The 118,002-nt window shown below is 38.0% G+C and overlaps 1 protein-coding gene and 1 non-coding gene across 2 annotated transcripts; one reads left to right on the top strand and one right to left on the bottom strand.

The window, feature by feature from the left end:
- Positions 1–29,417: 29,417 nt before the first annotated feature.
- Positions 29,418–105,817, bottom strand: ZMAT1 (zinc finger matrin-type 1). Its single transcript, XM_055121144.1, has 8 exons — positions 105,689–105,817; positions 81,484–82,168; positions 58,478–58,584; positions 55,570–55,671; positions 55,321–55,492; positions 53,689–53,757; positions 32,590–32,689; positions 29,418–31,362 (listed from the first exon to the last, which is right to left on the bottom strand). The coding sequence occupies exons 1-8, from the start codon at positions 105,815–105,817 to the stop codon at positions 30,021–30,023; spliced, it is 2,706 nt and encodes a 901-aa protein (XP_054977119.1). The 3' UTR covers positions 29,418–30,020.
- Positions 38,161–38,371, top strand: LOC129400335 (small nucleolar RNA U3). Its single transcript, XR_008627594.1, has one exon. It is a non-coding gene; the product is annotated as a small nucleolar RNA U3 (small nucleolar RNA).
- Positions 105,818–118,002: the final 12,185 nt, after the last annotated feature.

The following is a 118,002-nucleotide window of genomic DNA, read 5'->3' as shown; positions in this document are numbered from 1 at the left end:
ACATTTTTGTGCTCATGTTTCCCCCATACAAAGTTCGAGAACCCATCCCTTCACCAGTGCCCATTCTCCACCACCAGTAAATCCAGCATCCCTCCCACCCTCCCCAGTCCCGTCTCCCCCCACCCCACACTGCCACTATGGCAGGGTATTCCCTTTTGTTCTCTCTCTCTGATTAGGTGTTGTGGTTTGCAATAAAGGTGTTGAGTGGCCATTGTGTTCAGTCTCTAGTCTACATTCGGCACGCGTCACCCTTCCCCCGCATGACCTCCGACCACATTTTACTTGGTGTTCCCTTCTCTGAGTTGCCCAGAATGAGAGACCAGCCTCCAAGCCATGGAGACAGCCTCCTGGTACTTATTTCTACTATTCTTGGGTGTTAGACTCCTATTCTATTATTCTATATTCCACAGATGAGCGCAATCTTTCTATGTCTGTCTCTCTCTTTCTGACTCATTTCACTTAGCATGATACTTTCCATGCTGATCCACTTATATGCAAACTTAATGACCTCATTTTTCTTAACAGCTGCATAGTATTCCATTGTATAGATGTACCAAAGTTTCTTCAGCCAGTCATCTGTTCTAGGGCACTCAGGTTTTTTCCAGATTCTGGCTATTGTAAACAGTGCTGCGATGAACATATAAGTGCAAATGTCATTTCGACTATACTTTTTTGCTCCTCTGGGATATATTCCCAGCAGTGGTATTGCTGGGTCAGATGGAAGCTCAACCTCTAGTTTTTTGAGAATCGTCCATATTGTTTTCCAAAAGGGCTGAACTAGTCGGCATTCTCACCAGCAGTGAGTACCACTGCTTTTAAATGAAAATTTATGTATTTAAGGGTGATATATAATGCTAGATACTATTTGAAATCATTCTCATTCATTTTTATTTATTTTGGGAACTGGGTAATGCCCAGATGTGTAAGGGACTACTCCAAGCACAGTGCTCAGAGGTCACTTATGTTCACTGGGATATCATGTAGTGCTTACCCTCCTACATGCAAAGCATATACTCCATCCTTTTGATAGAATGCATATCCCTGCCTCTCCCTTCTTTCAAATGAATATTAAAAGAGAAATATTTAATTTTGTCTGGGTTATAAAAATTAAAAATGAATGGAACTTGAAATAGGCATTAGTTTTGCTTTATGCCTTTCTAGAAAGTACAGGGAAAGGAAAAAGTAAAGAGTCAATACAAATTTTTTAAATTGAGATTTTTATGAACACCTCTTTATTTTTGTGGGAAAGTGAAGCTTTGTACATCCAAAAGAAACTAGATTTGATCATTCTTCTTTGCTGACCTAGGCAAATAAGTTCAATGCAAGCAGTGAGATATGGCATGCAACATGACGTGACTACACAAATTATAAACATTTGAAGATTTAATTATTAATGTATCAATATTATGAGAACATATACTCCATGCAATCCAAGACTATGTCTGGTAGGTTCTCAGTCTTATCTCCAGTGCTTAACACAGTGCCTATCATACTGTAGGCAATAGCTGTTGAGCGAATGAATGCCATGGGTTAAGCAATATGTATGCTAAGTTGTGCTGAGCAGGTAATGTATAGGACAGAGGATTTGTAAGAATAAAAGAATGACCTCAGGTATCTCTGAAGCATCAGTTATGTCAAAACCTGTGGTAATTATGAATGGGAAATTATACAGAAAGGACATTTAAAGTAAGTAATTCTTGTAAGTGCTCTGGGTGGGATGTAAATGTGTACCTTATATTGTGTTGACCCCCTTAACTATAGCGACATAATTCAATTTTTCACTTATCAAAAACTGAAAATGAACTTTTTAAAGATAAGTTATATTTGTAACTTATCTTATTATAAAACCTAAGATACATAATATAAGATAACTTGTATTTGGGCATTAGACTACAAATATCTATTTTGTTACCATTATTATAATTAATCTCTTCCTGCACTTAATTTATAATATTCATATAGATAGGAAAATCATTTATATATATATACATTTACACATAGAGATAGAGACTAATCCCTTCCTGTGTTTAATTTATGAGATAAAACTATCATATATGTAGGAGAATCATTGTATATAATTATGTATTATGTATATATATAGAGAAGCATGATTTCATATTTCAGTTATTCACTAGGAGTCTTGAATCACATCCTCTACATTTCATGGAAAATTACTATAATGGCATTCAGATCATTTTTTTCCCTTTTTGATAGCAAGTTAAAATCAGTGGAGGAACTACCTCATGAGCGCACAGGATATCCCAAGGGGATCACAGAAGAAGAGAGTATAAATGGGACCGGGGAAAAGGGGGAACTGGATGGATGGTGGAGAGACAAAGAAAAGAAAATGGTTAGAAGAATCCCAAGTCAGAAAAAATGGTTGAGAAACACTGGTCTTGGATAACAGGGGATTTTGTACGCTTTGGATAATGCTGAGAATGATAAACTTAACATTGCTTTAGAAGGGATCCCCTGAGTTTATCTCTGTTTCCACTTGGTTGATCAGTTGCTTGTCATCTTTGAAGATACCTTTAGCTTCAATATCATGCAGGGTTTTGCCGACCTTGTCTTCAATGTACCTTATGGATTGTGGTCTGATGTTGAGGTCTTTAATCCGTTTTGATCTGACTTTTATGCATGGTGTTAGGTCAAGGTCTAAGCCCATTTTTTTTGCGTGTGGTTGTCCAGTTGTGCCAGCACCATTTGTTAAAGAGGCTTTCCTTGCTCCACTTCACATCTCTTGCTCCTTTATCAAAGATTAGATGATCATACATTTGAGGTTGTGTGTGGGGACATTCCACCCTGTTCCATTGGTCTGCAGCTCTGCCTTTGTTCCAGTACCATGCTGTTTTAATTATTACCGCTGTGTATTAGAGTTTAAAGTTGGGGAGGGTGATGCCTCCCATCGTCTTTTTACTGAGAATTTAGCTATTCGTGGGCTTTAAACTAAGAAGATTCTGCACTGCAAAAGATACAGTGACCAGAATACAAAAACAATCTACAGAATGGGAAAGGATATTCACCCAATACATCTGATAAGTGTTGATATCAAGGGTATATAAGGTACTGGATGAACTCTACAAGAAGAAAACATCCAACCCCATTAGAAAATGGGGCGAAGAAATTAACAGAAACTTTCTCAAGGAAGAAATACGAATGGCCAAAAAGCACATGAAAAAAATGCTCTTCATCACTAATCATCAGAGAGATGCAGATCAAAACAACTATGAGATACCACCTCACACCACAGAGAATGGCACACATCCAAAAGAGCAAAAGCAACCAGTGTTGGCATGTATGTGGGGAGAATGGGACCCTCCTTCACTGCTGGTGGGAATGCCGACTAGTTCAGCCCTTTTGGAAAACAATATGGACGCTTCTCAGAAAATTAGAAATTGAGCTCCCATTTGACCCAGCAATACCACTTCTGGGAATATATCCTGGAAAGGAAAAAAGTATAGTCGAAATGACATCTGCACCCGTATGTTCAACGCAGCACTGTTTACAATAATCAGAATTTGGAAAATACCCGAGTGCCTGAGAACAGATGACTGGCTAAAGAAACTTCGGTACATCTACACAATGGAATACTATGCAGCTGTTAGAAAAGATGAAATCATGAGCTTTGCATATAAGTGGATCAACATGGATAGTATAACGGTAAGTGAAATGAGTCAGAAAGAGAGGGACAGACATAGAAAGATTGCACTCATCTGTGGAATATAAAACAACAGAATGGGAGACTAACACCCAAGAATCGTAGAAATAAGTGCCAGTAGGTTTGCTCCATGGCTTGGAAGCCGGCCTCACATGCTGGGGGATTGGCAGCTCAGAAAGAGAAGGGAACACCAAGTAAAGTGTGGTTGGAGAACCTGCCCAGTATGAGAGATGCATGCTGAAAGTAACCTATAGATTGAACACTATGGCCACCCAATAACTCTATTGCAAACCACAACACCAAAAAAGGAGAGAGAGAGAACAAAAGAGAATGCCCTGCCACAGAGGTGGGGTAGGGTGCAGGGCGATGGGATAGGGGGGTGAGAGGGATACTGGGATCATCGGTTGTGGAGAGTGGGTACTGATGGAGGATGGGTACTAGAGCATTGTATGACTGAAACACAAGCACGAAAATACGTAAATCTGTAACTGTACCCTCATGATGATTCACTAATAAAACAATTAATAAAAAAAGAAGGCATCCCCCTGCACTCCCATATCTACCTGTTTCAATAAGATTTTTTCTATTTTATATTTTCTGTTCCTTTCCTTTTCTGCTCTATCAGGTTTCAACAGAAAGTTCTAGTGATCCTCTGCAACTTACTACAGTTCCATAACTGATTTTAATCCTTATTTTAAGAATATTAAGCCATTTCCATTTCCCTTGGGCCAGGCCTGCCAAGAAAAGTGAATCTCAAGAGGCCTTGTATTTTGGTTTTTTGCCTCATAGCCTGGACCTGGGAAGCTTCCTAGAGCTAGAATCTTTTCTCTTAATTTGATTAGAAAATGTGAAAAAGATATGAACTGATATTTTACTGATGGCAGATAGGAATGTGAAAAGATGTCTAACATTAGCTACCATAAACATACAAATCAAAGGCACAATGAAGTGTTTTGACATCATATTGATTAAAATTATACTCACAAGACCAAATGAAGACAGTTTCATGAATATGAGTCATACATACATTGCTAATGGAATGGAAAATAGTATAGAAACACTGTTAAATGATTTGTCAATTTCTTCATAAATTAAACATGTAATCACCATGTTATTTAGCAGATATACCATAGAAATGAAAATTTTTGTTCACACTGAGATTTCACACAAATGTTCATAATATTTTATTCATGGTAGTTAAGAACTAGAAACAGTACTAGAATGTACTTCCATTGGTAAAATATATGCTATGTTGTGAGCCTTGATTTTACCCCTGGAAACACAAACAAAACAAAACAGAACTAAACTAAACTACCAGAGAACAAACAATTTGGGTGGGAATAAAGATATGATACAGAAGATAATGTTTTACAACACAGCCGACCTGGTTCAATCCCTGGAACAAAGTTTGTTCCCCTGAGCACCGTCAGAGGTCATTTCTCAGCACAGAGCCTGGAATACACTTCAGCACTGCTGGGTTTGGCTCACCAAGCACTCCACACATATATTTTTATCAATGACATTTAAAATTAAGATAAGAAAAACCTTGTTAATAATGGTGTATCGATAAGTTTTTTTAAGAATTAATAAAAATGTTAGTTTGATTTTTGACCTATTCAATGATTTTATTTAGTTTGTGTTTGTTTGATTGGGGGCCATACCTCAAGTTTTATTCCAGATTCTGTGCTCAAGGATCAGTCCTGGCTGGCTCAAAGGACCATCTAGGGAGTCAGACTAAACCCATGTCAGCCTTGTGAAAGGCAAGTGCCTTTACCCACTGTATTATCTCTGTTGTCCTTTAGTGACTTTAGAAACCACAAATACCACAGTAAATATGGTGCTGTACTTGAAGAATATAATTTTTGTTTAAATACATATAGGCATCAGAAGATTATCACCCATGAGATAACATGAAGTAGAGGGGGGAAGTTTATCTGGTTATAAGGAACTTGAATTTTAGGATAGTGCAGAAATTGAATCTCTACTTTAATTTAAAAGAATGGTAGAACTATAATGTAAATCAAAGAGAGTGCCAGAGATTTATGGGGGGTTCTAGACCCATTGTTGGGACAGGGAAAAAGCAATCAGTCTAAGTTACACAGCATATAATATACTATGTCATTTGTTGATATGAAATTAAGCAATAATCAAAAGTGGGGAAAAATGGAATATTTTGACAGACTACTAAGAAATCTTTGGTTTGATCACTAGGTTTCAACTGTAGTCATAGATGTGGCCTCACGTTGGAGGAAAGGTATGAAAAATATGTTGAAGAAGAGGGTACTTCTTTAAGGAGATTACTTTTCTTTTTTTAAATAATGTAGGAGTACTACCATTTGTTCAGCCATTGATTAAGCTGATTGAATTGGGGATGAACTCCACATTACTTTTTTTTAATTGTATCACTATGAGATATAGTTACAAAGCTATCATGTTTGAGATTCAGCCATACAATGATGAAACACCAATTACTCCACCAGTGCACATTTTCTGCCACCCACATCCCAGTCCTCACCCTGCCTCTATGGCAGACAATTTCCCCAATACTCTCTCTCTAATTTTGGGCATTATGTTTTTTTTTAACCATAATCTGCCTTTATTTTGAGCACCTCATCTCTGCCGGACGCTGCCAACTGCCGGCCGACTCTCTGGTGTGGTTCTGGGCTCTAGGCTTTATGTTTTGCTTGAATTTTCTCACCACCATTAAAGCCTACATGCCAGGGGCAGATCCTAGAGAATTTATTTTCCAATGTTTATTTTTAATATCATGAGAGCTCATACGGCCACACTTGCAAGTGCAAATTTCTAGATTGTAAACAGTTGGGTTCCAGAGACATGTCTGTATGGCGCTAATCCATTTTGGGATTCAATTGGGAGTCTCTGGGCCAGGGCTGTTGGTGCGTTAAGAAGGCACCCAGCAGCAAATTATGGGGGTGACAGCCAGTCTATTTAGTAGGCGGGACCCAGGGAGGGGCAGCCTGGGTCCTCTGCCGCCATACAGTCTGGAGATTAAGTCCTGGAATCCGCATACCTGGGCCTTGCTTGTGGAAGCTCTTGGTCACTGGGATTCCATCTGGAGTAGGCTTAAGGATTGCTTTTCAAGATCCTAGATCACTGCCTGAAGGCTCCATTAGTATCTTGCCCTAGGTCTGGATTAACTAGAATGAGAGATAGAGAGAGAAATCAAGAGACAGAGACAGGCAGAGACAGAGAAAAAGATATGAAGAGAGAGTGAATTGGATGTTAGAAAAATCTGAGTACCTGCGTTTCATTCCTAGGCCACATCCACTGCTTCTACCTCTGAGTTATCAGAATTCAAATTGTAATAAGTAAATGACTTTGAAGATCTGATATAGTTCAATAAATATACTGCAAACAACTGTGGCAGGGGAGGACAGGTGACTTTCCTCAGAGTAAAGTGGAGTCACTTTGACAACACAAATGTCACTGTTGAACCTATGTTTTGAGAGAAGCCTCTAAGTTTGCCAAGGTATCTGTATCAGAATGAGTGCACAGCATGCACTGTAGACTGTCATCCCATTGTTCATCGATTTTTTGCTCGAGTGGGCACCAGTAACATCTCCATTGTGAGACTTGTTGTTACTGGTTTTGGCATATCGAATATGCGTACCAGGCTCTAGCATGCGGGCGGGATACTCTCTTTTAAAAAAAAATAAATTTTATTGAATCACCGTGATAGTTGCAAGCTGTCATGTTTGGGTTACAATCTCACAATGATCAAACATCCATCCCTCCACCAGTGCACATTCCCCACCACCAATATCTCGGATACTCTTGACAGCTTGCCGGGCTCTCCAAGAGGAACAGAGGAATCCAACCAGGTCGGCTGTAAGCAAGGCAAACACCCTACCCACTGTACTATCGTTCCAGTCCTGTGCACAGCATATAATGATAAAATTAAGTAAAACATTAAATATCTATCAATAATAGCTTAAGGTCTACTGGAACTTAATTTGCCAATATAAAAAATCTTAAGAGGAACAAGGTAATTCAATATATAATTAACAAAAATGATCTTCTAGTAAAAGAATGTTCAGAACTAGACAAAGTAGAAAAACTGGGTTTTATAATATATTTAAATGCATTAATGTAAAAGTGAATATAATTTTTCATATTTTAAATTTTTGTATTTTATTGAGTCACCATGAAATACGGAGTTACTAAGTTGATCATGGTCTGGTTTTAGTCATAAAGCGTTCAAACACCCATCCCTCCTCCAGTCTGCGTTTCCCACCATCAAAGTCCCCAGTTTCACTCCCACCACCCATGTTCCAGCCTGTCTCTATGGCAGGCACTTTTCTTCTTTCTCTCTCTTTCAATAAGAGCTTTCTTATTTGTTAAATTTATGCAATTAGTCTAAAAATAATTAAATGTGGATTGTAGTTATTTTCTTCTCCACTCCTCACATCTCCCATTTATCCTCCCACCCCCAACACTCACTTCTGGTTTTCACTTATATTGATTTTGGGGTACACCAGCAGTGCCCAGGACTTAATCCTGGCTCTGCACTCAAGTATATCTCCAGGGAAGCTTCAGGGTGGTACCTGGGATCAACCCTAGGTCAGCCACAGGTAAGGCAAGCACCTTACCTACTGGGTCAGGGAGCGCTCTCAGGGCACAGAGGGCTAAACAAGGGTTGTAGCCAGGAAATGAAGATAAGAGGGGAGAGCTGAGAGAGACAAAAAACAAAGGGGGCCAATAAGAGAGAGGAAGTAAAGGGGAATATAACTCTAGCATTATGATGGAGGCCAGGGCAAAGAGAAGAAAGGGGAAATTAACCTCTCAGTTCTGTCTGTGAATTCAATGTAGTTAACCTTGGGAAATGCTATAATCCTAGTGTGGTACTTCCCCAGAGCCAAGAAGGGTAAGACTGCAGAGATTCTCAGGCATTTTGGGTTCTGTGGTCCTTTCCTCTGTTCATCACCTTCTGTAATAGTGGTCCTGTGCACCAATGCCTTTCTCTATAAAAACCATTGATTTTCATTATAGTTTAAGTAACATGGTTACAACCATGTCAATGTTCATGATTTTGATGTACAGAATTACTGCACGTTCACCAGCACCAAAATGCAAAAAGAAATTCTACCTTTAGTTACTGCTAGTCTGCCTCTTTCTTTTCTACTAAGACCCTGCCCCCACTTCTTGATAACAACAGTTTTGTAGAAAAAAGACAAAGGGTTTACAATTTTAATACTTTTGATTCCCTTGCTTTGTCTCTTCATATATCTCAAATGAGAAAGATAAGCTTGGTATTTGTTCTTCATGATTTATTTTGCTTATCATAATGTTCTTTGGTTCCATCCAAATTTTATCAAATCATAAAGATTTAGTTTTTTCTTATACCTGTATTGCATTTCATAGTGAGTATATAGCACTGTTTCTTTTCCCACTCATCTATCCTTAGACATTTGGATTATCTATACTAAATGTCTATAATTATAAACAAACACCTATAATTATCTTCATTATAGGTGTGCATCTACATATTTTTGAGTCAATGTTTTTTTTTCCCCTTTGGTGAGGTGCCAAGAAAAGTTGCATTGTTGGATCATATAGACACTATATTCTTACTTGTTTGAGTAATCTCCACATTCTTTTCCACAAAGACTGAACAAGGCAATATTTTCACCAACAGTGAATTAGGGAATGTGTTTTCATTTCACTGTGGCTATTTTTTGGATTTTTAAGATTACTTCTCCTTCTGCTTCATTGTTCATAGTTTTTCGTGTTGATTTTGTAACTTACCACTTTATTGTGCAAGATTTTTTATGTCTGTAATTTTTATGGCTTTCTATGAACCCGCAAGTAGTGATAGTTTGACATCTTTTACAAATCGTATCCCCTTAGTATCCCTTTATAGCCTAACATATGGCAAGAACTTCTAATACCGTCGTGAATAGTAGTGCAAGTAGGGAAGCTCTTTGTCTTGTACCTGACCTTAGAGGAAAGTCTTTCAGTTTTTCATCTGAAAAACTGAGTTGTAAGTTTGTGGTAAATAGCTTTAACTATATTCAGGAAAGTTCCTCTGTTACTCCATGTTAATGACAGTTTTTATTATAAATGGATGTTGGATCTTGCTAAGTATTTTTCTGTGTATATTGATATTATCATTTGGCTTTTTTATTTTTCTTATATTATATGGCTTCTTTTTCTGGCCTGACAGTTCTGCTAAGGATTTTACAAAATTATCCTGATAACAGTGGAGATTGTAGAAATCCTTTCCTTAGGCTTGATCTCAAGAGTTGTTTTCTATGGTTTGCCATAAGGTATGATGCTAGTTGTGAGTTATTTCATATAGCTACTACTAATTTGATATTTGTTTCTTCCATACTCACTTTGCTGAGTTTTTAAAATCAGGAATGGGTGGTAAATATTTGCAAAAGCTTTATATGCATCTATTATGTGATCATCTGATTATTATCTTTCTTTTTGTCAATATGATGCATTATATTAATTGATTTGTATATATTGAACCACTTTTGCATCCCTGGAATGAATCCCATTTGATCATGATGTATTATCATATATATGCATGTATATATTCAATTGTCTAAGATTTTGTTTAGGATCATTATATATATTTTCATCAGAAATATTAATTTTCTATTTTAGTAATTTTTATATGATTTGGGCATTAGAGGAATTTTGATCTCATAAAAACTGTTAGGAAGGATTACTGTTTTTTTAAATAATTTGGGCAATTTGAAGAACATAGATAAAAACTTCTTGAAGTTTTAGTGGAATTTGTTAGTGAACCTATATGGACTTGGAATTTTTATTTTGGTGACAACTTTAATCTTATTTTAATTACTTTATGTGTGAGTGGTCTGCTTATGTTTTCTACTTCCTCCTGATTCAATCTTGGGAGGTTTATGATCATAAAAACTCAGCAACTTCTAGATGCTCAAGTTTAGTGGCATAGAATTGTTTTATAGTAACCTCATGATATTTTTATATATTTTGTAATCTTTCCCTTTCATCTCTGATGCAATTTGTTAGGATTTTTTTCTTTTTTAACTCATGAATATAGATAGGGGTCTGTCAATTATTTTTGCTAATTTTTCATTCTTTCAAGAAACAAAACACTACTGGTTTCATTTACTTTATTTATTGTTTACGTGATTTCACTGTATCACTGTCACTGTCATCCCGTTGCTCATTGATTTGCTCGACGGGCACCAGTAATGTCTCCATTGTGAGACTTTTTGTTACTGTTTTTGGCATATCGAATTCGCCACTGGTACCTTGCCAGGCACTGCCGTATTATGCCCTACCCGCTGCGATATTGCGCCAGCCCTTTACGTGATTTATATACCATTAATTTATACTTTAATTTAATTTTTTCTTCTATTTTGGAATTAATATTGTTCTTTTTCTAGTTTCTCCAACCATGAGGTTAGATTTAGGGGTTTATTTGGTTTGTTTTCTCATGTAAGTCTGTATTGCTATGAATTTCCCCCATAGTACTGTTTTTGCAGTGTCTTATAGATTCTGATATTTATGTACTCTGTATCACCGTCTCACTGTCATCCCATTGCTCATCGATTTGGTCAAGCAAGCACCAGTAACGTCTCCATTGTGAGACTTGTTACTTGTTTTTGGCATATCCAATATGCCATGGGTAGCTTGACAGGCTCTGCTGTGTGGGCAGGATACCTCGGTAGCTTGCCTGCTCTCCGAGAGTGACAGAGGAATCTAACTTGGGTCGGCCACCTTCAAGGCAAATGCCTTACCCACTGTGTTATCACTCTGGCCCATTTGTGTCTTCATAATTATTAATTTCAAGTAATCGTGTTTTTTTCTTCTTTGATTTCCTCCTTGACTTAATGGTTATTTGACAGCATGCTATTCAGTTTCCACGTGTTAGAGATTTTCCTGAATTTTCTTTTTATAGTTAAATCCTTTATTTTTGAATTATATATTAAAATGTATTATAGCCTCATGATATACCAAGTTTTTCATAATATAGTTGTTTCAAGCATTAAATGTTCCAACACCAATACCACTATCAGTGTGCCCTTTTCATCCAGCACAAACTTCGTTCATTTAGTTTGTTACAAAACAAAAGCAAATGGGATTATCAAATCTTAGATCAATATCTAACAATTGTTTATTTTCACAACGATGCTACTAAACTACTAAACTCATTGAGGATGTACTGTGCTGATTAGAGCTAGTTGAGTCTTCTGCGCTATTGTTAAGGATCAATGAGCTTGGTGGTCTTCTATGCAAATTTCCAATCAGATTTGCTGCGATCTACTGGGCTGGTCCTGCTGTGATCCTACTGAAAGTACTATGAAAAATTGAGGTGTCCTGTGGCCATGTATGTGGCTGTGCTGTCCATGAGCTATGGATCTGGACATTTGGTGGGTTGGCAGTTTGCTGAGGTTCAGTTATGGAGATGGGCCATTTCTAAGTTGGAGGGTGTAAGGTATGACTGCAGGCTGCTGGATCTTCAGGCAGAAAGAGGAATAGGCCCACCCACCCCTATCCCAGATGTCTTTGCCCAGAACCATCTACCAGAGAAGATTAAGCAGTATCATGTTATCTTGGGTCTGTGATGGTGAATTGTTTCTCTCTCAGCCAGATAGTGGGTGTATTATTGTTTCTTTCTACTTACATACCATTGTGGTCTAAGAAAGAGGTTTAATATAATATCATTTTGTTAAATTTTTTAAATTTTATTGAATCACTGTGAGATAGTTACAAGCTTTCATGTTTGGGTTACAATCTCACAATGATCAAATACCCATCCCTCCATCATTGCACATTCCCCACCACCAATACCCTGGGTATACCCCCCTTTTCCCACCCTCCCCCTGCATCTATGCCAGACAATATTCCCCATACTCTGTCTCTCTCTACTTTTGGGCATTATAGCTTGCAACACAGACACTGAGAGGTCATCATGATATCAGTTTTTAAGACAATATGGGCACTAAAGTCATGTCCTAGCATAAAGTCTATACTGATGTATGCTTCATGTGCATAGCAACAAAATATGATTTGCCTTTTCGGGGAGAGAGGAGGAAGTAGAGCATACTGTACATGTCTATCAATGCCAGTTCTTTCGATTTCTACTTTAAGTATATTATTTATTTATTTGTTTATTATTTATTGTTTATCCCTAGATCTATCAGCAGTTGTTTAAATAACTTTTCTGCTTATTCATTTGGAGCTTATATATTGATGAATTAAGTACACTTGATAAGTTTACCACTATATAATGTCTGTCCCCATCTCTTATTACATTTTTCAGTTTAAATGGTATTTAGTTTGATATATTATGGTATTCCCTGCATTTTTAGTTTACGATTAATCTGTATGATTGTTTACCAATATTGCATGTTGAGCTTATTAGTGAAGTTCACATATGTCTCTTGTAAGCAGCAGGATATTGAATTTTCCCCATTCCATATATCCTTTCTGTACATTTGGATAAGATAGTTCATCCCATTGACATTTCAATAAATTATTAATTAAAAGGAATTTGTCAGCACTTTTCTATGGAAAGTTTTCCCCATTTGACATAGTTCTTTCATATATCCATATTTTCTCTGTGTTTTGTCCCACTCTTTATGTAAATATGTTTCTGTTTACCTCTTCTTATAACTTTCTTTTAAGATTTTTTTGGTTTTTGTTTTATGCTTTGAGGTTACCATACAGATTGCCTCTAAATTTCTATGCTTATTTTCCCTTTCAAATTTAAGTCTAAGTCCAGAGGTCAGTCTGTGAATACCCTACATACTCCTATATACTCTCTATCTAATGCCATGTTTTAAGATTATTATGAATCCTTCTGCATATGAGTGATGTTGCCCTTAATTTTTATAGGATAAAATTCAATATTCCTTCTAGAACTCCTTTAGAGACAAATACCTTAAGCTATTGTGTACTTGAAAATGTTTTTTAATCTCTTTCTTGAATCTGAGTGATAATCTTGTAGATGGCATTTTTAGTTGAAGTTTTTTTTTCATTTGGTTCTTTATATATATACGTATATATATACATATGTATATATATATATATATATATATATATATATATACTATTCCATTACCTTCTTGCTTGCAGAGTTTCTTTGAGGTCTCTGATGTCTTAAGAAGTTTCCCTTATATGTGAGTCTTTGCTTCTCTCTTGATGCATTATGGAGCCTATCTCTTTCTGGCCAGATTGATTACAATTTGATCACAATATGTTTTAACTTTGGGTTTATTTTCTTTGGTAATCTTGAACCTCTTGGGTCAATGCACATATCTCATTTTCCTGAGGTTGAGGTTTTTAGCTATTATGTCTTCTATCAACTGTTCTTTCCATTTATCTATTTCCTATATTTCTGGCATTCTTATTATGTGGAGGTTGTTCTTCTTCATGATGTCAAATACATCTCTTAAATACTCTTATTTTTAAGATACATTTTCTGTCACCTCTTTTTTAATTACAATGTGTACCTTGTCTTAAAGATCCCTGATATGACTTTTTACTTCATCAGTTAGACTCCCAACAAACTCTTGGGTATCACTGTATCACTGTTATCCTGTCGTTCGTCGATTTACTTGAGTGGGCACCAGTAACGTCTCTATTCCTCCCAGCCCTTAGATTTTAGCAGCCTCTCCTTACTCGTCTTTCCACCAATTGGAGGCTCTTTCAGGGTCAGAGGAATGAGATCTATCGTTACTGTTTTGGGCATATCGAATACTCCACGGGTAGCTTGCCAGGCTCTGCCCATGCGGGATATTCTTGGTAGCTTGCCAGGCTCTGCCCATGCGGGATATTCTTGGTAGCTTGCCAGGCTCTGCCCATGCGGGATATTCTTGGTAGCTTGCTGGGCTCTCTGAGAGGTATGTATGTGTGTGTGTGTGTGTGTGTGTATATATATATATATATATATATATATATATATATATATATATATAATGTGTTGCCTACTGTCTGAGCTCTGTCAAATATGGTGTGGTAATTATGGAAAATGGGTAGGAAGTGTCTTATAATGTGTTGGAAGTGGGCACACAGTCCAGAAAGTGGCCTGGAGCATGGCAGCGGTTGGGTAGTGGAGGTTGGCTGCTGAGGCTGGGTCCCTTGAGGCAAGGAGTGTTCTCACCCACCCCTGTCTGGGGCGCCCCGAGTAAAAACAGCCTGGTGCAGAGTCCAGACTCTTGAGTCAATGAGTAAATTAAAAGACAAACAAAACATTTTGTGAAGGGGCTGGAAAAGATAATACAGGGGTAAAGACACATTGCAGGCTACCTATGTCAGTTCGATCCCTAGTACCAAATGGTTGCCCCAGAATCACCAGGTACGGCTCTTCAGGGCCCTAGTAGCATTGCATTCTTGGGTTCTTTGCTTTAAACCACAGACCCAGTTGACAAAGATTAAGTGGGGTGGGAAAATCCAGGTGTCCTGAATGCCACTCAGTGGACACACCCCCAGATTATGTGGATATCAACAAAAACGAAGAGACAAGGATTCAGGTGCTGTGAGACACAGCACAAAAATGGTAATAAAAATTACACACATTGTAATTACATCAGTCTGTACTTTCCAGATGGATTTCTCTGTGTTCAGATATAATATCTACCTTTTGATTTTATAAATATTTGGCATATTTTTCAGTTGAATGAATAATTTTCTTCAAAGTTTATATCTTACTTATAAACTGTGTGGGAAATTGTCCCTTAACAATAAAACCCACAGTTGGGCTATTCCCCTGGGTAAAATAGTTTTTGTTGTTGTTTTTGTTTTGGGACCACACTCATATATATAATAGAATAAACTGTTTAGTGTATTTTAGATGTAGAGGGCATCAAGGGAAAAATAGAATACGAAACTGTTACAACTTTATACTTTAGGAGTGCCTGCTAATTGACTACTAAATGTGTAATACTCCAGCCTTTGCTCTTCATGTACCTGTTTTATGTTGATGTACTTACTGTCCTTAATGTCATTGTTAACTTAAACAATGGCCTTCTTAAATGTTGGGAGCCTAGGTGGTAGAGATATAGTGTATTGAATAAATGGTCTGCAAGACCACTCATTGCTGCCCACGAGAGCTTGAGGAGACTATGTTTATATCATTATGTATTTGTCTTTCTCTGTGACAGGCCCCAACTAGATGTAGGTCAAAGGTGTCAATCCATCTGACATTAGGCATTATTATTATATTATTGTCATTATTTTAATAATTTATGTGATTTGGTACCTATCCAGATGTTTATTGGAAATGTGTTTTCATGTGAATTGCTTTTTGATACATTTAGTCCTCTTTCCTACTAATTAATAACTACTTTTATACTCACACATATCAGCTTTTTTTTTAAATTTATTTATTTTTAATTAGAGAATCAGCGTGAGGGTACAGTTACAGATTTATACACCTTTGTGCTTATACTTCCCTCATACAAAGTTTGGAACCCATCCCTTCACCAGTGCCCATTCTCCACCACCCGTAAACCCAGTGTCCCTCCCACCCTCCCCAATCCCATCTCCCCCCCACCCCACCCTGCCACTGTGGCAAGGCATTCCCTTCTGTTTTCTCTCTCTAATTAGCTGTTGTGGTTTGCAATAAAGGTGTTGAGTGGCCGCTGTGCTCAGTCTCTAGCCCTCATTCAGCCCGCAACTCCCTTCCCCCACATGGCCTTCGACTACAATGTAGTTGGTGATCGCTTCTCTGAGTTGACCTTTCCCCGGAACGTGAGGCCAGCCTCGAAGCCATGGAGTCAACCTCCTGGTACTTATTTCTACAGTTCTTGGGTGTTAGTCTCCCACTCTGTTATTCTATATACCATAGATGAGTGCAATCTTTCTATGTCTGTCTCTCTCTTTCTGACTCATTTCACTCAGCATGAAACTTTTCATGCCCATCCACTTGACTACAAAATTCTTGACCTCCTTTTTTCTAACAGCTGCATAGTATTCCATTGTATAGATGTACCAAAGTTTCCTCAACCAGTCATCCGTTCTGGGGCATTCGGGTTTTTTCCAGATTCTGGCTATTGTAAACAGTGCTGCGATGAACATACATGTGCAGATGTTGTTTCGATTGTACTTTTTTGCCTCTCTGGGATATATTCCCAGCAGTGGTATTGCTGGGTCAAATGGGAATTCAATATCTAATTTTTTGAGAGTCGTCCAAATTGTTTTCCAGAAGGGCTGAACCAGTCGGCATTCCCACCAGCAGTGAAGAAGGGTCCCTTTCTCCCCACATCCTCTCCAACAGCGGTTGCTTTTGTTCTTTTGGATGTGTGCTAGTCTCTGTGGTGTGAGGTGGTATCTCAAAGTTGTTTTGATCTGCATCTCTCTGATGATTAGTGATGCAGAGCACTTTTTCATGTGCCTTTTGGCCATTCGTATTTCTTCCTTGGTAAAGTTTCTGTTCATTTCTTCGCCCCATTTTTTGATGGGGTTGGATGTTTTCTTCTTGTAGAGTTCAACCAGTGCTTTATATACCATTGATATCAACCCCTTATCTGATGGGTATTGTGTAAATATCCTTTCCCATTCTGTGGATAGTCTTTGGATTCTGGTCACTGTATCTCTTGCGGTGCAGAAGCTTTTTAGTTTAATGTAGTCCCATTTGTTGATCTCTGTTTTTACTAGATTGCTTAGTTCCGTGTCACCTTTGAAGATACCTTTATCTTCAATATCGTGGAGGGTTTCGCCGACCTTGTCTTCAATGTACCTTATGGTTTGTGGTCTAATGTTGAGGTCTTTAATCCATTTTGATCTGACTTTTGTGCATGGTGTCAGGTCAAGGTCTAAACCCATTTTTTTGCATGTGGTTGTCCAGTTGTGCCAGCACCATTTGTTAAAGAGGCTTTCCTTGCTCTACTTCACATCTCTTGCTCCCTTATCAAAGATTAGATGGTCATACATTTGGGGTTGTGTGTAGGGATATTCCACCCTGTTCCATTGGTCTACGGCTCTGCCTTTGTTCCAGTACCATGCTGTTTTAATTGTTACTGCTTTGTAGTAAAGTTTGAGGTTGGGGATGGTGATGCCTCCCATCATCTTTTTCCCAAGAATTGTTTTAGCTATCCTTGGACGTTTGTTATTCCATATGAATTTTAGGATTGCTTGATCCATTTCTTTGAAGAAACACATATCAGCTTAATGCCTACAATAATGTTTGAAAATATTTTCAACCATTGAATACAATATATAAGTTATGTTTATATTTTTATATAAGTTATGTTATAAGTTAAGTCTATTGTATGTTCCTACATTTATGCTCTTTATCTTGTACCATATTCCTTCCTGATTCTATAAGCTTCCTTCTTTTATAATTATTTTGTCTAAAAACTTCTATTTATTTTTTCAATATACTTATTTCTACCTTTAATTGGTATATTAAACTATTTTCATTTTTTGGCTAAGACTTTTTAGGTTTACAATGCTATTAATAATGATTTTCATGAACATAATTTCAACCCCACTCCTCTCACCAATATACCAATCTCTCTTGCCTGGGATGCCAACCCCCTTCCACTTCATCTCCCCACCTCAGTTGTGTGAATCACTTCCCCCCATTATGATGCCTGAGCATCTTTGTTGCTACCTTACTTTGTATCTTTAAGTTCCACATATGAGGGAAATTATTCTTTATCTGCTCCTTTTCTTCTGTCTGACTTCATTCAACACCGTATCCTCTAGTTCCATTCATGTTCTTGTAAATTTCATGATTTTGCTATTTTTTAGATTTGCATCATAAATCATTATATATATATATCACAACTTCTTTACCCATTCATCTGTACTTGGGTAGTTTGGTTGTATCCATGTTTTTGGCTATTGTACTAAGTACAACAATGGACATATATGTGGATATATCATTTAGAATTAATGTTTTGTGTTTGCGGTATAGATGCCAAGAAGATGATAATTCTACTTCCCCCCTTGTTTGTTTGTGTGAAATATCCATATTGCTTTCCATCGAGGTTGGACCAGATGGCATTTCCAGTAATAGTGGAAGAGGGTTCGTTTCTGGTTTCAGGTCTTACTTCTGGTCCTATGCTCAGAGATCATTCCTGGCAGACTTGGGGTTCCATATGGAATGCTAGGAATCAAACCTGGCTTGGCTGCATGCAAGGCAAGTGCGCTATCTGCTGAATTACTTATCCAGCACCTAAATTCAATAAATATTCTTAAAGGTAAAAAAGAATATATACATAGTAAAAATCTTGGATCCCAAGCAACAACATGAGAAGGAGATTGGGTTTCCTTTTTTCCTTGTCATCCTAGGTTTGAAGATGAAGAAATCATAAACAAGAACTGCAGGCAAACACAAACATTCAAAAATACAAATGAAAATCTTTATAGTGAAAGAATTAACCAAAAGTCACCTTTGAAAGGAAAAAATCTTCAAACTACCATAGATAAAAACATCACTCATACCACTCATACCACATCATTAATGGTGAGTGGAATGATGAATTTACACCTTATGAAGTTGAATCTAGATGTTTCAATAGTCCTGCTTTGATCACTGTCACTGTATCACTGTCCTCCTGTTGTTCATTGATTTGCTCGAGCGGGCACCAGTAATGTCTCCATTCGTCCTAGCCCTGAGATTTTAGCAGCCTCTCTTAACTCGTCTTTTCTAACAGTGCTGCATTGGAGGCTCCTTCAGGGTCAAGGTAATGAGATACATCACTGTATGTTTTTGGCATATCAAATACATCACAGGGAGCTTGCCAGGCTCTGCTGTGCGGGAAAGATACTCTCCGTAGCTTGCCGGTTCTCCGGGATGGAGAACTAACTAGACAATAAGAGGTCGCTTCCAGGAGTTTTGTTTTATAGTCTCTGGATCTTGGCATTGATGGGATTACATGGCACCGGGGGGGGGGGCAGTTCGTGGGTGTGACTACCTAGCTACTGGAAAATTGGGGGTCTGGGTGTAGGAGACCCAGTCCAAATCCAAGCAGGCTTAGTGATCTCAGTCCCGGGTCCTGCACACCTGGTTCCTCTGCTACAGCCATGCTCAAGGCCACTCTCCACACTCTCGAACGAGCCTCATTCATGAAGGAACTGGCAGAGGAAACGTAATATCCTAAAATATTATGTGGGTTACCCTAATTGGGGAGGTAAATAAGATATCACTGGGACAAGGACAGAAAATATAACTTCAATGTTCTTATTTTAAGTTTTGATTTATGTTTCAAGAAACTATATCACTACATTTTTATATACCTCCTTAATTGCTACTTATACATACAGCTGAGAACACTATAACTTATAGCACTGTAGCACTGTCCTACCATTGTTCATCAATTTCTTCGAGCAGGCACCAGTAATGTCGTCTCCATTGTGAGACTTGTTACTGGTTTTGGCATATTGAATATGCCACGGATACTTGCCAGGCATTGCTGTGCGGGTGGGATACTCTCGGTAGCTATTATTTCTAATCATCAGTTATTGAGAGCAACCCATATGCCCATCAACCATAAAATGAATACAATAAGTACACATTTTAGTATCAAAATTGCAAACCACTATGCCCAAAAGGAGAGCGCGCGCGAGAGAGAAGAAAGGTTCCAGCCATAGAGACAGGTGGGGATGAGGGGTGGCTTAGAGGGGTGGAAGAGAAACTGGGCCACTGGTGGTGGGAAATTACACTGGTGGAAGGATGGGTGTTGGAACATTGTATGACACAGAGGGGGGGGAGAGAGAGAGAGAGAGAGAGAGAGAGAGAGAGAGAGAGAGAGAGAGAGAAAACTCGCCCGCCTGTTTTGATAGTGTGAAGAAACAAAGAACACTGACCTCTGCTTCCCAGCTTTCTTGGAGGAAATCCAGAGTTGACCCTGAGGACTGATTGACCAAACAATATACAGAGGGAGAAAAGAAACATACCCAGAGGTGTTGCAACCAACTTTTATACAAAGAACCCCATCTTTGTTCCCCCTGCTCTTCCTCAAGGTTGTGCTTTACACAGACTTTCTTTTGTTCTGCTTTTTTTGTTCTGCACGGAATATATTTCCCTCCAGCCCTACCCTGGCAAAGCAGTGATGTGACTAATCCGGGGCCAGATGATTGCCACTGGTACTACTTTATAAGTATACAATATTAAATTCATGCCTAATTGGTGATTACATAATACTTTAGGTAATCACCAACTAGGGGGGGTTGGAAATTATTATCTTCAAGCTCTCAAAGCAATTTGCGTTACAGGTGATATTAGAGAAGGCCAAGTACAAAACTAATAATTTAACTTTATTATTATATTTTGCTTTGGGGCTACACCTAGTGATGTTTGGGTACTATTCATAGGTCTGTGGTTAGAGGCCACTCCCAGTGGTACTCCAGGAACTACATGGTGCCCAGGGATCAAATCCATGTCCCCTATTAGCAAAACATACACTCAGTTCATTAAGCTATCTCTCTGGCCAGGAAGTCTGTAGTTTAATCTGTGCTTATAAGTAAGGAGAGTTGCCAATGCAGTGTTAGGGAATACCACTTCAGAAACCTACACTTCAATCTCCACCATGCTCAGATGTACACACACATATGTGTGTATACATATATGTACACAGCTATATCAGGAAGAATTCAAACTGAATGAAAATAGTCAATATATACAAAAAACAAGATGACCGAACGTTAGAATCACCTAACAAAGATTTAAACCTATTTTATGGTTTTTGTTCAAAATTTGACAAGAGTCAGAAATCTGAAGATTCTGTACTATGAACGAGTTGCCAATAAGATAAGCTCATGTCACACCAAGGCACATGAGAATTAATCTTTATAAAACCAAGGCAAAATTTGAAAGTAGTCAGGGAGAAATGATATTGAGAGTGGGAGTCAATTCAAAAGACAGGCAAATTTGGAGGCTAGGTAGACAGATCTGAGGGCTAGAGAGCATGATTTGCATACTCAAAGCCCTGAGTTCAATCGCTGGCACTATATGTTCCTCCAGAACACTGCTGGGTATGGACCTGATGACTTCTGAAATTAAGCCTCAGTGGCCTAAGAACAGACCTGTCAGAAAATTAACATTGGGAATGGTCTCCAGTCCTTAGCACTGCTTGGGAGACTCCGAAAAAATTTAAAGCCATGTAGACCAGAAGAAAGAGGCACACTATTCTTCAGTTACTACAGGACAATGAATCAGGGGCTTAGAGAGAGTACAGAGAGTAAGGTGCTAGCCTTACACATGGCCAACTGAGTTCAATTCTTCCCAGGATCCCAGGAGTGATCCCTGAGTGCTTAGGCAGGAGTAAGCCCTGAGCACTGCTGCGTGACTCCAAAACCAATTAAAATAAAGTATATCAACTCACAATCTTATATAGACAATATATTTAAATATTAAGATCTTCTCCAATGAAGAGGAATAGAAAAAAATTATTACTATCAGATCTATTTTTAAAAATAATTTTAAAGGGAAACAAATGATTAAAAATAAGTACTCATTTGTGGAGTAGAGAATAACATCACATGAGGCTGACACCCACAGACCTTAGGTACAAGGGCCAGGAGTACTGCCCCATAGCTGGAAGCCTGCTTCATGAGCGGAGGGGAGAAGGCAGATGGAATAGAGAAGGGATCACTAAGAAAATGATGGCTGGAGGAACCAGTCGAGATGGGAGATGTGTGTCAAAAGTAGATAATGAGCCAAACATGATGACCTCTCAGTGTCTGTGTTGCAGGCCATAGTGCCCAAAAATAGAGAGAGAATATGGGGAATATTGTTTTCCATGGAGGCAGGGGAGGTTGGGAAAGAAGGGTATACTGGGGATATTGGTGGTGGGGAATGTACACTGGTGGCAGGATGGGTGTTTGATCATTGTGTGATTGTAACCCAAACAGGAAAGCTTGTAACTATCTCACAGTGGTTCAATAAAATTAATATGTATATATAATAAAATAAAAAGAAGTAATCTTCCTACATCCGAAATAAAAGAGAGAATAGTAGGGGAACATGATAGGTTTTTCTTCCTCTTTCTAAGTTCTCTGAATATTTGAGGACTGAAGCCAGAGATATAATACTGCTTCATACATTATAAATTAATATAGATGAACATGATGTGATGAAATGCTAACTTCAGTATGCTATCTATAGCAAAAAAAGAACCACAAAATCATATATAAATAAATGTACTAAAACAAAATATAAAATTAAAAATAGAATTCTAAATGTGGGGGGGCAGGAATCAGGCCAAAGGTCCAGGATATAGTGCAGTGATCAGGGCACATACCCAGCATGCATCCAACCATATTCCATTCCCAGACCCACATGGTCCTAGAACTTTGCTGAGTGCTGCCATGGAGGCCTCCAAGCACCACTAGATATGGCCCTAGAGATGCCCAGAACCTGTGGGATAGGGGCCCAGAAGCATCACATCTTAAGGATCTTTTACAAACTCATGCCCAGGTTGGCAGAGAATCTTCTGTGGGGCCCCAATTTCCTCAGCAAAGCAATTTTGGAGTTCCCCCAAAAGATATTCCTAGGAATGCACAGGTAAAAATAGTGCAATGTGGGGCCAAAGAGATGATGCAGTGGATAGGGTACTTTCTTTGCCTCCATCAGACTCATGCTCAGTACATGGCACCTCCTACAATCCCCTGAGCACCACCAGGAGTAATCCCTGAGTGCAAACCCAGGAGTAAACTCTGAGGTGTGGTTGGGTGTGGTCCAAAAACCTCAACCCCTATAATCCCCCAAAAGAAAAAAAAAGAAAATTGTGGTCATAGGAAAAAATGTGGCCAAAATAAGTTGGAGTTTCAGGACATGAGAAAAGGGCAAGCAGTAGAACAGGAGTACCACAGGAATAAAACAAGGTCTGAACAGTTAAATTTGAATTTCGGGTAAGTAGGATTTTTATAATATAAACTTCTCCCAAGGAATTCAATATTTATACTCAAAATTAATGTTTTCTTCAAAATTTCATTTTAACTGGGCATTTGTATGCTATGTGGTGATCCTAGAACCGTATCGCCACTGCAATTTCAGCATGCTCACAGGGATACCAGCACTCAGAAGTTAAGTGCAGCACAGTAGCTTTGTTGGCCTAAATCATTAATATTATTACTAGTGTAGATCATGACAGCTTGATAAAGACAAGGGTGAGCTACACGAGAAATGATTTTAAAATAAGTCATTTCTTTTTGTTTTAAAGTATTGAAGGGAGAAAAAAATTCAAGAGAAAGAAATTATGTCCCTTCACATGCTACCAAGGATGCCTCCTGACTTTCCTAACTTGTCTTAAATTATTTAGTTTTCTCAGCCTTTATTTCTATCATGCATTAATTACTTTCACCAGGCCAGTAGACTGTGTATTATTGATTCACCCTAATCTTCTCAACTGTGTATCAGCCACTAGTATCAGCCATAGTTTTAATAGGTGTACTACTGTAATTATATTATAACATGCTATAACACGTCATAGTAATACTTTGTTAACCATTATTAGTATTTTACCCACTACTGATGACAGGATTCTCATCACCCGCTTTCTATTCCAATTTTGGTGTCTATTCACTAGAATTATTGCTGATCCTACTTGTAATAGGTAATGTTCTGGGAGAAAATGACTTTAAGGTGGATATTTGTTTGCACACTAAAACAAAAAACCACTTTTGAAGTAGTGAGGGAAACAGAATGAATGGAGAAATTAAAGAGTGTCCTAACAAACATCTTAACATAGTGAGTCCAGGAACTAGGATTATCTTTCTGTCACCGGAAACTGACATAGAAAACCTTGGCTTTTGTATACCTACATTATCTCACCATTGCATGATGACTTCTCTGAGAAGTCATGGACTTGAGATTCAGTTCCTTTCAGACAAAGCCATTACCTAGAAGTTGTGGAATGAGTGTCTATACTGAAAAAATGTGGTAGGGTTGTGGAAGTTCAGACTAGCACAATATAGGACTCATTATAAGTTTACTTATAACTCTATTGGCTGTATTTTATCTGTTATTTGTGTAATTTTAAAAACTGCATTTGGGGGTCTGGAGCGATAGTACAGCGGGTAGGGCGTTTGCCTTGCATGCGGCCGACCCGGGTTCGATTCCCAGCATCCCATATGGTCTCCTGAGCACCGCCAGGGGTAATTCCTGAGTGCAGAGCCAGGAGTAACCCCTGTGCATCGCTGGGTGTGACCCAAAAAGCAAAAAAAAAAAACCTGCATTTGGGGGTCTGTTTTTTTTGGTTTTTTGTTTCTGGGTTTTTTGTCACACTTGTCTGTGCTCACACACATCTGGCTCTGTGCTCAGAGATCACTATTGGCGGTGCTCAGGGGACCACATACAGTGCTGGGGATCAAACCCTGGTTAACCATTCGCAAGGCAAGTGACTTACCAGCTGTACTTTCTCTCTGGTCCTTCATTTTTCTTTTTCTGTTATTTTCCTTACTATCTTTACCACAGTGCATATTCTTTTCTTTTATACTATTAATTTAATCTTTACTTATTCATTTTATTCCACAATTATTTCCTTAGCAATAATTTTTGTTTCATATCCTTCTGTTAATTTCTGGGCTCTATTTTTTTTAATTTATTTATTTTTAACTAGTGAATCACCGTGAGGGTACAGTTACAGATTTATACACTTTTGTGCTTATGCTTCCCTCATACAAAGTTCGGGAACCCATCTCTTCACCAGTGCCCATTCTCCACCACCAGTAAACCCAGCATCCCTCCTACCCTCCCCAATCCCATCTCCCCCCACCCCACCCTGCCACTGTGGCAGGGCATTCCCTTCTGTTCTCTCTCTCTAATTAGCTGTTGTGGTTTGCAATAAAGGTGTTGAGTGGCCACTGTGCTCAGTCTCTAGCCCTCATTCAGTCTGGGCTCTATTTTTGATGAGGGAATTCATCCCTCTAAACCTAATCCCAATGTTGGGTTTGTCTCTGGGGCAGGGATATTTTTAGTCTTAAAAAATGGATTGTAAGGGGGCCGGAGCGATAGCACAGCGGGTAGGGCGTTTGCCTTGCATGCGGCAGACCTGGGTTCGATCCCCGGCATCCCATATGGTCTCCCCAGCACCGCCAGGAGTAGTTCCTGAGTGCATGAGCCAGGAGTAACCCCTGTGCATTGCCGGGTGTGACCCAAAAAGCTAAAAAAATGAATTGTGAGATTGTAACCCAAACATGAAAGCTTATAACTAAAAAAAAAAAATGAACAAACAGCAAATATGCACCCAGAAGTGAACAAAATACAGACAGGTAGCAGAAATACACCCAAGACAGAATAAAATAAAATAGTTTAGGGTTCTCTAGTGGTGAAAAAGTAGAATAGGAAACTGCCCTGACCTTACTCTAAACTTTAAGGTTGCCTGCTAATTGGCTGTATGAAATATTCCATTCTTCACTCTTAATGTGTCTATTGAATTTTGATGTTCTTCCTAATTGTTAGCACCAATGGAAGCTTAAATAATAACTTATGTGCTGAGAATGGTGGTGTGGAAGTGATACATACTGTAGTGAATAAATAGGCAGCCTGTGTGCTAACTCAAGACTGCTCAGACACCTCTAAAGTTTGGACAGTACATGTGTGTTTGTCCTCATTCTCTCAGGCCGACCCCAGCTAAAGAGGTTGAAGGTGCCGAACCAATTGGCATGAGACACTGAGTCTATTTTAAATCGCTAAATGTCTTCTTTCCATTTGTTTTGAAAACATATCCTACAGTTTCTGTTTAACATCTGTCTGCATCTTTCTGTTAAAAATCGTCTCCTACAATTCTTGCCTATCAAGGGTTACTCACACTGGAAATTTAATTTTGCCATCATAATGCTTTCTGGGATCTGCTTTTTCTGGATTTTTATCCCATCCACTACTACTACAGCAACTATCCCTTTCCATTACTCACAATATTTGTAACCTTGCATAATTTGATTTCTGAAACCAGCAGTTTTTCTTCCTTTGTTTGTATGAGTTTGTTCTCCCAGAGATTAAACACTGGATAGTCCTGAAATCGTGAGGACTTTTCAAAATACCTCGGATTTTTAGACTATTCTTCACAGTATTTTTTCCCACTCACCTGGCCTTCAGAAGCTATGATAACTTCATTCAGTGTTTCTTTCAAACCTATATTCCCAGTCTTATCAGAGAGTATTGTCTCAGATTAACACAATGAAAGTTTAGAAAAATTGTACATTAAGGGAGATATTTTAGCAGTATCATCAAAGCATTTGTTCTAATGCCTTTACTGACATTTGTTCTAATGCTAGTGAACAGGCTTAAAATGGTTCTTGGTTTGAGCAATTGGATGGCTTTGTAGAAACAGATAAAACTAAGAAATGAATGATTGGAATGGAAAAAGCAGGTACTTGGTTTGACTATACTATGTTTGAGGAACCTATTAGATATCCAGGTAGTCACATTTAGTCTGAACCAAGAGACATGGTTCTGCTTATATTTTATTTCACTTGAAGGATCCTTCCTAAAATGCGCATGTTCCATCTCATTAAGCTTGCTACCCACAGCATACTTCATCACTCATATTATTGCTTTTATCAAATTTATATTTATATTGCAATTTGATGTTTACTGGCTCATTTTACAACTTAGAAGAGAGACTCTTTTCTTCATTCCCATCACCCAATTTCTCTCGGCATAGTGTCAACAGTCACCTATATTTGTTAAATGTCTACATTACAGTAAGTTAGTAAGTTCCATTTATATCACTATTTATCACAAAATTTAACCCTCTACTTCAGTTCAAAATATATCTCTGAATATTATAGATGCTATTAATTTACTTGTTTTAATACTGTTTCTGATAATTTTCCCCAGACCATATGCAATTTTGTCTGGATGAATGTTAAGTATCTCACCCCATGCTGCAATTAAAAAATGCAAATACTGGTTTCACAAGTAATATCATAAATGATATTTCTTCACATATGTTCTGTACTATCTTTCACTTAGCCTAAAACAGGATGTAATACTTATACTATTAAATTTCAGATTTATCACTATTTTATCACAAGTTATTTATATTTATCACTTAACTCCCAAAGTGAAGGTAACTATGAAACTTGTAAATATACTTAAGTATTTCAATTTATTTGCCTAACTCCAACTGCTCTTAGACCGAGGTTGAGGTCCAAGCAAATGTGCCAAAGTCAGCCTTCCAAACTTCAAAAACCACTTTCTAAAGCAAGTCACTAAGTACAGTCAACACCACACCCTAATTGCCTACTTTTGCACTCTCAATACTACCCAATTTAAGTGAATTCAATGTTCAAAATTTATGATTTACCCAGTTTATGAGTTACTTAAAATTTATGAGTTACTTAAAATGGTGGCAAAATGTAATGAATAATTGATCTTTTTGAGTAATTCTGAAAAATTCATAGCAATTTTGTATCTTAGTGAATATTCTTATGATAGTTTTTACCACCCACCTTTAAATACAAAATGCACTGAAAAATAATTTTATCAATTCAAAAACGGCTTATAATTCAACAGATCTTGTATTGTAATTTCTGTGGGAAAATGTTGCATTTTTTGACATCCTCAGAAAAGATAACTGGCCATTTTTGTAGCCAATTGATATCTATTTACTCTGGTTTTCCTTTTCTCTGTGCTTTCAGTAGTTTACTGATAGATGTGATTCTAAAAAAAGAAGGAAAGTGATATTCTAATGCCTAATAATCTTATAACATTAGCTTCATGGAAGAAAGTTAATTTGTGAGTCATCTAACTCTCTTTTAGACTATTGATTCAACAGTCAATCAGGCATGTGCTGCAGCTCATACTTACCGCTTTATTCAAATTGTAAAGAAAAGCTCTAATAAAAGCCTTAACTAAATGTAGATACCTACTCATTTAAATTTAATTTTTGATGGAATTAAGACACCAAGGGAGTACTATAATCTAATTTTTCTATTCCTGATGACTCCATGTTGTATTCTAATGGTATGCATACAAATAAGGTGACATAGCTACTTGATGGTACAATTGAGAATCTTAGTATTTGGATTCCCAGCTTATTATTCTTTCTACTATACCTTGGTAATTCCAAAGTGATTACAGTAGGTACTAGTTTATAAATGATAGAACACCAGAGTAAAAACAAATCATCACATGAAAAAAACTTGAAGATAATGAATTGTCACAGCTGTCTCCCACAAATACACTATTTCTTCAGCTTAAATTATTTATGTAGTCATATTTTTTCTAATTTAAAACTGAAGTCTGAATATTGGCTTCTACTAAGCAAGACAAAGAAGAAATGAAATTATTGTAGTGTTACAGTGTGATCCCTTCAAATTTGCCAACTATTAACTCTCTCTATTCCTGCTTCCAAATTAAGTCCTCTTTTGATTAAAAATAACGATTTATGTAGAACAAAATGTAGAAATTTAAACACTTTAATATAATGTAAACATTTCCAGAATATAGCTGATTTTGTACAAGCACTTGAAAACTTTTTTTAAAACTATATATCTTCTACTATATATCTTCTAAGCTTATAGATTGTTTCATTTTGCATTAACAGAAGCAGAAAATACAAAAGTATACTGAAAATTAGGTTAACAACAACAAAACCAAAATTTAACTACTTTCACATTTTCCTGAGAGAAACAAGAAAAAACATAAACAAACACAACAATAGAATAGAATACCAATAGAACAATGGTAGAATACCACTGAAACTAATACAAATTCAAATAAGAAACTGATTTTGTAATGTCTGATTACTATATCACTTAAAATAATCATATAACATGAAAGCAATTCACTATCATAGCAATTTTTGAAGATAAGGGAAATTACATTATTTATGAAACATAATTTTCTCTATTTTAAAAAGAAAATGAGGAACAGTAATGAGAATAAAAGATGTACTGAATACTTTTTGTTCACTTCCTTTTGTTAGAAGTTATTAAAGTGTCCACTTAGCAAAATTCAAGTAACATGAAATTGATGAACCAAAATCTTCAACTTCCTTCTTTAAGGAACAAAAATTAAATGTCTTATTGTGTTCCCTATGTTCTTTCCTTGTTTTTTTATGTTTTTGCTCAGAGATCAGGCATAGGCATATTTGCTTCTTCTTTCAATACAATTTCAATTTTTTACAAAAAATAATTTTCCTGAAATTACGAGTAGTGTATCTTCCTCTCTTTTTTCCATCTTGATTTTGTTTAAACCTATTTTATTAACTGATCTCAAATTACTACAATAGACACATCCTAAAGTAGTTATTCTGTTCTTCAACGGGTATCCTTCTTTCATGTTTTGGATGTGCTCTTATGATCTCATTTTAAGAGGGTAAATTTAGGATTGTTTCTTCTTTCAATTTAATTTAAATTTTTACACCAACCTCACCTTATCTTACTAAATACCTACCTCTTCTTTTCTTCACTGACGTTTCTGTTTTAATCTGATGCCATATTCTTATTTCTTCATTTCTTCATATATTGAACTTAAAGTTATTCCAAGAATAGACTCATCCCAAAGCATTTCTTCTTCTGACTTTTCTTCAACAGATTTCTTTTTATTTTTCCTGTGCTTACGTTCCTCTTTCTCAGAGTGTACATGGTGTTTCTTTTTCTTCTTTTCATGTTTAGATTTTCCTGAATGGATTTTATCTCCCTCTTTTTCCCTTTGTTGTATGCTCTTGATCTCGTGTTGATCCATATCCTCATTATCCTTTCTTCTTTTATACTTGGATTGCTCCTTCTCTGACTTTTCTTTGCATTCTTCATGGTGGCTTCTCTTCTGATGTTTCCTTTTATATCCTACTTGAAGATCACTAGTATTTATTTTTGAGGAAACATGTTTGTCAAATTCATATTCTACCCTGTTGGGGCCAGAGTTAGTTTTTTGCTGATTAAGGGTCAGAGACGCCACATTTTCTGAGAAATAGTCTCTGGTGGATTGAGAGTAAGTCAAAGAGTCTAGTCCTTTTCTGCTGTCATGAGCTGGTAAGCACTGAGGAGGTAACTGGTTCTTCACTACTCGTGAAATATTGTATGATTCTGGATATGACTGAAAAGTCCCAAAAGGGACTTTCTGCTCAACCATTGTATCTGTAGGTCTGTAACTAACATCTTCTCTGTTATTATGGATTGTCATTGGACTTTCACTTATCCCTCTGAAACAAGTCTTTGGCTCTAGTCCTCTGGCCCTCTGCACTTTGATATAATCTTCAAGTTCATCTTGGAAAGAATCAGATGATCTCTTTGAATGAGTTGGTTGCCAGTAACATAACTGTTTTACTACTGGTAAACTGCTGTATGGTTGTTGGTAGGTATGGAAAGTATCAAATGAAGAATTTTGATCAAGTGTTCTTTGTCTGTGTCCAGAATCAGTATACTTTTGTGTTTCTTTAGAGTCCTCTTTTACCTTTCTGAAATGAATGTTTGGATCTAGTCCTCTGGCTTTCTGCTCTTTGATGTAATCTTCAAGTTCATCTTGAAAAGAGTCAGATGTCTTCTTTGAAGTATCTGGTATGCGATGAGATAACTGTTTTTCTGATGTTTGTGAAATATTGTATGGTCTTGGGCGCTCCTGAAAAGTATGACTTGTAAATCTTGTTCCAGACACTCTATATCTGGATCTGGAACCAACCACTTTTCTGTATCTATGGCTTTCCGAAGAATTCTCTTCCACTTTTCTGGAAATCCTGGGCTCTGATCCTCTGACTTCCTGCATTTTTATGTAATTCGAACAACTATCCTGGTAATAGTTCTTTTTCTTTTTGGGCTTTTTAGCTAGATTGGTAACAACGGGTTCTCTGCAAAGAAGAAAACAGAAAGGTCTTGTTGTTAGGTTGTGTTATTCTAAAGTTCTTTGTTTTAAGCAAGATTAATATGTAAAAGCCCTCCCAAATAAAAAAAATTCCAATTTAAAACAAAAGCCATTAATTGTCATTTTTATGCCAAAATCAGCAGAAGGAATAGTCAGATACTTCCCAGGCACCTCACACTTACTTCACACATACATAAAATTTTCAGGCCTGGAATGAAATAAAAGATGAATATAAAGAAGAAAAACTGCATGATACTAAGTACTCAGGTCATACTTAAATTTTAAGGTTTGTTTGGTTATTTAGTAAAGGTAAAAGTAAAAAAATAAAAGTATTAAAGTACCAAAAGTAAAAATATTCTGATATTTAACGCCATAAAAATGGTCTGAATGGAACGTCACATTGTACACGTTTCATGAGTGAATTTTAATATCTTCAATTTTATGGAGATATGTATGTATAACTATTAATTCTATTATCACAAGATTTCTTTAAAAAATTTCAAAAGGGTTAAATTTGGTTAAGTAAGCTTAGTTCCTGAGTATTCAGACTCAACTAATATTATTTTATATCAGAATAAAATACTGTGAAAAATTATACTTTGATTTTAAAAAGACAAAAAACAAATACACAATAGTTAAATGCCTCTCTATCTTGTTTTTTGACTTACCTACTTCACAGTTGTCCTCACAAATTGTCTTCTTAAAATAACAGAATGGAATACAGTAAACATTTATTAATCTATATGTCAGGTCTGGAACCTAACATATAATTTATTATAGATACTTTATAATGGAGCTGTCCAGAGGTACACATTCTGTCTTAAAGATAGATCTGGTATTCTAGTTCAGGTCTGCCTAACAACAAAACCTTTAATTTAACCACTATTCCACACTGGAAGGATAGTAACAGGATCAACAAATCCCTGAAACTAAACCAATCTTCCAGAGAATATTCGAATTTGTAAGGTTAGCTTGAGGATGCTGCCATGTCCAAATGGGTGTCTGGTAGGCAGTTCTGTTAGTGCATAAACATGGCCAGAAAACTCTCTAAGGGCTGATAACGTTATGTAATGTGTTACGAATACTGCCAGCCATATCCAGAATCAAGTCATAGGTTAATGAATGCCTAGAAAGTTTGTAAAATATATGCAAGGGTGTTTGACAGAAGTCTGATTTTTTATATCATATGGACATTTTAGCAAAAACTACTTACTTAGTGTGATGTTCAATTCCTTGCATATGGTATTGGAACGTTTCTAAAGATGTAAAGGTGATATGACAAATCTGACAAACGTAGTTTCTCATAATAAATGCTGAAAAAGCAGAGTTGAAATCAAAAAGATAAATATGGATATACTTATAATACATAGCTGAACAAGAGCTGAAAATGCATTATTTAATTTGTGTTTCCTAATAGAAAGAGAAGTCTCAGAAAAATCAGATGACTTGGTCACAGTTATAGGGCCCATGAGTAAAAGAATTCTTTAAACATCACCACACTGCTTCTCCAGCCTTGGCCTATTTTTTTTTTTTTTGCTTTTCAGGGCACACCCAGCAATGCACAGGGGTTTCTCCTGCCTCTACACTCAGGAATTACTCCTGGCCGTGCTGGGAGACCATATGGGATTCTGGGAATCAAACCTGGGTTGGCCGCGTGCAAAGCAAATGCCCTATCCGCTGTACTATCACTCCAGCCCCAGCCTTGGCCTATTTTTAAAGACACTGTTATTTGTTTATTCTCACTACATGCAAGTGTAGCAGGCACCTCAATTTTAGAATGTCTAACCAAACTTTGCCACTTGAACGCCTTAATTTTCTTTGCCTTTAATTCTTTTTCCACCCAACCAAGATTTGAAATATCTCTAAAATATAGGTAAATTTACTCACTTATCCTGAAAATCATTATAGTGCATTTGCTTATCAAAATCTATTAAGGGGCTGGAGTGATAGCACAGTGGGTAGGGAGTTTGCCTTGCACGCGGCCGACCCGGGTTCAATCTCCAGCATCCCATATGGTCCCCTGAGCACCACCAGGAGTAATTCCTGAGTGCAGAGCCAGGAGTAACCCCTATGCATCGCCAGGTGTGACCCAAAAAGCAAAAAAAAAATCTATTAAAATAAACATATTTTAGAAAGAAGAAAGGTCCAGTGAGCCCCACTTTGAGAATAAAAGCTGAAAATAAAATTATAAAACAATACTACTACTTACCACTTCAAAGGAGTTAAGAACTGCTGCTGCTTCCTACTTAGTTTCTTAGGTAGAATTTTAGGCAGGGGATATTTTGTAAGATTTTTCTTACTTTCATAATTCTTCCACCTTTTGTTTTTGTTTTTGTTTAGTTTTGTCTTGGGGCCACACCCAGCTGTTCTCAGGGCTTACTCCTGGCTCTGTGTTCCGGGATCACTCCCAGAAGGCTCAGGGCACCATATAGACTGCCAGGGATTAAACTAGGATTGGCATACAAGACAAGCACCCCACCCACCATACTACGGCTCAGGCCCCTCTTTTTTTTAAAAAAAAATGGTTTCAGGTCACATCTGGCAGTGCTAAGAGCTTACTTCTGGCTGTGTGCTCAGAAATTACTCCTAGAAGGACCTGGAGGTGAGGGCATATATTTTGGTTGGAAACAAAGTTATAAATTCCAAAAGCCACATAGAAAAACAATACAAACCTAGAAAGAATGCAGTATATTTGTGACTGCAGAGATTTTAGTGAAAAGCAAGACTATTTGCTATATTTCAAATCAAACATCAATTCATCTAAAGGATACTAAATGTGCATTAGCCTTATCCAAGCTGAAATTATTCCTAGATACAGAACACTACTGTGAAGGGGAGAGAAATATGTTGACTTAGAATAATGTAAGAACTTTACTCACTATTGACATACTTTATTTTAATTCCAAGGGAATTCAGTAGATTGTGCCAAATTCTTAATAAGTAATTCCTGGTAAACTACACTCTTTGGGATTTGGTTTCATGCTGTCACCTTCTGATTATGATTTTGTTTTCTGTATGATTTGATACCAAAATACGATACCCTATAAGGAGATTTTTATAGAAATTAAGACTCAACTCACTTGTCTAAACTGTACATTTTGAGGATATCCAATTTATGAAAGATGAGCAAAAGTTTTAGTTCTTTTGGGAGCGGGTTCTCAATGCTAGTTACAATGAGAATTGTGTGAGTGTTCACTTTACAGATACACATCAGATTCATTAAATTGGAATTACTAGGTTTAAAATCAGGTTTTTCTATCTTTTTCCAAAAGTATACTACATTAGAGAAGGGAACAGTATGCCAATAATAGTTGAAAATGATCATTTTGGACAGGAGCTGAGTGTAGAAAGTAGGTAAAGGGATATATACCTGATAACCTTTCAGTAGCTGTATTACAAATCATAAGGCCCAAAAGAAAGACAGCGAGAGTGAGGAGGGGAGAGGGAAGAAAACTGACTTCCTTTGAGGTAGGCAGGGTGAGTGGCCAGGAGGGAAACTGGGGACACTGGTAATGGAAAATGTGCACTGGTGAAAGGAAAGGTGTTGGAACATTGTATGACTAAAATCCATTCATGAAAAACTCTGTAACTGTGTGCCTCACTGTGATTTAATTTTTTAATCCAAAAAATTTAAATAGAAAGTGTCCTACGTTACTTATCTGTGCAACCATTATAAAGTATAATTGCCCTATATTATCAAACCTTTATTATGATTATAAATAATGTATTAGAAATTCATAGAATTTGTAATATTATTTTAGTTTTTATAATTCAAATGTGAAATATAATGTTCTTCCCATTTCCTCAACAAATTGCAGCAGAATTTTGTAATACAAGCAATATATAGGTTTAGAGGAATTGCCGTCATTAATGAAAGATCCAGAGGGTCTAGAATTGTGGTCTTACTATTACTATTGAAGCCCTTGTATTTTTCATATGCTGCTATTCTTTCACTGTCACTGTCACTGTCATTGCATTGCTCATCGATTTGCTCGAGTGGGCATCAGTAAGGTCTCCACTGTGAGACTTGTTACTGTTTTTGGCATATTGAATATGCCACAGGTAGCTTGCCAAGCTCTGCCATGCAGGCAAGATACTCTCAGTAGCTTTCCAGGCTCTTCGAGAGGGGTGGAGGAATCTAACCCGGGTCAGCCACATGCAAGGCAAACACGCTACCTGCTGTGCTATCGCTCCAGCCCCGGCTCAACCAATTTTCTTATATCAGAAAATAATACATGAAATCTATAAACGCTTTCTGTGATGATATAAAACTATTTATTGGCCCCATTAAAAAATTCTGATGTCCTCAGGGAACATTTTTCCAATATTTTTCAGTTTAATATCAGGGATGCCACACCTTGCTGTGCTTGTGGATTACACTTTTTTCTATGCTCAGAGATTACTCCTGAAACAGATCACATAACATATGTGGTACTGAGTATCGAATCTGGGTTCGCCATCTGCAAGAAAAGTTCCATACCCACTATACAATCTCATAGGAGATCTTTAATTTGTTTTTCACTCTATCCACTTTCCCTTCTAAGCCTGCTTATTGATTGTGTCCAACACTAATGCCATCAATCTTGCTAGGACTCCTTGTTGCTGACTTTATGTAGCAAATAAATCTTTTTATTTTATACCTTTCAATATCTCTCATATCCTAACCCTTCAAGACCTTTCTCCTAATTATAGTCATATCTCATAACTCCCTGGACTAAGGACCTCAAAGCATAGAGTGGATGAAATGCAAGGCCTCATTATTTAATATTGTGACTCTCAATTTTGGCTATCTCTCAGAATTACTAGCAAGTGAATGGGAGGTTGTGCAAGTCTCAAAGATTCTAATATCATTTATTTGATTAATTTCTTGAACATTGGGATTTCTAAAAGCTCTCTACATAGCTCTAATATGTAGTCAAAGTTAAAAATACTTAGACTGGTTCTTCAATGGTGAAACTCAAAAGCTACATGTAGGTAAAGGTGCAATTTAATGTACAATTTAGTGTATGATGAAAAATAGAAAACATACTACATACAGTTTTTATATTACGACAGGAAAAGACCTTTCAAATACATAGATCTTGTTGAGGATATATTCTATGGTGCTTCTTTAAATACTGTTTCATATAATCTTTTTCAATCCTGAAGAATCTCTGAGGTACAACTATGTAAATTACTTTCAAAAATCCCTGAAACTATGTTTATCTCTCTATAATACATGACTAATAAATTAAAAATATTAATCAGAAATTTATTAATCATAAATGTACTAATCACCATAAAGAACGTTGAAAAGAATGTTGCAGAATAAAATACAATCCCTTGTCTCAAAACCTCAGTTAATGGGTTATAATTAATTCATTAGTCAATTAATAAGTAAACTCTATGAGAAATTGAAAGAAGAGGAATACCAAAAGCTAGAACAGTGAAGGAAGTTGTGATGGGTATGGAAGAATACTAAACAATTTAGTTTTTTTAAAAAGAAGGTAAGGAATTTCAAGGAATTAGAACAATAGTAGGTTGTTCTAATCAAAAATGGCATGTTGAATTCAAATAAACTGTTCAGTAAACCTGAGCATCTATGTGATACCAAAATTATGCTATATTCTTGGTGGTACAAAAAGAATTAAACAGGCTTATTCAATCTTTGACATCTCATATGTTTCCCTGAGCAGTTTCAGAAGTGACCTTGAAGCACAGACTCAAGAGTAGCCACTAGAAGTGCCAGGTGTGGCCTCTCTCACATACTATAATATAAATAAACAGGCAAGTGGTCACAAATCCAAGATATACATATATATATATATGAATAGAAGAGTTTAATATCATTTGGTAAAAACTAAGAGGTGGGCTTAGTGGAGCATGGTAGTTCAAAAAGCAGAAGTATTTATTACAATTAGGGAGTCAGAACCAGGGGGTTTAGTTAGAGGTAAAATTCTACCTAAACTTGGAAGAAGGAAAAATAAGTTAATGAAAAATAAGCTAACTTGAATAAAAGAATGGAGAGGATCATTGAAAATTGAGGAGATAGAGTAAATAAAGCATATTAATGCATACATGAACTTTCAAATTTGGAATTGCAGAAAAATATCTAAGCATAAAAGACAAGACAGTCATAAGACTAACAGGATAAGAGTCATACATAAAGCTGAATAAATTGGACTTTACATTGTATTTGTCGTAAAACTGAGTTGTTCAAATCGATTTGCTCGAGCAGGCACCAGTAACGTCTCCATTGTGAGACTTGTTGTTACTGTTTTTGGCATACTGAATACACCACTGGTAGCTTACCAGGCTCTGCTGTGCATTCAGGATACTTTTAGTAACTTTCTGGGCTCTTTGAGAGGGACAGAGGAATAGAACCCGGGTCAGCTGAGTGCAAGACAAATGCCCTACCCACTGTGCTATCGCTTCAGTCGTTCAAATACACAATTGAATACAATGCAGCTCTAAGAAAGAACAAAATCATGCAATTTGCAGGAACATGTGTGGAATTAAAGGATATCATGTTGAGTGATGTCAGAAGACATGGGACAGACAGAATGATCTTTCTCCTATGTGGGACTTGAAGATACACAGTTAGGCAGGAACAGATGTCCAAAGGCAACATAATGGGAAAATTGATTCACACAATTGAGTTTGGGGAAATGAAAAGGAGGGAATTTGGGACTGGCAGGGATACACAGGTGATTCATCAATCCATGGTGTTGGAATTCTGTCCATGAGAACCATTATTAGTAGCATTGTAAACTGAAAAAAAGTGTTTTAAAAATATCAAGTGATGAAGACTGTAGTTTCAGGGATCACTTCTATAGTTAGTTACTAGAGAAGTTTCTGTGATTCTGCAGAGCCCCTGAAATACTGAGGAGCCAAAGCATCCTATCTTGTGTGTGATGCCTGTTCTAGGTGTTGTTTTTTCAACTGCCTATTACTGTTGATGATTATTCTTCTCTTCTCTTGGAAAAATAAGAGAGAGAGGATGCACTCTAAGTTGTTTCTTGAAAAAATTCAAGTGACATGGTCAACTGTGTTTTTAGAGAATTTTTTCCTTAAGCCGTGGCATGAAGAATGGATTTGGGAGGGGCAAATATGGAAGTAAGCAAATCACAGTTTTGAGGTAGGACATTAAGCTACACTACAAATAGGAGAGCAATGTAATAATATGGGAACAAGGAGATTGGTGAAATACCAAGCACTAAAACTTAAAAATCATCAAGAAAAAATAATAAGTTTAAATCAGTAACTTAATCACAGAGCTTGAGTATACAGGAAAGGAATGACAAATTAATCCCAGAGTTAGGAGAAGGAAAGAAATAATTAAAATTAGATAATAAATCAAAGATATAGACATGAAGAAAATAATACAAAGAGTCAATAAAACTAGGAGCTGGGTTTTCAATAGAATAATATCAACAAAATCTTAACTAGATTCACAAGAAAGAAAAAGAGAGAAAACAAAAAAAAAGGATCAGAAATGAATAGGGAGAAAGTACAACACCTCAAAAATATAAAAGGTCAGAATAGGCTACTGGCTCCCTTTTTCAGGTTAGTGGAGTGAACGGGCGCCATCCCATCTGCCTGCACCCCCCAACTCCGCACCGGCTTCCTCGGACCCTGGCTCCACCCTTTCTGAGCAACGCCCACCTAGACCCTCATCACCTTCCAGCACCGGCCCACTGCTCCGCTCCCTTTTTCAGGTTAGTGGAGTGAACGGGCGCCATCCCATCTGCGCCTGCACCTCCCCACCCCCTGAGGTCACGCAGCCACATTGTGTTAGTGGGCGTGGCCTCAACGAAAGTGGGCGTGGCTTCAACAAAGTGGGCGTGGCCTCCGGAGCAGCGGACACTAACGCGGCCGCAGTCATTTTTTTTTCAAATACCAAGCAATTATTTGGTACTTCTCAATATTCATCACCTATATCCCTGATTATCATCTTAGAGGGCCTTAAAATACTGCCTAAATAAGTTCCTAGCTAATTCCAAATTTCAAAAACTACTAATGAATAGAAGCAGCTATTCAAGCCATAGCTAACGGACCTCACTCTCAAAAAGTATTGCTTGAACTTTCACATAAATAATTGACGAACATCAGAGAGGGACATGTTCTAGAGGGAGTACAGAAGAAATTGATCACCACTGACCAAGCCCATTCAGAATCCTTTTTCACAACCAGAAGTGAACTTCAAGGCCCCTTTTCCATACTACCACAGCAATATGAAGAAACAGCGCAAATCCCCGCCACAAGGGGAGGACGAAGAAAAGAGTCTTGATGCATCACTAGACCTTACCTACAAACTGGAGCTCTCCGACAAAGAATTCAGAGGTGAAATCCTCAAGATGTTCAATCAACTCAATCGAAAGTTTGACAAGGTATTCTTTTTTTTTTTTTTTTTTTTGCTTTTTTGGGTCACACCCAGCGATGCACAGGGGTCACTCCTGGCTCATGCACTCAGGAATTACTCCTGGCGGTGCTCGGGGGACCATATGGGATGCTGGGATTCGAACCCGGGTCGGCCGCGTGCAAGGCAAACGCCCTACCCGCTGTGCTATCACTCCAGCCCCATTGACAAGGTATTCTTTACATTAAAGGAGGACCTCACAGAAACGATACAACAGACATCTGAGAAATTACGGGAAGAAATGAGAACAGAAAAAAAAAACCTACAGAAGGAAATGTCACAAATAAAGGATTCCGTAGATGAATTAAAAAACTCAGTGGGTGCCCTCAACAATAGAATGACTGCAGCAGAGGACAGAATCAGTGAGCTTGAAGATCAGCTCCAGGCAGCCTACAGGCAACAACAATCAATGGGGAGAGACCTCAAAATAGCTCTAGGGAGAATTAGAGTCCTAGGGGATGAATTCAAGAGGAACAACATTAGAATCATTGGACTACCAGAAAGACAGGGAACCAACCCCAGTGAAAAAGCCACAGTCAAAAAAATCATTGCTGAAAAGTTCCCAGAGCTGGACAATGCAGACATCCAGATTCAAGGAGCCAGAAGGGTACCAGCTAAAAGAGACCCTAACAGAAAAATTCCAAGACATATCATAGTTAGGATGATGGACGTAACAGATAGAGACACATTACTGTAAGCCGCAAGGTCGAAGAAGGAAATCACATACAATGGAGCACCCTTTAGGTTCACAGCAGACCTATCGGAGGAAACTCTTCAAGCTCGAAGGCAGTGGTGGGATATAGTGAAAAAATTCAATGAAATGAATTCCTCACCAAGAATACTTTATCCGGCCAAACTCTCATTCAAACTCGAAGGAATTATACACTATTTTGGGGATAAACAACAACTCAGGAACTTCATAGACTCTAAACCAAACCTAAAAGAAGGTCTAAAGGTGCTACTATATGACAAGAAAAACCCCTACAAGCACAACAAACATTTACAGAAAGATGGCACAAAACCCTATGACAATAATCTCTCTCAATGTCAATGGTCTTAATTCACCAATTAAGAGACACAGACTGGCAAAATGGATTCAGAGACTCAACCCAACATTCTGCTGCCTGCAAGAAACACATCTGAATAGCCAGAACAAACACAGACTCAAAGTCAAAGGATGGAAAACAATCCTGCAAGCAAACAACTCCCTCAAGAAGTTGGGGTGGCTTTACTAGTATCAGACATCATAGACTTCAGGTTGAAAAAGATTAGAAGGGATAGTGAAGGCCACTTTTTATTAACTAAGGGATATGTACAGCAGGAATTAATCACTAAACGTGTATGCACCCAATGAGGGGCCAGCTAAATACCTAAAACAGCTGCTAACAGACCTTAAGAAGGACATTGTGGGCAACACAATAGTAGTTGGAGACTTCAAAACCGCCCTATCACCTCTGGACAGATCAAGAAGATTAAAACTCACCAAGGAAATAATGGCTTTGAAGGAAGAAATAGAAGAGAGAGGGCTAATAGATCTATACAGGGCTCTATATCCAAAAAAAAGGGAATACACATTCTTTTCCAGTGCACATGAAACATTTTCCAGAATAGACCATGCGCTGGGCCATGCAACATACCTCAACAGAATCAACAAAATAGACATTGTACCAGCTATTTTTTCAGACCATGATGCACTGAAAATAGAAGTTAATCATGGACAGATGCAGAAAAATAAATCAAACACCTGGAAATTAAATAGCTCGATGTTGAACAATGAGTGGGTGAAGGAAATCAAAGAGGAAATCAAAAGGTACCTGGAAACAAATGAGAATGAAGACACGAGCTACCAGAACCTGTGGGACGCAGCTAAAGCCGTTTTAAGGGGAAAATTTATAGCTCTGCAAGCATATCTCAGGAAGGTAGAAAGGGCCCGCATAAATAACTTGACTTCACAGCTCAAGACCTTAGAAAAGGACCAACAAAAGGAGCCCAAACCAGGCAGAAGGAAAGAGATAATAAAACTTAGAGCAGAAATTAACGACATGGAAACCCAAAAGACAATTCGAAAGATCAATGAAACCAAGAGCTAGTTCTTTGAGAAAATAAATAAGATTGATAAACCACTAGCAAGACTCACAAAGAAAGAGAGAGAGAACACTTATAAGTCGAATCAGAAATGAAAAGGGGGACATCGCAACAGAAACCAATGAAATTCAAAAGATCATCAGAGACTACTTTGAAAATCTGTATGCCACGAAACAAGAGAACCTAGAAGAAATGGATAAATTGCTGGATTCCTATAATCTCCCAAGGCTGAACCAAGAAGACCTGGAGTTCCTGAATAGTCCTATTAACATCAAGGAAATTGAAACGGTAATCAAAAGTCTTCCCAAAAACAAAAGCCCAGAGGCTGGAGCAATAGCACAGCAGGTAGGGTGTTTGCCTTGCACGCAGCCGACCCGGGTTCGATTCCCAGCATCCCATATAGTCCCCTGAGCACCGCCAGGGGTAATTCCTGAGTGCAGAGCCAGGAGCAACCCCTGTGCATCACCGGGTGTGACCCAAAAAGAAAAAGGAAAAAGCCCAGGCTCAGACGGATTCACTAGCGAATTCTTCCAAACATTTAAAGAGGACCTATTGCCAGTTCTTCTCAAGCTTTTCCAGGAAATTGAAGAAACAGAAACCCTCCCAAACAGTTTCTATGAGGCTCACAGCTCCCTAATACCAAAAGCAAACAAGGACACCACAAAAAAAGAAAACTACAGGCCAATATCCCTGATGAACACAGATGCGAAGATTCTCAACAAAATATTAGCAAACAGAATTCAACAACTCATCAAAAAGATCATACACCACGACCAAGTGGGATTCATCCCGGGGATGCAAGGATGGTTTAACTTTCGGAAATCAATCAACATAATCCATCAAATCAACAAAAGAAAAGATAAAAATCATATAATCATATCAATAGATGCAGAGAAAGCATTTGACAAGATCCAGCACCTGTTTATGATGAAAACTCTCACCAAAATGGGTATAGAAGGGACCTTACTCAATATAGTCAAAGCCATCTACCACAAGCCTACGACAAGCATCATCCTCAACGGGGAAAACTAAGACCCTTCCCTCTGAGAACAGGGACAAGACAAGGATGCCCACTCTCTCCTCTTTTGTTCAATATAGTACTGGAAGTACTTGCAATAGTGATTAGGCAAGAAAAAGATATTAAGGGCATTCAGGTAGGAAAGGAAGAAATCAAGCTCTCACTATTCGCTGATGATATGATGATACTTAGAAAACCCTAAAACCTCTACCAAGAAACTCCTAGAAACAATAGACTCGTATAGTAAAGTTGCATGCTATAAAATCAATACCCAAAAGTCCATGGCTTTCTTATGTGCAAATGGTGAGAGAGAAGAAAGCGACATGATAAAAGCTATCCCATTCACACTTGTGCCTCAAAAAATCAAATACCTCGGAATCAGCTTAACTAAGGAGGTAAAGGACTTGTATAATGAAAACTACAAAACGCTACTTCAGGAAATAAAAGAAGACACGAGGAAATGGAAAAATATCCCCTGCTCATGGATTGGAAGAATTAATATTGTCAAAATGGCAATTCTCCCCAAAGCATTGTACAAATTCAATGCGATCCCTATAGGGATACCCTTGTCATTCTTCAAAGAAATGGAGCAAGCACTCCTGAAATTCATATGGAGCAATAAGCCCCCACGAATAGCTAAAGCAATTCTTGAGAAAAAGAAAATGGGAGGAATCAACCTCCCCAACTTCCAACTCTACAACAAAGTGGTAGTCATTAAAACAGCTTGGTATTGGAACAAAGGCAGAGCGGCAGACCAATGGAACAGGGTTGAATACTCTGACACATCCCCCCAAATATATGACCATCTAATCTTTGATAAGGGAGCAAAAAAGGCCAAGTGGAGCAAGGAAAGCATGTATAACAAATTGTGCTGGCAAAACTGGACAGCTACATGCAAAAAAATGGGCTTAGACCACCACCTGTCACCCTGTACAAAAGTCAGATCAAAATGGATTAAGGACCTCAACATCTGACCAGAATTCCTAAGGTACATTGAAGACAAGGTCTGCAAAACCCTCTACAACATTGAAGTCAACAGTATCTTCAAAGCTGACACACCACTGGCCAAGCAAGTGAAAACAGAGATAAATAAATGGGACTCTCAAACTAAGAAGCTTCTGCACCTCAAGAGAAACAGTGACCAAAGTACAAAGACAATCTACAGAATGGGAAAGGATATTTACGCAGTACCTATCCGATAAAGGGTTGATAACAAGGATATAAAATGCACTGGTTGAACTCCACAAGAAGAAAACTGCCGACCCGATCAAAAAATAGGGTGATGAAATGAACAGAAACTTTCCTAAAGAAGAAATCCGAATGGCTCAGAGGCACATGAGAAAATGTTCCACATCACTTATCATCAGATCAAATGCAGATCAAAACAACCATGAGATATCATCTCACACCACAGAGACTGGCCCACATCCCAAAAAACAAAAACAACCGGTGTTGGCGTGGATGTGGGGAGAAAGGGACTCTTCTTCACTGCTGGTGGGAATGCAGACTGATTCAGCCCTTTTGGAAAACAATATGGACGATTCTCAAAAAATTAGAAATTGAGCTTCCATTTGACCCAGCAATATCACTCCTGGGAATATATCCCGGAGAGGCAAAAAGGTATAGTAGAGATGGCATCTGCATTTCTATGATCATTGCAGCACTGTTTACAATAGCCAGAATCTGGAAAAATCCAGAGTGCCCCAAAACAGATGACTGGTTAAAGAAACTCTGGTACATATACACAATGGAATACTATGTAGCCATCAGAAAACATGAAGTCATGAAATTTGCATATAAATGGATCAACATGGAAAGTATCATGTTGAGTGAAATGAGTCAGAAAGAAAGAGACAGACATAAAAAGATTGCACTCATATGTGGAATATAATGTAACTGAGAAGTACAAGTTGGCAATGATGCAACTTCTCGCAGATATCTCTCTGGACCTAGTTACTAAAATACAGAAACCAAAACCGAGAGGCCGCTAAGTGTGGTCACTCGACCTCATACCTCTTCATCCTCAGCAATGGAAAACAAATTATCTAATGCTTCCTTTTCAGCAGGTCTGACTTTAGGGGAGAGACTCTCCAAACAATAATAGTGAGTTTTGTTGAAATATTGAATGCAATCAAAGTGAAAGTAAAGTGAAATTTATTAGTTACAAGGTGGGGGGCTAGGGGCGTAGGGGGGGTTAGGGGTGTGGGGGTGCGGGGTGGAGCTATACTGGGATTCTTTGTGGTGGAATATGTGCACTGGTGAAGGGATGGGTATTCGAGCATTGTATAACTGAGATTTAAACCTGAAAACTTTGTAACTTTCCACATGGTGACTCAATAAAAAAAATTTTTTAAAAAATAAAAATTAAAAATTAAAAAAAATAGAATAGGCTACTGTGAACAACTCTATGATACCAAGCTGGAGAACCTAGAAGAAATAAATAAATTCTTAGAATCATAAAGCCTCCTAAAACTAAGTGAAGAGGAAGTAACAAACCTGAACATATCACTTATGAGTAAGAAAGCTGAAACAGTAATTTAAAGCCTCATTAAAAACAGTACTGTAAACCAGGGTCAAAATGTATTAAAAAAGTGCCTCCCATAGAGGCAGGCTTGTGGATTGGATGGAAAACGGGGTAGCAGACATTGGTGGAGGGAAGTGGTCATTAGTGAAGGAATTGATGTTAAAACAGTGTATTCCTAAACTCCAATCATGAATAGCTTTGTAATTTACGGTGACTTAATTTTTCCAAAGCCCTGGTACAGTCAGGTTCCCTGGTAAATTCTATCAATCCTTCAAAAAAGACCTACTACATATACTACTCAAAATCTTTCAAAATATCAAAGAAATTAGAATCCTTTATCACAGCTTCTATGAAGTTGACATTATCTTACTGTAAAGAGCAGATAGAGATGTCAATTAAAAAAGAAAATTACAGATGTATGCCCTTGAGGAATATCAAAGTGAAAATCCTCAATAAAATCTTTGCATAGTGCATATCCAATAATATATCAAAATATCATACACCACATTGAAATTCTATTCATTCCAGGGATGCAAGAATGGCTCAACATATACAAATTAATTAATATGACATACATTATTATGGCGGAGCGATAGCACAGCGGGTAGAGTGTTTGCCCTGCATGCAGCGGACCCAGATTCGATTCCTCCATCCCTCTCAGAGAGCCTGGCAAGCTACCAAGAGTATCCTGCCCACACGGCAGAGCCTGGCAAGCTACCCGTGGTGTATTTGATATGCCAAAAACAGTAACAACAAGTCTCACAATGGAGACGTTACTGGTGCCTGCTCGAGCAAATTGATGAACAGTGGGACGACAGTGCTACAGTGCATACATTATTACATATTTTGTAAGTACTCATAAATATCTTGAGGAAGAAAATCACTGTATCACTGTAATCCCATTTCATGAGGAAGAAAATATACAAATCAATTTTTAAAAAGAAAAACTCACATAAACATATCCATCGATACAAGAAGTGTTAAGAAGAATTTTTGTTTGAGGACCACACCTGGCAATGCTCAGGGCTTACTCCTGGCTCTATACCCAGGAATCACTCCTGATAGTGCTTGGGGAACAAATGGGATGCTGGGAATCGAACCTGGGTTGACTGCATGCAAGGCAAATGTCCCACCCACTGTACTATCACTCCAGTTCCTATACAAGAAGGGTTTTTTGGGTAAAATTCAATACTCACTATTAAAAAACTCAACCAAATAAGCATAGAAAGAAACTTCCTCAAGATGTTTAAGAGCATTTACCAAAAAAAGTACAAAACTACCACCAGCATCATTCTCTGTAAAGTAAAACTGAAAGCCTCCTCTCTGAGATTGGGCAGAAGGTATAGATGCCCATTTTCACCCATTTATTGTTCAGTAATTGAACACCTCATCACAGCAACTAGGCAAGAAAAATATATCAAAAGAATTAAAATTGTAAAAGAAAAACTAAAACTATTGCTATTTGCATGCAATATGATAATACGTAGAAGATGCCATAAATGAACATGTCTAACTATGCCATAGAAAACTCCTCAGAACAGTAAACCATTATAGCAAAGTAGCAAACTACAATATCAACACACCAAATCAACTACATTTCTATATGCAAATAATTAACCAAAGCAAAAGAGATATGAAAAGACTATCCCATTAAAAAGTTTTCAAAATATCAAATATTTAATTTAAACTTAGTAGCAAAAACTGGTGTCTCAACAAAATATTCTAATGACCTGTGCCCTGAAAATTATGTCACTTGTGAAATAAATAGGACACCAAGAAATGGAAAAATATTCCATGTTAATGGGTGAGAATAATTAACATTGTCAGAATGACCATCCTACCCAGAGTATTATGCAGATTCAGTTCAATTTCCATCCAAATCCAGAAAAATCACTAATAAAATTTGTATGGAACCAAAACCTCTTCTAATATCCAAAGTCATTCTAAGGAAAAAGAAGTTGCAGTTATAATGTTTCTGGAATTTTTGTGAGTTATTTAATTATTTGTTTTTTTGGCCCATGCCTGTGTTCTGGGCTTACTCTTGGTTCTGCATTCACTCCTGGCAGAACTCCGGGACCCAGGGATCAAACACAGGTTGGTCACATGCAAGGCAAGTGTCTTACCCATTGTACCACCTCTCCAGGTCTACATGTCTGGAATCTACAAATACAGTAATCAAAACACCATGATACTGGAGTTAAGGATAGTCAAATTGCCTTCTAAGTGTAGTTAGAAGTTTCAGTCTCATAATCTGAAATACAGACCGCAAGACCAATGGATTTAAATTGAAAATTCAAAAATAAACCTTCATATCTATAGACAATTATATAAAGGCTCTGGCTGGGCAAATGAACTGGAACAAGAAAATCCTTTTCAAAAACTGGTATAAGGAATTTGGATAACTGCATGTAATAAAAATGAAACTCCCAATCTTACAGCATTCATAAAAGTTCATTAAAATGGATTAAAGACCTCTAGATAGACCCAAGTACATTAAAAATTGAGAAAAATATAGGGAGAATGCTCCATGAACTGGATCTCAAAGCCATCTTCAAGGATTTGATCTCATCTGCAAAAAAATGACAACGGAAGTGGAAAAAATAGTAAAAGGGACTACATCAAATTTAAAAGTTTCTGCATGGCGGGGCTGGAGCAATAGCACAGCGGGTAGGGTGTTTGCCTTGCACGTCGCCCACCCAGGTTCGATTCCCCGAATCCCCTATGGTCCCCTGAGCACTGCCAGGGGTGATTCCTGAGTGCAGAGCCAGGAGTAACCCCCGTGCATCGCCAGGTGTGAACCAAAAAGCAAAAAAAAAAAAAATTCTGCATGGCAAAAGAAGCTGGGGATAAAATGTAAAGATGTTTTGGGCTAAAATAAAAAGACACCACACTGAGTGGGAAAATTAATTTGCACATAATACATCAGATAAATATGTCCCATATATAAAGCATTCACAAAACTAAGCAACAGAGAAATCAATGACCCCATCAAGAAATGGGGAAAGGAAATGAACAGACACTTTCACAAAGAGGATATACAGATGGCCAACAAGCATATGAAAAATTGCTCCTAGTCACTTATTAGGATAATACAAATCAAAATAACAGTGAGGTATCGTATCACACCAGTCAGAGTGACATACATAAAAATACTGGAAACAACCAGTGTTGTCTGGAATGTGGTGTAATAAAAGGAACTCTCATTCATTGCTGGTAGGAACATTTTCTGATTCAGCATCTAAGGAAAATAGATGTCTCAAAAGAAAGAAAACTATGAATAAATCTTCCATATTAACCCAGATGTTCCATTTCTGGGCATCCATTTCCAAAATGCAAAATCACATATTCAAAAATATAAGGATATCTAGGTCATTGTAGTGTTTAGTACAATAGCCAGGACAAGGAAACAACCCAAATGTCCAACAACAGATGAGTGGATAAAGAAACTATGGTGTATGTATGCAATGGAACACTATGCAGCTGTAAGAAAAGATGAAACTACACATTTTGCTGCAACTTGGTCAGAACTGGAGGGCATTATGCTGAGCAAAATTAGCTAGACGAAGAAAGACAAGTAGCAGATGATTCATTATCTGTGGTGTTTAGGAAAACAAATTAAGAGAATAGATATATCAATTGATAACAAACTCTTGGTACTGGAAAACAAACTGTGAACCACAGGTTAGAGGGGTGGTAGGTGAACAAGATGTGACACAGGGGCATGGGTGGCAGTGGGGATCCTTTGACGGTGGTGAGGTAATGTTTACACTGGTGAGGTGATGTTTACATTAAAAACATAGCTGTCACAAAAGTGTATAAATCTGTAAATGTGCCCTCAGGGTGATTCACGAATTAAAAATAAATAAATTAATTAAAAAAAAACATAGCTGTCAACACATTATAAATACAATATCCTGACTACAGTCATTTTTTAAAATTCTGGCAAAATTTAGTAACTGAATGTAGGAAATAAAGGAAAAGAAGGCCTCTAGAGAATCCTTTGGATAGAAGAGATTCTGGTAACAATCAGAATGATAGTATAGCAATTGAGAGGTGGTGATCCTATTAACTAATCAAAACTTCTGAAGGAAGTATTGTTTTAGGAAGTATAAAATTAAACAATAATGAACCTGAGTTTACATGTCTATCAGAGTCAGAAAAATCTCTGATACATCCAAGTAAAATTGTTTAATAGGGTGCTGGATATAGAAATTTAGAAAGCAGAAGATACAGGGGATGGAGCCATAATACAGTAGGTAGGGCATTTCCCTTACACACAGTTGACGCCATTCAATCCCTAGTTCCCCATACATAAGTGACCCACCAGGAGTGACTTCTATGTGCAGAGTCAAGATTAAGCTCTGAGCATCATCTGGTGCAGCTCAAAAAGCAGAAGATAACATCATAGTGGTTTTGAAGAAGTTAGTGACAGAGATCTCCTGAGGGGCTGGAGCGATAGCACAGCAGATAGGGCGTTTGCCTTGCATGCGGCTGACCTGGGTTCGATTCCCAGCATCTCATATGGTCCCCCGAGCACTGCCATGAGTAATTCCTGAGTGCAGAGCCAGGAGTAACCACAGCACATCGCTGGTGTGACCCAAATGCGGGGGGGGGTAGATCTCCTGAGAATAACACAATAGTGGGCATAACAATAGTAACATACTTACATAATCTTCAAGAGAGCCAGTTTTTAACTAAGATAGTGGGGGAACTCATGAAAAGGCTATAAAGGGCAAAGTTATGAGTGAAAAGGAGAAAGTGATATTAAATGAGTGTTTTGAGTGGAATGGGCATGATGGCATGGAAAGGGCTAGGGAAATGTGTGTCCAAAAACAGTGCATTCAGGACTAAATAAATAAGAGTGAAAACAGTAATAGCACAGATGGAACATTGTACACAGATGTACAATAAAAATTCACTTTTTCTTCTTTCTCTCTGTAGAAACCTGTGTTCTCTCTTGAATACATCTCTCTCTGTTTTTTCCCCTTGCATATCTCTAAATTTCTCTTAATGAAACTTTTACTTCACTAAAATAATACTTGGATAAAAGGGAAAGAAAAAGGGCAGCTTGAAGTGAGCCCAAGGTTAAAGAATATATGAGGAGAGGGAGTTTAGAACATTGGATGAAGTCTTGAAAAGTATTGTATTTTTTTAAATTTGCTTTTATTTTTTAAATGAATCACCATGAAGTACAGTTACAGACTTACAAACTTTCGTGTTTACGTTTCAGTCATGTATTGTATGTTTTAAATTACTGCTGATGATGAAGAGTGAAGGAAAGTATTAATAATGAGACTAAAAGTCTGTAGAGATTAAATATCAAGACTTCAGAATATAGAAAGCTATATAATTTTACATAGCAGTATCCTTAATGTAAAATATAAACAGTACACTGGGTAATTTATTCAGGATTGAAATATTGTTAGGAATGAGAGAATAAAAATGGAATATATGTAAAGCTTTGGAAAAGACTGTTAAAGCATTCAAGTATGAGATATAGCAATGGAAACGCATGCAAATGTACACAAAGAAATAGTTCTAAGAAAATTTGGTATGAGCTGCTGGTAAAGGCTCTTATCACTCAGGAAAAGCCATTGTTTTCTGTTGATCATGTATCTCTCTCTTTCTATCCCTTAAACATTTCCTTAATTTCTTTCAATAAAAAGCATTTTCTTTACTTGAAAAGAGTTACTGATAGAATAAAAGGAAATTTAGTGATCAAAGATGCCTTCAAAGATTTAAGTATAGGTTACTACTGACAAAGAAATACTGGAAATTTTTACTTGGGTTTAGAAAATATTAAGTTTTAAATACACTGAGTTAAAGATTAAGTATCTAAATGAAATAATGTGGTTAGAAATTAGCATTATAAACCAAATAAAACAAATGAGGATTACATATCTTAGTTCCATATCATTATGGTAGACAGTTCTATGCTAATTAGAGCAGAGGTTGATGACGGGCAAGAAAAAAAGCAGTGAGAATGGCAAATAAAGACAAAGAGGTTAATATGGTAGAAACATGAAATCATATTATATTGCAACGGATGTGGAGACAGAAAGGCAAAAGGGGTAAGAAGTGAAACTGTTAAAGTGGCATATGTTGAATTATTTTTGTTTTAGCATTTCCTTGTAACACTGACTTCTGCTGTGACTGAATTCTTTGAAATTCTTATTAGTTAATTAAAATTTTCTAGCTATTTTTCAAATACTCAAATATTTACTATTTTAAAAATAGAATAGTCAAAGCTGGGTTGAAAGTCTGTTATTTAAACTTCAGTTTGAATTCATTGACTGGATTCTGTTGGTGATCAGCAATCCCCAGCCAGATGAAGAACCCATCAAATCAAGTTTCTCATTATAGTAACCTTGAAACTTCAAAATTTTGAAATGATCATCCGTTCAGAAGTGACCATAGGGCACATATTTCTCATAGTTTATTCAGTTCCTTTTACCTAATGTAGATATGATGAATCAAACTATTCAAGAAGTGATATGAACACAAAAAGAACTCAAAAACATTAACATCATAATGATTCACATATTAAACTAATTTCTATTGAGGTAGGCCATCTCTTTGCCAGCTTCTATTTTAAACACTGGAAATACAGAAGTGTTAAATGAATTAACTTCACTAAAAGGCCTTATAATCTAATCATAAATAAAGAAATGTGGAGCTATAAATAGATGTACAGGTAAAATGAAGCACAGAAGATAAGCCTTGAAGGAAGTAAACTTTATTTCAGGAGAATTAATAGCACAACAGAGATTTAGTAGTAGTTAACCAAAAGCAAAGGGACATTTCAATATATGGCTCTAAAATTTTACAGAAATATCATAAGCATACAGCTGAGAGATGAAATCAGGGAGAACTGATTAGTTCATGTTTGTAGAGTAAGGGCAGGAATGAAATCATGTGGACAACTACATTTAGGTAATAATTTTTAAACAGAACCCAAATAAATTTTTTAAAAGAATTAGAAATACCAGAGAAGAACTAGGGCACGAGGAGTTGCACAAGACCAAGGGTAGGATTTCAAATAAGGGACAAATAAACATTTTTACATATAGCAGAAATGTCTAATATGGAAAGAACAGAAAAATACCAGTTAATGGGGGAAAAGTGAGTGGGAGGGAGAACATGAAAAGGGAATAAAATACACTAGTATTGAGTAAGTGTCTGTATGGTGTGGAGAGGGAAATGGGAAAATATGGTTAGAAGACCAAACAGATACTCAAGTCAGCATCAGAACCTAGAATGCCTGAATGTTTTGTCACTTAGTTCCTGTGTTAATTTGTTCTCCTTCCCAATTCTATCTAAATAATATACTTTCTCATTGATTATTTTTCTGAACTATGATGTTCCTCTCCTCTGGTTACCAAAAATATGTACACAAAAATCCATGTCTGCAGTCTCCTTCAGTGATGTATTTTGTTTAAAAAAGTTTTGTGCAGTCACTCCTCCTTAACTATATTCCTCAGAATGATAAGCCTAGCACCAAACGACATTAAGCCATACTTTGTGATACAGTAGTGCGACCACATTTATACTAATTTTAAATTCTTCCTTAGATACCTATGCTATTATAGGTATCCATGTCAATATAATACAATATAATATTAGATATTATATTATCATATAATAAGGGTCATCTAAACCCTTCTGGGTCTTATTTTCTAGGGAAACAACAGCCAGAATTAGATGGTACCTAAAGTCTTTATTTATTTAAACTTCTGTGATCTATCTATAAATACTATTAATCTTCTCATCAATAAGAATAAAATGGTATAGCCAGACTGATAGTACAGCAGGTAGGACACCTGCCTTGCATGCAGCACTCTGGGTTAAATTCCAGGTACCCCATCCAAGACCATCACGAGTGATCCCTGAGGGGAGAGCAAGGAGTACACTCTGAGCACCACTAGGTATGGCCCGAAAGCCAAAAAGAAAAGAGTAAAATTATATATACATATATATATATATATATATATATATATATATATATATATCACCATGCCTTATGCAACACAAACTGTCCATGAAAGAGTTTTGGGGTATATAAACTGTTTACCATTTGCATCTGCTTTTTCTGGATGAGTTTTCTCTTTTGACTTATCTATAATTGTCTTCCTATCTTCATTCCTCTTGTGTTTTTTCCCAGCATAATGTTGCTGGGCCATAAATGGACTATTAAATATAACAAGACACAGCTTGCAATACTTGTCTGGATTATTCAAATCCAAATCACCGCTGGAAGAGGAACGCATAGTCCTGTCTTTAGTCCGACCGGCACGAGGCTTGACAGCAGAGGACTTCCGAAAACTTGACTCTGCAGAAGTAATAATAGGTATACCTGCTAAAATAGTCGTTATGAGAAATGTTAGGTATGAATCAACTATTAGAAGTGCATTCATTATCAGTAGTAAAAGAAGACTGAATTCTTTAAAACCCAATTATCTTTAAACTTTTTATATAAGGCTGCTGGATAAAGTCACTCTGGTTAAAAATAAATTTGTAAGAATGAAACACATATAAAAGTCTATCACCAGGTTTCTCTAACAAAGATATAGGATAGAATGATCAACATCAGGTATTGCCTAATTATATTTATTTATTTATTTAAAGAAGCAAGAGAAGCATGAGAGCTGTCTTAGGATGGTTCTTGAAATCAGCAAAGGTAAAACAGATGGCACAGACTTCTAATTTGATGTAGTTTTAAAAGTAGCAATGTAAGGCATCTATTCAGTATAGGTTTCATAAATAAAGTAAAATTTAGGTAATTATAAAATTTACATTTCCACAATTCCAAGTATTTCAAGAGATACTGATTTACTCTCCTTTCTATGACCAAATTGAGAATTTGGAAAATTAAAGGTAATGCTTCAAAAGATTCTTTTTTTCTTATAAATAATATTAATTCTATCCTTCAGACAGATGGACAGAAAAACAAAACAATTAGAAAAATAGAATAAACTTTAAAATATTTCTGGTTTAATTTACTAAGAGCTCAGTTTATTATTTACTTTATAAATCTATTAGCTTATTATATTAATTAATTACTAGATTTTAATTTTGTATGAGACCTATACCATGATTTGAAAATGATGTTGGTTAATTTTCTAAAACATGTATGCTTTATTCTCCGTGTTGAATGTAGTTAGAAGGTAGTAAGTCACTTATTCAATGGAATTAATGGTGTTTTTCTCTATATCACATTTTTTCAAAACCTACTTGATTTCTCCAGGGTGTTTTCTCCCACCTCAGTCTAATAGTGACATTTTTGGGTATGATTTCATATGTACTGGTTACCCAATATATCAGGAAAGAGGAAAAGAATAGTGTTATGAAATTTTCTGTATCTTTGAAATTAAGCATAAAAAATACTCAGAAACTATTGATTGATGATACTAGTGGTGTTTTTTTTCATGTTGCTAAGAAAAAAGAATCAAACGGTGATACTGTAAAGAGATTATATAATTTACATTTTGTTCACAATTATAGTCAGGAAATCTGCACCCTAACAATACACAGTGCTGAAGACACATATGAGATAATGTTTTGCAAAGTACTAAAAACAAAACTGAGGTATGCTGTGAAGACAAAGGAAGGAGCTAACATTTTATGTTCTATGATTTAATTAGAACTAGAGAGCTCTGTGCACTTATTATTTCTTTATAGCAACATAGCAAATCAATTACTTTCATCTTGATCAAATAAACTGAAAAGGAGTGGTCATAACATCTCTTAAAATTCAACTAGCAACTATAATCTTCACATTAAGTGACTAGGACACAGAAAGAGACTACTTGGGCAGAAGAGGAGTCAAGTTATTGCCATGACAAACACCCCAGTTAAAAATGTCAGAGTTGCAAAAATGATAAATGTTCTATTGATGCCAAAGAGGTGAACATAATCATACCTTTGTGTTGTTGATATCGTGGAGTTACGTGATGCTGCTGCTTCATTGACTGCTTTACTTTTTTAGCATGGGATTCTCCCATATAATGAGACTGAGCAGCAACTGAGGACCTAAAAGCCATGTTGCAGAGATCACAAAATTTATTTTCCTCTCTGCCTTCATTTCTACGCACCTAAAATAGACACAATCTTGTTAGAAAGAGTTGATGACTCGAGGGTTAGAATTACCAAAGCAACACAGGCTACTCACCTGAAAATTCCGAATAAACTTCTGCATTTTCTTACCAGTCAGTTCGTTTTGTTCTCCATACTTTTGAAAATAAAACCTGACGTTCTGAGCATGTTCTTCACTCTGGAAAAAAAAGATACAGTGTAACTTTGTTTATTCAGTAACAGAGCTTACACTCCTCAAGTTTGACATCAGCACTTTTGAGTTTTAATATATTTGGTATATACCAAGAATGTGAAAGTGTCATATGGTAACAAATATCTTAATATTATTTAAGATATATTTTCATAATTTAAAATAATTTTGTAATTTAAATGCTGAAAATTTTTCTTATTGTTTTTAAAATATTTATCGTTGCTGCCCGATATAAAATCCGTTACTCTTTGTAAATAATGTTCCCAAATAAGAGTACATTTTCTAGGCTCCCTTTCGGCAAGATGTGATGATCTGACAAGATTCTATCTAATGAGATACTGTGTTAAGGATTGGGTGGAATTTCTGTGAGGCTAAGGGATGAGTTCTATTTCCATCCAATTACCCTCTTCTGAACTATGATGCAATTGCAGAGTTCCAATTGTCATAAAGAACAATGGGAGATCTTGAGGGTACAAGGAGTTATTATATAAGGTCTTAGAGACCTTGAAAATCATATTATGTGGTGAAATTCACTTTTCTGGGTTAAACATATTGTAAAACCTCTGAACAAATGTAAAGCAAAATACATAAAAAGACTTAACAGGGGGTAAGTACACCGTACAGTGCATAGGGTGCTTATCTTGTATGCAGCAGACCTGGATTTGATTCCCAACATCTCTTATGATACTCTAAGCCCACCAGGAGTGATTCCTGAGTGAAGAGCCCAGAGTAACCCCTGGTGTGGTAAGAAAATAATTAAATAAACAAAAAGGAATGATTAAACTGTTGGTATAGGAGAAGGAAAATTAACATTTCTGAGTATATTACTGAGTCACTCTTATAACAAAATTTTAATGGTTAAATACATACATCAAATAGAAAAGAACAGGAAATAATAAAGCTAAAACCTATGCCCATCATCCAATTTTAACAAATACCTACATTTTACTCTATTTCATGTGATTTTTCAAAAGGAGTTAAAACTTTACAAATATAGTGCTATTCCCTTAATGCCCTTAATATTTCCTTTCCCAGTTTATTTATGTAGGCATCCACTTTCTTAAGTTTCTCTATATCATTCTCCTAATGCTTTTATTTCATTACATATGTATTCACTAACAATATTATTGTTAACTTAATCATTTATGAAAATAGAACAATCTATGTAAATTATTTTTAACTTGATTTTTGTTATCTGCTATATTGCTTAAATGTATTTATTTTATATATAGTTTAAATTAATTCATAATACATTCTGTATGCCATTTCATATATTATTCATAAAGTTCCCTACAGGAGGAAGTTATGTTTACCTTTATTTCTGGAAGTACAAGCATTTCTATATTCATTATATGCACGCATATAACTTAATAGGCATGATGTCCAATAGTTTCCTTAAACAAGGTACTTGAAAGTAGCATTTTCCTACTAATTTATGAAGAATTTTAACTTTAATAATTATAAGGTGGGGCATGTAGTTCAGTGGTAAAATGCGTTCTTGCATGCATGAAACCTGTGTTCAATCCCCGGTATGCCCCCCCAAAATTATTCTAAAACTTCTCTCCAAAGATATTGGATGACTTTGCAACTCCAAATGCAGTGCTATGAATGATTCTCTCTTATAGATTCTCCCAAACTGTTACTGCTATAAGATCTTAATTTTTCCCAGTATGATGATTTTGATAATACAGCTCATGATGAATTACTTTGCATTTCCTATATTATCAGAAGTCAATGATCTCTTTAATAGCCTGTTAATGTCACTTTCTATTTTTCTATATGTTAATTGCTCTAATATTCAATCAGTTATGTATTCTAGATACTAACTTTTATTAGTTGTATGATATAAAAAGCACTAAATCTCCTTCACTGCTGGTGGGAATGCTGACTGGTTCAGCCCTTTTGGAAAACAGTATGGACACTTGTCAAAAAATTAGAAATTGAGCTTCCATTTGACCCAGCAATACCACTTATGGGAATACTTCCCGGAGATGCAAAAAAGTATAGTAGAAATGACATCTGCATTATAAGTTCATTGCAACACTGTTTACAATAGCCAGAATCTGGAAAAAAACCGAGTGCCTGAGAACAGATGACTGGTTAAAGAAACTTTGGTACATCTACACAATAGACTACTATGCAGCTGTTAGAAAAGATAAAGTCATGAAATTTGTATACAGGTGGATCATGTTAAGTGAAATGAGTCAGAAAGAGAGGGATATACATAAAAAATCGCACTCATTTGTGGAATGTAAAGTAACAGAATGGGAGACCAACACTCAAGAACAGTAGAGCTAAGTACTAGGAGGATTACTCCACAGCTTAGAAGCTGGCCTTACATGCTGGGGGAAAAGGCAGCTCAAAAAGAGAAGGGACCACCAATTAAAGGGTGCTAGAAGGGTCCGTTCTGGATGGGAGATGCAGGCTAAAAGAAGACTATAGACCGAACATGATGGCCACTTAATACCTCTACTGCAAACCACAACACCCAAAAGGAGAGAGAGTGCAAAAGGGAATGCCCCGGCACAGAGGTGGGAGGTGGGGGGACGATGGGGTTGGGGTGGTGGGAGGGATGATGGGACCATTGGTGATGGAAAATGGGCACTGGTGGAGGAATGGCCGAGTTAAAATCCAAATTTAAGCTAGTAAATATTGCCCCGCTCCGAGTCAGTCTTCTTATCAAAGAGAAATAATATAACATCCTTCATACAATTCCAAGGAAAAAAGATAACCTGACTTTTACCTGCTACATTTAAAAAGTAACTTTTTAAAAATCCCCATTATTTTAACCTACCTCATAATGTGAAATCCTTTGTGATTCAAACTGTAGTACTACTCCACAAACATTACAAAATCTATTTGTAAAATGTTCAGCCTTTTCTTGTTCATTGCAAAAAACATCTATGAATAAAACAGACTATATGTTATAATAATAAATATACAGAATTATCATTTTCATACTTCAACTGTGATTTCTCATACTACCTTAAATCCGAATATATGTCAGGTTCCAATAAAATATTTTGCTTAATGATTATTGCATTTAATATGGACACATTAATTATGCATCTAATGTCTGATATGGCAAGTATTAATATTTAGTGTAAGCCTATGCCACAACACTCAAAAGAAAAAGTTATGGGAAAACCAGTAATTTAATTAACTTCATGAAACATTTTGGGATAGCCATTATGAAAGGCATTATTAAAAATCTCAGGGCTCAGAGAGCTTTTATAATTCAGCAACAAGTAACCTGATTAAAATAAGCAGAGGTGGGTCTGGGGAGATAGTACAACATACAGGTCACTTGCAATGCAGGCAGCAAACCCTGGCACCCCATATGGTCCCTCAAGCCCCACCAGGAGTGATCCCTGAGCAAAGAGCCAGGAATAAGCCCTGGACATTGTTGGGTATGGCCCCAAAGAAAAATGTGCAGAGGATCTAAAGCAATATTTCTCCCCAAAAGACATATTCATGACCACAAGACACAAAAAAGATGTTCATCATCTCTTACTGTTAGGGAAAGCAAATCAAAACTGTGAGGTGTCAGTTTATATCTGTGAGGCCTGTTATTATCGAAAGGACAGTAAAGATCAACTGCTGCAGAAGATTTGAAGGAAAAACGAATACCACTGGTTAGAAAGCAAATTGGTGCAGCCTTATGAAAATAGTATGGAGATCCTCAAAAAAATCAAGAGTATATACAGGTGATGTGGGAGAATGGCATATCCAAACCACAGACTCGACAACACTGGAAAATTAGATCTAAATTGCAACCACCAGAACTTTGTAATGTGCCTATCAAAGTGGCAGACAGGGTGGGGATGAGGGTGAAGACGAAATATGGGAACATTAGATCAATCTTTAATTCAGGATTTTCCCATTTTTATAGTCAAAGTTTGACACTGACAATGAAGTTGGTAAACACAAAATCTGTACTAATTAAGACTGAGTATTTTAACCCAGCTATTTATTATTAGTGCCCTAGATAATTTTCACAAAGAAAACGAGGTTACTGGGGTCCATTATAGTTTTTTAAATATATTGCCTAGACCTTTGTTTCCTTTCCACAAACAAGTTCTTGGTCCCTTTTTCTTTGTAAAAATCTAGGCTACTTCTCTCTACAGTAAATAAGTTTCATATTAATGTCAATTTATATGTTTATTTTGTATCCATTTTTTTTCATTCCCTATAACATCATACTAATTCATGTCCTCAATGCCAGTAAGGACCATTTAGGTTTATTGATATTTATTGAGACTAAGTTTGGGAATCTTCTACTAATCATTTTGGAAAGAGTTTTTAAAAATTAACCTTATTTAATGTCTCCTCATAATAGCTTTCTTTTTTAGCCTTGAAGGGAACTGGCATTTTTCATATTCTGAAAGTTACAAAATCGGCATTCCATGAGATTAAAATAACTTGTCATGTGTGTCACCTGGTGGAATTTTCCATAAAACCTTGGGAATTTTTGGTTTGGGGGCCACACACGGCTGTTCTTGGGGCTTCCTCCTGGATCTGTGCTCAGGAATCACTCCTGGAAGGCTCGGGTACCATATGTGGTGCTTGTGATTGAACCCAGATGAGACGAGTACAAGGGAAGCTTCTTTCCCACTATACTATCTCTAACCAAACATAAAACTTTGTATCACCTTGACATTTTCCATTAAAACCATATAACTTTCCCACACATTGGAAATAATAAAATAAGAAATATTCCCTAATCTTGAGAAATTTGCAATTTAAAAAGAAGATATGAGGTATACAAGAAGAACTATGATTCAGAAATCACAAAATATCACAAATGTAACTAGACATAAAGTACAGTGTGTTCCTGATGAAAAGTTTAGGGAAATCGTTGGAGGAGGGTAAAGAGTGGTTACACTGGGTACTGTATTTGCCTTACACTTGGTTGAACCTTGTGTGTGTGACCTAGAAACAAAGCAAAAAAATACCACTAAAACTTTCTAGAAGAAAACAAGTCTTGAAAAAAATTTTAAAAGATGCATTGGTGGTGAGAAATGTACGTGGTGAAGGACAGATGTTGAAACATTTTATGACTGAAACCCAATCGTGAACAACTTTGTAACTGTGGAGCCCACGGTGACTCAATAAAATATGAAATAATTATTTTAAAAAATTGCATACATTTTAATGAAAAGAAATTATTAAATGATGCCTTTTCAGCAGGCCTGATTGTTGTGGGAAAATTCCAAAGAATAATAGCGAGTTCTCTATTGAAATATTGAATGTATTCAAAGTATAGAGAAAATAAAGTGAAGATCATTAGCTACTTAGGTGGGTGGTGGGTGGGAGGGGGGTATATTGGGGTTCTTGGTAGTGGAACATGTGCACTGGTGAAGGGATGGGGGTTTAATAATTATATGACTGAGACTTAAACCTGAAAGCTTTGTATTTTTTATGGTGATTCAATAAAATAAAAACTAAAAAAAACATACATTTCAGGTAAAAAGTGTATAGTAAAATTAAGTAGATGGGGGAACAAGAATGTGAGGGACAAAATTGAAAGCTTGGAATCGGGCCAAATGATGATTAGCTTATTGGAACATCTGAATTAATCATTTATTGAGAGAGAAAGAGTGACTTAAAATGGAAATATGAGTAAGCCACAGGAAACAGGTTATGAAGCTTGAGCCAAAAGAGGGTCAGTGTCATATGTGGAATATAAAATAACAGAGTAGGAGACTAATACCCAAAAATAGTAGTATATAATACCAAGAGATTGACTCCATAGCTTAAAAGTTGGCCGCATACGCTTGGGGAAAGTCATACCAAATGGAGAAGGGAACACCAAGTAAAATGTGATTGGAGATCCCGCGTGGTAAGGGAAATGCGTGCTGAAAGTGAACTAGTGACCAAACAGGATGGCCATTCAATACCCCTATTGCAGACCACAACACCCAAAAGGAGAGAGAGAGAACAAATTGGAATGCCCTGCCACAGAGACAGGGTGGGGGGGATGGGATGGGGGGGCGGGGGTGGGAGGGATACTGGGTTCATTGGTGGTAGAAAATGGACACTGGTGGAGGGATGGGCTCCCGAACACTGTATGAGGGAAAAACAAGCAAGAAATGTATGAATCTGTAACTGTACCCTCACTGTGACTCATTAATTAAGAAATAAAAATAAAATAAAATAAAATCATACTAGCAAGATAAAAAATTTAAAAATTTAAAAAGAGGGTAGTGGATGTGTGCCAGTCTCTGTGGTGTGAGGTGGTATCTCATGGTTTGCAACCGCTGTTGGAGAGGATGTGGGGAGAAAGGGACCCTTCTACACTGCTGGTGGGAATGCCGGCTAGTTCAGCCCTTTTGGAAAACAGTATGGACGATTCTCAGAAAACTAGAGGTTGAGCTCCCATTTGACCCAGCAATACCACTGCTGGGAATATATCCCAGAGAATCAAAAAAGTACAATCGAAACAACATCTGCACATGTATGTTCATCGCAGCACTGTTTACAATAGCCAGAATCTGGAAAAAACCCGAATGCCCCAAAACAGATGACTGTTTGAGGAAACTTTGGTACATCTATACAATGGAATACTATGCAGCTGTTAGAAAAAAGGAAGTCAAGAATTTTGTAGTTAAGTGGATGGGCATGAAAAGTTTCATGCTGAGTGAAATGAGTCAGAAAGAGAGAGACAGACATAGAAAGACTGCACTCATCTATGGTTTATAGAATATCAGAGTGGGAGACTAATACCCAAGAATTGTAGAAATAAGTACCAGGAGGTTGACCCCATGGCTTCGCGGCTGGCCTCACGTTCCGGGGAAAGGGCAACTCAGAGAAGCGATCACCAACTACATTGTAGTTGAAGGCCATGTGGGGGAAGGGAGTTGCGGGCTGAATGAGGGCTAGAGACTGAGCACAGCGGCCACTCAACACCTTTATTGCAAACCACAACAGCTAATTAGAGAGAGAGAACAGAAGGGAATGCCCTGCCACAGTGGCAGGGTGGGGTGGGGGGGAGATGGGAGTGGGGAGGGTGGGAGGGACGCCGGGTTTACGGGTGGTGGAGAATGGGCACTGGTGAAGGGATGGGTTCCCGAACTTTGTATGAGGGAAGTATAAGCACAAAAGTGTATAAATCTGTAACTATACCCTCACGGTGATTCTCTAATTAAAAATAAATAAATTATAAAAAAAAAAGAAGTTGGTAGATTTACACGAAGCAGCCTATAGTTGATCACAGTACTTTGTCTTAATGAAGCCTTGTGGAGCTCCAAAAAAATAAAATAAAATAAATAAATAAATAAGGAAATTGTGAGACTAAAAAAAAAAAAAGAGGGTAGTGGTCATAGTAGAAAAATTAATATATAGCAAAACAAGAAGGTATTAAAACCTGAACTTAAGAGTACTTGATATGAACAGACTACATTTAAGCTTAAGCAACAAACATTCCTGCTTCAGTAAATGGAGTTCTGACCTTACAATCAATAAATTCACCTACAATTACTTGTAAATAGCAAATCACCTTTATAATGATGTTTTGATGTTCAAACTTCAGAAAATTAACAGTTTAAATATAAAAATCTTAAATTAAAAGATAGAGAAGTGATGATGCATGTTAAACATATTTAAAATGATTAACCTATTCTTTACGTAACATATTTTCTTAGTCAATTGAAAAATTATTAAATCTTTGTTCAAAATTTCAAATGTCATGTAAAAATCATTCTTCAGAAGGGAAATCTCCCCAGAAGTACCAGAGCCTGGGACCATTCCCGAAAATATTCTTCCAAGCTGTATGGGCATAGCAGTTCAGTGTTCAGCCCAGGAACACTTGGGAGTCACTAGGGTGGTACTCAGAGGGCCATAAGGGACTGGGAATAGATCTTGGACCTTGCAAGGCATGCATTCCAGTCCTTTGAGCTGCCTCCTGGCCCTTAAAATAATTGTTAATCAATTATATCAAATTCATTTTCACATCTTTTCAAATTCATACATGCTGAATAAAAAATAACATGAGTGGTTTAGTCCTTCCAGAAATAATTCTAATGATCAAATGTGTTGCAAAATCAATGTCTTAGATAACAAAGTAAGTCTCTTATACATATAACGGCAGTTATTATATCTCAGGGATTCTCAAACTTTTCCTACTCAAGACCTCTCTTCACCCAGGACCTATACAAGGAAAATTACAAAACACTACTTCAAGAAATGAAAGAGGACACTAGGAAAATGGAGACACATCCCCTGCTAATGGATAGGGAGGATTGACAATATCAAAATAGCAATACTACCCAAAGCACTATACAAATTTAATGTGATCCCTATCAGGAAACCCAGGACATTTTTCAAAGAAATAGACAAAATTCTCCTAAAATTCATATGGAAAAATAAACCCCCATGAATAGCTAAAGCAATTCTTGGGGAAAAGAAGATGGGTGGCATCACCTTCCCCAACTTCAAACTATACTACAAAGCAGTAGTAATAAAAACAGCATGGTATTGGGCTAGAAACAGACCTGCAGAACAATGGAACAGAATTGAATATACTGTCACAGACGGCCAAATATATGCCCACTTAATCTTTGACAAAGGAGCAAGAAATGCAAAGTGGAACAAGGAAAATCACTTCAACAAGTGGTTCTGGGAAAACTGGATAGCTACCTGCAAAAAATGAACTCTGACCTCTAATGCCAAGCACAAAAGTCAGATCAAACTGGATTAAAGACCTCAATATCAGACATGAATCTATAAGGTACATAGATGAAAATGTAGGCAGAACCCTCCATGACACTGAAGCTAAAAGCATCCTTAAGGATGAAACAGCACTGACCATGCAAGTAGAAGCAAACATGAACAAATGGGACTACATTGAACTAAGAAGCTTCTGCACTTCAAAAGAAACAGTGACCAAAATGCAGAAAGAGCCCACAGAATGGGAAAGAATATCTACCCAATACCCATCTGATAAGGGATTAATATCCAGGATATGGAAGACACTACTTGTAGAATTATACAAGAAAAAAACCTCAAACCTCATCAAAAAATGGGGAGAAGAAATGAACAGAAGTTTCCTCAAAAAAAGAAATACAAATGGCCAAAGGCATATGAAAAAATGCTTCACATCGCTAGTCATTAGGGAGATGAAAATCAAAATAAAAATGAGATACCAGCCCACTTCGCCGCGCCCGCAGCTCCAGTATGACTGAGGAGGACAAGGGAGCTGCTTTGGACACCAGCAGCCCACCAACAACCTACAGTATGTGATTTGAGCATTTCCGCCAGGCCCCCCGTGTGGGGGCCCGGCGTTTCTCTCTCTTTTTTTTTAATCTCTCTCTCTCTCCCTCAACCTCTCCTGGGCACAGCACAGCCTCCACCCCACTTCTCTGAGTACAAAATGGAGACACACACCCAAATGCGCGGCGCGGCTGGCAGGAGATCGAGGGCGGGGAAGTACCGGTCTCCGCCCACCTCGGACACTTAAAGAGAGTGCAGCCACGTGGGCTTTTCCACTTCTCCGCGCCCGCAGCTCCAGTATGACTGAGGAGGACAAGGGAGCTTTCCCACTTCCGCCCGTGCGGGGGCCCGGTATTTCTCTAGGTTTTCCCATCTTATGAGCACCATAAAAGGGTAAAAGATTGTAGTGATAGAATTTCAGGCAGAATTTTCCCTGGACTTTATACAGAAACCCAAAACTGCGCGGCCGCTGCCGTGGCCGCACGACCTAATGTCATCTAATCATCAGCAATATGAAATGGTTCCCTTTTAACGGGTTGGACTTTGGTGGGAAACCCTAACAAGAATAGTAAGTTTTTTGTTGAAATATTGAAGGCAACCAAAATGGTAGCCATCTCTCTAGATTGAACTAAGCCATATCCCCACGCCAGCTGAGAAGAAATATCCTTCTTTCTCGGGAAGAAACGCGGCATGGCGTTAACCATAGTATGAAGTCCATTAAGTTGATACGGACCTGGTGGCATGGGAATGGGATACAAGGGAATAAAGTATTGTGTACATGGAACAGCGGGATGCTGGTGGAATCTCGAGCCGGGGCCGATACCAGCACACTACTTTTGGTTCCAGAAACTGCAGACTTTCTACCAGACTATCAACTAAGCCAGAGCCCCACGCTGGCTGATGACAGGAAATAACCATCTTTTCCGGTTTTTTTTCTTTTGTCAGGCAGCGTGGTGAATACTAAACAGGCATGAACTCGGTGGCGCGGGTCGAGGGGGGAAAAAATAGAAAAGTTATGTAACAAACAATGGGATTTGCTTGAAACCCCAGCAACAATAGCGAGTTATGTGTTGAAACATAGAATGTAACCAAGATAAAGCTTAAACTAAGTGAAACTTATCAATTACAAGGGCGGGGACGGGGGGGGCACGAGGTATACTGGCGTGGTTGGTGATGGAATAGGGGCACTGGTGAAGGGAAGGGTGTTTGAGTATTGTATAATTGACATAATCCTGAGAACTATGTAACCCTCCACACGGTGATTCAATAAAATTTAATTAAAAAAAAATGAGATACCATCTCACACCACAGAGACTGGCACACATTCAAAAGAACAAAAACAACCAGTGCTGGCGTGGATGTGGGGAAAAGGGGACGCTCTTTCACTGTTGGTCAGAAGGCCAACTGGTCCAGCCTTTCTGGAAAACAATATGGACAGTCCTTCAAAAACTAGAAATTGAGCTTCCATATGACCCCGCAATACCACTTCTGGGAATATATCCCGAGGATGCAAAAAAGCACAGTAGAAATGACATCTGTACCTAAATTTTCATTGCAGCACTGTTCACAATAGCCAAAATCTGGAAACAACCCAAGTGCCCTAGAACAGATGACTGGTTAAAGAAACTTTGGTACATCTACACAATGAAATACTATGCAGCTGTTAGGAGAGATGAAGTCATGAAATTTGCTTATAAGTGGATAAACATGGATAGTATCATGCTAAGTGAAATGAGTCAGAAAGAGAGGGACAGAGATAGAAGGACTGCACTCATTTATGGAGTATAGAATAACATCACATGAGGCTGACACCTAAGGAGAGTAGATACAAAGGCCAGGGGGATTGCCCCATAGCTGGAAGCCTGCTTCATGAGTGGAGGGGAGAAGGCAGATGGAATAGAGAAGGGATCACTAAGAAAATGATGGCTGGATGAATCAGTCGGGATGGGAGATGTGTGCTGAAAGCAGATAATGGACCAAACATGATTGCCCCTCAATGTCTGTGTTGCAAGCCATGATACCCAAAAGTAGAGAGAGAGTATGGGGAATATTGATTGCCATGGAGGCAGGTGGAGGGTGGGAAAGGGGGTGTATACAGGGGATATTGGTGGTGGGGAATGTGCACTGGTGTAGGGATGGGTGTTTGATCATTGTGTGATTGTAACCCAAACATGGAAGCTTCTAACTATCTCACGGTGTTTCAATAAAATAAAAAAATTAATTTTTTAAAAAAGGGAAATAAAGACTCCTCTTCACCTGAGATACGGTAAGCATTGCTTAGAAATACCTCACATTTATTAAGCAATTTGTTTTGAATTAATTTGTGGTTGTTTTATGTTTATTGTTACCAAATTTTCCTTGACTCCTACAGTCAGGAATACAGCATCATATGGTGTAGGACCCATGGTTTAAGAGCTGGGATATAGGATAGTACCTAAAAAGTTAACAGTGTTTTAGTGTAAAGTGAAAAGATATTTGAAAAGAAGGAATAAAAAAGCAATATTTGGCAATATCTCATTCTATAAAAAATTGACTGGAATGAGGTCTAATAACAAGATTTTAAAGTATTCTTCTTAACCAATCTAGTGATCCTAGTTGCCCCTTCTATCACGGTATTTCTCAATCCTGATTGCATATTAAGATTACTTTAACTAGAAAGAGACAGACATAGAAAGATTGCACTCATATGTGGAATATAATGGAACTGAGAAGTACAAGTTGGCAACGATGCAACTTCTGGCAGATATCTCTCTGGACTTAGTTACTAAAATACTAAATTACAGAAACCCAAAACTGAGAGGCCACTAAGTGTGGTCACTCGACCTCATACCTCTTCATCCTCAGCAATGGAAAACAAATTATCTAATGCTTCCTTTTCAGCAGGTCTGACTTTAGGGGAGAGACTCTCCAAACAATAATAGTGAGTTTTGTTGAAATATTGTATGCAATCAAAGTGAAAGTAAAGTGAAATTTATTAGTTACACAGGCGGGGGGGCTTAGGGTGGGGGGCTAGGGGCGTGGGGGGGTTTGGGGTGTGAGGGGGCGGGGTGGAGCTATACTGGGATTCTTGGTGGTGGAATATGAGCACTGGTGAAGGGATGGGTATTCGAGCATTGTATAACTGAGATTTAAACCTGAAAACTTTGTAACTTTCCACATGGTGACTCAATAAAAAATTTAAAAAAAAAGATTACTTTAACTGTTTCTTAAACATGCCATTGCTGAAGCTCCATCACAGATCAAATAACCCGTATCTCTACGGGCAATTTCAGTCAAACTTATTTTTTCCTTTTAAAAAAAAATAATCTGGTGATTTTATTGCATATTAAAGGTTGAAAATCACTGTTACATTTTAAAAAGAGAAACTTTGATGTGAGTGTCTGTGTATGCATGTGCACATCTATGTGTCTGTGTGCAGGCACATAACTGAAACATCTCTCTATATTAGGAGGTCTCAAACTTCAACGGACACCAAAACCACCTGGAAAACTTGTTACAGAAAATTAGTAGACACATCTTCAGGACTACTGATTCAGTAGTTTTTAATTGAAGCCAAGAACATATATTTTAGTTCCATAATGGTGATGGTGGACCATTATTTCAGTTCCTTAGTGGTGATGATGGTCCAGGGACTACCCTTTGAAAACATTTCCTAGAGCGCAGTTTTATTCCTGGAAGTCATAGCACAAATAATCCTTCTGAAACAGAAATTCTTCCATTAAAGTTTTATTACTTGCTTCTATTTGCAAATTAATCTAAGGTCAATCATATAGCACATTTCACTAGTTTTCCTAAGTCTCTACTATCATAAAGTGTAACCTACACACAATCATCCTAAGTGGAATCACATACCATCACTTCATTTCTTGAATACTATGGTAAAAACTTAAGCTTGATTCTCTTAACCACTTTAAGTGCACAATTCAATAGTGTTACCTATATTAACAACCTCATTTTGAATATTTATATTTTGTTAATATAGCCTAAATTTTTTCCACATTTTTGGTGGTCACATCATACTCGTGCTAACTTTTGACTAACATACAAACTTCTATTTTATTTTGAGCTAGTTAAACTCTGTCCTCTAAACACAGAGAAATAGAAATTCTTCGGAGCCTCAACACATTTGTATTTGTCCCATTTAAATTCTACTGTGTTACTGCCCTATCACTGCTAGGTAGATCACCAAGACTAAAACTCTGCAAGGAAACACTGGCGTTGAAGGAAGAGATAGAAGAGAGAGGGCTAACAGATCTATACAGGGTTTTGCATCCCAACAAGAGAGAATGCACATTATTTTCCAGTGCACACGGAACATTTTCCAAAATAGACCACATGTTGGGTCACAAAGCATACCTCAATAGAATCAGGAACATTGAAATTGTATCAACTATCTTTTCAGACCATGATGCACTGAAATTAGAATTTAATCACACAAAGACACGGAAAACCAAATTAAACACCTGGAAATTAAACAACTCAATGTTGAACAACGAGTGGGTCAGGAAGGAAATCAAGGAAGAAATCAAAAGATACCTGTAAACAAATGAGAATGAAAACACGAGTTACCAAAACCTATGGGACGCAGCTAAGGCTGTGTTAAGGGGAAAATTTATAGCTCTGCAAGCATTCCTCAGGAAGGAAGAAAGGGCCTACATAGATAACTTGACTTCACAGCTCAAGATCTTAAAAAAAAAACAACAGCAGAAGGAGCCCAAACCAGGCAGAAAGAAGGAAATCACAAAACGTAGAGCAGGAATTAACATGGAAACCCAAAAAACAATCTGAAAGATCAATGAAACCAAGGGATGGTTCTTTGATAAAATAAATAAGATTGATAAGCCACTAGCAAGGTTCACAAAGAAAGAGAGAGAGAACCCTAATAAATCAACTCAGAAATGAAAAGGGAGACATCATAACAGAAACCAAAGAAATTCAAAAGATCATCAGAGACTATTTCGAAAGGCTGAATGCCATGACACAAGAGAACCTAGAAGAAATGGATAAATTCCTGGGTTCCTATAATCTCCCAAAGTTGAACCAAAAGAAGATCTGGAATACCTGAATAGACCTAATAATATCAAAGAAATTGAAACTGTAATCAAAAGTCTTCCCAAAAACGAAAGCTCAGGTCCAGATGGATTCACTAGCAAATTCTTCCAAACATTTAAAGAGGACCTTTTGCCAGTTCTTATCAAGCTTTTCCAGGAAATTGAATAAACAGAAACTCTCCCAAACAGTTTCTATGAGGCACATTTCTCCCTAATACCAAAAGCAAACAAAGACAACACTAAAAAAGAAAACTACAGGCCGATATCCCTGATAAACACAGATATAAAGATTCTCAACAAAAATGTTAGCAAATAGAATCCAACATCTCATCAAAAAGATCATACACCACGACTAAGTGGAATTCATCCCAGGGACACAAAGATGGTTTAACATTCAGAAATCAATTAACATAATCCATAATATCAACAAAAGAAAAGATAAAAACCATATAATCATATCAATAGATGCAAAGAAAGTATTTGAAAAGATCCAGCACCAGTTTTTGATGAAAACTCTCCCCAACATTGCAACAGAAGGGACTTTCCTCAATATAGTCAAAGCCATTTACCACAAGCCTATGGCGAGCATCATCCTCAATGGGGAAAAACTAAGAGCCTTCCCTCTAAGATCACGGACAAGTCAAGGATGCCCACTCTCTCCACTTCTGTTCAATATAGTACTGGAACTACTTGTAATAGCGGTTAGGCAAGAAAAAGACATTAAGGACATCAGATAGGAAAGGAAGAAATCAAGCTCTCACTATTTGCAGGTGATATTATATTATACTTAGAGAACCCTAAAACCTCTACCAAGAAACTCCTAGAAACAATTGACTTGTATAGTAAAGTTGCATGCTATAAAACCAATAACCAAAAATCCATGGCTTTCCTATACTCAAATAATGAGAGAGAAGAAAGCAACATGTAAAAAGCAATCCTGTTCACAATTGTGCCTCAAAAGATAAAGTACCTCGGAATCAGCTTAACTAAGGACGTAAAGGACTTGTATAAAGAAAACTACAAAACGCTACTTCAGGAAATAAAAGAGGACATGAGGACATGGAAAGATACCCCCTGCTAATGCATTGGAAGATTTAACTTTATCAAAATGGCAATACTCCCCAAAGCATTGTAGGAAGGAAGGAAGGAAGGAAGGAAGGAAGGAAGGAAGGAAGGAAGGAAGGAAGGAAGGAAGGAAGGAAGGAAGGAAGGAAGGAAGGAAGGAAGGAAGGGAGGGAGGGAGGGAGGGAGGGAGGGAGGGAGGGAGGGAAGGAGGGAGGGAGGGAGGGAGGGAGGGTGGGTGGGTGGAAGGAGAGAGAAAGAAAGAAAGAAAGAAAGAAAGAAAGAAAGAAAGAAAGAAAGAAAGAAAGAAAGAAAGAAAGAAAGAAAGAAAGAAAGAAAGAAAGAAAGAAAGAAAGAAAGAAAGAAAAATGTTGGTGAGAAATTAAATTGTTGATGGTAAGCATAATGTGGCATGTAAGTCTGTATACCTAAAACCTACGTTTACTTAGTACTTTTCTTGGAACAAGAGTCAGTATTCTGGCAAGTAATTAGGGCTTAGAAACTGGCTCTGGTTAAAAAAAAATGGGGGCCAAGGTATAACACAGAGGCTCCCAGACTTAGTTGGACAATACAAATCCCTTTTCAGAAAAGATATTATTCAGTCGCCCCTAAAAATCTACCTTCATATAAGGAAATAAAACCATAAAGCATCCCCACAAAAGCATCCCCAAAGCTACTACTGTACTTAAGCATTCTTTCAAAGTCACCCTTGCCTTTGAAAGTGGTATTACTTACTTTAGGAAAAACCTGTATATCTGAAGAAATTTTGGAGATGTGTATTTTCATCTTTGCATGTCTTTTTTCTTAACTCATTAGAATATAAAACATAGGTCTTTTCATTGGTTAGCCATGAAATATGAGTTATATTTTTAATTCCAAATGCACTAAGAGTCCCGGGATATCGGTGGTGGGGAATGTGCACTGGTGGAGTGGTGGGTTTTTGATCATTGTGAGAATGTAACCCAAACATGAAAGCTTGTAACTATCTCACGGTGATTCAATAAAATTTTTTAAAAATACACTAAGAGTTGTAAAAAGCAATAGTATAATAGAAACTGCATCATAATCATTATGTTTTTAGAATATACCATAACTTTTCAGGTTTCTATTGCTGAAGTTCCTTTTGTACTTGACTATGCATGTCTGATAGCCATCAATGGAAAATGTATTTTAATTTTCAGTGCTAGGTATTTCCATCACATCCAAGGCAAGTTATCTACAGCCGAACTACATTCCTGGACTCGAAAACGAAGTATTATGGACAGGAGAACATACCAGAAGCAAAATTTTGGTGGAGAATTATAAAAGACACCAAATATCCTACCTTGTTCTAAGCCATGAAAATTAGCAGGAAACATAATAGATTATTTTGGGCTATAGAGATAGCTTGAAGGACTATATGCCTGCTTTGCATGTGAGAGGACCAGTTTCACCTCAGGCACCGGATTGTCCCCTGAATAATGTGCTAAGAACAGGCTCCGGGCATTGCCAGGTGTGGCCTTAAAACCAAACCAAAATATTTTGAAGTTTTATGTATCTATACATTTCATCCAGACTTTAAGGACTTAAATAAAATATTCGGAGTTCTAGCATATTTTCTCCTATTCTTCCATTTTCTGTCTTTCCTTTCTATATCCAAATCATAAAGTAAATTATCTCCAAAAAATTTATTTTGGTAGATACACATCATTTCTACTATCAAGTACAAAATTTTAGTCATTATAACTGTCAATCTTTATACTCAGTAAATTAGAATAGTATTTTTATCATTTAGCTGTACATAGTTCAGTTTTCTACATATACATATGTACACTAAATTCATGGGAGGTAATCATTTATTCTTAGAAGTTAGGAGAGCTAAGGTTAAGCAATAAATTACACTTTTGAGTATCAAATACAAAATACTAAATGCTTTTAAGTGACTTCATCACTCATCTGTAACAAACATCTTTGAATACAGGAAGGTAAATAACGCTTCATTGATCTTAGATATTTTGTTTTCATATTCCTAGCATTACACTAGTCATTTTTCTTTATTAGTTGACATATTTGAATTTTTTATGCCATCATATGCTTGGAAAAGAGATATGGATTAGAGAGCAAGATTTTACTCAGAAACAAAATCCAGTTTATTGCAACCTGGCAGTGGTGTATTTTTGTTTGGGGGCCACACCCAGAGGTTATCAAGGAGTACTATGTTCTCTGTGCTGAGGGATAACTCACCATGGTGCAAGAGAGAGCATATGTGAAGATCAAACGGGGGCCATTCACATGCAAGGGAAACCCTTAATCCCTGTACTATATCTTTGGCCCATGGAGTAAAAGGTTTTGGTTTGGGGACATATTCTGATGCTCAGGGGTTACTCCTAGCTCTGCATACAGGAATTACTCGAGGTGGTGCTCCAAGGACCTTATTTGATACCAGGGATCGAACTTGAGTCGGCAACATGCAAGGCAAATACCCTACCTGCTATCCTATGCACTGGGCCTCCTAGAGTGAGATTTTTAATAACAAAGCAGCATGTTCTCAAATATGGACTGGACTATCCTGTCTTTAAAACCTAGGAGTTTCTAATACTAGCTATATTTTTTTGCATTTAAATAAAACCACTGTGGAGTCAACCTCCTGGTACTTATTTCTACAATTCTTGGGTGTTAGTCTCCCACTCTGTTATTCTATATACCATAGATGAGTGCAATCTTTCTATGTCTGTCTCTCTCTTTCTGACTCATTTCACTCAGCATGAAACTTACATTCTGGGGAAAGGGCAACTCAGAGAAGGGATCACCAACTTTAATGCAGTCGAAGGCCATGTGGGGGAAGGGAATTGCGGGCTGAATGAGGGTTAGAGACGGAGCACAGTGGCCACTCAACACCTTTATTAAAAAACACAACAGCTAATTAGAGAGAGAGAACAGAAGGGAATGCCCTGCCACAGTGGCAGGGTGGGGTGGGGGGAGATGGGATTGGGGAGGGTGGGAAGGATGCTGGGTTTACTGGTGGTGGAGAATGGGCACTGGTGAAGGGATGGGTTCCCGAACTTTGTATGAAGGAAGCATAAGCACAAAAGTGTATAAATCTGTAACTGTACCCTCACGGTGATTCACTAATTAAAAATAAATAAATTTAAATTAGAAAAAAGAAACTCCAAATCCATAATAGTGAGTTTTTTGTTGAAACATTGAATGTAGTCAAAGTAAAGTGAAAGTAAAGCAAAATTTACCAGTTACACATGCGGGGTGGGGGGCTGGGGAGGTGGGTGGGTGGGGGGAGGTATACTGTGATTCTTGGTGGTGGAATATGTGCACTGGTGAAGGGATGGGTGTTCGAGCATTGTATAACTGAGACTTAAACCTGAAAGCTTTGTAACTTTCCATATGGTGATTCAATAAAAGAATAAATTAATAAAAATAATAAAAATAATAAATAAATAAATAAAGCCACTGTGGGAATACACAAAATTTCTGTCAAAATCTAAGTTCAAAAGAAGAAGAGAATGTAAGTCTGATAATAAAATGAGAGCTGAAATAATAGCTGACATGATTTTTTTTCTTTTTTGCATCTTAACGAAAACACTGGGGGAATATACAAAAGTACTGTCAAAAACTAAGTTCAAGATGGGAAGAGAATGTAAGTGTGATAATAGGATGAGAGCTTAAAATCATAGGATATGGTACAAATAAGACCAATGTTTAATCTATGATCCCACTCACAATTAAAGTACGGAGGGAAATTACTTTGCAATATAATGCTCTGTAATAACAATAAACTACTTCCTCAGGTTACAAATTGTTAATAAATTAGGTATAACTCTTGGAATCTGCTATTTCTAGAAACTACACATATCAATAAGTGGGTTGGCGTGAGAGGAGGATGTGCCAAGCAATTCTTGGGAGCCTAGAGGTTACTCCTGGAAATATTAATTTAACCCAGCATAGTGGTGCAATGCTCTAGTCCCATGCTGCCTGGATCCAGTGGGTTTAGGGTCACCACGGCCATAAACAGTGATGCAAAGGGTACCATATAAGGTTCGGGATCAAATTTGAGCCCTCATGTATGCAAAGTATGAGTTTCAGACTTTTGATTTATATTCCTGGTCCCCTAAAAAGTTCTTAGAGTTAAGAAATAAAGACTGTTGACTACAGGTACAAAATTTTACTGTAATGATGATAAATATACTCTGGAATAATGTTAATGATTGTATAAAATTGTGAGTGTACTTCAATTACTCGCTTAAAGTATAAATTTTTATGTTATATGTATTTAACCACTTTAAAAATTAAACACTGGGGCTGGAGCAATAGCACAGCAGGTAGGGTGTTTGCCTTGCACATGGCCAACCCGGGTTTGATACCCAGCATCCTATATGGTCCTCCGAGCACCGCCAGGGGTAATTCCTGAGTGCATGAGCCAGGAGTGACCCCTGTGCAACGCTGGGTATGACCCAAAAAAGAAAAAAATTAAACACTAAAAATAACAAAAGCATCTCCTCTTCCTGAACGTTGGCATGCAAAGCAGTTGACCTACAGAGTTTCATATTATGAACACCTAGAGCTATAATGTTATCTAGAATATTTATTTTTCTCCGGCTAACAAAAGAATACCTGGACCTCTTAGCCTCGTATTTTGGCTATTTTACAAAAATTACCATAATTGAACAATATTGAGGGATCTTTTCATTTATTAAATGCAGTGGAATAAACAAAATAATTAATTGGGAGTGATAGTTATATATTTGTCACTTTCTATATAACAATACATAAGGATTATATCTTAGGTTGAGGGGCCAGTGCCACACCCAACTGTGCACAGGGGTTACTCCAGCTTTGTGCTCAGATACCACTCCTGGCTGTGCTTGGGGTACTCTATAGGATGCCAGGGATCAAACCCAGTTCTGCTGCATGAAAGCAAGCACCCTACATGCTATTCAATTTTTCCAGCCCCACGTATATTAATTTTATGTAATATAATACTTAGACATGTTTTATATTTAGTTTAATCATGTATATTTAATAAAATCCACTAATAATATATTAATACATTATTTGGAGTGTGTACAACACCCAGTAGTGTTCCAGAAATACTCCTGTCTCTGTGCTGAGGAGTACTTCCCTGAAAGTACTCAGGGAATCTTACACAAAAGTTCTGGGGAAAACCAGGATCGCAAGACAAGAGCTTTAACCCAATTACTATCTCTCCTATCCCTACTTTATCTTTAAATCATGAACTTTCATAATCATAAGCGCTCTGTGGCTAGTTAATCCAGGAGTCATACCTGTGTAATTTCATTACTTTGCTTGATCCCATGATAGATATTTTGCTTCTGAAAACCACTCTGCCATTCATTCCAACGGCTTAGTCAGTGTGTAAGTGTTTCTGAGTGATTAGTTTCAGGTAGAAAAGAATAGAGCTAAATTGCAATATGAGGGGGCATCCTTAATGAACGTTTTCAAATACTGGCACATGACCATTAACTTCTATTCAGACATCCCAACTCTGTTAAATGCTGATAATTAAATATCAACTCTCAGTTTGCTATTATTTTTCTTATATTCGACTTAGAACAGTAGTTTTCAACTGCTTCTCTGTGGACAGGTGTCAATCTGCAGAAATTTCCTGTCAGTCTGTGAATGAGTAAAAGGTTACCATTTAACACATGGTACCCCTTGAATATGAAGCAATGCTATTATAAATATTGATACATATCTTCTTCTTATAAACAATGCTTTTTATTTCTGCCTTAGAAGTCTATGGTTGTAAAAAGATTGAAAGTCACTGATAAAGAACATAATGTGGGGGCTAGAGAGATAGCACAGCAGGTAAGGCATTTGCCTTGCATGCGGCAGAACCGGGTTCGATTCCCAGCATCCCATATGGTCCCCTGAGCACTTCCAGGAGTAATTCCTGAGTGCAGAGCCAGGAGTAACCCCTGAGCATCGCCAAGTGTGACCCAAAAAGAAAAAAGAATATAATGTGTTTGCTTATATATGACACCACAGATAGAGTATATAATAAACAAAGGAACAGTCCTGATGATGCAGGAGTCTGATTAGACATATTTAAAACTGTATTTTCCTAATTATTCATTTCTAATTTTTATTATACATCATAATTGGGTTATTTAATATAGTTTCATTTTCTTAGTATATACTGAACACTAAGCATAGTTCTTGGCACACTAATAAGTGTTCAGTTAATTATTTGTTTGTTTGTGTGTTTGAGCCACAACCAGTGGAGCACAGGGTTTAGTCCTGACTATGTGCTCAGGAATCACTCCTGGAGGGTTTGAGGGATCGTATGGGATGCCGCATATCAAACTCAGGTAGGCAAACCAGGTTGACCTTGCACAAGACAAGCACCCTACCCTTGGTCCTCTCACTGCAGGTCCCTCAATTAGTGATTCTTAAGGAAAGACTGTTAACTAGATTTCTTAGGGTGGATATGAAACATTGAAGAATAATTTTTTTAACAAAGAAAGCCTTGTTAGGTCATTGTTATGTGAAAAGACAATCCACTGTGGACCAGAGGGATAGAACAGAGGGTTGGGTAATTGTCTTTTATGACATAGACCTGGGTTCCATCCTCACCACATATGGTCCCATGAGGCTACACTAGGAGTGATCCCTGAGCACAGAGTCAGGAGTAAGCCCCAGGCAACACCAGGCCTGGCCCAAAATATAAAAACAAAAGACTTATTAACCTCATAAAAATCAAGATTATCGTTTAGTCTAAAATGTAACCCAGGGGCTGGAGTGATAGCATGCAGCCCACCCGGGATCGATTCCCAGAATCCCATATGGTCCCCTGAGCACCGCCAGGAGTAATTCCTGAGTGCAAAGCCAGGAGTAACCTCTGTGCATCTCCGGGTGTGACCCAAAAAGTAAAATATAACCCAGGTAATCATTTATTTTTCACAAAAGAAAGAGGTAAATTAACATGGGTATTATTTTTGGTTTGATTTTTCCTATGATTATGCTGGACCATATAATTATACTAGGTGCAAATTTATTTTTGAGTAATCAAATATTTTTGAAAAAACTTAATGAAATACAAAGTATCCCCCAAAACTTGAAAACCCTCTGAACCGTGAATTTGGGGTGTATATCTGTCTTCTCATATGTATATTCACGGGACATTTCTCTTTTTGAGGGGGACTGACTGGGATTGAACCACACCTGGTGATACTCAATGCTCCTGGCTCTGTGCTCAGGGATTACCCTAACATTTCTTTCATTTGTTGTTTTGCTTTCAAAATTTTACTCAATTTCCCATATATAATCTCAGGAGGATTCTAATTTTCCCTATTTGGCAACTGTTAATCTTCCTATTTGGCAAAGTATAATCTGCACCGATATTTGCTTATTAATAGATCCTCAGAATTGTTAGCTATCATCGGCAAATGCTTATCAAGCCACTTTTAATAGTTCTATCAAGATTGGACTTGTAATAATTGGAATCTTGACAATTGTTTTCCACCATTTATAGCAACTGTAAGTCCTAACTAGGACCTAGAAAGCAAAGAAGCAAAATATAGCACACAAATCCAGAAAGCAGCATATTTTTCTTTTCTTATGCACTGTGCATCTGGAACCATTTGTCGCTTTTATAAATATACAAAATTGAAACTTAAGAGTGTTTAGCACTGTATGAAATATTTATTGTTTGTTAGGTGAAAGGGTTTTGCTTGGAGTTAACAATTCGTGATTTTAAAAAAATTAGGTAAAATTACCTTTGGTTTTCATACCCCAAGAAATTGTCTCAAAGCTAACAATGCTAAGTTTATTACTCAATTACTACCTGGTTATGACTATTTGTCAATGTTTCATTACTCAATTACTATCTGTTTTTGACTATTGATCAATGTTTCTTATGGCTTATGAGGTACTGTTTCTTATGGATCACTACACAGCCATGGAAATAACCTCAAAAGACTCAATGCTTAATTGCAAAATCATGGTTCACACTTAAGATGTGAAAGCATCTTCAGATTTTGGCCAATTCAATAACTCTATTTCATAACTCTAATCCAGGAAGCTTGGATCTGTTCAGTTTCAAAATTTAAAAGATGCAGGGGTTTAATGCAGGGGTTTAGGCACTTGCCTTGCTGGTGTGTGACCCTGGTTTGATCCCAAAATTGTATATAGTCCCCTGAACACCTCAAGCACTATTCCTGATTCGAGAGTCAGGAGTAATGCCTGACTTTACGGGGTGTAGCTCCCAAATCAAAACCAAATCAAATCAAATCAAAACACCCACCCAAATAATCAAGCAACAAGCAAACACAAATTCGAGAAGATTAGCTAGGTTCTAGCAACAGAAACTCCGTTAACTACATCAAACTCCTATGCTGGCTTCTCCTCATTTTACCGCTAGTAATAGTAGATAAGTTAATGCTGCAACTTTATTGATGTATATATCTTGAAACCATTAATTCTTGTGTATGCAGAAATACACTGCAACTAAACCAGTCCAAGAATCAGGTAAAAAGCCACTTTCCCATATTAGGGATAAACCTATAGTCAAAGGATCATGAGAATCTAGGATTTTGAATTAGGATTTTAACTAAAAGTATAAAATGTTTTCTCCGTCTTGCTGAAGACAGAAACTTTGCTTATTAAAACCAAGACGAAAAATACAAGAGATTTCATCTTCACCCCATAACAATTGTACAAACCCAGTTTGATGGAAGACCAAAGTTTTTCAAAGGTTGCCTTTAGTAAGAGTTAATTTTTTAATATATATATTACAACATATTTTCATTTCTTCATTGGGAAAATGGCATTAGTTAATGTACCTAGTCAAATATGTAAGATTTTGTTGGTTTTTCACTGGCTCGCCATTTTTCTGAAGTGAAAGGTGTGAAAGATTTGGGATCTATCATTTCAGAATGTTTGAATATGGTTGGGGGGACAGCATAGGGGCTGGAGTACAACCATAAGGACTGGTTCCATTCCTATCACCGCTCTTCCCATCCCAGCTCTCCTCACTCCCTCAACAGAGCTGGAGTAGCACTGCCCGGTGTCGTCTTATTTTTTCTTTTTGGGTCACACCCAGCAACGCACAGGGGTTGCTCCTGGCTCTGCACTCAGGAATTACCCCTGGCGGTGCTCAGGGGACAAACGCCCTACCCGCTGTGCTATTGTTCCAGCCCCCGGTGTCGTCTTTATGTGCACTCTCTGCCCCCCTCCCAGAGCTGGTTCCAGCCCCAATGGCTGAATATGAATATGGCAGGGAGTGTTTGTTCCTGGGATCTGGAAGCACTGCTTAGGACCACCCCCTCAAAAATGTTTGAAGAAGAATCACTTTATGGGGTAATTTTAATGGGCATCCTCCTAAGGAGACTGAAAATTCCCCATGCTATCTTGGGGGTACATGATCTTCACTTTAGAAACACATAAGCAACGAAAGGATAACACAGAAAACACAGAAATTTCAAGATTCATGAGGACAAATGCTTTACTGAGATCTTCCACAATGGAATCTGTCTCAACAACATTAAGAAGCATTTCAAAACTGCTTTAAAATACATTCAATGGCAAACTGTAGAGTTTTCTCTTAGCAGGCTGTCTGGAAGTATAAAGAATTTTGTGTGAATTAACCACCCCTTATAGTACTGAAATAGTCAAATATATCATTATGTTCGGCGTCCTATATATATTTTGGTAGGCCAACGCTTAATAAAAACTAAAACCAACTTTAAATTGGGCCCGTGAACCTTGCCCCTCAACCTTTTTCTTTGCGTAAAGGTCGGACCTCTACGCAAAGAAAAATTCCTCCAAGTGCTTCCTGAAACATGTGCTTCTGCCACATTATTCCCACCGTACAGTCCCATTCCCCAGACACTAGGATCCTAGAATCTCACCGATCCTACTCTAAAGCTCACAAACGCACGGTGACCTCCCCAAATCCCTAGCCCTCTCTCCCTTCAAATATCTCCTAAGACAAGTTTCTACCCTGCAGGACGCTGACTTTCAGCAGAGTTGTCCTCCGTGTTGACAGGGGGGGTGGGTGTCCTATTCGATCTCTTCTGACCCATCACGTCCCCCTGGCTCTGTCCCTGAGCGTGTAGCCCGAACGGCCCGTCTAACCTGGCTTCCTCGCTCCTACCAAAGCGCACCTTCCTCTCGGAGAGCACACTAGTGGCATCCGGACTGTGTGATGGGTCTGTCCCTTCCAACTCGTGCCGTGGTGTGAGTACCTGAAGTTCGCATTCCTAGGGGGGGCCCCTTCCTAGAGAGGGGAGTCGGGAAGCCCAACGGGGCAGCCGTCGCCGTCACGCCCTCGGGGCCAATACAGAGGGGCGGGGCGGGGCGAACTCGACCTTTCCTGCGCTCCATCGGGAGGGTGTTGGGGGGGGTTGGGGGGGGCATTGGGGGGGGCCCGGGGGCGGACCGCGCCCAGCCCGTCTCGGACCGGCTTTAGAGGGAGGCAGCGCAGGAGATGGGGCCGCCCCCGCACCCCGAGACGGGAACTCACCTTCTCTGAGGCAAGGGCGGGTGTCTACTTTACAACTACTCTCCCCCCTCCCCGCCGCCGCCATGGTAGAGCCGCCACCGCCGCCGCCGCCGCCGCCGCCGCCGACGCCACAGTCACGGGCGGGCGAGCAGGCAGGGATGGACGTGGCGGGGGCGGTGGGCGCGATCACGGCCGCCGCCGCCGCCGCCGCCGCCGCGCAGGCGGTGTAGGAAGACGGGGAGGGGGAGGGGGAGGGGAGGGGAGGGGGAAGGGGCCGGGACGGCAGCTTCCTGAGGGGCAGATCGGCCCCCGGCCGGGCGAGCGTGCCCAGCGCCGCCGGCGCCGTCGCGAACTGTTGCCTTTGGCCTTCGCCTCGGCCCCGCCGGCGCCGTCGGCTCCGCCCCCCTCGCGGCCCCGCCCCCGCGCCGCTCCCCCGCCGGCCCCGCGCCGCTCTCCTTCTCGCACCTTCGTCCTGCCGGCGAGGACGCTGTGGGCCTGCAGGGGGCGCCATGCCCTGCCCCGGGCCCCGCTGCTGGCCACCGGGAGCCTCCCCGCAGCATGGTAGAGCCACTGGCCCAGAGCGCAGGGCAGCGGGGACGGGACGGGGCCGAGTCACAGGACAGGGGGGAAGGCTCCTGACTTGCTGGTGTCTGCGCAGGCAAAGGCGCGGGATGGAGAAGCACGCGGGGCTCTGTGCCACCTCGTTCTGGAAGAGATCACGGCAAAAAGTATCTATCCTTGGAGGAGGTGGCTGCTTAGGATTCTTGCTTGGAAGAATTCCGTCCCGGGCACCCCGTATGGTTTCGCAAGCCTCTCCCAACCAAGCACCGCCAGGAGTGATCTTTGAGTGCAGAGCAAGGAATAACCCCTAAAAACTGCCAGTTTGGCCCAAAAGACCAAAGAAAGAAGTGTCAGGAATGGAACTGATAGACCACCTCCTCCAACAAATCTCTAAAATGCACTCCCCGCTCCGTTTTATATATCCCCAGGACAGAGCACAAAAGCAGAGTCCAGGTCCGGAGCGATAGTGCAGTGGATAGGGTGCTTGTCTTGCATCGACCCAGGTTGCAGTCCCCACACCCCATATTATATGAGCCCCGTCAGAAGTGAACCCTGAGCAATGCAAGGTGTGGCCCACATTTTTTTATTTTTTTATTTCTTATTTTTTTTGCTTTTTGAGTCTCACCCAGCAATGCACAGGGGTCACTCCTGGCTCATGCACTCAGGAATCACCCTTGGCGGTGCGCAGGGGACCATATGGGATGCTGGGATTTGAACCCGGGTCGGCCGCGTGCAAGGCAAACGCCCTACCCACTGTGCTATCACTCCAGCCCCCCAAATTTTTTTTAAAGGCTGATCGTAACAGTTTCCTCATGAGTATGTTAGCTACTGATATCTACGGGTTAGCCCATCAAAACTGCAATAAAATCATGTCATTCTTGGACCCTGGACTGGAGGACGAAGCCGACCCGGGTTTGATTCCTTTGTCCCTCTCGGAGAGCCCGGCAAGCTACCAAGAGTATCGAGCCCGCACGGCAGAGCCTGGCAAGCTATCTATGGCATATTTGGTATATCAAAAACAGTAATAACAACAACAGCAAAAATAGTAACAACAAGTCTCACAATGGAGACGTTACTGGTTCCTGGTCGAGCAAATCCACGAACAATGGGAGGACAGTGCTTCAGTTCTTGTACCCAACCCAAGAAATAAAATGTTGCTAATACTTAAAATCTTGTTAAATTTTTCCCAATTTTCCTTACAAAGAGACTAGTATCTTGGTGTGTATTTGTTATTTCCTTGAACTTATGGGGGCTGGGGGTTTCATTTGCTCAGGGATCCTGAAGATTCAGTGTGAACTATACAAAACACAGTGCTGGTGCTCGGGATCCAAGAGCCATACCTGGAGGGGCTAGGGGCCTCTAGGGTTACACCCTGCATCCTGAAGGCTATGGTCCAAGAGGGACACCCCTCTACTCTCCCCGTGACACTTTATTCTTTAGTTTGGGGGCCATACTTGCAGCTCTGAGTGCTCAGAGGACAATGTGTGAGTGCTGAGGATCTGTCCGAGGTCAGCTGCATGCTAGGTAAGTGTCTTAACCCCTGTAGTTTCTCACGCACACCTCCTTGCATTATGGAGCAATAGCGCAGTGGGTTGGGCATTTGCCTTGCACGCGGTCGACCCAGGTTCCATTCCTCCGGCCCTCTGGACAGCCCAGCAAGCTACCAAGAGTATCCCGCCTGCACGGCAGAGTCTGCCAAGCTACCCGTGGCGTATTCGATATGTCAAAAACAGTAACAAGTCTCACAATGGAGACGTTACTGGTGCCCGCTCGAGCAAATTGATGAACAATGGGAAGACAGTGCTACAGTGCTATTTCCATTTCATATATATGTAAATATCATACATACATATAATTCATATGCAGGTCTGGAGCAATAGCACAACAGGTAGGGCGTTTGCCTTGCACGCAACTGACGCAGGTTCGATTCCTCCATCCCTCACGGAGAGCCCGGCAAGCTACCGAGAGTATCTCGCCCGCACGACAGAGCCTGGCAAGCTACCTGTGGTGTATTCTATATGACAAAACAGTAACAAATCTCATAATGGAGACATTACTGGTGCCTGCTTGAGCAAATCTATGAGCAACAGGATGACAGTGATGACAGTGGTACAGTGAATTCATATGTATTTTATATGTGTTCTAAGTGGCATTCGGGGCCTTGTTTCTTTCACTAAAAGTTTTCTTTCTAATGTTCACCTGGGTTCTATAGTTTGTTCACTGTGATGTGGCATATCCCATCCATTTGCCTGTTGGTGGATTTTTTCATGGCCTCTTTGTAAAAGCTTATCTTGGGTATCACTCCTTTCTAATATCTTCCTTTCCCCTATTTCAAACTCTCATACTCTTGTTAGAACCATAATATCTGCCCTACTGACTGGTCTTGCCTCTGATATCAATCCCTGTAACCCATTACCATATCATTGCATATATGACTGACTCCTCAATATTTGTTATAAATCAAAGGATATACCTTTCAGTCTTTCCCCACATGAATTAATCTTACTCCTTTTATTCTCCACCACCTCCCCATCTGTATTTACTTTGGTATTAAATCACCTTACAGATTCCTGTGAAAATTACATTATTTCATGATGCAATATTACCGAATACGTATATATAAATATGTATAAAGTCATGCTATATATGTCTTTCCTCTACCCAAATGGCTATTTTCCACATCAGGCGTCTAATTAATGAAACCTTATAGATATCTTGAAACCGAGATAATACAACATTTCCCTGCCTGGACTAAATTCCACCCTTTTCTGGGATAAACCTATATATTTTCTATATTTATATTGTATCTTTCTTCTGACTATATCTGGCTTTTATTTTTGAGACTCATGCTCCAGCAGTTTTGACCTGGAGCAAAAGAATCAACTAGTCGTTCGAGGGCCTAAGTCCCTAAGTTTGGATCACAGAAATGTTTAGTATTAACCTCACAGTTACGTGTTCTCTTTATTGTTAACATTTGAAAGGTGTAGTTAGTTCATCCCCCAAAAAATGTCTCTGAACAAAAAACATTTGAAGATTTTACACTCATTGCTGTGCGTTACTGAGTGGCAATCTGAAGTTGAAGAGTAATTTAGATACTTGTGATGGACAGTCAAGAACAAATCTTTATGCTGTTTATGTCATTAAGTAATTTACTTAAGATTATCTGAGTCATTATGTGGTTTTTATAATCTTCTATTCTGCCCTTCTCTAAGTTAATGTAACTATTACTCATCAAGTAAATTACTTGATATGTCACGCACAAGAAGTCTTCCATGAAATAGCCAGCAGAACAAGATAAACATTGGGGAGATGTGTAATTTGATTCCTTTAAAAATAAGAGGAAGAATACCTCAAAATTGTTTCTCAATTATGAGTCATAGTTCACTTGCTTAGCAACCATTTAATCAGATTCTCAGAAAATCACTCAGGATTTTCATCAGAAGAGAAATGATGCCAGGTTTCAGACAAAATATTTAACATAGGGAGTCAGCTATTCCTTAAAATTCAAAATTTTTGAGTATTAAAACTCAAAGGATTGTGTCCCCTGAAAAGGGAAGCTTTCCATTTTATTTTGTTTGCCTCCATGTTACAGACATTAGAAACATATGAATTACATCCCCCAGAATCCTTGGCCAACAGGATTCTATATATTTTGTAGGTTCCACCAATAGTATAAATTCATGTGACTTTTTAATTGTTGTTTTTCGACCACACCTGACAGTGACCAGGGCTTCTTCCTGGCTCTGAGCTCAGGAATCACTCCTGCTGGGACTATGGGAACCATCTGAGATGCCAGGGAGCAAACTCAGGTTGGCTGCGTACAAGGCAAGTACCCTACTTACTGTACTAGCTCTTCAGCCCCTATATTGCAAATTTAAAATAGAATACAAATTTTAAAACAATTTTTTGCATGGAGTCCAATAGATATATGATTTTTAAAAAATTTTATTGAATCACTGTGAGATAGTTACAAGCTTTCATGTTTGGGTTACCATCACACAATGATCAAAACCATCCCAACACCAGTGCACATTCCCCACCACCAATATCCCCAGTATACACCCCCTTTCCCGCCCTCCCCCTGCCTCTAAGGCACATAATATTCCCCATACTCTCTCTCTACTTTGGGGCACTATGGCTTGCAACACAGACATTGAAGGGTCATCATGTTTGATCCATTATCTACTTTCGGCACACAACTCCTATCCCAACTGATTCCTCCAGCAATCATTTTCTTATTGATCCCTTCTGTATTCCATCTGCCTTCTCCCCTCCACTCATGAAGCAGGCTTTCAGTTATGGGACAATCCTCCTGGCCCTTATATCTACTGTCCTTGGGTGTCAGCCTCATATGATGTTATTCTATACCCCACAAATGAGTCCTTCTATGTCTGTCCCTCTCTTTCTGACTCATTTCATTTAGCATGATACTCTCCATGTCTATCCATTTATAAGCAAATTTCATGACTTCATCTCTCCTAATAGCTGCATAATATTCCATTGTGCAGATGTATCAGAATTTCTTTAACCAGTCATCTGTTCTAGGACACTTGGGTTGCTTCCAGATTTTGGCTATTGTGAACAGTGCTGCAATGAACATATAGGTACAGATGTCATTTCTACTGTACTTTTTTTGCATCCTTGATATATATTACCAGAAGTGGTATTGCAGGGTCATATGGAAGCTCAATTTCTAGTTTTTGAAGGACTTTCCATATTGTTTTCCAGAAAGGCTAGATCAGTCGGCCTTCCCAAGAACAGTGAAAGAGCGTCTCTTTTTCCCCACATCCATGCCAGCACCGGTTGCTTTTGTTCTTTTGAATGTATGCCAGTCTCTGTGGTGTGAGATGGTATCTCATTGTTGTTTTGATTTGTATCTCCCTGATGACTAGCGATGTGGAACATTTTTTCATGTGCCTTTTGTCCATTTGTATTTCTTTTTTGAGAAAACTTCTGTTCATTTCTTCTTCCCATTTTTTGATGGGGATGGAGAAAACACAATTTTTAATGGGTCTTTCACCCAATCTTTGTGTTTTGTACCCAAAGACTGCAAGACTTGAAAGTTTTGACTTCTGTGTGACAGTGACATTTTCCTGTTATTGGAATATATTGGTCAATAAATAATTAATCTTGAAATTATTTCTTCTTCGACCAGATGGAAAAATTATTTTCTGCTGTTCAATTGAACAATAAAAAGCGGGGAGAGTACAATGTATAAAAGAAAAAGAAAGTAGCATTTTTCCCCAATCTCAAACACCAGTAGATGGCTCCCATGGTACAAAAATGCAACAAATGGCCAGAGAGCTAGTACAGTGGGTAAGGTGCTTGCCTTGTAGGCCACTGACTCGGATTCAATCATCAGCATCTTTTATGATACCATCAGAAAACCAGGAGGGGTTGTTTAGAGCCAGGAGTAACCCCGGAGCATGGCCAGGTGTAGCCCAAAAATCAAAAAACAAAACGACAAAACAAAAAGCAACAAAATCTTAATCATACAATATGGTAAACATGCTTTCCTGTCTTCCTCTTTTTTTTACTACAGTAATGACTTCTGTGTCTTCTTTTGCATTCTATGACAGCAATGCTTCCAAGTTAATACTAAAGTATTTTCTTTCACAGGAAAGAGGAAAGTAAATATGGCTTAGAGTAAAAGAATGATAAAATCCTGTTATGTGCCAGATATTTCCAGTAGTTTTCAAGTATTTCTAAAACAATGACATTAATTGTGCTATTAAAATGCAAACACCATCATTAACTTTTCTTTCTTGTTATTTAATTAATAATTGAAACAGTTTATCACTGGACCATAGGGAGGGAACTTTATTGAATAAAAGAAGTTTTAACTACCAACTCCCCCAAACCAGAAAGAAGACCATGGTGGAAGTAGAGTAAGATGGAGACATTATGTGTCAAAAATAAACAAATGAGAATATATTTCAGGGCCGGAGCAATAGTCCAGTGGGTAGGGCGTTTGCCTTGCACGCTGCCGACCCGGGTTCAATCCCTGGCATCCCATATGGACCCCCAAGCACTGCCAGGAGTAATTCCTGAGTGCAAAACCAGGAGTAACCCCTGAGCATCGCTGGGTGTGACCCAAAAAGCAAAAAAAGAGAATATATTTCTATGAGTAAAAAAGTGTACTGATTGCCTTTTTATTTTTTAGTGAAAAATATGTTTTGTTTGGAGTAATATGGGGAAATTAAAATTCCTCTACCACTTAGCACAGTACACTTGAGAATAGAAAATGGAAGAAATAATTAGAATATAAGTTAATGGCATAAAATTAATATAATTGTGTATCACTGTATCACTGTCATCCCATTGCTAATCGATTTGCTCAAGTGGGCACCAGTAACATTTCCATTGTGAGACTTGTTGTTACTGTTTTTGACACATCAAATACACCATGGCTCTGCTGTGTAGGCGAGATGCTCTTGGTAGCTTGCTGGGCTCTCCGAGAGGGGCAGAGGAATCGAACCCGGGTGTGCCAGAGGCATATCTGGCATGTGTGGATCCTGGATTCAATACTTAGAACCCCATGATGCTCCAAACACTGCCAAGCAGTGGGATTCTTGAGTATCCAGTGGGAAGTAGCCCCAAAACACATCTTGTATACCAATAGAATTGTACAAGAAAAAACTCTAACCTCATCAATAAATTGGGAGAAGAAATAAACAGAAGCTTATTCAAAAAAGAAATAGAAATGGCCAAAAGCACATGAACAAATGCTCTACATCACGAATCATCAGGGATCTCCAGATGCAAATCAAAACAACAATGAGAAATCATCTCACACCACAGGGATGGGCACACATGAAAAAGAACAAGAATAACCAGTGCTGGCGCAGATGTGTGGAGAAAGGGACTCTCTTTCATTGTTGATGGAAATGCAGACTGGCCCAGCCTTTTTGGAAAACAATGTGGGCATTCCTTAAAAAATTAGAAATTGTGCTCCCATACCATCCCACAATACCACTTCTGGGAATATATCTGGAGGGTGCACAGGAGAAATGACATATGCACCTGTATGTTCATTGCAGCACTGTTCACAATAGCCTGAATCTGGAAACAACCCGAGTGCCCCAGAACAGACGAGTGGTTAAAGAAACTTTGGTACATCTACACAATGGAATACTATGCAGCTGTTAGGAAAGATGAAGTCATGAAATTTGCTTGTAAGTAGATGGTCATGGAGAGTATTATGCTAAGTGAAATGAGTCAGAAATAGAGGGCCAGACATAGAATGACTGCATTCATTTGTGGAATATAAAATAACATAATATGAGATTGACATCCAAAAACAGTTGAGACAAGGGCCAGGAATATTGCTCCATGGATGGAAGCCTGCCTTACGAGCTGGGGGAGAAGGCAGCTGGAATAGAGAAGGGATCACTAAGTCAAAGATGGTTGGAGGGATTGTTCAGGATGGGAGATGTTTGCTGAAAGTAGATAAAGGGCCGAACGTGATAGCCTCTCAATATCTGTATTGCAAACCATAATGCCCAAAAGTAGAGAGAGTATGGCGTAAATTGTCCACTATAGAGGCTAGGGGGATGGGTGGGATGGGGGAATACTGGGAATATTGGTGCTGGAAAATATACACTAGTGGAGGGATGGGTTTTGATCATTGTATGACTGAAACTCAAATATAAAAGCTTTACAACTGTATCTCACAGCAATTCAATAAAAAAACACATATTGTCTGGTCACAAACAAAAAAGGAATTCAATTGACATAAAAATCTAAGCATTACGGTGATATTCAATTTTATCAATAGCATTCCAAATGATGGTATCAATCAAACTTCCAAAGTTTTCCAATATTAAAATTAAAGAAAGTATATATACAGTGATACACAAATAAGATATAATATCACATATTATGTGATATAATATTAAAATAAATACAGATGAACATATAACATTTAATTAAATTCAAACATGTAAAGTATACATGATAAATTTTATATATGGAAAATAAATACAAATATACTTAAAATAGCTGTTGCAATTCAAGGATAAGATGAAAATATATAATGATTCATATATTTGTTCATAGTTTTAAGTGGTGGTGATAGCTAGTAAGGTAAAATTATGACAGCACAATGTTTCAAGTTTTCCCTGCAATTGAAAATAGAGCATTTTGATGAAATCATTTGTAGGTCAAATTGACCTAAAGCAGAGGAGTAATTACCACTGATTTGTATGGAAAGAACATTTAAGTACTCCAGAGCCAAAACAACCTGCCAATCATTCCAAATAGCTCAAAACATCTAAAATTACACTAACACACAGTAAAAGCAGAAATTATATGATAAAATTGCAGGCTGTATAAAGTGGTTTCTGGGGAAGGAAGCTGGGAGCGTCAAATGAATTTTCGGATGTAAACAGCAGCTCTAAACAGTGAACATCATTTTCATTTTTTGTTGTAGCAGTGAAAATCCTTGTATAATTTATTTTTGTTCCCAAGAACAGGTACCAATGTAAGTCATTCAGAAAGGAAAAGTGGTGTAATTCAAACCTCTGAAAAGACCCTTACTCCATTGTACTGGGTATCTGAATAGTTTATTTTCTGTCAAAAAGAGTAGCTACAAAAGCATCTTTAAGGATAAACAGCACTGAGAATGTAAGTGGAAGCAAACATAAACAAATGGGACTACATCAAACTAAGAAGTTTCTGCACTTCAAAAGAAACAGTGCCCAAAATACAGAAAGAGCCCACAGAATGGGAAAGAATATTTACCCAATACCCATCTGATAAGGGATTAATATCCATAATATACAAGACACTTGAAGAATTGTAAAAAAAAAAAACCTCCAACCCCATCAAAAATGGGAAGAAGAAATGAACAGAAGTTTCCTCAAAAAAGAAATACAAATGGCATATGAAAAAATGCTCCACATCGCTAGTCATCAGGGAGAAGCAAATCAAAACAACAATGAGGTATCATCTCATCACAGAGACTGGCACACATTCAAAAGAACAAAAGCAACCAGTGCTGGCATGGATGTGGGGAAAAAGGGACGCTCCTTCACTCTTGGTGGGAATGCCGACTGGCCCAGCCTTTCTGGTAAACAATATGGACAGTCCTTAAAAAACTAGAAATTGAGCTTCCATATGACCCTGCAATACCACTTCTGGGAATATATCCCGAGGATGCAAAAGAGCACAGTAGAAATGACATCTATTTTTATATATTCATTGCAGCACTGTTTACAATAGCCAGAACCTAGAAAAAACCTGAGTGTCAGAGAACAGATGACTGGTTAAAGAAACTTTGGTACATCTACACAATGGAATACTATACAGCTGTTAGGAGAGATGAAGTCATGAAATTTTGCTTATAAATGGATAAACATGGAGAGTACCATGCTAAGTGAAATGAGTCAGAAAGAGAGGGACAGACATAGGACTGCACTCATTTGTGGAGTGTAGGGTAGCATCTCATGAGGCTGACACCCAAGGACAGCATATACAAGGGCCAGGGGGATTGCCCCATAGCTGGAAGCCTGCTTTATGAGTGGAGGGAGGAAGGCAGATGGAATAGAGAAGGGATCACTAAGAAAATGATGGCTGGATAAACCAGTTGGGATGGGAGATGTATGCTGAAAGTAGATAATGGACCAAACATGATGAACTCTCAGTGTCTGTGTTGCAAGCTATAATGCCCAAAAGTAGAGAAAGAGTGTTGGGAATATTGTCTGCCATAGAGGCAGGGGGAGGATGGGAAAGAGGTGGTATACCTGGGATATTGGTGGTGGTGAATGTACACTGGTGAAGGGATGGGTGTTTGATGATTGTGAGATTGTAAATCAAACATGAAAACTTGTAAGTATCTCACAGTGATTAAATAAAATTAAAAAAAAATTTAAGTAGCTACCCCTTACATTTATGGGGAAATATGTAGAAGATGTAAGGATGAGGGCAGGGAGATATTTAAATGGGCTAGAGTGTGTCCTTTGCATTCAGGAGGCCAAGGTTCGATTTTAACACCATGTATGTTCCCCCAAGCACCACCAGAAATCGCTTTGGGACAACTAGTAGGAAGTAGTCCCTCAGCACTCCAGGTGTTCCCCCAAAAAAAATATATGGAAGTGATATAGTGATATTCATTGTTAACATGGAACTTAATTGCGTATCTATGGTAGGCTCTAAAATGGTAAAGACTACTTTTTCATAGAATTCTATACACTAGAAAATATCCAGTGGTTTCTGTGTCAACTATTCTATTTAGTCATCAGGTATGTATCCTGCTAAGGTTCTCCCTCACATTCACCTCTGATAAAACCCTTCCATCATCCCAGTCTTCAGAAAAATCATAGATAATAATGTTTAAGTCATTCTCAAGCAATAGTAATAATAGTGATAATAACAATAAATCCATGCAAATCTTGGTGTAAGCGATAGTTATGAAAAATATTTCTAGACTTTTAATTGGAAACTAAACTTTAAAGTCTTCCCTTTATAATATTAGAAAGAGGATCAACTTATTTCTGCTGAAACCTTACTTAGAAAAATTCAGTACTCTTAGCAAAATCTATAAGACACAACACAACCCCTTCATCACACCTCCATGATAATTTGAGGAAATTTGACAGTATCCAGTATAGTTAGTGGAGCTCTGTGTATTCAAACTCAAAGCAAGCCTCTACTACTGTCAAAGGATAGTTGGTAAAATGAAGCAATAGCTAGTGGGTCATAAGAAAATCAATCTAAATCTCATGATCACTTGGCATTTTCAGCTTATGGTATATGTTTTACATAATATTTAAATCCTATTTCCATCACACTAATATATATCTTTTTGTGCCCCAACTCTCTCTGGCGGGCATTACTACTTTTTTCAGTAGTTATTGTAGCAAATTAAAATATTAAATTTATATACATCTTGATAAGAGTAGTAGTTAACATTTACTGTGTGTTTTTCTTATCATTATTAAAATAGTGTTCTTCCAACTTTTTTCATATATTGGCACTTAATAGTCAACAGGGGCTGGAGCAATAGCACAGCGGTAGGGCATTCGCCTTTCATGCGGCTAACTCGTGTTCGATTCCTCCACCCCTCTCGGAGAGCCCGGCAAGCTACCGAGAGTATCGTGCCCGCACGACAGAGCCTGGCAAGCTACCCGTGGCGTATTGGATATGCCAAAAACAGTAACAATAAGTCTCACAATGAGAGACGTTACTGGTGCCCACTTGAACAAATCGATGAGCAACGGGATAACAGTGACCATGACAGTAGTCAACTTTCCTGAAGCCGTACATCTAAGTGACACTATACAGGATTTTTTTGTTATGCAGTCAGTTTGTAGCTTCTTTAAGTCACTGTGTAACTGTTAAATTCTTTTTAAAAATTATCTCTAATGGGAATTTCAGACAACATCACATACCATTTATACTGTACTTTTAACATTCATTAAGAAATCATTAGTAAAAGTTGCAAAACTTTAGTACTACAGTGGATGACAATAACTTTTTGTCACTCAATTTATAAATAAAGATAAACTACTACAGAAAAATATCTATTGCAATAATGTGTAGCTCATTTGTAACAGAACTGAAAATCTACTCCAAGTCTCTCTGACTGAAATATCTTACTCCCACCTTCAAGATACTTCCTCCAGTGGTCTCCATGGGGCCAAGTCAACCAATAGCACCTTCCTTTGAAATAAGATTTAATGGTAAACCATATGTCCCCATCACTAATTTTCAGTAAGAAAAGGCCTGTGTTAAGAATTAGTAATAAATTTATGGGGCTGGAGTAATAGCACAGTGGGTAGGGCATTTGCCTCGCATGAGGCCGACCAGGGTTTGATTCCCAGCATCACATATAGTCCCCCGAGAGCCACCAGGGGTAATTCCTGCGTGCAGAGACAGGAGTAACCCCTGTGCAACGCTGGGTGTGACCAAAAAGGAAAATATAATAATTATGATAATAAAGAATTATTAGCTAATTTGTTAGTTGACAGGACATAGGACATGTAATTTTTGATGAGGAAGAGGAGGGAAATAAATATTTACAACTGACAGAAGACATACCAGATCAGACATCAAAGTATCTAACTCAAACTTAAGGGGCTAGAAAAAGGGCATTAATAACTGAAGAAATTGTTTAAAGATTGTTTAAAGAGATACTTCAGTGCCGATAAAGAACAGTAATGGTGGATGGTTATAAAAACTCATGTACCTTTATGTATTGTCACTGTCACTGTCACTGTCATCCCGTTGCTCATCGATTTGCTTGAGCAGGCACCAGTAACATTTCCATTGTGAGACTTGTTGTTACTGTTTTTGGCATATGGAACACACCTCGGGTAGCTTGCCAGGCTGTGCCGTGCGGGCAGAATACTCTTGGTAGCTTGCCGGGCTCTCCGAGAGGGGTGGAGGAATCAAACCCGGGTGGGTCGAGTGCAAGACGAATGCCCTACCTGCTGCGCTATCGCTCCAGCCCATCTTTATGTATAATAAATAAAATTTTCAAATGTTTTGTATTTCAACAAGCGTCTCTATGAAAAACACTTTTACAGTGCCTGCCTCTTGTAGAACTTAATAAACAGTTTTATTTTCCCTCTTCCAATCCTTGAAAAAAAGTTTTATGTTATATCAGGTTAAGCAGTGTAATGTCAGTTTAAATAGTGTGATACAGTGGGGGAAAATGGATGTACGTGTCAGAACGATCGAATTGAAAATCTATTTCAATCATTCATTTGTTAGTACTGAGAAAGTAAAAATAAATTACATTATGGGGAGCTGCCTAAAATGTAGCAGAAGACTCAACCATAGCGGTAAAAATTTGAGAAAAGTGTGTTTTCTAGGTCTTCTAACTCAGTGGGCACTAGTAGCTTATAGTATAATTTTAAAGATCTCTAACATCAATACATATCTGTCACAATTCATATTTAGTTTAATAAACATCTTGTTACCCAAGTTCTATATCTCATTAGTCACTCGTGTTTATGATTACTTATCTCTAATATCATTATATTCAAATCTCAAAGTTCAAAATGAACCTTCTGGAATGTGTGATGAGTTTACGGAACACCAAAACACTTTTTTTTAAATTTTATTTTATTGAATCACCATGTGGAAAATTGCAATGCTTTCAGGCTTAAGTCTTAGTCATACAATGCTGAAACAACCATCCCTTCACCAGTGCCCATATCCCACCACGGAAAAAAAAAAAACACAGTGCGCCTCCCATCCCGCCCACCCCCGCACCCCCCTCCTTGTAACTGATAAATTTCACTTTACTTTCTATTTACTTTGGTTACATTCAATATTCCAACACAATTCTCACCATTATTGTTAGGGGCACCCCACTAGAGTCAGACCTGTTGTGAAGGGAAATGAGGTCGCGCGGCCGCTACTGCGCGTGCGGTTTTGGATTTCTGTACTTTAACAACTAAGTCCAGGGAGATTTCTTCCGGATATTGGATCATTGCAAGCTTGTAAACCCCATCTGTGGTCGTCATAATATGGCGGTCCCCACGCCCTTCATCCCCGGGAAGGGACAGGGGAGAGAGGGAAATACCTTTCCCCTCCTGGGCGGGCATGGGGTCACGGCTTGGTTCTCAGGCTGGAGACATTCTGCAAGTAGCTGCCCATGTTGAATTTGGTTCAGCTGGGTCTGGATTCACGCTCGTGAAGCTGCGGAGGAGCCGCACATGCGTGCGGCCCCCGGGGTCACATCTCAGCAGCGGTAGGAGGGGCCGGGAACACCAAAACACTTTAAACTTGAATACAGATCTTGCTTAAATTTTTTGGCAGACAGTGTGTCACTCTGAGCTTTTGAACCACATTTTATTTTATTATTCTATACTTTTTAAATATTTTTTAAAATTTTATTGAATCACTGTATTCTATACTTTTTGTATTAGAAGTTTAACTGAGTGCCTGATACATGGAAAGCGTGCTGTACCACTGAGATGTATCCTTGCTCCTAATTAATAGTTTCTATTTTATTTTTTTAATCAAATGTTCATAGATGTACCTTACTTTTAATAGTATTTATACTAATGTTTTAGGATTACAATGCAACTGAAATACACACATTGGCAGAGTGCTCCACTGCTGTCCCTAGGTCATGTCTAGCCCTTAATCAGTTAATTTACAGTATCTCATGGTTTGTTTTCTTTCCCTTTTCCTTTTTCTTTAAATGAGGGTGCTCCTAAAAAGTGCTCAGGGAAAATTCCCAGTAAAACTTGGCCAATAAGACTACAGGGTTCAAACCTAGAACTCAAGAATGAGTTGCTTTTTAAGCCTGGATTTTCTTGGGGGCCCACGAGGGCCATACACAGTGGTGCTTAGAGGGCTCCAAGGCTACAGCCAATAGTACTTGGACTCAAAGTCTGTTTTCCTTGGGGATTCTATAATCCTCTGCTTTGTTCATTTATACACCACATATGGGTTAGGTCATCTGGTATATGTCTTTCTCCTTTTATTTTTTTAAATTTTAATAATGATTTTAAAAGTTACTAATCTTTAAATTTTAGGCATATAGTGTTTTAGACCAATAGCATCACCAGTGTCAACTTCCCCCTACCACTGTCCCCATGTTTCCTCCTGCCCACCCTGCCTGACACCTTTACAGGAACATTATAAAGTTTTTTGTTTGTAATTTATATCTTGTGTTTTCATTGTTGCTGAGTGTGTGCTTTAGATGGATAGCTTTACCGCTCCTATCTAAAACACAAAAAAATGCAAAGTGGTTAAAGAACTAAATATTAGACATGAATCCTTAAATTACATAAAGAGAAATATAGGCAGAGCTCTCCATGATACTGACTTGAGAGGAGTTTTAAATGATTCAACTACATTAACAAAGAAGACAAAAGCAGAAATAAACAAACAGGACAACATCAAGTTGGAATGTTTCTGCACTTCTAAAGAAACTTGGACAGAAATAAGACAACCTACTGAATTGGGAGAAAATATACACATGCTATATACCGACAGAAGGACAATTCACACATACATATATATATACATATATACATATATATATAAAGCAATCACAAGGTTCAGCAAAAAAAGCAAGCCATAAAAATGAGAGGAGTTGAACATAAATTTTCTCAATGAAAACAAAAATGAAAAAACTGTTCAACATCACTAATGATCAGGTAAAATGTAAATTAAAATCAGATATCAACTCACACCACTGAGAATCATCTTCATCAAAATTTCCAGAAACAATCAGTGTTTGTGGGTAGGGGGAAAGGAACTTCATTCACTTTTCTTTGCATTCCCTTGTCCTATTTATCTATATATCACAGATAAGTGAGATCATTTGGTAATTTTTCTTCTTTTAACTTGCCTTCACATGGTATCCTCCAGTTCCATTCAAGTTGCAATGAATTGCTTGATTTTATCCTTCCATGTAGTTGCATAGTATCCCATTGTGTATATATACTACATCTTCATAATCTATTCATCTGTTGTTGGTAACCTAGGTTGATTCCATATTTTAGTTATTGGACTAATTTCTGCAATAAATAATATATAATGGTGCACATATGTTTCTTGAATGAATGTTTTTGTGTCTTGGGGTGAATACCAATAAGTGGAATTGCTGGTTCATATGGCAGCTCTCTTCATATTTTTCTGAGAAACCTCAATACTATTTCCCACAGGGGTTGAACCAGACAACATTCCAACCAGTAATAAATGAGAGTTCCTTTTAAACCACCTCCCCGCCAACACAGATTAATTCCTCTTTTTAAAAACTTGTGCCATTCTCATTGGTGAAACACCTCATTGTTGATTTTATTTGGATATCCTTCATAGTATGTGACGATAAACACTTCTTCATTTCTTCACTGGCCATCCATCTCTCTTCCTCAGAGGAATGTCTTTTCATTTTCTCTCCCAATTTTACAGGGTTTTTGTATTTTTTGTTGGTCTTTGTGAATGTTTTATAAATCTTGGATATTACCCCTTTATATTAAACCTTTATTTGATGTGTTCAGTGTTATATTTTCTCCAATTCAGTTGGATGCCTTTTAGGTTTTTTTCTTTTTTTAATTTTTAAATGAATCACCATGGGATACAGTTACAATTTACAAACTTTTGTAATTACGTTCCAGTCATACAATGATCGAGTACCGATCCCTTCACCAGTGCCCATTCTTCACCACCAATGATCCCAGTACCCCTCCCACCACTCCCACCACATCCCCCCTACCCCACCCCAACTCTGTGGCAGGGAATTCCCTTTTTCTGTCTCTCCTTATGGGTGTTGTGGTTTGCAATAGAGATATTGAATTGCCATCATTCAGTTTGTGGTCTACTTTCAGCACACATCTCCCATCCCGAGGGAGTCCTCCAAGCACCCATAATTGATGTTCCCTTCTCTATCTGGGCTGCCATTTCTCCCTGCATGTGAGGCCGGCTTCGAAGCCATGAAGCATTCCTCCTGTTATTATTCTCTACTATTCTTGGGTGTAAGTCTCTCATTCTGTTTCTTTATATTCCACAAATGAGTGTGATCTTTCTATGTCTGTCCCTCTCTTTCTGACTCATTTCGCTTAACATGATGCTCTCCTTGTAGATTCACTTATAAGCAAATTTCATTACTTCATCCTTTCTAACAGCTGCTTAGTATTCCATTGTGTAGATGTACCAAGTTTCTTGAACCAGTCATATGTTCTCGGGCACTCGGTTTTTGTCCAGATTTTGGCTATTGTAAACAGTGCTGCAATTAACATACAAGCACAGATGTCATTTCTAGTATATTTTTGTATCTCCAGGATATATTCTCAGAAGTAGTATGACTTGGTCAAATGGGAGCTCAATTTCTACTTTTTTGAGGATAGTCCATACTGTTTTCAAATAGGGTTGAATCAGTCGGCATTCCTACCATCAGTGAAGGAGAGTCCCTTTCTCGCCACATCAGTGTCAACACCAGTTTTTTTTTGTTCTTTTGGATGTGGGCAAGTTTCTGTCATGTGAGATGATATCTCATTGTTGTTTTAATCTGCATCTTCCTGATGATTAATGATGAAGAGCATTTCTTCATGTGCCTATTGGCCATTCGGATTTCTTCATTGAGAAAGTTTCTGTTTATTTCTTAGCCCCATTCTCTTATGGGCTTGGATGTTTTCTTCTTGTAGAGTTCAACCAGTACCTTGTATGTCCTTGATATCAATCCCTTATCAGATGGGTATTGGGTAAATAGCCTTTCAACTCTGTAGAATGTCTTTGTATTCTGATCACTGTATCTTTTGGATTGCAGAAGCTTCCTAGTTTAAGACAGTCCCATTTGTTTATCTCTGTTTCCACTTGCTTGGTCAGGGGAGTGTCATCTTTGAAGATACCTTTAGCTTCAACATAGTGGAGGGTTTTGCTGACCTTGTCTTCAATGTACCTAATGAATTCTGGTCTGATGTTGAGGTCTTTAATCCATTTTGATCTGACTTCTCTGCATGGTGTTAGGTAAAGGTCTGAGCCCACTTTTTTGCATGTTGCTGTCCAGTTTTGCCAGCCCCATTTGTTAAAGAGACTTTTCTTGCTGCACTTCACATTTCTTGCTTTTTTATCAAAGATTAGATGATAATGTATTTTAGGGTGTGTGTAAGGATATTAGACCTTGTTCCATTTGTCTTCGGCTCTGCCTTTGTTCCAGTACCATGCTGTTTTAATTATAATTGCTTTGTAGTAGAGTTTGAAGTTGGGGAAGGTGATGCCTCCCGTCTTCTTTTTCCCAAGAATTCATTTAGCTATTCTTGGGGGTTAGTTGTTTCATATGAATTTAAGGAGGTTTTGATCCATTTCTTTGAAGAATTTCATAGGTTTTCTTATGGGGATCACATTGAATGTGTACAGGACTTTGGGGAGTATTGCCATTTTAAAAATGTTAATTCTCCCAATCCATGATCAGGGGATATGTTTCCATTTCCTCCTGTCTTCTTTTATTTAGTGAAGTAGCGTTTTGTGGTTTTCTTTTTACAGATCCTTTACCTCCTTAGTTAAGATGATTCCAAGTTACTTGATTTTCTGAGGTATGACTGTGAATAGGATTGCTTTTTTCATGTCACTTTCCTCTCTCTCATTATTTGCATATAGGAAAGCCACGGACTTTTGGGTATTGATTTTATAGCCTGCGACTTTACTATGCAAGTCAGTAGTTTCTAGGATTTTCTTGGTAGAGGCTTTAGGGTTCTCTAAATACAGTATCATATCATCTGTGAATAGTGAGAGCTTGATTTCTTCCTTTCCTATCTGTATTCCCTTAATATCTTGTTCTTGCCTAACAGCTATTGCAAGTACTTCCAGTATTATGTTGAACAGAAGTGGTGAGAGTCGGATGTCTTTTAGTTTTGACCCGGATTTCTTTTTCCATGAAGAATCTTAATTTTTTTTTTACATTGGTTAGCACAATTTTCCCAGCACCATTTTTTAAAGAGGCTATCCTTACTCCACTTCATGTACATAGCTTCTTTGTTGAAAATTAGTTGATCATACATTTAAGGATTGTCTTGATTTGTCTTTGGGTACTTGATTCGAACCCTTTGGTCATAGTCTTCTTCCTGTAGTGTGCTGTTTTGATCACTGTAGTTTTGTAGTATAGGCTCAAGTTAGATAGTGAGATACATCACAGCTTCTTACTTCTCCATATGGTTATGGTTGTTGGGTTTTTATGCCACAAGAACTTTCTTACTGAGTGTTCTAAGTCATAATTTGGATAGGGATTTCTTTGAATCTAGATAATAATTTAGGCGGGATGTTTAATTTGACAATGTTGCTTTTTCCAATCCATTAATAGGAATTTTTTCTCATTTCCTAAGGTTTTTTTCATTAGTTATTTATAGTTGTCATGATACAGATCTCTCACATGTTTTGTTAAATTGATTCCTACATGCTTGATGCTTTTGGACACTATGAACAGACTAGACTCTTTGATCTCTTTTTCTTCTAATTAATTTTTTGCATTTGGAAATGCAGCAGGTTTTTTGTGCTTTGATTTTTTAGTTGGTTACTTTGCTTTTTGATTTATTGTTTCTAGGAACTTCTAGTGGCCTCTTTCTGGTATTCTCTTTATATTATCATGTCATCACAAATAGTGATATTTGACTTCTTTTCCAATTTCAATTCCTTTGATAACTTTTTCTTGCTGGCTTGTTTCTAGAACTTCCAATGCTATATTTAATAAAAGTGGAGATAGTGGACTTTCTTACTATATGTATGCTCTCAGAGGAAGTACTTTCAGAGTTTTCACTGAGAAAGATACTCTTTATTGGCTTGTTATATATATATATATGGCCATAACCATTTTAAGGAAGGTTCCTTGTAACCTGATTTTGTTTAGCTTTTTAGCATGAATGGATCTCAGATCTTGTTGAAAGCTTTTTCTTTATCAATTTATATATTAATGTTAGTACCTCCCTGTTAATTGTGTTATTCTATTTGCATGTGTTGAACAACCAATGTATCCCTGAGATGAATCCCACATTATTGTGGTGTATGATCTTTTTGATATGCTCTTGGAATCAGTTCACTAAGATTTTAATGTGGTATTTTGTGTTGACGTCAATTACAGAAATAGGTCTGAATTTTTCTCTTTTTAATAGTATCCCTATCATTTTTGAATATCAGTGTAATACTGGCTTCATAGAAGCTGTTAGGAAATTTTCCTGTTTCTCCAATATTTTGGAAAAGTTTGAAGAGTAAAAATCTTCTTTGAAGGTTTGATAGAACTCACCAGTGAATCCATCTGGACCAGATAATTTGTTCTTGGGGAGATTCTTAATTACTTTTTTTTTTAATTTCCTTGCCTGTGATAGACCAATTTAAGCTTTCTGTTTATTCCTCACTCAGTTTTGGAACATAACATAAGAATTTATCCATTTCTTTCGGGTTCTCCAACTTAACAGCTTAAGATTGTTAACTGTAAACAGTAAACTCTCATGGTATCTTAAATTTCTAAGGAGGTTGCTTCTTTCTCCCCTTCATTTATGATCAGATTTATTTGGGCATTTTCTCTTTTATTTTTATGAGTATAGCCAAATGTTTGTCTATCTTGTTTAATCTTTCAAATAATTAGCTCCTGATTTTGACTTTGTATTACTTTCTTGATTTCTATACCACTTATTTTAATTCTAATCACAATTATTTTTTTCTACTACTAGGTTTTGAATGTATTTTCTGTTTATTCTACAATTATTTAAGACATGTATTTAGATTGTTGATTTGAGCTTTTTGTTTTTCCTAGTGTGAGCATGTTTTTAAAATTTTTAAACGAATTTTATTATTTTTTATTATTTATTTATTTTTATTGAATCACCATGTGGAAAGTTACAAAGCTTTCAGGCTTAAGTCTCAATTACACAATGCTCGAACACCCATCCCTTCACTAGTGCACATATTCCACCACCAAGAACCACAGTGAACCTCCCCCCACCCCCCAACCCCCGAGCCTCCCACCCTGCCTGTGTAGCTGATAAATTTCACTTTACTTTCTCTTTTACTTTGATTATATTCAAACAAAAAACTCACTATTATTGTTTGGAGTTTCCACACCCCCCCCAGAGTCGGACCTGCTGGAAAGGAAGCATTTGATCATTTGTTTTCATTGCTGAGAATGAAGAGATATGAGGTCGTGTGGCCACAATAGCAGCATCGAGGCTTTGAATTTCTGTATTTTAGTATTTTAGTAACTAAGTCCAGAGGAATTTCTGCTGGAAGTTGCATCATTGTTAGCTCGGACCTCTCTGCTACTTTATATTCCACATATGAGTGCAATCTTTCTATGTCTGTCTCTTTCTTTCTGACTCGTTTCACTCAACATGATACTTTCCATGTTGATCCACTTATATGCAAATTTCATGACTTCATATTTTCTAACAACTGCATAGTATTCCATTGTGTAGATGTACCAAAGTTTCTTTAACCAGTCATCTGTTTTTTTGCTCTTTAGGTCACACCCGGTGATGCTCAGGGGTTACTCCTGGCTCTGCACTCAACAATCACCCCTAGCGGTGCTCAGGGTATCCATATGTGATGCTGGGAATCGAACCCGGGATGGTCGCGTGCAAGGCAAATGCCCTACCCGCTGTGCTATCGCTCCAGCCCCCCATCTTCTTTTTATGAACAATTTCGACCTTCATGGCATTGTGGTCTAAGAGTACGTTTAATATTATTTCTGTATTTGTAAACTTAGGTTTTAGTTATGCCCTGGTATGTGTTCTATCTAGAATGATCCATGTACACTAGAAAAGAATATGAATTTAGCTTTTTGAGGAGTAAGGTCCCTGTACCTGTCAATTAATCCCTGTTCTAATTCTTTATTTAGGGATCTTGTATCTTTACTGATATTCTGTCTGGTTAATTTGTCTAATAGAGAAAGGAGACTGTTAAAGTCTTCTACCAATATTGTGTTTGCATCAATGTGTTTCTTTAGCTTTGTGAGTAGAAGTTTTATCAACTTTGCTGGCCCCTCATTTGGCACATATATGCTGATGAGTAAGTATTTCTTGATCTTCAGTTCCCTTTCCAATAAGTACTATCTGTCTCTATATCTAATTATTTTCTTCAAATTAAGTGCTTTTGCTCTAAGTATAGCTGTCCCAACTTTTATTCCTTCTCTTGTTCTGTATAATCGTTTTCATTCTTTTGCTCAAAGATAGCTGTCCCAACTTTTGTTTCTATTGGTTTGTATGACCATTTTCCATACTTTCACTCTGATCCTTTATTTAAACTGTGACTTTGGGTGTGTTTCCTGTAAGCAGAAAGTAGATGAATTTTCTTTTTTGGCCAATTTATTCTTTATTCTCTCTATACTTTGAATACATTCAATATTTCAACAGAGAACTAACTATTATTATTTGGAATTTTCCCCCAACAATCAAACGTGCTGAAAAGGCATCATTTGATAGTTTGTTTTCCATTGCTGAGAATAAAGATTATAGGTTTTGCAGATTTCTGTGGTTTTAGCTCAGTTTATAGTCTAGATGCATTTCTATAAGACTCTGGGTGCCAAAATGGGTTAATAGACCTCCCGGATCATAGTTTTTAAGGAGCAGAGGGGCCGTGTCATGCGCGGCTGCTCCGGATCTCATCTGGGCCGAGGGCGTGGAAAGTAGATGGATTTTGTTTTCTGATCTATTGAGTCACTCTATGCCTTTTTTAATCAATCACTGTGAGATAGTTACAAACTGTCATGTTTGAGTTTCAGTCATACAATGATTGAACATCCATTCCTCTACCAGTGTAGGATGACATTACTTTGTCCTTTCCCCACCTTGCCTCAAGGAGCTCATCCCGGTTTTTCCCGGAGTCTAGGCTTACCCCAGTCACACCCATCAAGGTGTTCCCGAATCTCTCCCATCCTTTTGTTTAGCTGTAATCATTTCTATGCTCTCTTCCCCAAAACAGTTAATCAGCTTCTCACCCTAATCTGACTCTGCTAATTTGTAAGGTCAGACCTTCCTAGGATACTGAACTTATAAGTTAATATTGCCTTCTCCTCCCCTTATGCCTTTTGAATAATTTACTTTAAAGCAATGTCCTTTTTGTATAGACACAAGAAGACAATATTATGATTTTGTAACTTAGGACTTAATTGGCTTTGAATATTATTCATTCCCGGGCATCTGCTTTCTCCACTTAAGCTTCAGTTGCCCTCAGTTCCAAGCACCCCAAAAGCAGGGTCCCGACGAGGGACAGGACAGATCCAGGGCAAGCGGTGAGTTATGTGCTACCCTGGCATCAAGATGGGCCTGGCCAAAGTGCCTAATTCTTAACTATAAGTTAAGAGCTTGATCATGGACAAATGCTGTCATGATCCAAAAGTAATGATGAGACTAGGACCCTGCTAAGGATAGGAAAGACTGATCTGGCCTGAGCACTGTAGTCTGAGATTTAGATGGCCCCAGGAGAGCAATTTTATAAGCTTTAATGCATCTCTTATTGTGTCCATACAAAATTATTAATATTATGAATGCTTATATATTTGCTGGATGAGAAGAGGAGAAACACACTCATGGGACTCCGCCCTTGGGTGAATCCTCCTGCTGAAAGAGAGTCAGTCCTAGGAGAAGCATCCCCTGAGGGAAAGGAACCTTACCCTATTGATTGTGACCACACCTATGTGTACGCCCCAACCCCCTCATGCTGGGGGGATTTATCTAGGCTGTAAGAGTGGGTTGGGGGGCCAGATCCAGAGATCCAGAAAAAGATCCAGAACCGGGAGAGAAGCAGAGAGAATGAAATAAACTGATCGAACAACCAGTCTAGCCTTCTTCCTTCCGTCGCCTGCCCTTGACCGATAGCACACACAGCGGTTCCAGAGCGCCGAACACGGGCAGTGAGACAGAGCCACCCGGAAAGCCCGCGAGTGTACACGCCCCTCAGCGTGCCTTACTGTTTTACACACCAGTGCACATTTTCCACCACCAATGTCCCCAGTATCCCACCTTCCTATCCCAACCCTGCCCCTGCCTCTTTGGTAGACAATTTCCCCATACTCTCTCTCTACTTTGGGGCATTATGATTTGCTTGAATTTTCCCACCACCATTAAAGCCAGCCTGCCAGGGGCAGATGCTAGATAATTTATTTTCTATTGCTTATTATGAATATCATTTCCACGGCCGCGTTCTTCTGTAATTCTAAAATTGTAAACGGTTGGGGTGCGGAGACATCTCTGTAGGGAGCTAATCCATTTTGAGATACCATTGGGATTCTCTGGATCTTGCCATTAATGTGCTGAGATGATGCCTGGACGCAGATGCTGAGAGTGACAGCCAAGACCCCAAGCTGACGGGGATACAGGGAGGGACAGTCGGTCTCTGCTGCCCCCATGAAGCCTGGAGTCTTAGTCCTTGAACTTGCATTGCTGGATTGTGCTTCTGGAAGCTCGTGGCTGCGGGGGTTTCATCTGGAGCGGGTGGAGAGGGCACACCTGCTCCATCTGAGGTGCTCCAGTGGAATTGACTCAGTACGGGGTTTGGAGAAATCTCTGTTGAGCTGCTGTGTTCTGGGATTCACTGCTGTGTCTCTGGATCCAGACAGCTGATGCGCTGATATGGTGCCCAAAAGTAGATCTTGGGCGTGGCAGCTAGGACCCCAAGAGGCAGGGAGACAGGGAGGGGCAGCACATCTCCACTGCCACAATGAGGTCTGGAATTTTAGTCCACTCTATGCCTTTTACTGGGAGCGTTTATTCCAGTGACATCCATAGAACTTATTAATACAAATGGGTGATGCCCATTTTGGATTTTTTTGCCCTTGCATGTCTGAGGCTCTTTTAATATTCATTGCAGGACTGGATTCAATGTAGCAAAGATCTCTAGTTCTTATTTATATGAAAATGATTTTATAATTACCTCAAACATGATTGATTGCCATGCATGTTAAAAGACTGTTCCACTTGCTATTGTCCATTGAATATTAAGTTGTTTTTTCTATTGCTTCTTCTTTTGTGATTTCATCTTGTGTTTTTTAAAATTTATTCTTTTATTGAATCACCATGTGGAAAGTTACAAAGCTTTCAGGTTTAAGTCTCAGTTAAACGATTCCATCTTGTGTTTTATCTTCAAGATCATTGATAGAATTTTTGGTATTCTGAATTCTGTTGATGTAACTTGCTACTGTATTCTTTATCCCTTTAAACTCCATTTCAATGTATTCCTCATTATTTTGCATCATTTTTTCTTGAAATTAATTGAATTTCTCTGCCAGAGCTTCCTTACTTATTATCACCACCATGAAGATTGTTGTTCTTAGGTCCTCTTTGAATGGTGCCAAGTCCTTTGATGGGCTCCAGAGCACCCTGGAACTTCTGTACTTTTGTGCCTTAGAAGCTAATTTTAAAAGCTAGTAGGTTTTATACAGTTCTGTGTTTTATGGGTGATAATTATGGAACTAGAGAAGAGAATTTGGTGTGTGACTAATTGGTAATAGCTGCTGCAGCCCAAGTAACAAGGGCCAAGGTTATACCTACATGTAGGACAGAACAGGGGCCGGGGAGGTAACTGGGATGCTTTACTCAAATATATGGGTCCATCCAAATGATATAAGCCTAAGATCCAAGGGGCAGATACCAGAGAAAGAGGTCAGGAGGAATCAGGACTCAGTGGTACAAAGAAGAAGCGATGGGTAGTGTGGTCCATGATTAAAAGGAGGAGGGGCAATCATCAGAGTATGCTTTGTCTCCAGTTAGATCCCATGGTTTTTCAATTATATGGAGTTGTGAAGTCGATGGACAACAGACATTGTGCAGGCACTTACACAACCATAGGGTTCCCACGGAGGAGAAGAGGGTGTTCCAAAAGGTCTGTAGAAGAAGAGCTTTTGGATCCTTAACTCATACTTATCTATTAGAGTTGGGAAATGTGGCGCTGAAGTTTGGAGGTTCCCAACTCCTCTTCTAGTCCTAGATGGTGAGTTATATACTTTTTTCTAGTGGCCATAAATTTCTTTAGTTGTTTACCTGTTAAGCTTTGTCATTCTACTTAAAATTTGAGTGTTAATCTAGATAGATAGAGCTTTCTTGTTTAGATGTTTACCTCATTCAACATATTGTCTGTACATCATTCTCTTCTGGCTGTAGGTTTTATTAAGATAGATTATGCTGTGAGTTTTATGGTTTTTTTATTAATGTAAGTTGTTGCTTTGCTCTTGCTGCTCTTAGAAATTTATCTTGACCTTTGGCTCTTATAATTTTAATTGCAATGGATATTATTCTTTAATTTTGAGTTCATTTGCCATACCCATTTTTCCAATTTATGTTCACAGTGAGTTCCCATTTTGTGTATAATTCTGTTTCTTTCTCCTTTGTATTTGTTAAGAGAACTAAGGATCACACTCATTTCCCCCCTTTTCCTTGTCAATAGCTCACCATTTTTGTAATTTTATAAATAAAAATGCTACCAATTAGTGATAGTAATCGATGAATGAAAATTACAACATGATTCCAGAGATACTTAAATATAGATTTAATGATCAGTAAAATAATTAACTTTATTCCATTATATTTTTCTTTTTAATTGTAATATCTCAAAAATAATGTTGTATATAACAATAAGTATATAAATTCAACATATTGCTTGGCACACTAACTTTAACCACTCCCAAATATAGAAAATATGTCCACAAATTATATTTAAACAAAGAAGTGAAAAGATATAAAACATAATAATATTGGTCAATATTACTAGAATCTAAAATTACAGATGATTTTTCCTTCGAAATGGAAGTTCCACTTAAAAATGGTTTACTGAATGACATAATGTGAAACTGACACCCAAGGATAGTAGACCCTAGGTCCAGGAATATTGCTCCATAATTGTAAACCTGCCTCTTGAGCTGGGGAGAAGGCTGCTGGAATAGAGAAGGAATCACTAAGTCAATGATGGTTGGAGAGATTGTTTGGGATGGGAGATGTTTGCTATAAGTCGAAAAAGGACCAAACTTGATATCCTCTCAGTATCTATATTGCAAATCATAAAGCTCAAAAATAGAGAGAGAGAGTATGGGTAAATTGTATGCCATAGAGGCAGGGGCAGGGTTGGGATGGGAAAGGGGGGGATACTAGGGACATTGGTGAAGGAAAATGTGCACTGGTGGAGAGACGGGTATTCAATCATTGTATGACTGAAACTCAAACATGAAAGCTTTATAAGTGAATCTCACAGTAATTTAATTAAAAAATAGTAAAAACGTTTTAAAAATTGTCTAGGGGGATGGGGTGGGGCTGGTGGGAGGGATATTGGGAACATTAGTGGAGGAGAATGGGCAGTGATGGAGGGATGGGTAAATGCAAAAGTTTGTAAGTTTGTAAGTGTACCTTACGGTGATTCACTAATAAATTTTTTTAAAAAAAACGGAGAGAAGAACTCAACCAAACTTTAGAATCAGTGTGGACTAGCATGATGGATTGAAATATAGATGAAATCCAACCTGAAGGCCACAAAAAAAATTGTCTACTGTGAGCTCTAAAAAAATGTTTAATAAAACAGCATCTTGGGTACCCAAATTTGTCTCAGATAATTCTGGCCCAAGTAAGAAAATTCAAACTAAGATAACCTCAGAAACTTTTGTTTACTATCCTTTCAAAGACTGGGACTGTTTGACAGCAGGGGTTAGCGTGGACGGGAGAAGCCCATGGTAATTACCTTTCCCCAGGTGCCTCATGGCTTCACTTTAACTTCTTCTAATTTTGAGATTTTACTCAAACCTCTATCTAGCAAGAATACAACAGTCTTCTTCTCAAATAACAATTCTAAATTGTTGGTAGTAACCCTTAAAGAAACCTCTTAAGGGGCTGGAGCGATAGCACAGCGGTAGGGCATTTGCCTTGCACACGGCCGACCCGGGTTTGAATCCCAGCATCCGTTATGGTCCCCTGAGCACCACCAGGAGAGATTCCTCAGTGCACAGCTAGGAGTAACCTCTGTGCATCGCTGGGTGCGACGAAGGAAGGAAGGAAGGAAGGAAGGAAGGAAGGAAGGAAGGAAGGAAGGAAGGAAGGAAGGAAGGAAGGAAGGAAGGAAGGAAGGAAGGAAGGAAGGAAGGAAGGAAGGAAGGAAGGAAGGAAGGAAGGAAGGAAGGAAGGAAAATTTCAGTAAGCAAGAGGTGTGTGATTTTTAAAAAATGTGACAGGGAACATAGAAGCAAAATGCATGAGAAGATTTTATCATCATCATTCTCTTTCTTACTAGTAGATAGGCTGCTTGCATTTTAAATCAGTAATGTTAAAAAGTACTGAATAGACTTAAGAGTTCAGTGACCTCCTGGGTTGTTACTTATGGTACACTAAATTGATTCTGGAAAAGTCGTTATTTAAATTTTCAGTTAGGGGTGGGCACAAAAAGAAAATATCAAGTTGAGTGAATGCCATTGTGTTATAGAAGCTTTAAATTTTTTCTTTTTTATTAAAATACCATGATTTACAGTTAGGTATAGCTGAGTTTTAGACATAGAATATTCCAATGTCTATCCCAGCATCAGTGTCAACTCTCTCCATCAATGTTCCCAGGTTTCTTCCCATACTCCCCAACCCTCCCAAGTTACCATTTTGACAGGCACTATTTTAAGTTCAGTTTTTAAAGTTTAGGTATCATGATTTCAGTGCTATTGATTCTGTGGATTGGGTATTTAGCTTTATTGTTCCTCAACACCGCCAATGTACCTGAATCCCCTTGACCTCTGTCCACCCTCGTTGCTTCTCATCTGTCTTTTCTCCCTTCCAATCCACTCTATTTCTTTACTTCTTCTACCTATACTCCAGGATAAAGGGTGAACTAGGGAAATCTCCTTTTAAACCATTGAATTTCCTCATCAGGTTTTTCTAAATACCACATATAAGTGAAATCATCCTGTGTTTATCTTTCTTATTCTGTCTTATTTTGTTTAATATGATGTCTTCCAGTTCATTGAACATTCTAATATTCTTACAATCAGGCGATATAAATAAAAGTATCTTCTGTAGCTACTCCCAGGAAAATGGAAAAGTAATTGTGTTATAATTATAGTTTGTTAATTTTATTAGCTACACAACTTAATATTTTTGGTTTAGCTTGTATTGGTTTGGTTTGGTTTGGTTTTGAGTCACACCTGGCAGTTCTCAGGGCTTACTCCTGACTTTGCATTCAGGGAGTACTCCTGCTAGGGTTTAGGAGATCATATGGGTGCCAGGGATTGAACCTGGGTCAGTTGCGTTCCAGGCAAACACCCTAACCTCTGTACATTTTTAAAAATTTTATTGAATCACCGTGAGATAGTTACAAGCTTTCATGTTTGGGTTACAATCACACAATGATCAAATACCCATCCCTCCACCAGTGCACATTCCACACCACCAATCTCAAGCACCATACCCGCTATACTATTTCTTCAGCCCAGCTACACAACATAACATGAATGAGCCAAAGAAACAAACATAATATTAAATTTTTTGAGTTAAAGAAACAAGTCATGTTTAAGCACATATTTACTATCTATAAAGCTTAAAATAATAAAAACCAAATAATATAATGCTTAGGGATAAATTTGAATGCTCTAGAACTGTTTATTTAAGGCAGGTCACAAAATTCTGGATGGTAGGTGCTGCAGTAAAATTAGAGAAGTTTCAACATGTTACAATGGATAGTGGATTATACTAGTTATACTGATTATAGGGTTATATGTATAGAACATATATAATATATGTATATATTATATGTACATATGTGCATATTATACATATGTGCATATTATATGGTTATGCTGGATAGTGGATTCATAGATGTACCTTTTATAGTTGCATCTCAGAATTACATAAATATGCAGTATATGTACATGAATTTGTATAAATTACACTATGTATAGAAATTTACACAATAAATCATTTTAAACATCAATTATTTTGTGTTATTTTGAGAATAAATTCATATATATATCAAAAGTAAGGGACAAAGATATAGTAGAGGGGTTAAGGTGCTTATTTTCATGCAGCCAATACCACTTTGGTTCCTGGCACCACATATGGTCCCCTTAGTACTGTCAGGAGTGACCCATGAGCAGAGAAAGAAAGAAAATCCCCTCAAACAATTCTCATATTGTGAAACTGTTTTTAAATCAGCTTGGGCAAATGCATGCATTCCTATAACCTATACCCACATAAGATAAGGAGAATTTCTACTACCAAAATGATAATTTCCATGATCTGATTCTTTTTTGGAGTTAATCTACGATTCCTGAACCCAGACACAACCGGTGATGTGATTTTTATCACCAAAATTTAGTTCTCAGATATTATAGAAATTCATATAAATGAATCATAGAAAGACTGGAGCGATAGCACAGCGACACGGCTTTTGCCTTGCACGCGGCTGACTCTGCCCCTCTCAGAGAGCCCAGCAAGCTAATGAAAGTATCTCACTCCCATGGCAGAGCCTGGCAAGCTACCCGTGGCGTATTCGATATGCCAAAAACAGTAACAACAAGTCTCAAAATGGAGACGTTACTGGTGCCCCCTCGAGCAAATCGATGAGCAACGGGATGACAGTGACAGTGACAGTGACAGTGACGTAGAATACCTATTTGTGTCTGGTTCCTTTTACTAGAGTATATCTTTGTGATATATCCATCTGAATGCAATATTAGTAGTTAATTCTTTTTTAAATTTCTGAGTGGTAGTCCATTGTGTGAATATTCCATAATCAGTTTATACATTATAATTTGAGTGGCATTTAAGCTGTTTCCAATTTGAGTTTATTTATAATAAGAATGCTATTAACATACATGTTCAAAGATTTATGTATATGCATTAATTGCTTTCTTTTTGCTTTTGGGGTCACACCCGGCGATGCACAGGGGTTACTCCTGGCTCTGCACTCAGGAATCACTCCTGGCGGTGCTCAGGGGACCATATGGGATTCTGGGAATCGAACCCGGGTCGGCTGTGTGCAAGGCAAACGCCCTACCCGCTGTGCTATTGCTCCAACCCCAGCATTAATTGTTTTTTAATATACACTTAGGAGTGAAATGACTAGGACTTTGTGTTCACTCCCAATCAATGTTTAAAAAAATAAAATAAATTGGTAGTTTTGCACCTTCTAATTACTACTGTGCTCTAAACAACAACAAAATTTACTTGTTATTGGAAGGGTAAATAAGGAGTCATAGTTAAAATAATATGGGTTAAATGGACGGAGGATATGAAGGGAGATTCATAGTTACAAAATTTATTTCAGGAATGATGAAATTTACTAATATAAGATAGTGGTGATGATTGTATAATGCTGTGAATATACTACAAAATACTGACTTGAATACCTTAAAATGATTAATTTTATTGCTGTCATTTTATAGTGTCAAATTTTAAGTGACTAATAAACATTTTTAGGTTAATTTGTTTCTCATTATTGTTTGTTTTCATTACTCCTTTTCCTGAGGTCATTTTGGTTTATTTCTATATTAGTGAATTGCCACCGGCACCAAAAATTTCAGATGAAAACAGGTAAGGCATAGATTTTCCTTGATGCTACTCTACATCATATTGATAATATCCAAAAAATTGCAGTCACTTATCTGTTCAGTGACAAGTTTAAGTGATGCCATCTTAACAGTGGAAAAGGTGCCTCCTGCAGAATTAAATAGTTAATAGAATATTCATCCTAGCCATTATCAGTATCGTTACTATTACTCACATTTCAGGTAATTGTGTATTTGTAATATAAACTAGAAAATTTACTTTGCAGTTATTACTTCAACTAATAAAAATTATAAGTACCTAGTTATAAAATTATTCAAGTTGTATATGTATTTAGTATGAAGTCATTAAATATATTTACAAGAACTGTGCAATGGCTTATATTTATCTTCTTCCCCAATTCCTTGCTCATTCTCTATAGCTGAAGTGCAACTATTCTCTTTATTCTTTCCTATTGTTTTTCGAAAGCAGAAGTCAATTTACTGAGACAATTTTATTATAATATACTGTAGGTTCAGAAATTTGTGCGATGGTTTTGGAAAAACTTTGTGTGACCTCTGCACTTAAATAAATTGTTAGCTGTGAGGACAGGATGGCAAAACTGGGAGAACCTATGTTTTGTATCCAATTACTGCAAAATCTACACCTCTTAAAATATCTGTGAGATCAGGTAATCACAGATATGAACCTGAAATCCCAATGAGCATGGGACAGAACAAGAGGCCAAAGAGAGATTGGAGAGAGAGGGACACACTCAAGATAGAAACCATGGGGCTGGAGTGATCGTACAGAGGGTAGGGTGTTCGCCTTGCATGCAGTCGAACTTGGTTCCATCTCCAGCATCCCATGTGGTCCCCCAAGCACTGAGCACAGATAGGAGTAATGCCTGAGTGCAGAGCCAGGAGTAATCCCTAGGCACTTCGGGGTGTGGCTCAAAAACAAACAAACAAAAAAAGATAGAAACCAGGTCATGGCTCAACACATTACAACCCATTGCACCTATTTTTTCTAAGGTACACAACTTCTCCCTGGAAAACACAGGTTACACCAAACACCCAAAACTGTAATTCTACAATTCTGTAAGTTTCACACTCTGGCAAGAGTTAAGAACTATAGAAAAATGGCGGATAAAATTTCCACAAGTGTCATATTGGTGACCCATCATAACCTTGCCATTAGGCCAGCAAAAATTGACTCTTTTCTTAGTAACTGAACAATAAGGATGAGGAAATCACAAAAAGTAAGAAATTTAAATGTAAATATTACATAAGAATTTTATATGGCAGAATCAAGAGAAACATCCTCATATCACAGTGGTTTCAGAAGGAGAAAAAGAGATAAAGGGGAAGAGAAGATAGTTTAAAATAAGAGTCAAGAACATAAACTGAGGAAGGAGACAGACGTCCACACACAAGAAACACGAAGAATTTCAAATTACATCAAATTTCAAAATTACATCCAAACAAATGCATACCAGGAAACACTGCAGTAAAAACAGCAAAATCAAAGATAGACAGAATCCTAAAACTAGCAAGAAAAAGCAAAGATTCAATTATAAAAAAAAATTAAGATTCAGATTTCTCAACCAAAATGCTACAAATCAGAAGTGAATAGCATGATCCACTTAAAGTATTGAATGGGAACTACCTCTTATCAAGAATATTCTATGCAATGAGGTTATCAAAATAATTAAAATGAATGATGGAAACTCCTCAGACAAACCACAGATAAAGGAATTTATGGCCACTAAACCAGATCTTCAGAAAATACTAAAGGACATTACATAAAAGGAAAAGAAATCCTACTAGGAAGTAATTACATAAAAACATAAAATGTGGGAAGGAGGAATAATATTGGGGTATCTCAAGATAAAATTGAGATTCACTCACTTCAATTCAAAATGTGACAGACATTTAGATATTTAGATGTAAACCTCATGCTATATCAAAATAATTTAGAATAAACCAAAGAGAAAAGACAAATTTAAGCTGATTACTACATGAAAAGCAAATGTCATGACAGCACAGTGGTTAAGGCACTGTTTTGCATTCTGCTGACCCTGGATAGAATCCCGGACACCACATTTGGTCTCCCAAGTTCAGAACCAGGAATAGCCCCTGAACACTGTTGGATGTGACAACAACAAAAAACTAAGCAAAATAAAATAAGAGCAAAAGGAAAATATCAAAGTGCAAGAGGACAAAGACAATGTAAAAATCTTCATAATCCATATATAATATGACAATAAATAACTTTTATCAATAATTTCACTCAATGTTAAAGGTTTGAATTAACCAATCAACAGGCATGTAGTAGAGGGATAGATCAAGAAGCAAAACCCAAATTTCTATCAATATAGAAGACCCAATAGAACTTCAATGATAAATAAAAGTTTACAGAGCAGGAAAATGACAGCACAAAAAAGGCCGTTTGAATGTTTTTGAGGAAGTTGCTGTTCATTTCCTCTCCCATTTTTGATGGGGTTGGATGTTTTATTCTTGTCAAGTTCTACCAGTACCTTATATAACTTTGATATTAGCCCTTTATCAGACTGGTATTAAGTAAATAATTTTTTTCCATTCCGTGGGTTGTCTTTCTATCTTAAACATCATTTCTTTTGAGGTGCAAAAGCTTCTAAGGTTAATGTAGTCTCATTTGTTAATGTTTACTTCCACTTGCTTGGTCAGTGGTGTTTCATCTTTGAAGATGCCTTTAGCTTCAGTTTCATGGAGGTGTTTGCCAAAGTTTACTTCCTTGTGGATTCAGGTCTGATGATGATATGACTTTTGTGAATGAAGTTAGAGTTTTGAGTTCATTTCTTACATGTAGCTTCCCAGATTTCCCAGCACCATTTGTTGAATAGGCTTTCCTTGCTCCAAATCATATTCTTTGCTGCTTTATCAAAGATAAAATAATCATATATTTGATGATGTGTGTCAGGATATTCAACTATATTTCATTGGTCTGCAGCACCAGTAAAGACAATAAAGAAAATCTTGTCTTTATTCTAACACCATGGTGTTTTAATTACTACCACTTTGTAGTACAGTTCAAAGTTGGGGAAGGTTATACCTCCCATCTTCTTTTTCCTGAGGATTCCTTTGGCTATTCGTGGGGGGATATTGTTCTATATGAATTTCAGGGCAGCACCTGCTGGTTCACTCTTCACCGATTGGCACCACTGCCACCCCCCACCACCACGATGAGGCAGTCAACCATCAAGGGGTTCAAGATGCCGCTCTGTCTAACATTCATTGATTTAAAGAAGGCCTTTGATTCTTTTTTTTATTAGTTTATTTTGAATTAGAGAGTCGTCGTGAGGGTACAGTTACAGATCCATACATCTTTGTGCTCATGTTTCCCCCATACAAAGTTCGATAACCCATCCCTTCACCAGTGCCCATTCTCCACCACCAGTAAACCCAACATCCCTCCCCCCCTCCCCAGTCCCGTCTCCCCCCACCCCACCCTGCCACTATGGCAGGGTATTCCCTTTTGTTCTCTCTCTCTGATTAGGTGTTGTGGTTTGCAATAAAGGTGTTGAGTGGCCATTGTGTTCAGTCTCTAGTCTGTATTCGGCCCACATCACCCTTCCCCCACATGACCTCCAACCACATTTTACTTGGTGGTCCCTTCCCTGAGTTACCCAGAATGAGAGACCAGCCTCCAAGCCATGGAGAAAACCTCCTGGTACTTATTTCTACTATTCTTGGGCGTTGGTCTTATAGTCTATTATTCTATATTCCACAGATGAGTGCAATCTTTCTATGTCTGTCTCTGATTCTTTTGAGACTGAAGCGGTCATCAAAGTCCTAGCTAAACAGGACATTCAAACTCAGTACATCAGGATCCTCCGAGAGCTGAATTACGGATTTACCACCAGGATCTCACAATTCTACAAGGAAGTGATCATCGATGTAAAGAGAGGGGTTCGGCAGGTTTATATCATTTCACTGAAACTCTCCAGTGCCACCCTTAAGAACGTCATGCGACAACTGGAATGGGAAGGAATGGGAGTGAAGATAGACAGTCGGCAACTACACCACCTCTGCTTCACTGATGACATAGTTCTAATAACACCAAATATTAGCCAAGTGCCATGAACGCTGGCTGACTTCGATCATGAGTGTGGAAAGGTCAGACTGAAGCTGAATCTCATGAAGACAATGTTCATGAGAAACAAACTAGTTCCTGACATTCCATTTGTTCTCAACTGAACAAAAATCTCTGAACGCAGCAGTTATGTGGACGTGGGTCAAGAACTCAACATGACAAATGACTTGGCGCCAGAACTGCACAAGAGGAAGAGAGTGTCATGGAACGCCTTCAAGAGCATCGAAGAAGTGGTTCATAGGACTAAAAACCTCCGACTCTGGGCACATCTTTTCGACTCCACCATTCTTCCTGCATTAACTTACGCCTCAGAGACCTGGGTCCTTTGAAAACAGGATAAGAACGCAATTCAGGTCTCCCAAAGAGGAATCAAAAGAGCTATGCTTGGAGTATCACGTTTCACTCAAGTGAGAGAAGGAATCCTGAGTTCTGACCTTCATCAACAATCGAGAATCAGGGATGCTGCCTACTTTGCCAAGGCATCGAAAATCAGATGGGCCTGACACTTAATACAATTTGGAGATGATTGCTGGACTAGAGCTGTTACCCACTGGATTCCACAGGATGTCAAAAGAACTCCTGGCCGCCCACCTACTAGATGGTCGGACTTTTTCGTCAAGACCCTGAACAGTTTGAGGCTCTTCGTGTTCCTGGAGCAAGCAGACGTTATTAGGCTACACGAGCACGTAATAGTGATGGATGGAGACATTACTGGCGCCCACTCGAGCAAATCAATGAACAACGGGATGATACAAGTGATACACGTGATGCATATGTTCAATAATTTGAGTTTGTTTGTTCTTTGTTGTCCCTTTTATATCCCAATTGCCATCTCCTCCGGCCCTTTTTTAAAAAAAATTTATTAGTGAATAACCATGAGGTACTGTTACAAACTTATGAACTTTCATGTTTGCATTTCGTTCACATCCCTCCACCAGTGTCCATTCTCCTCTACCAA

Source organism: Sorex araneus, chromosome X (assembly GCF_027595985.1).
Source record: "Sorex araneus isolate mSorAra2 chromosome X, mSorAra2.pri, whole genome shotgun sequence".
NCBI classification, from domain to species: Eukaryota; Metazoa; Chordata; class Mammalia; order Eulipotyphla; family Soricidae; genus Sorex; species Sorex araneus.
Note: the sequence above shows the minus strand (reverse complement) of the source record. Positions and strands in the feature narration are given on the sequence as shown.

Coding starts and splice junctions, on each gene's coding strand:
- ZMAT1 (XM_055121144.1), bottom strand. CDS start 105,817: ATGGGGGCAGCAGAGACCGACTGTCCCTCCCTGTATCCCCGTCAGCTT. Junction 58,585..81,483: donor CCGCCCTTGCCTCAGAGAAG/GTGAGTTCCCGT, acceptor TTTTATTCATAG/ATGTTTTTTGCAATGAACAA. Junction 53,758..55,320: donor ACGATATCAACAACACAAAG/GTATGATTATGT, acceptor CGACTATTTTAG/CAGGTATACCTATTATTACT.